This window comes from Haemorhous mexicanus, chromosome 29 (genome assembly GCF_027477595.1).
Source record: "Haemorhous mexicanus isolate bHaeMex1 chromosome 29, bHaeMex1.pri, whole genome shotgun sequence".
In the NCBI taxonomy this organism is placed as follows: Eukaryota; Metazoa; Chordata; class Aves; order Passeriformes; family Fringillidae; genus Haemorhous; species Haemorhous mexicanus.
Window position 1 is genome coordinate 4,217,265 of NC_082369.1, and position 119,121 is coordinate 4,336,385.

At 48.6% G+C, this 119,121-nt stretch overlaps 8 protein-coding genes across 16 annotated transcripts; 3 read left to right on the forward strand and 5 right to left on the reverse strand.

The window, feature by feature from the left end:
* Positions 1–2,155: 2,155 nt before the first annotated feature.
* LOC132339613 (scaffold attachment factor B1-like) lies at positions 2,156–20,204 on the reverse strand. The gene is made up of 19 exons (XM_059869955.1): positions 19,827–20,204; positions 18,975–19,062; positions 17,543–17,607; positions 17,178–17,456; positions 16,013–16,075; positions 15,171–15,198; positions 13,723–14,224; positions 13,248–13,294; positions 12,737–12,837; positions 11,783–11,932; positions 11,584–11,684; positions 10,980–11,116; positions 10,355–10,443; positions 9,702–9,838; positions 8,786–9,079; positions 7,986–8,123; positions 6,090–6,129; positions 3,997–4,109; positions 2,156–2,555 (listed from the first exon to the last, which is right to left on the reverse strand). Exons 1-19 carry the CDS (start codon positions 20,019–20,021, stop codon positions 2,435–2,437), a joined length of 2,688 nt encoding a protein of 895 aa, XP_059725938.1. The 5' UTR covers positions 20,022–20,204; the 3' UTR covers positions 2,156–2,434.
* A 172-nt stretch (positions 20,205–20,376) lies between these two features.
* On the forward strand, positions 20,377–39,499 carry LOC132339611 (scaffold attachment factor B1-like). 2 transcript variants are annotated; one of them, XM_059869952.1, is made up of 21 exons: positions 20,377–20,706; positions 21,912–21,999; positions 22,912–22,976; positions 23,061–23,267; positions 25,326–25,388; positions 25,943–25,970; positions 26,870–27,371; positions 27,801–27,850; positions 30,782–30,882; positions 32,555–32,704; positions 32,800–32,876; positions 33,769–33,908; positions 34,195–34,286; positions 34,624–34,730; positions 35,617–35,910; positions 36,599–36,736; positions 37,209–37,251; positions 38,008–38,129; positions 38,611–38,723; positions 38,832–38,883; positions 39,136–39,499. In XM_059869952.1, exons 1-21 carry the CDS (start codon positions 20,518–20,520, stop codon positions 39,263–39,265), a joined length of 2,751 nt encoding a protein of 916 aa, XP_059725935.1. In that variant the 5' UTR covers positions 20,377–20,517; the 3' UTR covers positions 39,266–39,499. The 2 variants fall into 2 exon arrangements, with proteins under 2 accessions (XP_059725935.1, XP_059725936.1); XM_059869953.1 differs by lacking the exon at positions 25,326–25,388.
* A 1,933-nt stretch (positions 39,500–41,432) lies between these two features.
* Positions 41,433–44,258, reverse strand: MICOS13 (mitochondrial contact site and cristae organizing system subunit 13). Its single transcript, XM_059869954.1, has 4 exons — positions 44,174–44,258; positions 42,872–43,028; positions 42,088–42,139; positions 41,433–41,625 (listed from the first exon to the last, which is right to left on the reverse strand). Exons 1-4 carry the CDS (start codon positions 44,200–44,202, stop codon positions 41,528–41,530), a joined length of 336 nt encoding a protein of 111 aa, XP_059725937.1. The 5' UTR covers positions 44,203–44,258; the 3' UTR covers positions 41,433–41,527.
* Positions 44,259–44,389: 131 nt separating this feature from the next.
* Positions 44,390–50,655, forward strand: HSD11B1L (hydroxysteroid 11-beta dehydrogenase 1 like). Of its 5 annotated transcripts, none has more exons than XM_059869820.1 (8): positions 44,390–45,152; positions 45,562–45,672; positions 45,775–45,905; positions 47,070–47,181; positions 47,553–47,644; positions 49,218–49,311; positions 49,624–49,789; positions 50,016–50,655. In XM_059869820.1, exons 4-8 carry the CDS (start codon positions 47,073–47,075, stop codon positions 50,200–50,202), a joined length of 648 nt encoding a protein of 215 aa, XP_059725803.1. In that variant the 5' UTR covers positions 44,390–45,152; positions 45,562–45,672; positions 45,775–45,905; positions 47,070–47,072; the 3' UTR covers positions 50,203–50,655. The 5 variants fall into 5 exon arrangements, with proteins under 5 accessions (XP_059725803.1, XP_059725804.1, XP_059725807.1 ...); XM_059869821.1 differs by having other exon boundaries at positions 44,390–45,003; XM_059869824.1 differs by lacking the exon at positions 45,562–45,672 and having other exon boundaries at positions 44,847–45,003.
* Positions 50,656–50,826: 171 nt separating this feature from the next.
* Positions 50,827–87,871, reverse strand: CELF5 (CUGBP Elav-like family member 5). 4 transcript variants are annotated; one of them, XM_059869819.1, is made up of 13 exons: positions 87,586–87,871; positions 81,124–81,206; positions 69,924–69,972; positions 62,822–62,950; positions 62,194–62,273; positions 61,109–61,255; positions 56,458–56,602; positions 55,720–55,866; positions 55,446–55,508; positions 55,275–55,358; positions 54,128–54,271; positions 53,864–54,028; positions 50,827–52,997 (listed from the first exon to the last, which is right to left on the reverse strand). In XM_059869819.1, the coding sequence occupies exons 1-12, from the start codon at positions 87,869–87,871 to the stop codon at positions 53,901–53,903; spliced, it is 1,485 nt and encodes a 494-aa protein (XP_059725802.1). In that variant the 3' UTR covers positions 50,827–52,997; positions 53,864–53,900. The 4 variants fall into 4 exon arrangements, with proteins under 4 accessions (XP_059725802.1, XP_059725801.1, XP_059725800.1 ...); XM_059869818.1 differs by lacking the exon at positions 61,109–61,255; XM_059869817.1 differs by lacking the exon at positions 61,109–61,255 and having other exon boundaries at positions 50,827–52,814; positions 69,921–69,972.
* A 7,828-nt stretch (positions 87,872–95,699) lies between these two features.
* NCLN (nicalin) lies at positions 95,700–108,715 on the reverse strand. Its single transcript, XM_059869657.1, has 15 exons — positions 108,479–108,715; positions 105,094–105,284; positions 104,744–104,888; positions 104,065–104,159; positions 103,770–103,850; positions 103,464–103,567; positions 103,103–103,191; positions 102,830–102,969; positions 102,296–102,474; positions 102,008–102,095; positions 101,870–101,908; positions 101,605–101,768; positions 100,956–101,009; positions 100,787–100,865; positions 95,700–99,608 (listed from the first exon to the last, which is right to left on the reverse strand). Exons 1-15 carry the CDS (start codon positions 108,657–108,659, stop codon positions 99,549–99,551), a joined length of 1,689 nt encoding a protein of 562 aa, XP_059725640.1. The 5' UTR covers positions 108,660–108,715; the 3' UTR covers positions 95,700–99,548.
* A 679-nt stretch (positions 108,716–109,394) lies between these two features.
* On the reverse strand, positions 109,395–112,501 carry S1PR4 (sphingosine-1-phosphate receptor 4). The gene is made up of 2 exons (XM_059870078.1): positions 112,395–112,501; positions 109,395–111,540 (listed from the first exon to the last, which is right to left on the reverse strand). The coding sequence occupies exon 2, from the start codon at positions 111,389–111,391 to the stop codon at positions 110,186–110,188; it is 1,206 nt and encodes a 401-aa protein (XP_059726061.1). The 5' UTR covers positions 111,392–111,540; positions 112,395–112,501; the 3' UTR covers positions 109,395–110,185.
* A 2,691-nt stretch (positions 112,502–115,192) lies between these two features.
* LOC132339660 (mast cell protease 1A-like) lies at positions 115,193–117,121 on the forward strand. The gene is made up of 5 exons (XM_059870036.1): positions 115,193–115,274; positions 115,361–115,508; positions 115,729–115,864; positions 116,124–116,375; positions 116,623–117,121. The coding sequence occupies exons 1-5, from the start codon at positions 115,211–115,213 to the stop codon at positions 116,755–116,757; spliced, it is 735 nt and encodes a 244-aa protein (XP_059726019.1). The 5' UTR covers positions 115,193–115,210; the 3' UTR covers positions 116,758–117,121.
* Positions 117,122–119,121: the final 2,000 nt, after the last annotated feature.

A 119,121-nucleotide genomic window follows, 5' to 3' on the forward strand; every position in this document is an offset into this window, starting at 1 on the left:
GTGCTGGGGACAGCAGTGAGTCCCCGGTGTCACTGTGCTGGGGACAGCAGCGAGCCCCCAGTGTCCCCCAGTGTCATTGTACTAGGGGACACCAGGGACTGCCCAGTGTCACTGTGCTGGGGACAGCAGTGAATCCCTGATGCCACCATGCTGGGGACACCAGCGAGTCCCCGGTGTCATTGTGCCAGGGGACAGCAGCAAGCCCCTGATGGCACTGTGCTGGGGACAGCAGAGAATGCCCAGTGTCAGTCACTGTGCCAGGGCCACTAGCGAGTCCCTTATGTCACTGTGCTGGGGACAGCAGAGAATGCCCAGTGTCACTGTGCTGGGGACAGCAGTGAGTCCCCAGTGTCACTGTGCTGGGGACAGCAGCAAGTTCCCGGTGTCACTGTGCCAGGGCCACCATCGAGTCCCCGGTGTCATTGTGCCAGGGGACAGCAGCAAGCCCCTGATGGCACTGTGCTGGGGACAGCAGTGAGTCCCCAGTGTCACTGTGCTGGGGACAGCAGTGAGTCCCCAGTGTCACTGTGCTGGGGACAACAGTGAGTCCCCAGTGTCACTGTGCTGGGGACAGCAGTGAGTCCCTGGTGTCACTGTGCTGGGGACAGCAGTGAGTCCCCAGTGTCACTGTGCTGGGGACAGCAGAGAATGCCCAGTGTCACTGTGCTGGGGACACCAGTGAGTCCCCAGTGTCACTGTGCTGGGGACAGCAGAGAATGCCCAGTGTCACTGTGCTGGGGACAGCAGTGAGTCCCTGCTGTCACTGTGCTGGGGACAGCAGAGAATCCCCAGTGTCACTGTGCTGGGGACAGCAGTGAGTCCCTGGTGTCACTGTGCTGGGGACAGCAGTGAATGCTCAGTGTCACTGTGCTGGGGACAGCAGCAAGCCCCTGGTGTCACTGTGCTGGGGACAGCAGAGAATTCGCAGTGTCACTGTGCTGGGGACAGCAGTGAGTCCCCAGTGTCACTGTGCTGAGGACAGCAGTGAATCCCCGCTGTCACTGTGCCAGGGCCACCATCGAGTCCCCGGTGTCACCCCCGTTTCTGCCCCGCAGTTCCACGCGAGCCCTCAGGACGCTGCAGTTCCTCCCCATCACCGCCAGGCGGCGGCAGCGATTTCAATCGAGCCAAAATCTCAGCCTGCAGCTTGGTAAGAGACAGGAAAAAATAAACACAGAAACCTCCATTTCCTCCTCCTAGAACCGATTTTCTTACCATTTCCAGGTCTTTATGTTTAATTTATATATATATATATGAAAGTTATAGTTGTATGTTCAAGAGCTGTATGCATCTGTATTCAGAATTCCTTACCTTCTAAAATTCTGTGTATAACACAGCAGAGGAAGAGGGTTATTTGGAAATCACCCTCAGTTATTACATAAATTAATATCATTTTTCAGTATGTGTATGAATAGGAAGTTTTAAAGGGAGGAATTAAAGCACAGGGACAGGAAGCCAGAAGTGGATGGAAGAAATAAAGATGGGCCACGGGGAAGAAAAGAAAGAATTAAAATTTGTGACTGAGGGGCTCCACCACTGTGAGATCACCCCAAACCTGTGAGCACAGCCCAGGGGACACCTGTCCTTGGTCTCTCCTGTGTTCTCCTTCCCCTCAGCATCCCCAGAGGGCCCAGGAGCTGTAGGGCACTTCCTGCCCCCTCTGTGGCCCCCAGGTGTGTTTGTGGTGCTGCTGAGGGGGGAGAAGATGTGATTTCTGACCCTGGGGGCATTCTCATGTTTGACTTCCAGGTTTTTATGCTGAAGGTGCAAAGCAATGAGCAGAACAGGCTATCAGCATCAGAGGGAGGTGAACAGGGTGAGCACTGAGCCCTAGACTGAACTCAATCCTACTTTTCAGGCCTCCTTCCTTCCTTCTTCTTCCTCCTCTCTCTCCTTCTCCCAGCTTTCCTTCTTCCTCCTCTTTCTATTCCCATAATGACAGTAAACTAAAATGGAAATGCAGAAAGAATATTTAAACTTAATGCCACAAAGGAAATAATTAAAAACAGGCAGGGTCTGCCAGGCCCCTCCACATCCACAATGCCACAGATCTGTCAGTTCTCTTCAAATCTCAGATTGCTAAAAGCAGATTGTCTCTTTAATGACTTTTAAACCTCTCACAAGGCCACCAAAGACTCCACAAACAAAAAACCAGTAGCCATAAACGGATTTTATTCTTTTTGAAAAATGGAATGTTTCACTTACAGAAACTCAAAAGCGATGTTTGACCAACACCATGTTCATTACAAACAAACAAAAAAAAAACCCAAACCAAACCAAACAAACCCCAAACCAAAGTTGACACAGGATTTGGCTACAGCGCAGCAGCAGTCTGGCATTTTTAGAATCACAACCTCAAGGTGACCCTGGGTTAATAAAACTCACACCCACTGTCAGGTGGCATTAAAAACACCCCCTTTGTGCACAGGAGGCGTCAGTAGCGGCGGCTGAAGCGGGGCTCAGCCAGCCTGGGGCTCCTCTGGGGGGCTGCAAACACCCCTGGCACAGCAGTGCCCTGCACAGCCTGGCCCTGGCTCCCGGCGAAGCCTCCGCGCCTGCAACGACAGCGAGGGCATCACACACCCTGGACAGACAGACAGACAGACACACAGCTCCCTGCAGGGCACTCCTGGGGAGCTGGGAGACAGCTCAGGGAAAATCAGATACAATTCTTATCTTCATCTCTGCACCTGCTGTTGTGCAGTGTGCAATGGGTTAGGAATCACCCTTTGCTAAGCCAATCTCCTTGACACGTTCCACATGTGCACAGGCTCCCAGGAAAGCACTCCAAACACCATCCCCAGAGTCCAGGTAAGAAATCACCCTTTGCTAAGCAAATCTCCTTAACTGGCCTCTGGGGATGGTGTTTGGAGGGTTCTCCTGAGAAAACTCAGAGAAAATGAGAAACAATTCTTATCTTGGTGCACACGTTGCTGTGCACATGTGGAATGTGTGAAGGAGATTTGTTTAGCAAAGGGTGATTTCTTAACCCATTCCACATGTGCACAACAAGAGGTGCAGCAAGTGAAGATTTGTTTCTCATTTTCTCTGAGCTTTCTCAGGAAAACCCTCCAAACACCATCACCAGAGTCCAGTTAAGAAATCACCCTCTGCTAAAAGAATCTCCATAACATATTCCACAAGTCCAGTTAAGAAATCACCCTTTGCTAACCAAATCTCCAAACACCATCCCCAGAGGCCAGTTAAGGAGCTTTGCTTAGCAAAGGGTGATTTCTTAACTGGACTCTGGGGATGGTGTTTGGAGGATGATCCTGGGAAGCTGTGAGAAAGCTCAGGGCAAGTGAGAAACAATTCTTACCTTGGTGAACAAGTGGAATGTGTTATGGAGATTTGTTTAGCAAAGGGTGATTTCTTAACTGGACACTGGATGGTGTTTGGAGGGACTGACCAATTAGGTCAAAGCTGTACTGGACACACTGGACACATGTGGAATGTATTATGGAGATGTGCTTAGCAAAGGGTAAGAAATCAGAGGGTGATTAAGAAAAGGGTGTTAAGAAATCACCCTGCCACTCCTCCGTCTGAAAATCATGCAGCTGGAATATGCCCAGCTTGATTAACTGGTTTAAAGAGAAACCACTACAATTCAACCACTACAATTCAGGTGAGTCCAAGTTCTCTACCCCCACCACTGCAGAGACTTCTCACTCAATTTCCTTTAAAACCTGACCACTGGCTGTGAATGAGACTTGTGTAGGCCTTACTGGAGAAACAGACTGAATCTCATCTGTAGAAATGAAAGTTATTTACAGGAGAAGCACAGTCAGGAGCTGAGCTAACTGAGCAGCTCTTTACTCACTACAGAGCTTCTCCCTCCTGAGGAGCTACACGTGGCAATTCCCTGCTCCTGCAGATGCTCAAAGATCTGGAGAGAGGATTCACACTTGTCAAGCTGCTTCTGTTGCCACCCTTCCAAGGTTCACTGAGGAAATGTGAAGAGCCCCCAGTCAGTTCCCTGATGTGGCAGGCACTAACCGGGTCTGTGGGGGGATCCCTCTTCCCTCACTCATCCTCCTGTCAGAGCCGTAGCCCCCCCAGGTGTCCCGGGAGTGGCGCTCGGGGCCCCCGTGCCGCTCGTCTGGGTAGTGCTGCAAGGCAAACGGACACGGTCAGGCTGACAAACACCACGAGCTGGCTGCTGGGGAAAGAGCTGAAATGAGGGATCTGGGACTCCAGGTGGCTCTTCAAAATGCAGTTCAATACATCCAGGCTTGCCTGCAGCTGGAGCTGACAGCTGTAGGCACAGGCTCTGTTGCCCATGACCCTGGAGATCCAGATCCCTCATTCAGGCTCTGACCAATGGTGCCACACGTTGGGCACCACTGTAAGGGCCTAAATGAGGGATGTGGCACTCCAGGCAGCTCTTCTAAATGCAGCTTATTGTATACAAAACACAGCTTATTCCATCCAAGAGTTACAGCAGTCCAGGGCTGTGGATGACAAGAGCCTGTACCTACAGCTGTCAGCTCCAGCTGCAGGCAGGCCTGGAGTCCCACATTCCTCACTCAGGCTCTGACCAATGGTGCTGCATGTTGGGTGCCACTGTAAGAGCCTGAATGAGATACAGGACTCCAGGGGCTCTCCAAAATGTAATTTATTCCATCCAAGAGTTACAGCAGTCCAGGGCTGTGGATGACAAGAGCCTGTACCTACAGCTGTCAGCTCCAGCTGCAGGCAAGCCTGTAGACCTGCATCCCTCATACAGGCTCTGACCAATGGTGCTGCACGTTGGGTGCCACTGTAAGAGCCTAAATGAGGGATGTGGGACTCCAAGCAGCTCTTCTAAATGCAGTTTATTCCATCCAAAAGTTACAGCAGTCCAGGGTTGTGGGTGACAGAGCCTGTGCCCACAGCTGCCAGCTCCAGCTGCAGGCAGGCCTGGAGACCCTTTGGTTTTGGTTCCAATGCATTATTTACTTTACTTTTGGTTACAATGCATTATAGACTTTTCTTTGCCGAGCATCTTCATACAGCAGAACCAATCTATCCCTTAACTATTACCTATAGCCTATCATAACTACTCTAATTACCACATTCATGTTACTATTTTCAAATCACTAAAAGTCAGTACATTACAGTTTAAGCTAGAAGATGTTTTTCACTTCTTTTGCAGTGGAAAATTCTGAGACCTTTTTTCTACTTTGCAACATTTGCTGACTTGTTTGCCCGTGCTGTCTTCCTGCTTGGTAAAAACATCTCCTTGTTTGAGGTGGGTTTATCCTTTGCTTTAAGTCATAAAAACCCCTTCTAACTAACACACCCTTTGCCACCCTGGTTATCCAATAAAACTGGCTCAGCAATTCTTTTCTTCTATATCAAAATTTGCTTCCATCTCTATTCCTTCATCAGACTCTAAATTTAAAAATCTTTCTGCTAAGCATGCATATCTGTGAGACCTTCTTGTCAAACTTTCATCCTTCTTGACATTCTAGGATTGTAAAAATTTGGCTTATTGGAAAAAAAATTATAGCTGTCTCATTTTGTACAGGTTCTGTTGTAGGGCCTGGCTCACTCCAGGTGTTTATTTTTCGCTGGTGGGAGAAATCTTTTTTGTTTGGTAAGATTTTTAGAGGCTTATGTTCTTGACTTCAGATTGTAAATTTTTATATAGAATATCTGCTTCCTTCCTACCTCTCTTCAGAAATGAAAGGTTTTGAATCCCATTGTTGCATTGATTTTCACACCTGTCCTTTTACAGCCTTGTTTCATTCTGGCACCAGTTGTTTCACTGAGATAAATGTGAGAGAAGGCATCCATTGCCAGCTAAGTAAGCACAGCAGCTCTCTCAACACCTAACATGGTCAATCAAAAAGCTTTTACTGCCACACATCAGCCTGAAAAGATGCTCCCACAACTCAGAGGTTTCCCCTTGCTGCATCTCAGGCTACCATCTCAACAAGCAGATAACCTAATAATTTACTTTATGCTTATTAGCACACAAAATTAGTTCTGCTCAAGTATCTCAGCTGAATGGATTGTGTTTGAGCTGTGTGCACACTGTGTCCTTTCTGCTTTGGGGTCAGCTTGTTTTGGTTCTTAACTGAAGCAGTAATTTGGTTGTAACATACCTGCCCATCTCGATCTGGAATTCCCCTTGTACAATCTCTCCTGGAACAAAACAGAAAAGTTTCAGTTGAATCAACACTGTAATTATAACTCCAAGGTCTGTATGAAATAAGATATGAAAAGTTAATCTTAATTAGGCTGTAAATCTGGATGCTAATGTTCAGTGGTAAGATAACTCAAAAGAGTTCTTGCTTCATAGCACAAAAAGAGATCAAACTAACACCTATCACTGTAATATGGGTAAAAAAGGCAGCACTGAGGATGGCCAGGTACTCAGTGACACCAAGGGAGAACACTGAGTGAATCTACCAGTGTCAGAAATGAGTTACAAGCAAAAACAAACAGAACAGTTTTCACCAGAGATTCCTTGAGAGCAAACAGAAATCTCAATGGCACCACACAGAAAATATTTTTCCATTCTGTGGTGCTAAAAACCTGCATTAGCCAGGCTGCAAAGATGAAAACAGGGAAAGTTTTAAAGCAAAAGGAAACAGCTAAATCTTAGGGGTTTCATAAAGCAGACTTCCATACATCTTGAGAGAAGCTGCTGTATCTCCAGCAGCACCATGGCAGACTGCATTAGGACTTGACTTATAATCTTTATGCAGCCTCCATCTCCCTTGTAGCCACATTTCTCTTCACAGAGAAAGGCAGGGCACAATTCTTCCCAAGAATATATCTGAGATTCACATTGTCTGAACCTCAGAGAAAGGAAAAACAATTCTTATTTGCTGTGCCTGTGTTGTGCCAAAGCAAAATGCAATATGGAGACTGTTTACCCAGAGTGATGGTGTTTTGTTTCCTTGGCCTGTCAGGGCCAAGTGTGTGTGTGTGTGTGTCAGGATTGTGAGCTGACAGTCACGAGATTCTGGGCAGTGTGTACAGGGTTGAGTGCTTGGCAGACTCAGTTTAAATGTAATATAGTATAGAATACTACAGTATCATAAAGTAATTAATTAGCCTTCGGATAAGATGGAGTCCTCCTCATCATTCCTCCCTGCCATGGGGGTCATCCTCTTTCGACAGTCCCTAACCCACAGAAACAAAGGATTGCAAGCACGTTTGAAATCAGGAGTGATTGCTTTTACTCCGCTGACACCACTCAAGCCACAAGATGACACCAAATTTCCCTGAAGGCATAAGAAAGGCATAAGAAAGGTGGCAGAAGAAGAAGAAGAGAGAAGGGGAAGGAGGAGAAGGAGGAGAAGGAGGAGAAGGAGGAGAAGGAGGAGAAGGAGGAGAAGGAGGAGAAGGAGGAGAAGGAGGAGAAGGAGGAGAAGGAGGAGAAGGAGGAGAAGGAGGAGAAGGAGGAGAAGGAGGAGAAGGAGGAGAAGGAGGAGAAGGAGGAGAAGGAGGAGAAGGAGGAGAAGGAGGAGAAGGAGGAGAAGGAGGAGAAGGAGGAGAAGGAGGAGAAGGAGGAGAAGGAGGAGAAGGAGGAGAAGGAGGAGAAGGAGGAGAAGGAGGAGAAGGAGGAGAAGGAGGAGAAGGAGGAGAAGGAGGAGAAGGAGGAGAAGGAGGAGAAGGAGGAGAAGGAGGAGAAGGAGGAGAAGGAGGAGAAGGAGGAGAAGGAGGAGAAGGAGGAGAAGGAGGAGAAGGAGGAGAAGGAGGAGAAGGAGGAGAAGGAGGAGAAGGAGGAGAAGGAGGAGAAGGAGGAGAAGGAGGAGAAGGAGGAGAAGGAGGAGAAGGAGGAGAAGGAGGAGAAGGAGGAGAAGGAGGAGAAGGAGGAGAAGGAGGAGAAGCAGCAGCAGCAGCAGCAGCAGCAGCAGCAGCAGCAGCAGCAGCAGCAGCAGCAGCAGCAGCAGCAGCAGCAGCAGCAGCAGCAGCAGCAGCAGCAGCAGCAGCAGCAGCAGCAGCAGCAGCAGCAGCAGCAGCAGCAGCAGCAGCAGCGCCTTGCCAACCTGTCCAAGCAGTGCTCCTGGTAGCGGCCGCGGTCGCGGTGGTCGAAGTCGTGGAAGCGATCCTGGCGGCCGAAGTCCGAGTGGTAGCGATCGTCCAGCGCCAGCCGCTTGGCCTCGGGCCAGTAGGGGTCATCCCTCCTGCACACACAGGGCTCACATCAGCAGAACCACCTCCCTTTTCCTGCTCTCTCAAACCTCATCCAACCCAGGAATCAAAAATCTATGTGTGTCAAGCAGGAGTCGCATTTTGGTTTCAGAGAAAAACTGGTTTACCAAAAATAGCTTAATTTCAGTATGTGGTGGCATGAGAAGAAAGCGAGTAACTTTTCCCTTACCATTTAGAGTTGATACAAACAACTCTACTACTCTATTAACTCTATTATTACTACTCTATTAATTCTATTATTACTACTCTATTAACTCTATTATTACCACTCTACTAGTACTACTCTACTACCATGCTACTAGTACTACTCTACTACCACTCTATTATTACAACTCTACTACTCTATTAACTCTATTATTACTACTCTACTCTCTATTACTCAAAGAAGTAACAACTCTGGGTTGTTACTACTCTTAGTCATCCCTCTTTGGGAAAGAAGAGTAGGCTCAAACAGTGCTTACAGTGTACAAGCACGGTATTTGCTCTTTAAGTTGCTATTAGAGTTAAGCAGCACCTAAAGAGTCTTTCAGCTGTGAGCTCCCATGACTGCCTTATCCAGAGTGCTCCCCATTTCCACAGGCTCCCCAGGGGGATATGGCTGAGGAGTTTGGAGCCCCACTGCCCTGCTCCTCACCTGCTGTCAGGATCGTAAGGCCTCCTCATGGCAGATCTCCGCTCCTGCTCGTAGCGCAGCTGCTCCTGCTGGCGTCGCAGCTCCTCCCTCTCCCTCTGGATTCGCTCCTGCTCCCGTCTCCTCTCCTGCTCTATGTGCATCCTTTCCCTCTCCAGCCTCTCCCTCTCCAGGCGCTCTCTGTCCAGGCGCTGCCGTTGGAATTCCAGCCGCTCGCGCTCCCTCTGGAGCCTCTGTCTCTCATCGCGCTCGTGGATGGCCGCGAGCCGCTGCTCCCGGTCTCGCCTCTCTCTCTCTCTAATTTAAAAGAGATACTTAGTTTTTAATTGAGATTCTTCAGTCCAAGCCCTACTGCTTCTTTGTTTTGGGTTGTGTTTCTTGTTTGGTTTTGCCTTTTTTTTTTTTTTTAAGAAGTTTCTATGTTGTCCCCCTTCTTCTCAATTAAGCTTAGGGGAAAATAAAAATCTCCACAGAAATGACAGAAGCAAAGGTGAAAATTCTGCATAAGTAACGTATATCTACTCTTAAGTCAGGTCTGAAAAAGCTTTCAGAGAACACAGCAAGTCCTAAGACAGAAATCTGATGTACAAAAAGTATTTACAAGCTTCTGGGGAAAAAAATCAAGAAAATTCAAAACCAGTCAAGTGGAAGAAAAAGCCTGAAAGCACCTATGGAAGTGTGATGAGAACATGGATTTCAGCAGTAAAATCCTCTATCACTTGGCATTATGTCTGTTCCAGCAATAATTTGTATGAAATCGATCTGAGATAGTAATTAGTATGAAATCAATCTGAGATATCACTGTTGGAGGGTCAGCACAGCATTGCTTTGAACAAAACCAGAGAACAGGTAAGGGAGTTAAAGGTACAGGTAAGGGGTAAAAAATGCCATTTGAAGTTCAGAGGTCCTGGGAACTCACCGGCGCCTCTCGGTCTCCCTGATTTCTCTCTCCCTCTGCCTCTGCCGTTCCCGCTCCCGCTGCTCCTTGATTTTATCAAAAGATAAAATATCCTGCTTTTCCTTGCTCTCCGATTTGCGGTCCTGGCTCTTTGTGCTCTAAGATGAATCAGAACAATGCATGAGCTGAACATGGTGCATTTTCAGCTGCAACTCCCAGGCAAATGTCTACACTATGTCAATCTGAACAAAACAGGCTGTCATGGCTTCCCCAGAGGGTAAAAAACAACAGTGGAATTCCAGGGAAAAAAGTACCCCCCAATTTGAGCAGAACTTCTAAACATTACAAAGAAATACTAGAGGAACACAATCTGACTTGCACTGATCTCAAACAACACACACCAACAGCATTCCAAGCTCAGGGAAACACATCACCCTAACACCTCTTTCGTATTGCAACTCAACTTCTTGCTCTAGGTCAGCAGTAAAAAAGTATAAAAAAGGTGAAACAGAAGAATTTCCCCTCTGCCACATCATTAAACCCCTGATGCTTTCCAGAAAGTGATAAAAGGATAATTGTACCAAAATGCAAGGCTAAAACCCCTTCATCTCTGAGCACATCAATCTATTTAACACCTATTTTTACACAAAAGCTTCTCTGGAAGTTGGCCTTACCCTCTCCTTTGATGCAGAAGTTTTCACACTAATAACTGGCTCTCCTTTAGATTTATCCATTACCACTGTCCTTTCTGTTCCTCGACTTGCTAGAAAACAAAACAGAGCCAAAAATAAATGGTACAAAAGACATTCAACAATTCTTGCAAGATTCAAAACTGTGAGGATAGTAAATAGTAAAAAATAATTTTAAGGAGGTTTTTAATAACTTATGGCACTTATTAATGATTTAAATACCTTGCCAAGATTTGGCCAACTTGAGGATGGGAGCAATAAATTTATCACAAAATTACAGCAGTAATTTCTGGCAAGGATGACAGCTAAAAGAACACAAATTTAATTTAATTCTTCTGTCGACAAAATACATCCTTTGCCACAGTTAAAAAAAAAAAAAAAGCCCCAAAAAGGACACAAACCACATAGTGTCAGTTCTGAACCCAGTGACAATTCCATAACAATTATGGAAACTGTTTTAAGTTATTAGGAATTGAAGTCAAAATTTTAAAGGTGTTTTCTGATGTTTGTGTCAGTTCTACTAAGTAAGCTTCTTCTTACTGAATTATCAATCACATCTAGTAACATACAAGTAACCTTGAAAACATTTCTGAAAGACAGCCAGCATCACCTGATTTGCTTGCCCTGGATCTATCAGAAGACCCAGTCTTTTGTTCATCCTTTTCCTTTCCTTCTTTTTCATCTTTTTCTGATTTCTTAGCATCATCTTTTTTGTCGATCTTCTCCTCCTTCTTAATACCAACAGACCTACAAAAAGCAGGAAAGCAAAATTCCTCTTTCAAAAGCAACAAAGCACTTGAAAAACCAATGCTGGAAGTATCACTCACTAACCACACAGCCAGTCTACCAGACAGACAGACAGACTAAATCCTAGAAATATTTGTCAGTTAAAAGTAGAGTCCAAGACAGAGTCAGATCAGAGGACAAACGACTGGTAAAAATAATGGTTTATCTATAAATAATTTGATTAAGTATCTCCTCATACAGCTAACAAGTTTTTATACTAATACTAAAGAGCTTTGTATTTCTGAACAGAGGGCCAGTTAGATGCCCTTACTACTGGAAAACATCAACTCTCCAAGCCTTATCCCTATTTCAAATGCAGGATGAAACATTAAATCAAGATTTATTACAGTTACTGTTCAACTTGGTCATCTGGCTATATTTGAAATGAGTGGTCTTTAAGTATCATAAAACACAAAACAACACTTTACTTCTCAGATTTGGATTCTGCAGAATGGTGCCTGTCTTTTTCCTTCCTTGTTTCACCTTCCTTTTTGTCAGAAGGCTTTTTTCCTGCTGGTTCATTTTTTGCCTAGAAATTCAGCCAGAAAGAATTACATAGTCAGAGACAGAGAATAAAATTGCATGTTTTTATTTTCATTACACTGCCACGAAATAGCTGCCACTTACCTTTTCCACAGAAATCATTTTACCATGCAGCTCTGTTCTGTGGAGGTGATTAATGCACTTGGTGGCCTCCTCAGATGTTGACATTGTCACAAAGCCATAGCAGCGAGCGCCAGGGCTGCGAGCATTTGTCACCACTTTTGCACCAACCACCTTTGGGAAAAAACAAAATATTCTGTCTTTGCAGGTCTGTCACTAAATAAATTCTAACTTAATGACCATTTAGAACAGTTTGGATGGGAAAGGACTTTTAAAAGCCATTTAGTTCAATGAATCCCCTGTCACAGGCAGGAACACCTTCAGTCATGCAGCTCAGAAAATTCATCTTCAAGTTGCTGAGCAGGTCAGGAGCATAAGACAGATATACACAGAGAAGGGAGAATGGGACTGTAAAAACCAAAATAAAATTGAATAAAGAAAACTACTACCACTTTCTGTTTCCTTACAGGACATCTGTACCCACAGATGACAATCTATGACAGGCAGTGGCACTTAGTGACATAAACAAAGTATTTGGCAGAAGGGGAGATGGTCACACAGAGAGCTCCCTTCCACAACTTCTGCTCTTATATGCCAGCAGGCATTGAAAACAAGTGGAAGTCTGCCCTCAAAGACTGGGTTTCTCCAGAGAATACCCCCTGAAATGGAATAGTTTAAAACAGCATTACTTGCTAGATACTCAAGACACAATTAGACTACTACATGATGATCTCCCAGTCTCTCCTGTCAAGAATTGCCTCATTCTCACAGGTATCTGCACAGATATTCTCTGCAAATTCCATCTCTGCTCCTACCCCTCCATTGCAATCTTCTTTATTGAACTGTGCTCCTTTCCACAGAACACAAAGTTAGGAACTCAGCCTGCCCAGTTATTCATGAGGGAAAATAAGAGTGAAATTTAAGGTCAGCCTTTTAAACTGACAGAATGGTTTGTTAATTTACATACCCACTACATACCTTTCCATACTTGCTGAAAAGGTTCTTCAAATCTGTAGCTCTAGTAGAGGAGGAAAGTCCACTAACCCACAAATTTCTGCCAGAACCACTCCCCACACGGCCTGGGGCACAAAAAACACAAAACACCACGTGAAACACAAATGCAACAGTGCAAAATTCAGAGTCCTAAACCCCCCACGATTTTCCTTCATAAAACTCTCCATAGTAAATGTGCATTTGAAGAGCCTCAAAGAGTTTGCAGCTACAGATTTTCTTCCTGTACTTCAACCACTTTTAGGGGAATTACTAAGTATCAAATGTTCCATCACAAAAAAAAAACCAACTTATTTAAAATAAGCCCCAACTCTGTTTGTTAATAATGTTACAGAAGTTACAAAGAACTGATATTTTAGTTATATTTGGAAGGGCTGTGTTACAACTACACTGAGAGTTCACTGAATTAACAGCCCTCCTTTTTACTCCAGGTCCTTTGAAAATAAAAAACCCAAAAAACCCCCAAATGTGCACCTACCTTTCTCGTCTTTTGTGACTGCCTTTGTATCTTTGTCTTCAACAGGGCTAAAGATAAAACACCACATTATTTAAGAGATCATATGCAAAAAGACCATTAATTCTAGACAGCACAACTAAAATTGGATACCTACCAGTAAATTAGTTCCAAAATAAACACTATTATTGGCAATTTTCTAGAAGAGTGACAGGAAATAGGGATTTGTACCCCTAAACGGACAATTCTGTTTTGTAGATGACAGAAATAAGAGTAATTTGGGGAAAACAACCTTTGAAGGTTGAGGAAGGAAAAGAAATCAAACCCACTGTTCTTAAGAAAAAAAAAATATTTACACATGGAGAAATAAAAGAGACCTTTAGGAATAGGCTACAATTTCATCAGTCTCGGAGGCCAATTGAAGGAAACAGCTTATTCGCATCACTTAAGGACCAATGATAAAAGATAGCATCTGGTCTAGAACGGAGAAAAAACAAACCTCTTTTTCTGATCACCGCCCTCACTGGCTGAGGACTCTTTAGTGGCAGGGGAAGATTCCTCTGAATTAGCTTTGTCTTCTGCTCTCTTGCCATCTTCTTTGCTATCTCTGGCTTCGGCACCTGCGCCTTTCTCCGCTGCCTCCCCACTAGAGGCTTCCAGGCCTTGGGAGCGTTTGCTACTCTGATCGCTTAGGGTCTCTACCACTACACCTTCAGAGTCCGGGGCCTCTTCCTCGGGGCTCTGTTCACTTGTCTCCCCTCTCGCTACCACTAAACGCTTTGCTTCCTTCCTTGCCAAAGCTTGGGCCGATTTGCTGTCCAAAGCTAAAGCATCTTCCTCCAGCTGAGCGGCAGCGAGAGCGTCCTCTTCCTCAGCCAGCCTCTTGCCTGGCCCCGCGTTACTGGCTTCCTGCGCACGCGGCCGCTCCGCTTCGGGAGGTTCTTCGTTAAGTAGCTCAGATTTACAAGTTTCCCCCAAAATGTCGAGTATTTTCTCATTTTCTACGGATTTAACAGGAATAGAATGGCACAAGATTTAATCACCAGGGAAATACAGCAATCACAAATGTGGAACTGGCATGGCTGCCACACTAACACCAAGAGAACTGCTAAGCTACACAGAGATTGGAAAACCCTAGTGTACACAGTGTTACAGCTACCACGCTAACTGCTCTCTCACACCCTGCCAAATCAGCCCTAGCACCTCAACAGCCAAGAAAAATGCCCCCACAGATTTAACAAAAAACTTCGGGCTCAGCCTTCATATTCTTCAGCAAATCGTTCAGCTCTGTTTCTTCTCTAGTTAGCTTCCAGAGTCCGAGATGCTTAACTGAACGTATCAAGGCACTGAGAGTTCAATTTTCCAAATTTCTGTGAAGTTCTTTTAGCAGAGACAGTCCAACATGAGAACTGGGCATCTTCTGATGGTTCTGAGTGTGTATGCAGTCCAGAAAGCGAGTGGGATCTGTAGCAAATTCCTGATGGCAGCGTGTTCCTTCTTCTGAAGTCCAGTCACTCCTTCATTTCTGTTCTGCACCAGAGCTTTGCACTGCCTACACTCCTGTATTTATATTTATTCACAGAACCACTGTACAGTGTGATATCACAAGATCTGTTTTTAGAACCTTTACATCTTTAAGGCTCGCTCCTCAACTTCACTCTGCAGTAACAGTTCTAGGGAACCATTTCATGGCAATTAACAAGTTTTCCAGGGGTGGTTATTCACAGATCTGGTGATATGACTGGGTTTCCAATCTCTATGACCCTGCATGACCTGGATTTTCCACCATAATAACGTACACTACAGTAATGCATTAAAAAAAAGAACCAAAAAAACCAAACAGGGACGCAAAAAAGCCTAAATGAAGAATGAAACTGTTCAAATGCCCAGGAATTTTTTTTAATTTAAAAAAAAAAATCAAATTAACCAAACAAAAACAAACAGTACCTGGCTCCAAAGGTAACTCTTCAAGTTCCTGCAGTGAAAAAGATTTTGAAAAGGAGAAATATCACTATTTCATAATCAAGATGCTATTTCGAATGACATTTCTTATCCACCCATTACAGGAGAGTATTTAGTGAAAGCACTACTATAATTTAGCTTATTTCAGCCTTGAAAACATTGAAATTCAAATAAATTTATCAAAAAAAAAAAAATTAGCTTAAAATATTCTCAAAAGTTTTATGAAGTCTGAAAAGTTTAAAACCTCTCAAATTCAGCCACCTGTTGAACACATGGTACACATTCACATGGATAAATAAATCAATAAATGTAAGCAGCACAGAGGAAAGTTATCTTCAAGTCATCTCCTCTACCCTGTGTTTTTTGAAGTCTCCTTTCTGAAAACAGGATCAACAGTAACACCAGCTTCACCTGGAGCTGGAGCTCTTAACCTACCAGGAGTGATCTGGAAACAAGGCCAGCATTTCAGGAATAGACAGTTCCAGCTTTCTTCTCACCCTGGGACATGTACATTTTTAATGGAAGTTAAATACAAAGTAAGGCACTGAGCTGGTATTTACATCAGATAAAAGGAATCCAATCCACCACCAAACTCAGTGTGATACATACATCATAAAGATATTTCTATATATATATACATCTATATATTCACATATATGATCTGATAAAGAAATTAATCTTTGTCTCTATGATTAAATCCAAAGGTTAATTCCCATTCTTTGTAGAGGAAGAATGCATCCACTATACACACACAGTTTCACCATACAGTATTACATAGTGTATTTTATGCTTTTTTTGTTTGTAAAGAAAAACTGGCTACCATTTACCTTTATTATGGTTAAATCTGATGAAGAAGCATCTAAGCTGTTCCCAACATCTTCAAACTCTACCTTTAAAAAATAAACAGGAGACATCTTGTTATCTATAAAGGAATATTGTGAGTTAAACCCGAGTGAGAAAGTGAAGATTTGTATTTGCATTGACAGCTCTTACCAGCAAACACATCCAGCACCCAAAGCAACCAAAAATGGTAAAAACTGAGTGATAACCCCCAGGACTTTCCTGATCCCCAGTGACTGAATAAAATCTCTCATTATCTCTTAACTGTGATGGTCAGCTCACAAAAATATTTTAAGTATAGGGATTCCAACAGCAAAATCTCTCTGATTTCTATCCCTGTCATTTACAGCACCAACACAGAGCCAAAAAGCCCACAGGACTTGGTAATTATGGGAGCTGACCTAGCCTCAAGACATTTACTCACTTAAAAAAACCTCCTTTTTTTCTGACTATTTCCATTTGATTTGTGTAGGACAAGGATATGCCTGGGGATAGGGGGCCAAGTTTATTTCTGCAGCTTTAGAAAAGAACCACATAACTTTAGAACCTTGTAGTCAATGTGGACACACAACAAAGAGCAACACTCCCTCATCAGATGGGGCAGAAATAACTTCTTTCAAATGCTTTGTTGTACATTTCAGGAGATAAAGCACTTGATTATCCTCTAGCCCAGTGTTAACAGCCAGATGAACACAGAAAGCCAACATAAAAACACCTTCAGCAACTGAATTACTGCAAGACCCAATCTTAGCTGAAAAATAACCTTGAACATAATTCCCCAAGTAGTGCTGTCCAGTTGAGAAGTAAGCTACACCATTCGTATGCCTCACATGTTCTCTAAAATAAAGATGTTAAAATAAGAATAATATACATATTAAAATTAATAAGGTAAAGCAAAGTTCAAAGCATGATTAAAAACAAATGCTCTGTAAAGTGCTATTAATACAATCACGTGTACAGACGACATTTAACTATTTTAAAAATTAAGACACATATTTCCACAAATATGTCAAAAATAAAGCAATGACCATAAGAACCAGTACAGCTCCAAATATTCCCAAGTACTCTTTAGCCACCACTTTGCTATTTAATCCAGAAATAAATAAATTCTAAAAAGAAAACCCTGATTCCACACACATAAGAGATGCATACCATCACTATTGGTATTTCTCTTGATTCTTCTTTAATTTCTGAAAATTGTGGGGATGCCTCCAAGTGACCTACAACATACTCTGCAGGCTCATCTGGAAGTTCCTTCACTTCTGCATCAGCATTTTCTTTACTATCAGAGAGGGAGTCAAGAATATTATGGGCAGTGTAATCATCTCCACAATCTACTGCATTGCCATTATCTATTTCAGCTTCATCTAACACACTAATATCCATCATGTCAATATCCTGCAAGTTATCCAAACTTGCTTCAATATCGTCCTGTGAAAAGAAAAAAAGCACATGTCACACTCAGGGTGACTTGAGAGCCATCTGTCACCACCCCCTCCAAAGGCAGCCCCCTGTACCTGGCCATCTCCAGAATCCTCCTCCAGGCCGTTGTCTTCCACTCCCTCTTCATCTGCTCTACGTCCTGACAACATCATCATCATCATCATTAGAATGAGAGCAGAAATGATAATTGTACCCCTCAAGCTTTAGTTTTTCACCAGAGTTGGTGTTTCCTTCAGTTTTGTCCCTGTTTGTGACAAACAGGCCACAGTCCAGCTCCTGGCAGGAGCTCAAGCTCTGTGACCTCCCCAGAACATCGGGCTCAGCTCAGATTGCAGCAATTTATTACCTCAACCTTTCAGTTCTTCACAGACATTTATGAGAAGAAAAATAAACCAAATAAACAAAACACAGCACAAAATACTGAAATAACCCCACTCTAGCTGTGGGTTTCCCTGCAGTGCTCTGTCCACCAGCTGGATGTGAATCATCCCAGTTAATGAAATTACTGAAAACACTGCACCAGCCTCAGCACCAAGGAGCAACTCCTCAAACTCAGAGCTAAGCAGCTGTTTGACCTTTTATGAATTTGATTTTCGTCAAAAACTACAAGCACATTACAAGTGAGAAGGATTTTAGAGCCAAGAGGAATATTTCACCTATTTCCATCCCTACATTAAAAGTGCTGTAATAGACATGAGACTTGGAAATTAATATGATTTAAAAGACCTCCTTCACCCAGAGCTCTGACATTTGCCCTCTATGTGATCAAGACTTCACATTTTAGCCTGCAAGCAATTGCACCATCACTCCAAATCAGGTATGATGATAAAAATCAAACAAATTAGCTGGCAAAACAGTCGAGTTTCATCTCACAAATCTGCATTTTGTGTAAACCAAATCTAGTAATAAAAATACTCCAGCTGAACTAGTTATTTTGCTCACCTCCAATGCAAAGTTTAAACACTAATTGCTTACAAAATAAGATCAAATTGTGCTAATTAACTACTTTTAGAAAACCAGTAAATTATTTTCTGAAAATAAGGATTATATAAGACTGTCTCACTACTACAAAAACCAAGCATAAGGCCTTGAAAACATATCTGACTTCAGAAATAGATTAAAAACTTATCTTCTGAGAAGAAAATTGCAACTGCTATTAAGCATAACACTACAGAGCTTATTTTGCATTTGCTAAAAACTCTGCATTTCTACATTAAAAAAAGGTATTAAAACCACTGACACTGCTTCAGTGTTACTTTGTAATTCCTAATTCAAATTTCAGGGAACTCTGAGAACAAACCAACAGATCCTTCAATACTTCCTGCCTTAATAAACATATGAAATTCTCTGAATAAATGACTGCTCAGTTTAATACTATATCATGCATCCCTAAAAACTTTAGCACAAATGTGGGGTAGAGTACCAGCAACAAAAAAAACCATTATGAAGGTTCCATTTCAAGAGTATACTTGCTTGAAAACTCAAAGATTATAAGGTGCCCTGTACCTTTGCTGCTTCTTTTTGGAGTTTTCTTCATCATATTTTCTGAAACCACCGGAATTTCATCAGGATTCCCTCCTTCCTCCTCAATAGCCTAATAGGGGTAAAACAGAAAGGTATAAAAATACACATAAAAAAATTCATTTGTACATTTTTGTTGAGCTTAAGAGCTGCACACTAGAGGCTGAAAAATTCCAAACCATGAATCAGCAACTTGGATACACAGACGAAAAACCACCAGAGCAAAGCAACAAGCAGGGAGAAGGCAGTAACATGTTGGTGTAAGGTTCTGGGAAAACTGTCAGCAAAAAAGAGCCAATCCTACAGCATTTGGAACTGTTCATCATCCATCCTACAACATTTGGAACTGTGCACAGACACACGGGTTGTTGTGACAGGGTAAAATCCTCGGCTCTGGGACACAGCAAGCAGATCAGAGAAGGGATTCCTCATGGTATTAACACACGAAACGCTGCGATGAGGATACAGTGAAAGGGCTACCAGCTAAACTGCCAGACAAACACCAGCAGGCAGCAAAAATCCCGACAGACAGCGCACAGAACCGTAAATCCAGCAGCTCAGAGAACAGCAGAACCCTGCGGTGCACGAAGCTAGGAACACCCGGGCCGAGCGCTGGGATCGGAGCGGGCTCGGTGACACTCCGGGAGAGCAGCAGCGGTCACGGGGCGAGCCTGGGCCGGCCCAGCCCCGCCGGGCACCGAACGCTCGCACCGATCCTGCCGGGCCCCGGCGCAGCCCCGGCCCCGGGCGCTCTTTGGCGCCATTTTCCTCAGCGGTGCCCGCCGGGCCGGGGTCGCAGCCGCTCCACGCAGCCTGAGGCAGCCGCAGCGCCCTCACCTTCCTCAGGCGCTCCATGAGGACGCTCTTGTTGCCGCCGCTGTCCAGGTTGCGCTGCCTGAGCTCGGCCCGCAGGTCTATCACGCGCAGTTCGCTCAGCGGCCGCCGCCGGCTTTCCGACTCCGAACCGGAGACGCCAGGCCCAGCCAGGGACGCAGACTCGCCCAGCCCGCCCGGTGAGTGACTCTCCGCCATGGGCCGCGGTTTAGACTCGCTGGCGCGGGGCGAGGCGGGGTGGAAGCGAGGCGGGAGAGGCGCAGCCGCCGCCGCAGCACAAAATGGAGGAGAACCGGGGCGCAGGGGAGAGCGAGGGGGCGGGAAAGAGAGGGAGGGGCAGCGCGCATGCGCGCCGGGGCCCGGGCGGACCGCGCGCTCCGCGGCGCCGCCAACTCCGGAGCGGCGGTGACGTCACGCGGCCGGCCGGCCCCCGGTCTCCCTCTCGCGCATGCGCGAGAGCTCGGGAGCCGTCCTTGGACTCGGGCGACGCCGTTTGCGCCTGCGCGGGGCGATTCTCCCGCCAGGCCCCACCCGTTCAGTCCCGCCCGCGCATGCGCACAGCGCGCTTTGTTCCCCCTCCCCTCGGCGCGTCTCGCTCCCCACCATTTTGTGCCGTGATCGCCAGGTTCGCTGCTGAGTTGTTCCGTGTTCTCCTGCGCGTTCGGGCTCGAGGCCAAATATCGAAGGGGCCTTGATGGCGGAGAGTCAATCAGCGGCCGGACTGGGGGATTTCACATCCCTTGGTGGGGCCGCGGCTTTTGGTTCGGAACCTGAAACCCGGCGGCTGAGCGAGCTGCGAGTCATCGACCTGCGGGCTGAGCTCAAGCGGCGTAACCTAGACAGCGGCGGCAACAAGAGCGTCCTCATGGAGCGGCTGAGGAAGGTGAGGCGAAGCGCGGCGGGGGAAGCGGGGGGGGAGCGACGTGCGGCCATCCGGGTTCTTTGTCTGTGGCGCTCTCGGCGCGTGCGCGCTCGGGCCCGGGGCCTGAGGGGAGCGGGACGGCCCTGAGGGGAGCGGGGCTTCGCTGCTGCCTCCGGCCACCTGTGAGGTGTTGTTGGATACCGGCGTGTCCCCTTTGCTGCCGCCGCTGCAGAGCCGCTGCCTTTGAGCTGTTGCACGGCACCGCTCTGTGGTGTGGGCGCCCGTTCCGCCGCCCGCGCTCCATCGCTGCTCCGAGCGCGGCTCGGGTTGCACTGGGTGGAATGTGAGATGGCCTCGGCCTGCCCGTCACTGCCTGACCCCGGCGTCCGCGCGTCCTCTCCCGATTTACTGTCCCGGTCCTCCGGCACACATAGACGTGCCTCTTCCCCGTACCCGTTCTCGTGTTTCTCTGTGCCGTTCGCAGAATGGGTAAGCTGGGAAGGGATCGCAGCGGGTCACCTGCTCCAGCAGGGTTTTGTCCTGGAACCCTTGGTACAGGATTTCGTCCAGACAGTTCCTGAATACGTCCAGTGAGAGAGACTGTACACCATCCCTGGGCAGTCTATTCCAGTGCATGCTTACTTGCACTGTAAATAATTTTGTCCTCCTACTTAGGTGGAACTTTCTGTGCATCATTTTCTGCCCTGATGCTTGGCACCACTACACTTGACCCTGTTCCATCTCTCTGGAATGTGTTCCCACAGACTTCCATGAGGCTAGAACAGCATGATCAGCCTTGGCCCTTTTATGGGTTCTAACAAGCCTGCACATTGAGAAAAAACTTGGGCACCTCTCTCCCAGTTTTATGCTGTCAATGAGTTTATCTGCAGAGCAGGGAGCTTTACTCCCCAGCTGTAGCCTGATTTGCCTATGGGGATGTGTTGCTCCCTATTATTTAGTATTTCTGACAGGTGGTGCAGCTCCCTGGCTGTATGACCTGAGTTAGGGAGAGACACCAATGTTTCTCTCTGAAAAATACAGTTGTGGTTAAACCCTAGCAGGCAGCCAGGCACCCCATAACTTTGTTATCAGCACTGTTCTCAGCAAAAACCCCAACCACAGACCCCTGTCAGCTGCTATGAAGAGAATTAACTGCCCCATCCAAAGCCAGTACAAATGCACAGCAGCAAATCATACAGTGGATATCATCCTGCTGTCTCCAACAGGCCATTGAGGAGGAAGGAGGAGATCCTGATGAAATTCCTGTGGCCTCAGAGCTGACCACAAAGAGAATGCCAAAAAGAACTAGCAAAGGTACAGTGTCTGGACACTTGCAGTTCCATTGTTTGCATGGCATACAAACTTTTTTCCTCCTGTTAAAGTAGTTTGATTTGAAAAAATATTGCTTTTTACCTTGTGGAAAATGGTAAAAACTCTCTTGCATTAATGAGCAATAACAACTTTAAACCTGTGTTTTATTAGGAAGTTTTGGAACTCGAAGATGAAACTGTAAATTGCAGGTGTTTCTGTATTTGTGACCATGAGTAGAATTGTGTCAGGTACAGAGCAGGCAGCTGCAGCCTAAGCTCCATGGAAAGCCTTTATAATTTGTAAACTATAATTATATTTAACTATATGTTGCTTCAAAATATTAAATGTTGTACATGCCATTTTACACATGGCTTACTTGAGTTGCTGATAACTAGATCTTTAAAATTCTTTCTGATGAGAAACAGGTTATTAAGGCTGCTTCTTTTAAGACAGAGTGGCTAAAAATAGAAAAAGAGCTGTTGTCTTTGAATAGCAGTTTGGGGGTGACAGATGTGCATAAATGTGATTTGTATGTCCAGGATCTTGAAAGTGAACACTAATTCTTAAATCCCTTTAATTAAGGGAGGTGTTTTCATAACAATCTTAAGGTGTTACTTTTAAATGGATTACCCTGAGGCTGTTGTGTCTTTTTAGGTATTGAAGTGTTGTGGAATGAGACTGTAGCTTTGGAAAAATACTGTAGCATTAAAAAAAAAAAAAAAAAATGCTGCTGGTAGTTCATGCTCCTGCTGTTTGCTTTTATGGGGTGACAAAGGGATCTCAGTTACATCCATACAGACCCAGGCTTCTGAATCAGCCTCTTCAGGATTACTTGTTGTAACAGATAATTCACCAGAGCTTAAACATAGTACAAAATGTAGTGCTACATCTCACTGCAGTGATACTGTTTTGTAGGAAGAAAGCCAGAAGAAGAAGGTGTGGAAGACAATGGTCTAGAAGAAAACTCCAGAGATGGGCAGGTAGGTGAAGTGATGATTGCAGTTACTAAGACTGTGCATCGAGTAACCTGCAATAAACACACATTTACCCTTTTCTCTCTGTAGGAGGATATTGAAGCCAATCTGGATACCTTGCAGGATATTGACATGATGGATATTAGTGTGTTAGATGAAGCTGAAATAGATAACAGCAGTGCTGTAGACTGTGGAGAAGATTACAGTCCTGACAATATCCTCGATTCTCTGTCCGATAATAAAGATAATGTTGAAGCAGAAATGAAAGAGCTTCCTGATCAGCTAACAGAAAATGAGGTGAGTGAGTAGAGGTCTGTGTAATTTTTCAGAAGATATTTGATGGAGATATGGGCACATGAAGAAGGTATTTCAGTCCAGTAGAATACAGGACATGAATGTGATCTGGTTTCTATTCCCCATTCACAGCTCTCGTGTCCTACTCTTATAAATGGTAAATATTCTTGAGGCTTGAAATGACCTCAGTAGGCAAGTCACCATCTTCCCTACCTTGCAGCATCATCTTTGCTTGCTGTGAAAGGAGCCTGGAATTGAAAATGCTTATTAGTTTCTGTATTCCCTCTTCCTGTCTGTACATTATGTGTGTTAAAGTGTATATGTGCATACACCCAGACATCCAGGTATTTATATATATGGGGAGAGAGAAAAATAAATTTTTAACTCAGCTAATTTGGATATCTTTTCTGCAGAAATAATGCTCTAGTTTAAGGAAGCTGTATTGTTCTGTTTTCTCATAGAGATTGATAAAAGAACTTCCCTGTTCTGACATTGTCAGGCTTTTAACTTGGTTTTAAGAGCAGCCTGCGATGTCATTTGCAGACAGCATAGGGTTATCTATGTGTCACTTTCACTCCCCAAATATTATCCTTCTTGGATCCTTATGGGTTTGTTTTAGTTTATTTTACATTGTTCACTCATTGAACACATCATGTTCTTTCTTTGGCGTCTGCATATCTGCTTCAACTTCTTATCATTTACCTTCTGTCACCTGAAAAGGGAGATTTTCTCCAAGCCTTTGTGTTTGATTGGTCTGTCAGTGCCAGGGGAAAGCCAGGACCCTTGGGCCCACAGAGTGCCAGCATCCTGTTCTGGACACCCTTCACTGGCTGTCCCCTGGACCAGAGAGTGGTTCCAGTGCCCTGGGAAGGGTCACACAATCAGAGACCCCTGTCCAGGTCTCCTCAGCTGGGTGTGTTACTCACTGCAGGCACTGGTGGTGCCCTTGAAGGACTCACACTGACCCCTTTATGGAATAACAGCATTAATATAATAGACAATTAGAGCAGGTTAAGGTTCCAGGATTGCTGGTGGTAGTGTCTGTCTGCAAAGCATCCCCACCATATTAAACCAGCTTTAATTCCTAACAGAAGCTGGCTGGAGTTGATCATTCATCACACTTACAGTACAATTCTTACCCACCAGACATCCCTAAAGGGGAGAAGACAGGTTCAGACTGTTGCAGTGGAGCCTTCCCTAACTTCTCCCCACTTTTAACTTATTTTTATACTATTCTTACATTTAGGTGGAGCCTGTGTGACTCTGGTTTTGCATCCTGTTCAGTGGGGGTGGTCATGCCTTGGAGGTGGGTGACATCAGTGTGACATCTGAGGTGACCCTTGGCACAGAGATGTGCATTCTGCTGGGTCAGCAACAACAAATCTTCTGTCTTTTCCTTGGGCTGACAGCTGCTCTGTGGCTTACCAGCTGCAATTTACCACTGAGTCCCCCCTCTTGCAGGGATTTCAAGAGAGCCTGGCTGTGGTGTCTGCACCCCAACAGACCAAGCAAACACAAAGGCTTGGAGAGAATCTCCCCTTTCATGGGACTGAACACAGAGTCATGGCAACAGCATCCCCTTTGCCTGAAAGGCAATTTTGTGATATTATCTAAATTAACTTAATGTATTGGATGAGTTTTGATTGCATCTTACCCTCAGCTCTTTAAAGAAAAAAGATTTTTGGGGTATGTTTTCAATTTGGAAAAGTGTAAACCTAAGTCATCTTCATTTCTAATTTGTTTTTTTCATTTAGAAACTAAAGTTAAAAAGTGGGAAAGTGAAAAAACATGTTCAGTAACCACAGAAATGTGAGATAAGACTCTAAGAATAATTTTGAAATAGACAATGTCCTGTTGAAATTAAAATGAAAAGTAATTGGAGAAAGATATTTAAATATCAGGTATGTTTACATATTGCTCCTCATTTTTGGGTCACACTCTGAAGTATCAATTGAGATTTAAATATTTCTGGCTTTCTTGAAAGAGAAGATTAGGTACAAGTGTATTCTCCCTAAGCTGCTTTTGGTAAGAAATACTTTCATTCCTTTCTTACTCTTTTAGGAAGATTATGATGAAATTGAAAACAATTTAGAAGCCTCCTCTTCAGATTTAATTGAAATGAAGGTAAACTAAAAATGTAGTTGTATGTTTTATTATTAATATTTACTGAGTTCTCATACTGCAAAAAAGAAAATGTGACCATAACATGAAATTGTAACAAAATCCCTTGCTGAGCACAGTGTGTGAATTGAGGGTGCCCTGTGGTTTTTCCCTACTTTTCAGTCAGCTCTCAAGATTTCCTTCACTTTATGGCAGATCAAAAGGGTCTTGTACTGCTGATTTCTTCTCTCTCCCATGACTATATGAAGTAGTAGCAGGGTTTGTTTTTTACTCTGTAGTTGGTGTGGTGGTACACAGAGATACTTATTGGTTTCTTTATAATTCAGATTTATTTGGGAGAATGCAGTTGTGGCTGATACTTTGATTTGGCTTAATGTGCCAGAAAAGGTACTTCTGTAAAATACTCATTTCCAGCAGATGTTGAAAAAAAGAGCTAAATTTAATAGATGAATTTGTTTAGTTTTCAATTTTAGGATTGAGTAGGGAGTTGTTATTATTCTGTATTAGAAAATGCATTTTATAAAATCCTCATTCTGTGGTCTTTTTTTCCTAAACAGAAAATGGAGAAGCTACACTTGGAGCCAGGTACTGTTAAAGAAAAACATATTCCTGTCTTTTCAACTAATACTTTTTAAACCATTAACTATTAAAAAACCCAAGCAAACAAACATAATTTGCATTATTTTTATAATGGACAATCCAGATCATGCAGGGTCATAGAGATTGGAAACCCAATCATATCCCCAGATCTGTGAAGTGATGCTTGAAATACTTCCAGTGAAATGAAATGGTTTAAAAACCTGTTAAACTACATAAGTGGATTTAGAGAAGTTTAATCACAGTTATAAAAGCTATATATTCTACTTGTAAACAGATCTTGTGATATTGCACACACCTTAACTCTGTTACTATGTAGAGAGCAGTGAAAGCAGTAAAAAGATATTGTAGGGCATTAAAATGTAAAGATTAGTTACTGGATACAGAAGAAAGAAGAGAGTTTCTTCATGGAAATTTCATACAGATACTTTTCCCTTTCTGGACTGCAAACACACTCATGCACCATCAGAAGATGCCCAGTTCTCATGTTGGACTGTCTCTGCTAAAAGAATTTCACAGAAATTTAAAAATTGAACTCTCAGTGCCTTGATACGTTCAGTTAAGCATCTCGGACTCTGGAAGCTAACTAGAGAAGAAACAGAGCTGAACGATTTGCTGAAGAATATGAAGGCTGAGCCCGAAGTTTTTTGTTAAATCTGTGGGGGCATTTTTCTTGGCTGTTGAGGTGCTAGGGCTGATTTGGCAGGGTGTGAGAGAGCAGTTAGCGTGGTAGCTGTAACACTGTGTACACTAGGGTTTTCCAATCTCTGTGTAGCTTAGCAGTTCTCTTGGTGTTAGTGTGGCAGCCATGCCAGTTCCACATTTGTGATTGCTGTATTTCCCTGGTGATTAAATCTTGTGCCATTCTATTCCTGTTAAATCCGTAGAAAATGAGAAAATACTCGACATTTTGGGGGAAACTTGTAAATCTGAGCTACTTAACGAAGAACCTCCCGAAGCGGAGCGGCCGCGTGCGCAGGAAGCCAGTAACGCGGGGCCAGGCAAGAGGCTGGCTGAGGAAGAGGACGCTCTCGCTGCCGCTCAGCTGGAGGAAGATGCTTTAGCTTTGGACAGCAAATCGGCCCAAGCTTTGGCAAGGAAGGAAGCAAAGCGTTTAGTGGTAGCGAAAGGGGAGACAAGTGAACAGAGCCCCGAGGAAGAGGCCCCGGACTCTGAAGGTGTAGTGGTAGAGACCCTAAGCGATCAGAGTAGCAAACGCTCCCAAGGCCTGGAAGCCTCTAGTGGGGAGACAGCGGAGAAAGGCGCAGGTGCCGAAGCCAGAGATAGCAAAGAAGATGGCAAGAGAGCAGAAGACAAAGCTAATTCAGAGGAATCTTCCCCTGCCACTAAAGAGTCCTCAGCCAGTGAGGGCGGTGATCAGAAAAAGAGGTTTGTTTTTTCTCCGTTCTAGACCAGATGCTATCTTTTATCATTGGTCCTTAAGTGATGCGAATAAGCTGTTTCCTTCAATTGGCCTCCGAGACTGATGAAATTGTAGCCTATTCCTAAAGGTCTCTTTTATTTCTCCATGTGCAGATATTTTTATTTTTTTTAAACGCAGTAGGTTTGATTTCTTTCCTTCATCAACCTTCAAAGGTTGTTTTCCCAAATTACTCTTATTTGTAATCATCTTCTTAATGTAAGTCTGTTTAAGAATCTGACTTCGTTATTTCTTGTCAGATTTCTTAAATCCAGTATACAAAGGTGTGTTTTCGTTTGCAACATATTTTCTGGTAGGTATTTAATTTTAGCTTTTTTCATAGTTTATATTTAGTCACTTTTCTTTCTGACTTGAATAATGTGGTGTTTTGTCTTTAGCCCTGTTGAGGAGGACAGAGATACAAAGATAATCTCAAAAGATGAGAAAGGTATGTTTGTTTTTAGATGTAAACTTCAATGATTGCTTGGATGGCTGTTTGTCTTGGATGGATTATTTCAGTAGAAATTGATCACAATGCAGTTGTTAATTAGCATAAATACACCTCTTTCTGCATTTTCTTAATAATGTCTAAATTAGTATTTTCCTGTAATGCATTTTTTTTAGGACATTTGCTTTGCACTGTTGTGTTTGTATCTTGATTTTTAAAGGTCAATGTTATTACATGGCAATTATGGGTTTTGGCACTGGAGATGCCCACTAACAGCTGTTAGCAGCCTTCTTCAATTGTTTGCTCTACTATACACTTGAAATTCTCCTTCCCATTTTCTGCTTTGCTGAAGTAATTTGGCGTCCAGTGTTCACAAACTTAAATGCCACAAATATTACAGCTTAATGTTGTCTTGAAATTATATTGATTTTATTAAATTTCTGTCCACACAGATCCTATGTGTGGTGCAAATGTGCATCATAAACAAGAATAATATATTTTGATCAGTGTCAGATACCTTCATAATTCTTGCTTTTAATGCACCAGGCAGCTGAGTCTTTGCAGCTCTGTTCTCTTAGATGCTGCTGGCAGGTTCTTCAGCACTTTAAAGTTAGGAAGTTCCAGCAATTCCTATAAAAATCAAGAAACTCATTATGAGATCTGACTGCCAACTGGACAGGAGGAATTGGATTGGTTTTAATTGGGTTTTACAACCCAGACTCACCTTCCTGTCAGCTGCTTTTTCCAAGACCTTGGGTTATGTAACCTGTTTGCACAAGCTGCTGGCCCTCCCTTGTTAGGGTCAATTTACCTCTTGCTTCCAGTCTGTAATCTTGAGTTCTCTTATTTCAGAATATTTGAAGGAGTTTTCTGTTCATGCTGTCCTTTACCTAAGAACTTGAATGTAATATTTTTGTGGACTGAGAACACCCTTCCTTGAGTTTGCTTTCAGAGCTGCCTTCAGGACTTTGGGTGTCTGAAACCACCTTGCTCCTGCATCCCTCTCTCCAGTGGATGTGCTGTGTTCCACATTTGTTTTATTCATGTTCTGGCTTTGTGAACAGCAGTGGTGAGAGGGAGCTGCTTGACTGTGTAACATTCTCTGCATGCAGAGCAAAGTGACTGAGCCAGAAGGAGCCTAAAATAGTATGTACAAGTCAGGTCTGACTCATACATTGCTATTTGCCCACTTGTATGAAAGGGTTTTATTTAGGATGAAGAGTTTTCCATATTCCATGCAGTAATTCTGAAAACTGTGTCAACAAAAGTGCAGAAAAATAAATTTACGAGCTCACCCTGGTGGGTTTGGCTGTCAATGGATGCACATCTGAAAGATTTCTCCAGTCTTGGAGGTTGGCTCCCAATACCTGCATTGTTCTTGGTTCCAAGTTAAATATTTTCAAGTCCCAGTATTTCTTTGTCTTAAAAGTACAGAACCATTGCAGGAGCACTTTTTAAAATCTTGGGAGGGCAAAACCTGACATTAAGACTGATCAATCCTTAATCAAAAAGAACATTAATATAGTTTTAAAAATCTTAGAAAACCTCATTGGTAAAATAGCAGAAAAGAGAAAAATGAGCACTTTCTTCTTTCTCCAGGATTCTGGTGCCAGAGTAACTACAGACAGTAATTTTTAAATTGTAGAAATATATGGAGTAAAAGCATCAAAGCCTTTTGCTCAGCTTTTTAAAACCAGGACAATGCATCTCCCATGTGTTTGTGTGCATGACATACCTTTGTCCATGCCCTTCTGAGATAAATAATGGCACAAGTGTGCTTATCCCAAAAGCTCCCACCTCTTTATGGGTGTTTTTGTAAGAGATTGATACAAATCACTGCATCCCTCTCTAGGAAACTTGTTTAAATATTAATTTAATTAATAAATCTAATTTAATATTAATTGTGTTCTCAGTTACTTATGCTAGTGACTGAAATTATCAAGATATAGAAGATGGAAAGGCACCCAAATAAAATAGCATTTTGGAAAGGTTCTGGGAAAAATGACTTCTGTAAAACTCCATATATCACCAAAAAACCCCAAACCAGAAGTATGGCAGCAGAGAGCTGGAGTGAAACCCATTCAGGGAGGCCTTGGAGCTGCCCAGGCTGACAGAAGGACAGGACAGACATTTCAAAGGAGACTGGAAACAGAATCCTTGTGTGAGTGCTTCATGCAAACACTGAACCTTGGGCATCAGTTCACTCTTTAATCACTTGATGGTGGGTGTTCAGACTTGGCAAGTTCATTAGCAATTATTAAATCACCTTTGGAGCTGAATGCAGAATTGGCCAGGGCTGTTCTGGAATTCTTGCCTGGTTTAAGCAGGCCAGGTCTAATTTCCTGACTTCCTAGGCCAGGTCTTTCCTAACTCCTGCAGCTGAGGTCAGACTCTGAATCCCAACTGTGGAATCTGTGTGGGCAGAAAGAGAAATTTCCTTGGTTTCTTGGTGGTGAATGGCTTCCTTGAGAGGAATTCTGCATCCCAACAGCATTCCCTTGGAGTTAAGATAAAAATGAGATAAGATCAAAATTAGTTAATATAAAAGGACATGAGCACGTGTGGGTGCAGGCACAGATCCCACAACTCTTCTGTAAGTTACTGGGATCTATCCTGGCCCATTTTGAAGGGCCTTAGTTAATTCAGAGGTGCCTTAATCCAGTTGCTATCTTGAAGAATGATATGAAAGATTTCTATATCAAAACTCATATTTCCACCCAGATTTTTGGATTTGTACTGCTCCTTACCTTCAGCAAAGCAAATCATGGCAGGAGAATATCACACAATGCATTTCACTTCCTCTGTGATTTAAAAAAAATCAAAAATTTGTGCTCATGCTCTGTTTTAATTCACGTTAGAATTCAAGTAATTAATCCCAATAATTAGGGTTTGGGGTATGTTTTGGTTTTGTCTGTTTGTTTTCCCAACTAGGTCGCAGTGCTAGCAGTTCTGGTAGAAACTTTTGGGTGAGTGGATTGGCTTCCACCACCAGAGCTACAGATCTGAAGAATCTGTTTAGCAAATATGGGAAGGTAAGGGGTTATTTTTGTTGGTTTGTTTTTGTTTTGGTGTTTGGTTTGTTTGAAACTGTAAATAAGACTTTTTAAACTCTCATCACAAAGTACCCATGAAAGGAGTCCAATTACCAAAAATACTGTGGGATGTCCAGGCAAAGTACACACTGAATGACTGGAGGTTTTTATTCTGTTGCTCAGAATATATAAAAATAAATATGGAATTCCGTTTGTGGTCCTTTATTTGAAATAGTCATTAACTGTATACACACACTTCTGTGCTGCAGTATGGTATTTTCACCTGCTAAAAATTCACAGGCAACTGTGAATTAAATGCTTATTAACTATTTCCTTAGGACTGAGTAAAATATGCAGTAAATGTTGAGACAGAATTACTGGAGAATATTTTAGGAATTGCCTTAGTAACTTAAATTTTAATTTATCAAGAGTTGGCAGTTCCTTTGAAAAACACTTGTTTGGGTAGTCAGAGGTATGGGGAGGTGTTTGGTTTTGCAGTTGCTGTTAAGGACAGACAAAATGTCAGCTCTCTCTGTCAGCTGGAAAATTGAAAGAGTTCAATGAAAGGCTGATACCAGAGCCATCAGTAAGGATTTTTGTCACACCTCTGAAGCCTGTTTACAGATTACTGCCAGCAGATTGTAATAAAAGCAAATTGTATGTGCTGACAATCAGCCATTGGATGTTTTACTGATGAAAATGCTCTGGAACTTAAATATGACTTTACAAATAGGTACAAAAATTGATTTATTGTAGCACAGCTTGGAGTTTGAAAGTCATGGGACTAGCAGAACCTTTTTAATGCTCCTTGTAATGCAGCGTTTACATTGATGTGCTTAGAATTCCATCTGGTAACCTAAAATGTTGGTCATGGAGATGTGCCACAAAACTTTAAATGTAATTAAAAGCTAAACAACAGCCAACCTAGCATTTGGCTCTAGATAGATGCCATGGTACTACTGAGTCATTTAAATAAAATATTGTTATTTTCTTCAGGGTGTTAACAGAGGCAGAGCTTCCTGGAAGTAGATGTACTTGTGCAGTAAAGCAAATGCTCAGAAGTAGGTTCTTTATTCAGCTGTACTTTGAAACATCTCTCCTGAAATATGATTGATTTCTGTATTACAAAGTGAGCTGTACTGAAAATCTGAGCATATATAAACACCATTTGTGTGACCTTTTCAAGCTCTAGTTTTTGGGGAAACTTCCTGATTCTTAAGGATTGCAGATAACATTGTTGATCTGCCTCAGCAGTAAGATATAAACATTTTTTGGAGGGAAGGTGGCACTTAGCAGCTGAGCATTAATGTGGAAATCTGCTTAAAAAATTGTATTGGTATTTGCTATTTTATACTAAAGCAAAGTGATGTTACTGATGTAAAGTTAGATGCCTTTTAAATAAATTTTATTGTCACCTGGGGGGTCTTTCTCTGGAGAAGAATTCAATCTTTAGCTCCCACCTCTTGGTCCAGCTTTTGTAGCATTCCACTGGTAACAGAAGCATGGTTGGCTCCAAGCAGTGCACCTTTTGTACTTGTAATCTCTCAAAACCAGAACTTTCCTGCCTGGTAGTGGCCAGGAATTAAAAAGAGCAGAAGTGGAGCTTGCAGTTGGTGCTGTTAAACCTTGGGGACTTGTCCCAGGGAGAGTAATTCCAGTTTTTTTTGGGAAGGTGGTGGGGGCCAAGGTGGTGACCAACGCTCGCAGCCCTGGCGCTCGCTGCTACGGCTTTGTCACCATGTCCACGGCCGAGGAGGCCACCAAGTGCATCACCCACCTGCACAAGACAGAGCTGCATGGCAAGATCATTTCTGTGGAAAAAGTGAGTACTGGGCCTCAGAGATGCTGAGTTGCCACCAGATTGTGCAAATGATCGAGGCCACATTCTCAGCTGATGATGTGCAAAATAAATTTCAGGCAAAAAATGAACCCGCTGGGAAGAAGACAAGTGAAAAAAAAGAGAGTGAAGCAAAGAGAGAAACAGTCAGTGAAAGGTACTGTGTTAAAAGTTCTCCTACCAAAGGTGTTTTGCTGTGCTTCAGTCTGTGTTGATGTCAGGGAAAAGTAAAGTTGCACTAAGAATTTCTGTGGCAAACATTCAGAAAAGAGGAGTACATGGATTTTTTTTTTTCAGCTTTTACTACAAGATAGACTTCAGTGGATGTGCAGTGCCTAAATTAAATGTTTCTATTTGGCATTGGAAGGTTGCTTTTTCGAGCACACCTTTTAATTTGGCCATATTTGAGGTTTAGTGATGATGGTGGGGCTTTCATGTCTTAAATCTGTAGGAAAGACCATATGAGGATTTTGATCTGTGTCACTGTTTCCTCATTACCTCGTGTCTCATTGGAATAGGGTTTCCTCCAGGTCCTAAACAGTTAAAACAGAGTTGTCCAAGATCTGTTCCCAGATCATGTTCTTGAGCACTGTGCTCTTCCTCTCTAGCATTGCTGAAAGTAGCTGAAAGAGGCACTAAGAGAGTGAATTAAACACTGAGAACTTTGCCTTCTTGAATTATCTTCTTGAGGCATAACTTCTGTTACATGCTACTTGCTGGGAATTTTTTGCTGTTATTTCACCCAGTTGCCTGACAAAAATGGTTCATTGGCATGTTGTGTAAGAAACTCTGTGGGCACTAAGCACGTGGTGGTGTGAATTTGTCCTCATGCTTCCAGTTGAGATCCTGAATCCTGGCCAACTTTGATGACTACTGCACAGCATGGTCTGAATATCTTGTTTTATGGTGCAGGAAGTTATGGAAGGAAATGTTTGGAAATCTAATGATTGTTATCACATCAGAGTTCTACTTTGTTACTGGCATCTCCCTTGAATTTTTTTTTCCTCTTAGTCTGTATTAGTCTAATCTGTATCAATATCTATCCACAGACCTGGTGGTGCTAAAAGGGATGAGAAATCTGACCAAAAAGATGATCCTAAAAAGACAGAAGATAAAGATGAAAAGGAAAAAAAAGATAAAGATGACCAGAAGTCTGGTTCATCAGATCAGTCTAAAACTATTAAATCAGGTAATTGCGTTGGGTTTTTTTTATACAAATATGTTGATGCAGGAATATTTAATTGTAGGTAGTTCTTTCCAAAGATTCTAGGATTGTTTCAGATTCTTAGTTGGAAATCCAGAATGAATAAGGGGAAGGGGAGATGTTTGACATTGTGCATTCCTTAAAAGAAGTGCCTGGATTAGATGGAGTGAAATAATTGATTTTGAAGAGAGGGTTAAATGCCAATTTTCACATTTTAAAGAGAATGGTGTAGGTCATATAATTTGTTTCTTTCCATTTCTGATTTATTTAGGAAGTAAAGGAACAGAGAGAACAGTAGTCATGGATAAATCCAAAGGAGAACCTGTTATTAGTGTGAAAACATCCACTACATCAAAGGACAGAGTAAGTGATGCTTCTTCATGGGAAACATTTTCCTTAGAAACAGGAAAGTATAACCCACACTTGTCTTGCCAGATTGTCCAATTAGAGTTTCTATAATGTGGTTTTAATTAGTAAAATACCTCTCATTTGGCTGATACAGCACTCAAATCCTGCCAAACAATCGGGGCAAGGTATCACTGTGTTAATATATGGTGTGTGTAGTGGTAAAAAAGAACAGCTTTTGGAAAAAAGCAGGGACCAAGCTTTGAGATGTGATCTGTACAAATGGAAACAGAGCTCAGAGCATTGTTTGTGGTGGTTGTCCTTTAATACATTAAAGTTTCTCTTTTAAATACAGAGTGTTAAGAGCCAGGACCGCAAATCAGAGAGCAGAGAGAGACAAGGGATTGTCCCCTTTGACAAAATCAAAGCACAGAGGAAAATGAGGGAGGCAGAGCAGCGCCGGTAAGAGCAGCACTGACATGGTTTGGGGTTTTTTCCCTAAAATAGATACAATTTTCATTTCTAATTAAAACAGAGAGAGAAAAAGGCCTTCAGTTTCTTTTCCCCACTTGTAATTTTGTTGTATTTTTATGGGTATGTATTGAACTTAATTTAGGTATTATTTTTGATGGGGATTTTTTTTGTTTTGTTTTCATATAGGTTAATGGCTTAATAGGTTTCATAATGTTTAAAGGTGATAGTTTCCATCCTTCAAATTCCTTGCTAGAACTGTAACCTGGATTCCATATTCTCCACACATTACAAAACTTCTATTTCTCACCTAAAAGTAGTCAGATTAAACAGGAGGAAAATATTTTTGTTATTTTTATTGAGGAGGAAAAAGTTTCTCCCTCCAAGTTAAATTCCTGAGCTTTAACTCAGGAATCATTATCCACCATACTGTCCTGCCTTTCTTCACAAAAATGAAATATTCTTCACAGATACTTTATTTCAATGTAAGAAATGAACTGTGGGCATTTGGATTCAGATTCTCCTGACCTTATAGCAGTATCTGTGGGCATTTGGATTCACATTTTTCTGACCATATAGAAGTACTTGTGGGCATTTGGATTTAAACTCTCCTGATCATATAGAAATATTTGTGATCATTTGGATTCAGATTCTCCTGACCATACAGAAGTATTTCTCTCTGGGAATGGGTTTTATGGGAGTCATTTGATCAGTCTCTAAATAAATTTGTGTACACTGAGTGTCTTCTCTCCACACGAGTTAATTTCAAGGGGATGATGCAAGTTTGCAGCCACTGTGGTTTTAATTTTTACCACTCTTTTGACTTCCTTCCTTTGTTGAAGCATTGCCTGTGTCACTTCTGTCTCTGCTCAAACAGCACCCGCGAGCGCCGGGAGCGGCAGCAGCACCTCCAGACCATCCGCGAGCGGGAGGAGAGGGAGAGGCTGGAGATCGCTCGGGAGAGGCTGGAAATCGAAAGGCAGCGCCTGGAACGGGAACGGATGGAGAGGGAGAGGCTGGAGAGGGAAAGGATGCACATCGAGCACGAGAGGAGGAGGGAGCAGGACCGGATCCAGCGCGAGAGGGAGGAGCTGCGGCGCCAGCACGAGCAGCTGCGCTACGAGCAGGAGCGGCGATCTGCCATGAGGAGACCCTATGACATAGACGGCAGGTAAGGCCACCAAACCCTGATGGTGCCAGTGGGAAGTGTCACTGCCAGGTTCTGTCTCATCTGCCTGGACTGGAAGAAGCCATCCATGTGCTCTCAGCAGTTATTGGTTGCACTGAGATGGTCGTGTTTAATAGCCCAGGTTTTTCAACGCCCTTTTGAACTTAATTTCCCTTCTTTTGGTTTGGAAGGAGGAACAGTATCAAAAGGTATTTATTGAATATAAAAGCGACCCCTGTGGCTGGGGAAATGACACATCTGACTCCACTGATATCAGAAGGCTAATTAATTACTTTATGATACTATATTATTCTATACTATATCACACTTCATCTAAACTGAATTTGCACAAGCACTCAACTCCACTCAACTGAACAGAATCTTGTGACTGTCAGCCCACAGTCCTGACACACACACATGGATTCAATTGGTCAATGAATCAAAACACACTAGAATCCAATTACCAATTCCCTTCAGGTAAACAATCTTCCACAGTACATTCCACTTGTGCACAAGAGGAGCAGCAGTTGAGATAAGAATTGTTTTTTTTTTTTTCTCTGAGGTTCCTTGCTGCAATTCCCAGAAAATATCCTCGGGAAGTTGTGCCTTGCTCTTCTCTGTGAAGAGAAATGCGATCACAGGCATTTATCATTTATTATCTGGGCTGAAATGAGACTGTTCTTTCTTTCAGGAGGGATGATCCATACTGGCCAGAGGCAAAACGAATGGCCATGAATGACAGGTACCACTCAGACTTCAGTCGCCAGGATCGCTTCCATGACTTCGATCACAGGGACCGTGGGCGTTACCAGGAGCATTCAATAGACAGGTTGGTGTCTCACCTCCACTGCTGCCTGAGAACAAAATACAAAATATGTACTTATGTCACATTTTGCTCCTCTACTGTGTGCTTAGTTTGCATTTTATTTTTCAAGTGTTGCTTAGTGGCTGTGGACTTTCTCTTCCAAAACCATGAAAAGCCATGAGTTAAAGCATCTGGCAGGCTTGGTCAGAGTGTTTTTCCAATGCTGTTTTACATATTCGTAGGATTCTAAAAAGTAATATTGTAGGCACCTAGAATTTTAACAAGAATGTTTTGGTTTATACCTTAGGACTAACTCTGTTTCTCAGGAATCCAAAATGTGGCACGTTTTCCATATGTTCCAGCTGTTTGTGCCTTTTGTGGATAATATGGCACAGTGTGAGAGCAGGATTTTTCATCTGTGTTGTTAAATCAATGGATTTTTATAGACTGCTGTCTGTTTTACTATCACAGTCTGATTCTAATTGTCTGTTTCTAGGAGAGATGGATCCAGAACAATTATGGGAGATCGGGATGGACAAGTGAGTTGCTTTATAGAGCTACAGAAATATCTTTACATCTTATAACCTGGTTTTCTATAGTGTGTGTGTGTCAGATTACTTTTCAGTAGTTGAGAATTACATTATATCTACTAAAATATGTTGGATAAGATTAAATTAAATTCGAAGACTTACTATAAAAGATGTAGTTGTTCTGATAGAAATCATAGCAAGCGAGTTGTGTCAAAATACACTATTCCAAAAGATTGCATGGAGGAGGCAAAGGTACAAAGTACAAATTCACTCTCTGAGGTTACATGGTAATAACAGCTGAACTGTAGAGGTGTTAGTGATTGAGGGCAGAATCCTCAGTGGCCTTTACTGTGAGGTTTGGAGGGACCTGGATAGGTTGGAGAGTTGGGCTGATGGGAATAGCCTGAAGGTCAAGAGCAGGAAATGCAAAGTCCTGGGCTGATCTTCCCTATGTGCATTAATAACTGATTGGAGGGAGGATGTGGATAAGATGTAACAAGGTAGGTGCCACTCAGTGGTGCCCACTGAAAAGACAAGAGTCAGTGAGCACAAACTGGAACACAGTTCCATCTGAAGAGGATTCAAATCCCCTTTAACTGGGAACACTGGAACAGGTTGCATGGAGAACCTGTGAAGTCTCTAGCTGGGAAAGCCTGGAGCTGGCTGACCCTGAGCAGATGTCAGGAGGTCCCTTCCCTCCCAGGTGATTGTGAGATGGAGCAGTTCCAGCTGTGAGCAGGTGTGTAAGAGCTCTGTCCCTTCCAGCACTACCCAGACGAGCGCCACGGAGGCCCCGACCGGCACTCGCGGGACTCGCGGGAGAGCTGGGGAAGCTACGGCTCCGACAGGAGGATGAGTGAGAGCAGAGGGATCCCCCCACAGTCACGGTTAGTGCTGGAAACACCTCTTCAAAACACCTCTTCTCCTGCACCTAAGGAGTGTTTCCACATATCAAAGTTTTTGGAAGATGGGGTTTTTTTTTCCAGCTTTCACCAAAGGTGTATTGGATGGACTGCAGATGACCAAAACATGCACTCACCTGATCTTTTTAATAACTTCACATCTTAAAGTCATATTGCTTTCCATTAATTTTAACTAACATTCCTACCAAAGCTTGCTATTTTCAGGATAGTGGTTCTCCCCCAGTATCTTATTTATTTGTCATCTTAGTTGGTTTGAGCAGAAAAATTCTTCTGAGATTTTACTTAGAGCAATATAAATAAAAGATTTTGATAAATATCAATATAAATATAAGATTCACATGAGCCTTGGTAAGACATTTGAGTAAGTTTGACTTAGATTCAAACATAAAAACTATTCCATGTGCTCTGGCTTGTGTGAGAAGATGGGAATTCCCTGTCTTGACAGGGATGGACGTGACTGGGGAGATCACAGTCGGAAGTTTGAAGGGCACCAAGATCGTTCCTGGCAGAGCAGCGTGGATGGAGGGATGATAGGACGGGATCATGAGAGATGGCAAGGTATGGCTCTTGCACAGCTCCTTAGCTGTGCTGCATGAAGAAGAAAATGCAGAGATTATCCTTGAAGTGAAACTCCTGCTGTGGGTATAAACACTTGAACTTTTTTAGGTGGCGGTAGAGGCAGACCTGGCCATGTGATGCATCGTGGAGGCATGTCAGGGTAAGAACTTTAAAAGGAGTGAAGTGTTTGTTTTCCTCTTAAGGGACATTTCTTCTATTTAAATTAGCAAAAGAAATATTTTATGGGAGTATCAGTTATCTAGTTTGTTACTTAACTATCAAGGAGTAGTTAAATATTCCCATGGTTTTTATGTAATGCATTTTATGGAAGAGTGAAAACAAACAGAACACCCATTCCAGCACTGAGTGTACCAGCATGAGAGAATACTAAAATGTCTGAATCCCTTTGCAGGCGTGGCAGTTTCATGCAGGGTGGCAATCAGAGTCAGATCATGCACGGAGGAGGAATGCAAGGAGAAGGATTTGCTGGCCAGGAAAGGGCAAACAGACCGAACGATCCTCGTTTCAACCGTCGCTACTGATTGTGTTTGGTTTTTAATGCAAGGTGGCAAGAGAAACAAATCTGTTACCCAGGGTTACCATTAATTGTAACTTATGGGCTACTGTAAGTGTAATTTTTTTTAAGCTGCTGCCATATTATGTCACTCAATCCAATGTGAACTCATTTGTTTTGTAAGGTGTTGTTCATATCCCATTTAAAAATGTTTGTTAATGAAGCATTCCATTTTCCATAAATAAATGCCAGTTTACAGTTACTTGCTTTGTTTCAGCAGTCCCTGTCAAACAGATTTCTTCAGCTGTGTGTTAAACCATAACTTTGTTTCAAGATGAAGTGTCAAAATGCCTTACAGGTGTCCCTTTGCACTCCCAGAAATAGTGAAATGTGTTTTCCCTCACAGCTGTCAGTTACCAACCCATGTAACCATGGCCCATGTGCCACATGAGAGAACGTTTGTGGATCCCAGCTGCCAAAGTTTGAATGCCCTGCCTCTGCAAAATTGCCACAGGAGCTTGTAGGGCAAGTGGTGAAGAATTCTTTTCATCTGGTGTCATGTGCAGTGTAATGTCTGAAAAATGAGTTAAATTCTGTGATAGCAGCACAGCTTCTGTAAGAGACAGCACAGAGGTGCTTGTCAGGATCACTTTATTTGAAATAGTTTCTGATAGATCGGGGTAGTCCAAAACTCCACCACTCTTACAGCCCAGTAATTTTATCTAACAGTCCAAAATCTCCTTAGAAGCAGCCACTGGCTGTGCTTTGGCATGATTTTGTGTTGAGGAACTGACATGATCAAGACTGGTGCAAACGATCTGTTGCTTTGTCCTATCCAAGTTGTAATTTGTCTTTGTGCAGACATCTCTGGAGCAACATGACCTTAGCCTTATCCTAAAATGGCCAAGAGGAAAAAAAAACTCCTGCTACTTTCATTTGTAGGGTCACTGGGGTTTTTCCATCTTTAGAGAAAGGGTTTTTTATGAGTTGCCTGAAGATATTTTTTCATTCATCAATGGAGAAAGCATGTTACACTGATAAGGCTTTGGAGAGCAATCATCAAAGGGCAAAGCAGTGGTACAGAAGATCTGAAAAGCATGGAGAACTCAGGTTCTGAGCAGAGCAGGGGTGCAGTATCCTGTTTGTACATGGTGTGCTTTGCTCAAAGTGCTTCCATTTGGTTTGCAGCAAAGCCAGAGAGAGGAAAACTCTCCAGCTGAATGTCAGGATTTCCTTAGAGAAGGGGGAATAGACCTGGAACCAAAGCTGTGCTGCCTCAAGAGCAGTGGACATTGGAAAGTTAGAGAAGAAATGGGGCATTAATAGAGGTTATCTGGGTTTTGGGGTGCTGTGAGGCATCTGGCACCTGCAGGACACAACTCCAGGATTTACTGAGCTTGAAGCTTCCATCTGGACCATGAGGTTTAAGAGCTGCTGATGGACCCATCCTTCAGGAATTAACTTAAGCACTTTTTAAAGCCATTTGCATCTTAGCCAAATCCTCTGAAATCTCTGGGCAGTTGGCTTCATCATGTAGCTATTTGTTAAAAAAGGAAACAAAACTGCAAATCCTTCCTCATCCTCATGTTCTTATTTGCTTCCTGACTTGAGCAAGGACTCATCCTGCTCCCTGTTCTGCAGCTGTGTTTTGGCACATTCTGAAATTATAACAACCCTATCAAAGAGGGTTAAAAACACAGAATCCATTTGTAATTTTATTTTGCAAGTGGTGCCCTCCAGGCCACTGGTGCTCCTTACATTTGCCCGGGCTGTGACTGAGAAGTGACCTTGTGAAAGTTTTCATCCACATTAAAATGAAAATGTGCACAGTCTGCCAACTGGGCCATGGTGCAAGCTAACAAAAGGTTTCAAGCAGATAAACTTTGCTCAGTTACTCTCCCCTGTGTTGTATAATGCTCCCAGGCCATCTTTTACAGCATCTTTTACTGTTACCTTGGATTTTTAAGGGTTTTTTTTGAACTCTTGTTGGCTTGGTTTGAATTAGATGGCATTCACCTTCAAGATTAATTGAGCTTCAGAATAATTATTTCATTTCCAAGCTTTAGAACAGAAGCTGTTCTCAGCACGTGGCCATCACTTCATCACAACTATCTGTGATTCCTGGAGCCTTGGGTCAGTGCTAAGACAAAGCAATTATTCCACTCTGCAGGCTAAAACCAACCCAAATACAAATGGAAGTTCCACCAAAGTCTTTTATTGTAGCCCTTACACGGCTGAGCTGCCCTCCAGAGGTGGAGACTGAGAGAATCCTGAGCCCTGGAGAACGTGTTCATTTCACAAGATCCTTCACATATTTCCAACCTTCCACTGTGTATTCACAGGCCCTGCTGGGAGCTGCAGACAAGGCAGACATGACTCTGTGCACTCCTGCAAGCAAAGCAGAGAAGAATTACCCCAAGATCATCATTCAAGCCAAATTTCCCAATTTCCAACACCACCACAGATCTCTTTAAGCCCTGAGCATTTGTGACACAGAAATTCCAACCTCAGGGTCTGTACATGAGCTAAGACAATTACAGGACTGAGCTCAGTTCTTTGTTTAAGTCCTGTTTTATTTCTGGCCTTGCCACAGACTCCATGGGTGATGCTGGGCATGTCACAGTTATTTGTGGATTGTGTTTCCCCACAATTACATGAAGACTTTTTGCTGCACCATAAAACCTATATATTACTAGGTATTTATAACCTAGTATAGGTATTAATTACTAGGTATTTATAGGTTTGGCCTTCAAACAAAAATGTCTAAAATTCTAATAACAACAGGAATGCCCATCCCTTCTGAAAAGCCAAAGACTGAGCTCAGACTCAGTTAGTGAGCAGTTATTTTACCTTTATTCCAGGAAGCAGAGAGGGAAAAGTCAATTTTTGGAGTGGATGGGAGCTAGAAAGAAAGAGACAAAATATCAGCACTTGAGGGATTTCACTTGGAATTCACATCACCTTGGCAAAGCCTCTTGACCTCAGATCTCAAAAATACTTAGATGCCATAAGCCTCAAAAGGGACCAGACATGATGCTGAAAGTCTGGGTTTTGCTTTTTCCTGCAATATAAAGTAGGTGCAAAAGGTAGCTCATATTATTTAGGTGCTCCTGAAAAAGCATCTCCATGGCTGTCTCTGTTTATAATTGTTTGTAATATGAAAAATCTCAAACTTTAGGCAAAGATCCCTTATTTTCTGAGGATTTTTAAAAGTAAGAACTACTCATAGAGGAGGGGCCTCTTCAAGCAATTTAAATTCAACTTTAACTGTCAGTAATGTGAAAAATTGGGAGGATAATATTTTCATTGCTTTTCTTAAAAACAAGTAGGATCCTTCAGAAGAAAACTCCCTAGTGAAATACCTCCCAGAGCATGTTTGCAGTCCCCCCTTGACCCTGCATAGGCTGCTTACCCCTCTCCTTTGAAATAACATCTGTGAGCAATGTCTCTGCCCCAAATTTAGCATTTTATTCGCCTTCCATTTCAATCCTCTTCAAAATATTTGCCATATGAAACCCAGTTTCCACAGTAAAACTCCTGCCAGCCTCACTGGAACCAGAATATCACCCCTATATTTTCTCTTCCTGATTCAGAGGAGGTGTTTGTGTTACAGGATCACCTGAGCAGCCCTTACCTCCCAGCCCAGGTAATCTGTCCACTCTTGGATAGCTGGAGGCAGCGTTTCTTGAGCTTTTTTGAGGGCTTCAGCACCTTCTATGCCACTGCCCAGCAGCCCCTGGTCATATGCCACGTACACAGCAGCTCCAGCCAGGCCTCCTTTGACCAGAAACCTGAAAGAATTGAAAGCACAACAGTTCAGTTCCTGTTCTGACCTTCAGTGCATCTCTCTCAGTGGCTGTGACTGCCAAAGAGGCTATCAGTAAAGAAACCTCATGGCTTACTGTTAGTAAAAATCAGCAGAAAAATACCTACCTATGTTCCTTGCCTTCCCAGGACAACTATTCCCTGTCAGCCCCTTGAAACTACTCCTAATTCACATTTTATCAGTGATGGTTTTCAATGTAAAAATGAGAAAGTGTCAAGTTCCTCAAGAGCATGTGCCACTTTTTAAAGCCTGAGAATCACTGGAATATTCCTCTACTAAAAGCAACTAAAAAATTCTGCAGTGGGCAAGCCACCCATGTTAATTCTTCCTGATAAATCTGATATTTATCTAATAAATCTGACAGACACCAATGTCTTGTTAAGCTCATCACAGCCCAGTGAACACCACGGCATTTGCACTGCCAAGGCTTTTAAAGTTTCCCTGCATGATGTGCAGTCACCATTTTACAGCTGTGATGGCAACCTACAAAAGGGAAGATGGGAAGAGAATATTGGGCATTTATTGGTATTTCTATTATAAATGAGAGATCTGAGGTGACTGATTTCCCCAGACTCACAAAGAGATGTTTTCCCTTTAAGAAAACAGCCACAGCTATTGTACAAGGGAACAACCCAAAACTTGGCAGACAGCGGTACTGCAGTAGTAGGACATACGACAGGTACAAGAGAGCTGAGAAGAGAGAAGCAATTTTTAAAGTCGTGTATTCATACGCATTTCGGATAAAAGCGATTTCTCTGCTGAAATGCACTGCTGGCCCCCAAGGATACCCTAGCTCACTGCCTCGCTGTGGGTGTTCGTGCAGCTCCAGCCCCGCTGCTCCGGGTTTATGTTACGTGTCCGTGTCCGCCCGCAGACAGCGGCGGGGCCCGCCCGGGCTGTGCGGGCACACACGGGAGCGGCGGCGGCGGGCGAGGCCAAGGGCGCGGAGCGAGGCGAGCAGAGCCGAGGGACAGGGCCGGCCGCGGGCCTGGGGACGGGCCGAGGACAGCGGCGAGCCTGAGGGGCGGGCGGGGAGTACGGGAGGGAAACGCCGTGCGGAGGGTGCGGGAGGGCCGGGCCGGGAGGGAGGGCAGGGCCCGCGGGACTCACTTGACAGCGGGCAGCAGGCGGGCGGCCATGGCGGCGGCGGGGCCGGGACCGTCACGTGCGCGCGCGGCCCCGCCCGCGCCGCCGGCGTGAGGGGCGGGGGGGGGGCGGTAGGCGGGAGGGGCCGGGCAGGGCTGAGGGCGTGAGGGGCGTGAGGGGGCCCGGCGGGGCAGGGCTGAGCAGGGCAGGGCAGGGCAGGGCAGGACAGGACTTGAGGGCGTGAGGGGCTTGAGAGGGACGGGGCAGGGCTGAGGGCATGAGGGGGCCGGGCAGAGCTGTAGGAGCCGGGCAGGACTTGAGGGGCGTGAGAGGGTTGGGCAGGGCTGAGGGTGTGAGGAGAGTGAGGGAGCTGGACAGGGCTGAAGGGGTCGGGCCAGGCTGAGGCTGTGAAGGGGCCGAACGCGGCTCCTGCGGCTTTGTGGCGCTGTCCCCGCCGCTCGTTTTGTCGCGCTGTGTCGCAGCGTGGTGGCGGAGCAGCTCATCCTGCTGCTCTTATCCAGCCACGGCTCCGTCCTGTGGGCTCTGCCGCCGCCTCCTCCCGAGATCCGGCTGCTCTGGGGTCACTGCTGCCAGCTGTCGTTAGTCCTTAATGAATTAAGAGTTCTCTAAGATTAGACACGAGCGGTATTTTTTCTCCTATAGGCTCACGGTGTGTGGGGGCTGACTCTGAGTGCAGAGGGCTGTGGGAATTGCCGGTGAAAGATCTTTTTTACTCTTGACCAAGGTGGCTGTGGCTCCCAGGGGAAAGACTCTCCGGGTGGGCTCTCGGTTCTACAAAAGCCTCGACGTGCCTCTCCCAGACTGGCTCCAGACATCAGAGGAAGGAGAACACGGTATTATTTTGTCTGAAGTGCTCAGCTTCAAGACTTCACTTTGTTCCTCACAGCTTGCAGGGATATGAAGCCAATTGGAAAAGTGCTTTGTGCTACAGGGGTTGTAGCTGTGCTCATAGCTTTCTTCTGGAAAGATGACTTTAACCCAGGTAGGCTCGCCAGGGGGATGATTTCAAGCTGAAATATAAGTCACAGAAGGGAAGAGGTTGAATTTCCAAACTTTGACTGATGGTCTCATTCCTGCCCGTAGTCTTACTAGCGCTGGTGGCCCCAAAGCAATGTTTCATTTTCAGAAACAAAGAGAAACTTGAAACAAAGAGGAAGATGAAATGATCTAAGAGCAGGGATCCTGCTGTCTCTGTGGGGGAAAAAATGGCACTTTGCTACTGCCTTGCTCTTTTTATGTTTCGGTTGTAAATTCCTTGGTTCAAATTCAAGAACCATCTCTATAGATGTGCAGTGCCTGGCATAAGAGGGCTGATGTGTCTCCAGACTGATGGCAAAGAGTAAATGATATGCAGAGGGCACATAGCCTGGTTTCTGGTTTATGTTGTACAGCTTCTCAGAAGGTGAAAAACAAGACACAGCTAGCTGGCATCATGATGTCATTGCATCACCAGTCCTGCCTCTTCTAGTCGTGGAGAAGCACCAGGAATTTTGAGCACTCAGGTGCATCTTTCTTCTTTAAAGCTCTGCCAGTAGTTAAGGGCAGCTCCTCTGCTGCTTTCTTTACTTACTTCTGTATCTTTTATTCTCTTTCCCATAAAAAAGAGAGCCTGTCTGGTGCCCGTGTTCTTGTGACTGGAGCCAGTGCTGGGATTGGAGAGCAGCTAGCATATCACTATGCCAGATTTGGTGCTGAAATTGTGTTGACTGCCAGAAGGGAAGCTGTGCTGCAGAAGGTAAGAACCTCATCCTTGTATGGGGGAAGACATGAGAGATTCAGGCTTTTACCAAACCAACAAAAAAATGAGTTGTCAGCATGATAGATTTTCTTTCAGAACTGTCAAGCATAAATCCAGAAGAGTATTTGGCCTGTACAAGAAAATACAAATACAGTGCCTGAGCTTTTAACTGCTTGAACATTTATTGATATGAGGGGATGGTGTGAAGCTGCATCAGGGAAAGTTCAGGCTGGACATTAGGAAAATGTTCTCCCCTGTGAGGGTGATCAGTCCCTGGAGTAAGTTCCCCAGGGAGCAGTGGTCATGGCAGCAAGCTTGTCAGAGCTCAAGGAACATCTGGGCCACATCCTTAATGATGTGCTTTGGTTTGAGGGAGTCCTGTGAGGAGCAGGGATTTGGATTTGATGATCCTTATGGGTCCTCTTCAGTTGGAGATACTCCATGTACTACAATTCCTGTGCAATATTGTGCAGCTTTTCAGAGTCCAAATTGTTCTATTTCTAGTTGTTTTGTTAAAAACTCAAGACTTTTTGTAGGTTAAATGCCTTTTCACCAACTCCAACAGATGAGACTTCTTCATCTTTATGAAATGGGACAATATTTAGAAAGGGTAACTCTTTAATTGTAGGGATGTGTGACTTCCAAGCCAAGTTCTTCGCTGTGAAATGGTGCCAAAGGTGAGCTGGGGACAGTGAGCATAATAATAGTTCCTGATGACTGGAAGGCATTATTTCAGCAAATAGCTAAAACTGCATATCATTGTCAGGCACATTCACACACTCCACACAGCAAAGGAGTTATGAAAGAAGAATTATTTTCCAGTTATTTTGGAAAAAAGAGAAGAATTTAATGTAAAGCATAACCCTTGTTCCAGAAGATTTCCCCTGAAGAAGATTGGGGTTTTTTTCCAGTGAATCTTGATCCTGTCCCAAAGCAGATCGTTTAAGCAGACAGTTAAATAGAGGTAACTCTGTGCAGGATGCACATTCAAAGTCTGGATGCAGAATGAGCTCTCCATGTCCAAAACAGCAGTAAATTTTAAATTAAAGTGTGTCTCTGTCCAGAACTGACTCTCACTGACTGTAGTATGTGCTTTATTGTGCCCTTTTGCCCTATTATTTTTCTAAATAGTTTAATTTTTGGGGTGTGTTCTTTTTCAAGGTGATGGAGAAATGCCTGACACTTGGAGCAAGGAAAACATTTTACATCCCTGCAGATATGTCTTCCCCTTCAGAGCCTGAAAGGGTGGTTCAGTTTGCTGTCCAAAAGCTGGGTAAGCATCCTGAGCATCTCTTTGGCTTTCAGGTGTGTGCACAGTTCTCATCCTGGTAGGAGCTTCCTGCTTCAGTTCCCTGAACTGAGAAAGGTGTTAATGACATAGATGTACCACCAGAGCTAAGTTCTGATCCTGAATCATGCTGAAACATCATTTCAGGGAGTTATTGTCCAAGTCAAAGTTTTCCTTTCAGTTCTACCCCTGAGGAGCTGTCAAAGCCACTCCCAGATGTGCATATTTAATCTGTCTTCATGGTAAAGCACTTGCAGCCTCCCGAGGGAGTGGTCGAGCCCTCCTGGCGTTTCTGAGCTCCCTGGCTGATGGTCAGGGACGGGCTCCTTGTGTCACTGCCTTTTCTGCTCTCCAAGGGGGCCTGGATTACCTCGTGTTGAACCACATCGGCACCAACCGCTTCCAGGAGTGGGCTGGGGATGTGCAATACACGCGCTGGCTCCTGCAGGTGAGGCTGCCCAGCTCCCCTGCAACCACCTGAGCCTGGCTCCTCCTGGGACCTCGGCACTTGTGCTGCTCACAGTGACCCTGAGATGTGTTAGAAAGTCTCTTTTCCCCGCCCGGCAGTCAAAGAAGGAGTCACAACTCTTCTGGTTTTGTTCTCAAGGTTGTTTGTTTTTTCTTATCTGTCTGGCAGGTCAGGTTCACTGCCTGTCCTTGGGGTGGTGTTATCTTTTTATGCTGAAAACTACCTGTACACTATTTACAATAACTTCCCAATACCCATCACCTATGTTAGACAGTGAGCTTCTACTCTAAACCAACCTAAAGATGCCAACATCACCCAGAAGATGGAGGCTAGGAAGAAGAAGGAAAAAGGACAAGGCATGCCCAAATTCCTCCATTTTGGGACCCCGAACCCCCATTCTAAAAACCCCAAAAATCTATTTTTCACCCTATGACAAACTATTATTCTACTTAAACTTTCTTGACTTGCAATTCTTCATATAAAGGTTGGTAATTGTTTTTTCCAAGGGCTAAATCAAAGGCAAGGGGGTCTTGGGCTCTGTGCCAAGGTCTCTGAGCCTCCAGGGCAGCCAGAGGAATTTCCTGGGTTCCGACACTGGGACAGCTTGGGAAGCTCCAAGGCAAATCCAAGTCTGTGGCAGTGGTTGAGAACCATCCTTTTACTTCATTCCTCTTTGAAGTCAAGCAGTTTGGAGGCTTTGGTGCTAGAGAGGTGTTTTGCTCAGACGTTGATTTGTGAGGAGGAATGTTTGGGAAGAACTTCAGATTTCTTCCTTCTGTCCTTACCTCCCTTTAGCCCAGGGGTTTAGGATTGATGGGCAGTTCCAGGCAGTTGTGTTTCGTTCAGGAAGTCTCTAAGTGAGCAGCCAGCACTTCCTACTGGTCTATGGCATGTGCACAATTGCAGAACACAAAGTTGTTTGAAATGGTGTCTGCCATTTGAGTCTCTGTTCACAGATTTAGAATTTTCCTGTAGAATCACCCTGGTGCCAGGTTTTGGGGCCATGGAAACGGAGAGCTGTTTTCTTGATTCAGTCTTCTTCATTCAGGTGGGTCATACTAGTTTCTATTTCATTTTGGAAGAAGGCTTTTTGCTGGAGAGTGGGAACTTAGGAACATAGGTAAGACATTAATATAATTTAAGAGAGCAGTCAAGCTCGAAGAGATGCTGAATTTTGTGCCTCATTGTAGTCTGAGCTCAGTCAAGAGAAATTTAGAAAGGGAACAGACTGACACTGGTGTCTTTGGTAGGGATTGCAGAGTAAAGAAAAGCTTAAAGAAAAAGCAGGGATAAACAATTGTATCTTGTCAGGAAATCTGTATGTTAAAGCAAAGGAATAACCTTTGCTCTGGATCTCCTTCACTGCTTTTTCTGGAATCTGAAAGACTCATGGATGCAATGTTTGCCCCCATCTTTAGAGATGATTTTTTTCACTTGATGTTTGACAAGGCAATTCCAAATGCTCCTTTCCATTTCTGACCACTCTACTGACTTTCTTGGCTCATGCTGCCAAGCCCTCTTGCTTCTTCCACGTCTACATTTATCATTCCAGGTGAATTTTTTGAGTTATGTGGCTCTTGCAACAGCGGCTCTTCCCACGCTGGAGAAGAACAGAGGTGCTCTGGTGGTTGTTTCTTCCCTCACAGGTTGGTGATTTACCTGGAGTAAGTGCTGGACTTGTGGAAACAATGATTCCCAGAACTGTTCATATGTACTGTTCATATTTCTGTTGTTCAACTCCTAAACACAGTTTCAAACTGTGCTTTTCATAGTATATAATAATATTATAATAAATATGTAATAATATAGTAAAATGTATTCTAATATACTTACATAAAGGGAGACTCACCTGAACAGAACATGAGTTGATACAGTATGACAGTGCCTGCATCTTCTCTCCATGGATCCTCCTTACACCCATTTTCCAGGGGTTTTCCCTTCTCTCTTTCCCTGTCCAGGGAAAATGCCCACTCCCTTCACCACTTCTTACTCTGCCACCAAGTTTGCACTGGATGGATTCTTCAGCTCCCTGCGCCACGAGCTCATCATGCAGAAGAGAGATGTGTCAGTCACACTGTGCATCCTGGGCCTGATTGACACTGACTCAGCACTGGAGTACACCAGGTTTGTGTGCAGGAGCACATCTCTTCTTGAAAACATGCAAAAAAATGCACAGCAGCTCTAAGAGGGCGTGTGCTTCTGCCTGGGGGGAGTGCACCTGCCTGGGCACACCCCAGGGGGTGTTCATTAAGGAACAGGAGCAGGCAGAGCCCCGCGGGGTCAGCGTGCCCAGCTGGAACCCCAGCAGGGGCTGCCTGCTTTGAGTGAGCCGGTGCCCGTTGCCTTGCAGGGGCAAAGTGTTCCTCAGCGCCTCCCCCGCTGCCGAGGCCGCGCTCGCCATCGTCCGGGGCGGAGCCGCTCGGGCGCACGAGATTTTCCACCCGCCGTGGCTGCGGCAGCTCTGCTGCCTCTGGGCTCTGTTCCCCCACAGCGGGAACCGGGTGCTGCGGACTTTCTATAACTACAGCAGCGCCTGAGGGATGCCCAGTCTCACCCTACAGCCCTTCTAATCCCATTCCTGCCATCCCACTAAGCATTCCACTCCACCACTGCTGTCAAGCAGGGCCAGGGCAGCAGGCGTGGCAAAGTCCCCTTTTCCTAACGTGACTCATGCTCTGTCATCATGCTTCAGCCATGGTTCTGCTGCTGCTAGCCATCAGTCAGAGATCTTTCCCTCTTTCACTCTGCCTTAGCCCCCCTCCCATCTCCCCTCCTCCTTCAGCCTCACCTGTGTGCTCTGACTGCACCCAGCCTTTGCTCAGCCCAGCTTTAACCCCCGTCTGTCTGCACAGGATGTCCTGGAATGGCTGTACATTCCTGGGGCATCCTCCTCCACTACTTCATTTTGGATTCCATGAACCCTCTTGCTTCCTCTAAGTAGAATTTTTTTCTCTATTTTAATTAAACAAGTCTTTAGTGTGTTGGTGTTATGTGTTGATGCTTCCTCTGTGATGAAACACTGGTCCCCTGGATTCTGTGGGCCAAGGCCTGTTTGCTGACCCCATGTGCCCTGTTAAATTAGCCCAGGGCTTTGGCAACGTCTTCAGGCGTAAGCACTACCTAAAAGCAGGTACAACTAACAACAGGAAGTAGAGCCCCAGTTACTTAGCAAGTAAAACTTTTATTAAATAAATTTAGGATTTTTTTTTGACCAGAGTGAGGAATTTGACATTGACAAAGCTTGTATCGCACCTGTAACATTGTACAGTCACATCAGTAACTGTGATGGAAGAAACTGTAAATGCTTGTTTTAAACCAGCCTGACCTAGGATTCCCAAAGTCCTTTTTTTCCCATTTTGCATTTGTTCATATTTTTTCTTTTTTTTTTTTGTTTTGTTCAAAATTAGACTAAGTTTAAACTTCATGAAATTACTTGTAGCAGAAATAAAGTACATTATACAAATCACATACATAATAGATGTTAAGTATAAAAATGGTATTTACAATAAGTAAACATGGACTATAGAAACACACAGACTCTCACAGCTTCATTCACCTCTCATCAACTCTCAGCGTCAGACACAGAAGGGTGGTTGAGGAGATCTGAGGGTACTTAAAGGACTGTGCCACAAACACCTGAACAAAGGGCAAACTGGAGGAGAATGAGAGTTGGCCGAGATTCTCCAAAATCCCCATAGCTCACTTCAGTATCAATTGCACCAACTTTGCCCCACCAACTCTCTTGTCCCTATTTCAATGTGCTCACACACCCTCACACACACACCAATGTTTGTGGTACCTTATCAAACTCTGAATATTGAAATCGTTCATTCCTAATCACTCTGGGGTTTGTTGGTCCGTTCTGCCTTGCTTTCCTTTCCTTGCTTTTGTAGAAACTTGAAGAGACTGTTCCAAACTGTTCAAGGGATGTGCCTTGTCAGGGTGACACACACACCCCCACTCCCAGGGGATCTTTTTAAAATCCAGTTCTGAACTACATTCTGTGCTTTAGAGTTTGTGTATATAGTGTATAGAGCTGTCCCTACATATATATATGTGTATATATATATATGTATATGCTGCATAATGTAAAATCTGTCTCTTGGAGGGGGTGCTGGGGGCAAAATCCCAGAATGGAACCCTCTTTCATCCTATTTTCCTTGCATCTGCTGGGGAAAGCTTTGCAGCGGGTGCATGAGGAGAGTCCTCCTGCTGAATTCAGAGGGAGAAAACGTCCTGTGTCATCTGGAAGGAGAACTGCCCACTCCCCAGTGCTGGTATCCGACACAGGGAGGCAGTGTGCAGCCCCTGGGAGCCTCCTCTAGCTGTGCTGGAGATTGCATCTGCTCACACTCTCTCATCTTCTCCTGCCTTCATCAGAAAATGCAGTTGCCATGGAGAGCTGTGAAACACGGATCTGTGCCATGTGTGGGGAGGCAGTGCAGCTCCTCAGTGAGGGGACTGCTTGTCTGTGCTTTCAGCCTAATCACAGAGTGCTCGGGGTAGGGGCTGGCACCACGTCCCAGGAGCTTTGTCTGCAGGAGCCCTTGGAAAGGTAAGACAGAGCCCTCCAGATCCTTAACCAGGCTGGTGCTAAGGTGGATGAGTGACTCAGGCTGAGCAGCTGACTGTGCCCTAATGCTGGAGGAATGTATTTCTCCTTCTTGCTTGTGCTGAGCAGAGAGATGTGCTCTCTCTCTCTCTCTCTCTCTCTCTCTCTCTCTCTCTCCCCAACCCACCTCCAGCTCCCTTTCTTCAAAATGTTCAGGCCTATCTGCAGTGCATGCTGAGAAGACACTGTTGCAAAGGCAAACCCCTAATTTCCAATACCTCTTGCAAGCAGTCACTCTCTGAATGGAAAAGTTTGGTCCTGTGAGCTAGTTTAAAAAAAAAATAGAGACTGTATATATTTATAGTTATCTATGAAAGGGCCAGAAACAGAGCAGGAGGGAGGGAGGGACGGAAGTAAATTTCCACACATCACTGCAGTAACCTAGAGACACACCATGGGTTTGCTTGGTCCATGTTCTCCAGCCACACCCCGAGAGGAAGAGCTCCGTGTCCCAGGGGCTGCTGGTTTGCTGGTCCCTTTGCTTTGCACCACGTTAGCAGCAAATATGCGAGTCCAGTCGTGGCAAGAATCTTCCTCCTGGGCAGATATTGAGCCTTCTCTTTAATTGCATGTCTTGGAGAGGAGGGGAGGAGGAAGATGGGGTGGGAAAGGTGGGAAGCCGAGGAAGGAAAGGGGTGGTGTCAAAAGAGTCGATAAATTTACTGGCCTCTCTGAAAATCAACCTGAAGCAGAAATTCTTCCTCTGGACTTTCCCTTCACCTGAACAGAAACGGAGGAGGGAGGGAATTGGGAGGTTAGGAGGACAACTATACAAACCTCAGGCTTTGAGCTGCTGCTGCTGCTTAAACATGGAGGACTGACCCAGATCAGATCAGCCCTGCCCTGCTCCCCATCTGTAGGCTGGCAGGAGCTGGCTCTTGGACAGCAGCCCTTCAAGGGTCTCACCTTTTCTCTGCTTTTCTGTGACCCCTGTGAATCATGGGATTGTCTCTTCTTACCCCAGAAAGCATTGTTTGCACACTAACTACTGGGGTGTAATACCTTTTTATGCAGTCAAAAGCTTTTTGGGAGCAGTTGCACAGGAGAGTAAAACCTTGCTTAGACCACAAACAGGCCACTGGAACCATCTGCCTGTCAGGGCACTCACAGGCCTTGATGAACTTGACCAGCCCCACCTGCACTGTCTGTCCACACTGCCCACAGCTCCAGGAGTCTCCTCACAGCCCTGTGCCATCAGCCTTTGTCTGATACACAGTGTGGAAGTGCCAGTCCCCACCTGCCCATGGACCTGTGCTGTCCATGGATTTCATCACCTGGGCTCCAACCCTTTCCCACCTCAATGTTTATTATTGTCATGACAGACCTGCCTGGCAATCACTGGACTCTGTCTGACCCTGTTCACCTTCCCCAGACCTGACCCTGATCTTGACTCTCTGGCTTGGCTTTGGGCTTGCCCCACAGCCACAAGTTTGCCTGACTGATGATTGTTGAACCTGGCCATCATCTCCAGGCCTGCTCTGGCCACCCAGCTGAGGTGAAGCCTGTGCCCCACCAGCTGTCCCTGCCACCACTCCTGGCTCCCAAGGGACCAGCTGGAGCCTGGCCAGAGCTGTGGGACAGTTTACCTGTGCTGCAGAAGTGACTCCTGCTTGCTCACTGCTGTCAGTAGGGGTGGCTGGCATCCTTGGGCCGTTTTAACTGGACCTTCAAGCGTTTCATGCCAATCTGGAAGCCATTCATGGCCTGGATAGCAGTCTGGGCACTGGATGGGTTGTCAAAGCTCACAAAACCTGAAGGAAGGACACAGGATGGGTGACAATGGCACTGTTGGTGCCATGCCCAGTGTGAGTGTCACTGTTATTGATCACGCTTCCCTTGCCTGCACTTACCAAAACACTTGCTCTGGTTGGTGGCACGATCCATGAACACCTTTGAGGAGATGATATTGCCAAAGGGCAGGAACATCTGCATCAGCTCGTTGTCTCCAAACTCCTGGGGGAGATGGTAGATGAAGAGATTGCAGCCTTCAGGACCTGCAGGTATGGGGGTGATGGAGAAGGACAAAACAGAAAGCCCCCAAAGGGCAGGGGAAGAGAAACGGGCTCAACTCACAGCACAGCACTGGAGGAGAGCCCTAGCACTGCCTCCTTCTGCTCTGACCTCCCCTTGCTTGTCCCTGTCACTGTCCATCAAGGGATCTGAGGGCTCTCAAAGAGCAGCTGGGAGACTCTACAAAACTAGAGTTTCTGGAGAGCAGATTCTCTGTCAAAGCGTGCCCAGTTCCTACACAGGGTGCTGGACACAACCAGCTGTGTGAGTGTCTGGGTGCTGTTCTGCTGGAAGGAAATCAGCTGAGGTGAGAGCTCACAGCTGTCCCAGTCCCAGGAGAGTGGCAGACACTGCTGTGTGACAGCTGCTGCTGTAGCACTCCCTGCAGCACTGCCTTCAGTCCAGGAGCCACAGCCTTAACTGGAAACCTCCTGGATTGCCACACATCCAGTTTATGGGCTGACCTGGTCCTGGCCACTCCTTCACTTGCTCCCTGGGAGCACAAGAAGCTGCTCTACCAATCAAGTGCAGAGAGAGAATGCCTTTGCCCCCAAATTCTATTCAAGCCAGTTTTGAAGTAAGTTGAAAATAAATTCAGTAGGCTATGAGGGCTGAAATGAGAGGAGAGCACATTGGAGAGGCTGCTTTGACTGGTTCCACTGTGGTTCTGGCACCAGCAAAGAGGGGGATGAGTGCTCTTTGCCCCTGGGAAGGTGCTGACTCTCATCCCCTTTGGTGTGAAAGGTGTTCCAGGGCCTACTGCCCCTCTGCATCTGGCAGCATCTGGCCAGATGTGAGGTCAGGAAACATCCTGAGATCCTTCCCACTCACTGCAGACATGTGGTTGTTTCCATACCCCAGCTCCAGCATTAAAGATCAGTGGACAAAAATGAGTGCTGTCTCCTCTGCATTGGCTCTGTTGTGCAGAAGATGAGCTCCACAAATCCCACCCCCCCTGGACACCCCCAGTCCCGGTGTGGTCCTCACCTTCTCGCTGCTGCTGCTGCAGGATGGGAGGCTGCTGGGGGATGCTCTGTGCAATGGGGGTGATGGTGGTGCTTGGATACACAGCTGTAGCCCAAGGAGACAGAACAAACCATTTACCTGAGGGTCTGGCCAGCCACACAAGGGCCTGAGGGAGACAAGGGAAGCTGGTACCTGCATACTGCTGAACTCCTGTGAAGGCTGGGTGCAAAGTCTCTGCTACTGAAGGGCTCTGGGCTGCAGAGAAAAACACAGCAAAGGGAATCACTCGTGCATTCTGTGTTTGTGTGTGTGTGTTGTGTTGTGTTGTTTCCCACCCTCGCCCCCAAGTGAGTCTCAGTTCCTGGCTGGGAGGGAACGACAAAAGTGTGGGGAATCCAGACCAGAGGAGCTAATTGCAGATCCAAAGGTCTCTGCATGGTGGAGGTTTTTCTACTGCTCTCAATACCTGAATATGGCACAAGGCCATTGGTGTAAACTGTTTCCAAGGTTGGATGCCCATTTGGGAATGGTACCACTCCAGTGAATCCATTGGAAATGGGTGCCACCAGTCCTGGCATGGCTGCTGTTCCCAGGAGAGGTGGTGAATGTAGCCCTGGAGAACAAGAAGAGAGGACAGCCCATGAAAGTCAAGGTCCCTCAAAGCCCCTGCTCCCCCCTTCCACCTGCCTGGCAAGACTGCTGTGTATGAAGCCATTAACTTCTATTTGGCACATGGAGATGACAGACTGGAGCCTTCACAAAATGAAGAGGCAGCACTAGTGGGAAGAGTGTGAGAAGAAGTGCCAGTCCTGAGTGCTGTCAGAGCTTTGGGGGAGAACATCTTTGATCTGGGTTTGCACAGCACCTGGCAGGACACATGCCTGCTCTGACAGCCATTACTGCTGTGGGGTGAGGATCATGAACAGCAGCACTGCTGATCTGAGCCAAATGCAATGCTGGGAACCCAGGCCTTTACTAAAACTGCAGCAGGAATGCACAGCCACAGGGCAGGAGGATGTGCTGAACATGGGAGGGTGTCAGGGGGGTGGCAGGGATTTGTGAGAGCAGAGACTGCTGTGCTCAGAGGCTGCAGGGCTGGCAAGCAGCGAGCTCATGTAGCGGCTGCCCTGGAGGTGCAGAACTGTCTGACCTGGGGGGCCCTGTGGGTGCTGGGCCAGGGGTTCCCTGCTGGGGGAGGCCTCACCTGACGCTGGTGCAATGGGAGTGGCTGGCAGCCCGTTGAGACTGACGGCCCCGATCTGCTGGATGTGGCACGGGGAGAAGGCGACGCCCGGGCTCAGGTAGCTGCCGTGGGAGGTGGAGAGAACCGTGGTCTGCTGCTGCATCAGCTGCAAAGCAGGACCGTGCAGTCAGGGCCTCCCTCTGCCAGGGCCCTGCAGAGCTGGGGGAGGCTGTGCACAGCAGCCCGGCTGGTGCCTCCCCCAGGTCCTGCCACCTGCCCTGGAGCTTCCCCTGACACTGCCAGAGCTGCTGGGGTGGGCAGGGGTGGCTGTGCTCCCCCACTGCCAGGGCCCACGAGGTCCCTGCAGCCCTGTACTCACACAGCTGCTGTCCCTGCCAGCATGGGACTGTGGCCACCCCTGAGAGCCACCCTGTCCTGCAGGCAGGGGACACAGCTCAGGAGGCAGCCCAGACCAAAGCCAGGGTCACAGCTGGGCACCCCCAGGCCTCACCCTCTCCGTGGGCCAGCAGCCCCGAGGGGCTGTGGCTCACTCAGCTGGGCAAGGGCATCAGGACAGGCCCTGGGGCTCCGAGGGCTCCTGCAGAGGGGAGGGAGCGGCTCAGGGCTGTGCCCCTGGCACCCAGCTGCACCATCTCCCCACTTGCACTGTCAGGCACAGGCCCCTCTCCCTGGCCACCTCTGCCAGGGCAGTGGCAGATTTAATAACACAGCTCTGCCTCGAGGAACAGGGCCCAGACCCCTCTGCTGCTGCCCAGCCTCCAGGAGCAGATCCTGCTCTGGCACGGGCAGAGCTCTGTGCCAGGCCCAGTTCTCGTGCCCTGCTTTGCCCTCCGAGCTCTGGCCCATGAACCCCTGAGCTCAGGCTGTCCCCTGGCACTGGTCTGCACCCTGGGGCTGGGGGACATCAGCTCCTCGTGGTGCCATGACACACCTGCCAAGGCAGAGATGCACGGCACACAAGGAAGGGTGGGAGGGTTGAGAGGAGGGTGAAGAGAAGAAAAAAAATCCTTCTGGTCCTATTTGACCACTAGTGGGAGCATAAGATGCCCTCAGAGTGCAGTGGCAAAAAAGACTCAGCTCTGGATGCAAAATTACCCAGCCCTTTATCAGCTCTGTCTTCACACCGAGCAAGAAGAGCAGGGGAGGAACAGGCATGGCTCTCAGGAAACCTGAGTTCCTCAGGAGCTGAGGGCTGACCCAAGGGGCAGAACCCAAGGAAACACCAAAAATCTTCCTGACATGGCCACACCCCACTGTCTGCTTTGCAACACAAGCACAGAACTCCCCAGGAACCCAGCCCTCACCAAGGGCTGGAGTCAGAAAGGCAGCTGGGCTCAGGGGGAGGATCTGCTAACTGTGAGAGCTTTGTGGCTGCCTAAACCTCCCAATTTCCTCACACAGAAGCTGACCATGGCTTTGGCACAAAAGGAAGAGGAATTTTCAATTTCCTCACACAGAAGCTGACCATGGCTTTGGCACAAAAGGAAGAGGAATTTCATGGCAGAGCTGCCTCTGTCAGCCATGGGGTGAAATTGGCTTTCCCTTTTTTGGGGATGGGTGAGTGCTCCCAGGCCCATCCCAACATGGGGCTCTGGGCCAGGGGGACAGCACAGGGGTCACTCCTGTGCCACTCCAGAAAGGACAAGCCCTGGTAGCACCTCTCTGTTCACCCCCACACCATCCCTGGCTCCCCTGGACTCCCTCCTGTCACTGGGAGCCCCCTGAGCCAGGGCTGCAGTGACACGTGGCCTCCCTGGGGCAGAGCCCCAGCAGCTCCTGCTCCTGTCCCCACTGCAGGGTGCAGGAACCAACACATTTCCTACTCACTAGGTGAATATTGATCTTCTCTTTTCTCATTTCTGTGCTGGGCTCTGGCTGGACCAAGGCTACAGCAGCACCAAACTGGCACTCTGGAACTGCTCTCATCACTTACATAAAATTACCATAATGAACCATAAGACAGAAATAAAAGGAGGGGAGGTGTGAACAAATTATGTTTTGTGTTTGGAACTAATTGATTTATGATATAAAAGAAATACTCAAGCATTATAAGCACTTAGTAAATTGCTCTAGTTTCTTTTTTAAGACTTCAGGCCAATTTTTTATTGATAATTCTTTTTTCAGCTCCCAAACTTTTCCCTGAATCCACCTGAACTACTTGTTGAATAAAATGAACTCATTTGCAGAAGCACCTGGGATCAAAACCTGATTTAAGCACTGAAATAAACTGCTTTCAGATGCTTGGCCAGTTGTCTTTCCCAGATGAGACTTTCCATACAGTTACAGCTAACATGCACTGTTTGACATTTTAAGCACCTTATTTTGCATATTTGCATAGATCTGAATAACTTTAGACTGAACTTAGTGTATGATTATTTCATGTTTGAGATAGATTTTGAAGAAGAAGGTTATTAATATAAACTTCAAACAGACAACTGAAAACAAAACAAAAACAACCCAGGCTCCAAACTTCTTCCTAAACCCCTGGGGACCACTTTGGCTTGGTAACTCAGCAAACCCCATGAGGACAGGGAGAGGAAGCTGCTGGCTATGAAATTATGGCTACAAGAACTGTGATGCCTCTGATGCAGCAGTTCACCCCAGCAGCTCTTGCTCCTGTCAGTCTGGTTCAGCCACATCCAGAATGGTCAGAATGCTCAGAACCCAGAATGCTCAGAACCCAGAATGGTCAGAACCCAGAATGGTCAGAACCCAGAATGCTCAGCTGCATCTTCCAGCCCTGGAGGGACCCTGGGTGCAACATTTACTCCTCCAAGCCCAGAATGAGGAAGGCAGGAGGGATTTTGGGCTTCCCCTGAGCCCTGGCTTACCAGAGATCCAAGGGCTGCCCATGACAGAGCATTCTGAGGAACCCAAAGGAGATTGAGCATGGAAATCCCTCTCTTTTGCCCCCACTTTCAGAGATGTTGGGTGGCATTCCAGAGGGCTGATTCCCTCTCCCTCTGGTGGTGGCACTGTGTGTGTGAGGTCTGGCTGGGATCTCTCCTCCAGAAGGGAGACCAAAGATGGGGATGGCACAAGAGAAGAAAGAGTCAGGTGTGAGGTCAGTGCCTCAGGAAAAAAAAAAAAAAAAAAAATAGGAGAACTAAACCCAGTGGAAAGTAAAAGGAAAAAAATCCCCAAAAAGTGGGAGACAGGCTGAGCCTTGAGTCAAGGGGAAAGCCAAAACAAAGTCACAGAGGGAAGGCCAGTGAAGAATCAGAGAGAAACACAGTTACAGCCACAACTGAGGAGAAAGAAGATGCAGACAAGCAAGGAGGCACAGCTTAGACCTGACTGCCTTCTTGGCATCAGCAGGGCTCCTGAAGATTAAAAGGCTGAGTCTGGAAGCTCTCACTGCTCCTGCTCCTTACACAGCCTGGACCCCAAGCTGATAAAGCAGCTCCTGGCACCATAACCTCACTGTGTGGTCCATCCCTGCCTTCACCACCACACCACGCCCAAGTCAGGGCCATCTCTAGGACAGCAGGAGACACACCTGGATGATCATCTCATGGCTGGCTACAATTCTGCCCTCAGGTGCAGCTGGCTCCTGGGCTGGACAGAAAAGAAGGATCCTGGCAAAAGGTGGTGCCTGGTCACAAAGGGCTCTTCAAATAATCTGTGATGGATCAGTTCTTTGTTTGGCTTGAAAATTTCCCCAAAGTTATAGAGCCTCATATGTATTTCCTTTTTTTTCTCATCCATACTCTTGCCACACACTTAAAATGCATTTGGCAGTTTCTGGGGAATCTCTGAAGAAACAGCCAACAATTGAGAAGCAGCTCCTCCTCTGTCACATGAATGAAAGGAAGGCACATCAAGGAGCTGCTGAAGCCAGAGGAGAAGAGGTGTCCACATACACAACAACAGGTTTATTTGCACTCCCCCCGAGGGAATTACTCATAACAGTATCTACTTTTGACTTCTTTGTCAACACAAGAATCTCTCGTGCCTTGAGCAATTTCTGAGCCTCCTTCAGTGGGCTTTACACTTGGCAGCAGAGACCTGAAGATGACAGTCACCAAGGAGGCTCAAACAATGCTCCACCACAGCTGATCTGGGACTTGCTGAGTCTGGGACCTCCCTGGAATTGCCACCACAGCTCCAAGGCAAGGAGGTTCTCTCACTAAAACCCAAAGCACAGCCAGGCTGCTGAAACACCTCTGGCTCTCTGCTCCCTCTCCAGCACCTTGCAAACTCCACAGTCCCACTGGCCAAGTGAGAGAACCTGGGAGCCAAGAGCAGCACTGGGAGAAATTCCCTCCTGGGAATTCCAGCAGAGAAATGAGCTTGTGAAGCTGGGTCACAGAGCTCTCCTGCTGCTCAAACCCAGAGAGACACACATTTGTGTCACAGAGCCAGAGGAAGGGTTCACAGGTTGGTATTGCAGGAACCAATGCTCTGAGCTCTCCTCATAACAAGCCACAAAGGAAAGGGGTCATGACTGACCTGTTTCCAACACCTCCAACAACATCAGAGAAATCCCAGGCTCACTCTGAGGAGCCTCCAGCTCTCCCCTGCCCCCCCCACTTCCAAAAACTCTGCAAGACGAGGCAGCTGAGTGCTGAAAGGAGCCAGCCAGGTGCTGGGGAGCTGAGTTTGGAGGTGTCCCAGGGGCTGCATCCCCCCCTCCCCCGCGGATACTCACAGCCTGCGCATAGGCGCTGTATGGGCTGAACGGCAGGGAGAGAGATGGAGTGAAAATGCCCAGCTGCCCCACCATTTGCTGCATACGGCGCAGGGTCCTCTCCTTATCTGTGTCAGCAAACTTCACCACTAGACTGGAGGAGGCGCCCTAGGCACAGAGAGAGGAGACAGAGAGGAGGCAGGAGAGGAGAAGAGGCGTGGGACAGCCAGAGAGTCAGCGGTCAGCCAAGGGAGGACGGGGCAGGACAGGCAGCAGAGAGGAGTGGGAAGAGGAGCAGAAGAGCAAATATTGGTGTGGAAGTGCTGGGGAGCTGCCTGGAACCTGGGCTGTGTCCTTCCCCATCTGTCTGTCCATCCAGCCCTTCCCTCTCACACCTGAGCCTCCCACAGCTGCCTGCGTGGATGCACACATCCCTGGCTGTGCTCAGCAGGTGATGGGGCAGCCAGGAACACCCGGGGCATCGATGGCCACAAGCACCACCATGAGCTTGGCTGGACAGGCAGAGCAGCTCCTGGCAGCTGGGAATTCCCTGGCTGCAGCAGGGCACTGTCCTGTCCATGAGGTGCCCCAAAGTCAGGTTGGACATTGCCAGAGATGAGGCCACAGCTGCAGCTCCACTTGCACAGCTCCAGCCACACAATCCCACACAGGCACAAAGGGTTCCCACCCAGAGCCAGCCCGCCCCAGGGGCCTCCTCTACTGCCTACACCAGAGAAGCCAAGGAGTGCTCAGACACTGAAGCCCTGACCACCCATGTGGCTGATGTGTCAGCTTTCACCCTGCTCAGTTTTGAACAGGTAGCTGTTTCCAAGACAAAATCGTGGCCTGAATTTTGGCTCTCTTTTTATTTAGCTTTTACAGCTGTGCTGTCTCTCCCAGTCTGGAGGAACACAGGCACAAAGAGCAGCCCAGGGACAGGATGGTCACTCTGAGTGGAGCACACACACACCCACACAGCTCCCAGGCACACCAGTGGACACTGCTGTTGAACCTGTCGTGTTTTTTGGAGAGTGTGGGGAGGTCCCTGGAACAGGGAAATGGGACAAGGATTAGGAAGAGGGAAGGTCCCCTGGCCTTATACTCACGGGCATTGTCTGGCTGCCATGGAGGGCGTGGATTGCTGCCTGAGCCTCTGTGTGAGATGAGAACTTTACAAAAGCACAGCCTGGAAAGGGACAGAAAGAGCACAGGAGATTGCAGTGACAGGACTGCTGTGAAAGTGCCATCACGCAAGAGACAGTGTCTGTATCTCAGGTAAGGCAAAGGAAAGCCACCCCAAGGAAGCAGGGAACAAAAAGGATGACTCATCCCAAGTCCTCTATCCTGGAAAAAAGAGGAAGGGTCTCAAATTATTACTTCAAGGATATACTCTACAGATGATGACACATCTCCACCCCTGCCCCTGATCACTTCTTCCCCAAATCCTCTGTGGGCTCCTCATTGTGGGTACAAACACCTCAACCTGCAGCCCCAGCTCATGAGTGACCCTGACAGCTCAGCTACTCACCCTGCTCTGCTCCTCCTCCTGCTCCCTCAATCTCTGCCCACCTTCCCAACCCCTCCTGGCAGCAGAGGGATCCTGCCCTGCTCCCTACTCCTGGTTTATGGGTTCCCCTAAATACAGGGAGGGGAATGAGTGGCCCAGGGGGAAGGTGAGGCCGGTGAGCACCACCCAGGGCAGGGACAAAGGGCAGACACACAGAGGGTTCACACCTTTGCTGTTCCCATCAGGTCCACGGAGCACCGTGCATTCATCAATGACCCCAAACGGTTCAAAGAGCCGGAGCACGTCATCCTCAGACTGCTGCTTATTTAACATGCCCACAAAGAGCTTCCTGTCCCCTAGGGGCAAACACAGAAACATCAACCTTCTATGAGGCTTGCAGTCCAGAGCAGGAGGAGAGGAACACTTGTGCACAAAACAGCCTGCTGTTAAAAACATGCCTGGCATGGAAATGGTTTGCTGTTGGCTAAAATGCCTGCAGGGCTGAAAATGCAGGGTCTCACAGCTTCAAGGGTTTGTGTGGCTTCCCCTGTCCTACCCTCCCCAATGGAAAACAAAGGATTAATAATTTCCTTTCCCTCATGAGCCTTTTCCTTTGAATAATCCAAAAGAAATGGTAGTAAAAAAAACTGTCTGGGCAATCCAATTTCTACTGATCAGCAGGTGAAGTCCAACAGGTGCCTTAGGTAACACAGCAGACCAACCCAGGCAGGGGGATACATTCTTCTGTTTCCTTTTCCTTCTCTCCAAGACCACCATGTCCTCAGCTGCCATGTAACCAAGCACCTCAATTTCCACCTCCCCTTCCCCACCCCAACCCAACCAGCTGTCTCCCAGGCCTGGGATGAACCCTGGCAGCCTGGGTCCCAATCTGCCTCACTGTGGGATCACCCAAATCAGCTCCATGGCCCCTGGTCCCCTGTCTCCAGTGGCACTGTGCACCCATGTCACACTGGCAGGGAGCTGGCAGAGTGGCCAACACATCCAGGACTTTGAGCTCAGCCTCCTTCTGGGTTCCTCCTCAAAGAGACAAGTGAGGATCATGGTTTTGTTGGGATGGGTAAGTGTGGAGGCAAGGAAGTTGCAGAGTGCCTTCTCCCACTCTCTCCCCACCTCAGCACCCCCAGGAGCCCATCCCATGCCTGATGCTGTCCAGCCAAGCACAACCACAGCAGTGTTTGGGGCAGCATCCTCCCCAGCCTGATGTGAACAGCAGCAAAACAGCACAACACCAAAATCCCAGCCTCAGTTTTTGCCAGGAAACAGAGCTAACCCTCCCCCACTGGCCCAGATCTGGGTGGGGGGACAGGACCCACAGGAGGGAACGTGTCAGGAGGTGGCTCTGGAGCAGCAGTGCCAGAGGATTCCTTATTGTTAGCGACAGGATCAGAGGGGCTGCTCCACACACAGCAATGCAATGTGACAGGGGCAATAGCGAGGGAGCTGCTCTCTGCCTCACAGTGCACTGACCTGAAAAACAACAGGTCTTGGAGCTACAGCAGCACAGCAGCTCCAGGGGGCTGCTGTGGAGGGATGCCAGGCAAGGATGGCACATGACACATTCACACTGTCACCAGGCTGCCCCCAGCCCCTGCCCTGCTCCTCTTGGCTCAGGGGATGGGTCCCCAGCCAGGTAAGGAAGGGAGGCACCTCCCTGCTGCTCAGCCAGGTACAGATGCACTCAGCACACCCAGGCAGGACCTACCTGTGCCATGGGCCCTTCACAGAAAAGCAGAGGCACACAAGCAGCACTAATGGACTCACACAGCCCTGGAACACACTTGTACATCCCCAGCCCCCCGGGGGTGCCTTCCAGAACAAAATTCCTCAGTGAGCAAGAGGAATGTGCAGACAGCCACACTCACCCAGCCTGCAGACTCCACTGGAGCCACCTCACCCTGCCCAGGGCCCCAGCAGGGGCTCAGCCAGGCACAGCTCTCCTGCAGCCCCAGGCAGACATGTGCCACTTGTGTCACCACACACATGAAGTGTTAGAAGTGGCTCTGAACCCACTTCCAAGCAGAGACTCCTGATTTCTAGAACTACAAGTGGCTGAAATATATTTCTTTGCATATTTTTTTTAAAGCCAGGTTTCCCAGCTTCCTCATTTTCATGAACCCCTGGGTAACTACACCCATGGGAATTTTATCCCCTTCTGTTTTCCTTGTGATTCTTTCTACATTCCTCCCTGCACCTGCATGGCAATGGCTGCCTTTGCAGGCATTATTTCAGCTGATTGAGTCCATTCAAACTGGTGATGCCCAACAATCCCCAGCCAGGGCACAGGAGTTCATAAAGCAGGTGCTGTTCAGCTGCCTTCTGAGCAGGGAGACAGCACCTGCCCCCACAAGGGCCAGCTCAGGAGTGCTGGTGGTCAAACCAACCAGAAAACAGCACACAGAGGAGGTGAAAATTCAGATTGGAACAGAGAGGGTGGGAAAAAAAGGGACTGGACAGGAACAGATTGACTGGGCAGTGAAGAGGAGCATGAAAACTAAAGGAGCAGCAGCTCTGTGGTGTGACTGCCATCACCTGGTGTCAGATGTGAGCCCAGTTTGGCCATGGCAGGGGACACTGGAGGTCTGGAGGGTTCCTCCTTCCTCTACCCTGAATCTCCATTGCAGCTGCAACCAGGCCTTGACTCAGACATGCTGCAGCCTTTGGGTGGCAATCACAGGGAGCTCCTTAAAAAATCATCAACACAGGGGAGAAATGCATTGGGAAACACTTGCACTGACTTTAGGGGCTGTGAAATAATCCTCTGATCTTTGAACCAGCAGGCAAATAACTGTGGGCTAAGATCTGACAGCCAGAAATGCACCTGATGGTCCTGCCCTTCTCTCCAGGGACCTCTGGCTGGCTGGGACAGGGGGTGTTGAGATGTCTTGAGTTATCCTACACCTTGCAATCAAATCAACATCAACTTACTAGTTACTCATTATTTTCTCCTTCAGAGCCCCCTCAGTTTTCCTGGGTAATTCCTGTGGTTTCTTCCTCACACCATTTCTGTTGAATCAAAAGCATTTTTCTTTACCCTGCCCTGTGGGAAAAGTCCATTGAAACAGTGACTGCTCCATCCCTGCAGCTTTCCAGGTCTTCAGCTGTCTGACAGGGCTCACTAACAGAACCTTTTGGAAGTCCTGCCTTCATGTGAGAATTTCAGCTTTCTTTTTTGGAATTTGGAAGGAAAAAAATATGCCAATCTTCCTGGCTATGCAGCACAGGTTAAAACTGTGACACCTTAAGGACTTAAGCTATAAAGGCAAATATAAATACAAACACACACCTATGGGTTTGGGATATTTTCTGAATAAGAAGAGCAATAGTCAAGAGAATTAAATCACTGACAACATAAGATTTTTTTCATAGTGAATATCCTGCTTCATACAGCCTGCTTCTGTAGATCACATGAAGGAAAATGATCCAGCTTGTTCCCTTTGGATGCCTCTGCAGCAGCTGGGGATCTCTGAAAGGGCTTTTCTGCTGCTGACCTCTACCTCTGCCTCTTGGAGCCCAACCCATGATCAGGGATCCTCTCGATTCCGTCAGCTTCCAAACAGGGCTGCTCTCCCACGGTATCCAGGCTGACTCATCCCTCCCCAGCAGGGCTGGAATGCTGCAAACCCTTCCACCTGATGTGCCATCAAACCCTTCCACCTGAGCTGTGATCCTAAAACCACCAATCCCAAACCCTCTGGCACTCTCAGGGACTGATCCCAAACCCTCTGGGCACTCTCAGGGGCTGATCCCAAACCCTCTGGGCACTCTCAGGGCTGATCCCAAACCCTCTGGCACTCTCAGGGGCTGATCCCAAACCCTCTGGGCACTCTCAGGGGCTGATCCCAAACCCTCTGGGCACTCTCAGGGCTGATCCCAAACCCTCTGGCACTCTCAGGGCTGATCCCAAACCCTCTGGCACTCTCAGGGCTGTTCCAAAACCCTCTGGCACTCTCAGGGGCTGATCCCAAACCCTCTGGCACTCTCAGGGACTGATCCCAAACCCTCTGGCACTCTCAGGGCTGATCCCAAACCCTCTGGGCACTCGCAGGGACTGATCCCAAACCCTCTGGCACTCTCAGGGGCTGATCCCAAATCCTCTGGCACTCTCAGGGGCTGATCCCAAACCCTCTGGGCACTTTCAGGGGCTGATCCCAAACCCTCTGGGCACTCGCAGGGACTGATCCCAAACCCTCTGGCACTCTCAGGGCTTTTCCAAAACCCTCTGGCACTCTCAGGGCTGATCCCAAACCCTCTGGCACTCTCAGGGCTGATCCCAAACCCTCTGGCACTCTCAGGGGCTGATCCCAAACCCCCTGGCACTCTCAGGGGCTGATCCCAAACCCTCTGGCATTCTCAGGTCACCAGCTCCATCGTTCTCCAGCTCCCCACAGGGATTCCTGCAGCACTGGAAGCTCTTCTCTCCCCTCCTCAGCAGAGCACACCCTCCCCTCCTGCTGTTTTCCCCTTCACTTTCTCTACAGCTCCTGCTTTTCACCCTCTGATTGGCAATTTCCCGTGCTGTCCAGCAAGCAGGGAAATTCACTGTGATCTCTGACTGTCGAGTTCCCATGGAAACGTGCTCTGGGCACCGGCAGCCACGCAGGCAGCAGGAGGGGCCAGCACAGAGCTGCTGATGGAGGTACCAGGGAACAAACCAGGGGCTGAGGCTGAATGCTGTGGCCAAGAGAGAGCACACAAGCACTGGACACAGCTCCCATAAAGCCAGTGAACTCAGGTCATCTGGCCAGCAGCAGGCAGGATCAGGGAGAGAGGGAAGCCAGCTCCTGGCTGTGGATGGGATGCAGCAAATCTCCTTGGAAGCAGAGAGAGCTTCCTTGTCCCTGGGCAGTGCTGAAGGCTTGGGTTACCTTCACAGCCACCACTGCAGCCCAGTGCTCCAGACAAGCACACAAACTCCTCTGCCCCTCTCCTGGCACTGCAGGCTCCCAGCAGAGAGCAGGAAAAGCTGGCCCAGCACCACAAGTCCCACTCTGAACTAGTGCAGGCAGCAACTCTTCTGTAGTGAATTTCTTCTGCAGGGTGCAGGAGCAATGAGCATCCATGATATTCCCACAGCCCTGCAGGGCTGGGCCAAAACTGCCCCTTTGGCAGAAAAATTAACCTCTCTCAGACCAAGAGATAAATTCTGGTGTTCCAACTTCATGTTCTTAATTCAGGGTGCTTCAGTTGAGAAATGTCAGTCCCTGGTGAGTACAACAGAGGTTCCCTTCAAGGGTGATGCAGAGCAGTGCCTCACTGATGCATGCAGATATTCCTTGATAAATTCCTACTCCAGACACTTCTGCCCTGCCCCAAATCCTTCTTTCACCTCCTGCCAGTGTGGGGTATTGCTGTAGGGATGTTGCTTTTCCCATATCTGCAAAGCTGTTCAGCCACTTCTCTGACAAGTGGAGCATCAGGACAGAAACATTTCAGGAGAGCAACCTGTCTCAGACAAACACAGGGTGCTGTCTTGATGCTGCTCCTGCCTCAGGAAAAATCCAGTTTGTCATGGATCCTGTGGGAGCTGCTTGTTCTTGGGCTCTGCAAGGAGCCTGGAGGGAGGTGCTCAGACTCCAAAGGTTTCTGTTCTTGTCCATGGGAAGCAGAGTTGATATTCTGACATTTGCAACCATTAGGGAATGTGGCACTTTTCATAAACTTAGAGATTTCAAAGTCCAGTGCCTTGGCCAAAAGCTTGTTTCTAAATCAGCACCCTGGTTTTTAACCTGCTGAGCTGTTCCTGCTCGATTTGACAGAGGCATCAGAGATGTCAGATCCCAACCCTTCATATCAGGTGGGTGAGTACAGAAGAGCCCCCAGTAGTGCCCCACCAGCAGAAGAGAGAAGCAGAGATAGCCTCAGCCCTGATTAGACACCAGAGACTCCAGAGCTGCACTCATCAGACACAAACTTTTTTTTTTTTTTTTAATCAACGTGGCAGGGGAAGGACTGAACCCAATGGCTGAATCCAGAGGCAATGTGAGGTCTCAGTGAGAAGCCAGCCCTCCCCACACCACCCACTGCAGGCATCTCTAAAGGATCTCTCATCCATTCTTAACATCTTTTCCAACAGTGAGAGTGAAACACCCTGAAGATTCTGGTCTCTTTTTATTGCCTCTAGCACAAATAAGGACCTTAAATTCAACCCTAAACCAAGGGGCTGAAGTAAAATGCCCAGACCTCAGTAAAACTTAGGTGTACAAGTAAACAACCAAAAGTTACAGATTCTATCTGATTTAAACAGACCTTTTTTTTTTAAAGGAGTATCACACAACCATAAATACACACACTCACATAAAATATTATCAAATATATCTCATGTTCTTGACAGTGACAGTCACCACAGACTGGGAATGTAAAACAAAAGCCTTCCAAATCCAAATAAAATGCTGTCCCACAGCACAAACAGCAGCACACAAACCCTCCCCTGGCCTCTACTAAACTGCTTTCAGGGGCAGCACCAACAGCACAGGGCATGGAGAGCCAGAGGTAGGAATGGAGAGAAAAGGAGAAGAAATAGATCAGTAAAGCAAGGAAAAGAAGCAAAATGAGTTAATGGATTTGGAAAGGGCTGAAGTTGCAAACCTTCTCCACCTGGAGGAGGCATTTGAGCTGCTGAGAGCTCCCCATTAAATTACCAAATTCTCTTGTTCCCAACCTTCCAGCTCTGAACTTCTCAGTATATGCTGCTCTGCCCAAGCTGTCCCCTGCAGGCTGACAGCACCTCCATCTCAGGATCCTTTCCCTTCAGACATTATTTCCCCATCATGTGATCTTTTCTACAAGAGCACTTTGGCCTTGACAATGTGCTGGGGGCTGCTGCAGGACTGAGAGTGGTAGGGCTGAGACAGCTCAGCAGTGATGGGGGAGGCAGTGGAGGGAGCTGCAGACAGGAGAATCAGCTGCAGACCAATGAGCTGAACACATTAAAAAGCCAGTGCTGCTACAGGGATCTGGCTCTTATTGGGCTGATCAGGTGTAGGAATGAAGGAACCTCTTCCCAAAGGCTTCAGGAGCCCCAGTGACACACAGTCTGCTTCGGTCATGTCTTGGGGCAGACACTGCCAGGCTGATGGCACCCTCAAATAGCTGGGAGAGAGAGTGGAGGGGGCAGCCACATCCTCACCCTCAGGACCTGGTGTGCTGTCAGCCGTGTCCCTACACTGCCCTCCTGTCCCCCAGCTCTCTGCCACACACAGACCCCTCCTCACAGAGAGGAAGGCAGAGTCAGGACCCCGTGTCTCATTTCCTGGTCCCCCTCACAAGCACAGGGCCACCAAAGGAGAAACAAGGAGAGATGACAACTACCTCCACGGCTCTCGCTGTCCGCGGGTTTCACCTGGATCGGGCGTGCCATCTGCAAGGGAACAGAAATGCAGAGGTTATTGCTTGGCCCAGTGCCCAGCACAGGCTGCTGAAGGCACTGTCAACAGGGCACAGGAAGGAGACAGGCAGAAGGGAAACCAAGGCATTGTGATGGCCAGCAGTACCCTTGAAGAAGGGAGCAGTTTTTTCCAAAAGGAACCTGGCGCTTTTCCCCGCTCAGCTGCTCGCCCCAGAGAGCAGCGCTCCTGGAAATGCCCACCGTGCACACAGCTCTGCCTCCTCAGCAGAGAGGACTCTGAGGAAGCAGCTCATCCCCATGTGACTGGAGCCTGAACAGTGGTCAGGGTGGCCTGAGGTGAGACTGTGCCTGGAAGCTCTTCCTGTGCCTGTCCTGACTCAGTGCAGGCATGGCCATGTCACCCAACTGAGCCACCGACTGTCCTTGCAGCAGGGCAGAGACAGTGCCTCTGAACTTGGCCAGAAGCAGCACAGCAAGCAGGGCTGTGGTGTTCCCCCTTCCCCAGCCCTCACACAGACAGCTCTGTGCACCAGAGAAGCTCTTGAGAAGGGCAGTGCAGCTCTCCAACAACATCTCTCATCTCTGGCCCTCAGGGGCAATGCTCAGGTTGAAAATGGCAAAACTCCTCTTGTTTGGGTGTGGAGAAGAGATTTTTCCTTCTCTTGCAGCCATTAGTGTCATCAGCAATAATCCAACCACAAACAAGCCTGAAGGGTGGCTTAGCTCACATGCTATGGGGACTCTCCAGGTAAGACAGAAGTAGCTGCATTAAGGAACACACAGCTTTAACTGTCTGCTTGGAAAAGCAGGGCAAAACTCATCTGCTGGCAGGTCTGTGTGTCCTGTGCTGCCCAGAGAGGCAGCTGACAAGCTGTAGCCTCCTTTCCCAGCTAGCAGGATCCAACTGCACCAGAATATCCTCCAAGGAATGGTGCACAGGGCAGACTTCCACATTCACAGCACATCTCACTCCATGTCTCTCAGCATCAGTCACAGAGGCTGACAGTGACCTGAATCAGTGACATTCATCACAAAAAACAATCAGAATATTGCAGGCAAGGCCTGCACACAAGCTGCAGGTCCAGGCACAGTCTGCCCCCTCTTTTAGGAAACCCCTGAGGAAAAACAGCAACAAAACAGAAAATGAAATCAAGCCATAAAAGTCACCAACTGAAATGTGTTTATAAGTCAGCATGCAATTTGTGGAGGGCTGTCAGTCTCCAAGTGGTGGCTGAGCCAGACTGGCCAGAAACCAGAGGCAGAGCCCACATCCCCAAGAGCTGGAGGAAACCTGTGAGGTGGCTCTGCAGTTCATAGGACAGAGATGCCAACCAGGAGGTGACAGCTGGCATGGCATGGCACACAGCCTGGCAGCTGGGGGCTCTGAAGCTGTTTTCCTCTGGCTGATGGACCTCAGGCAGGACGAGCAGAGGCTGGGAGCAGGCCCACACCATTCCTGCCTCAAGGACTGATCATGGGGCTGCTGAAAATGGCCCCAGGGATGGCTGGCAGCTGCCCAAAGGAAGGCCCAGCTGCTGCCATGCTGCACCTTGACAGACAACAGCCCCAAGAGCTGCTGAATCATTTAGAGAAGAGGGAGAGGCTGCAGGTCCTTTCCCCACTCTTGCTCAGCTGCAGGGATTTGCAGAGCTCCTCATGTCCTGCTGTTGCTGCCATGTGGCCCCAGCACTTGCAGCACAGGAGCTGCTGAGGGCCCAGCACCTCCTTCCTGAGCTGAGTGGGATGTGGGGCAGGGATTCAGGAGTCTGAGGTCAGAGATTGCTGCACACAGCCTCCAATTTCCTTGCTGAGAGGCTGCTGTCACTGCTCACGGTCCCTGGCACCCTGCCTGTGTGAGCTGAGGCTGGCAGAGCTGTGGGAGCAGGCTGAGTGGGAGAGGGCAGGCAGCCCAGATGTGTGCTCAGAAGAGAGGGCTCCCTGCAGAGCCAGGAGAGGCAGCTGGCCACGTCACATCCAGGACATGGATTCCCCCAGCAGCAAGGAATAGTTTTGTTTCTACCCAGGATGCAAAACCAGGGCTAAACTAACTGAACTGACGGGGAGGGAGATGAGGCACAGACTGGGATCTCAGCTTCTGTGAGGAAGCCAAAGCCCCAAAGCCATTTGGGGGTAGGAGGGGCAGCAGGGATGCTGTGGAAATGCAGTGCACACGCATCCAGCACCTCCCTCCCAGGGATGCAGGGGCTGAGGGAAGGATGGGGGGAGGCGAGGGGGAGGTTAAGTACCTGAGGCCATCTCCCTGTCCCCTCCCCCAACAGGGCTGTCACTCCAGCTCCCAGCACCTAGGATAAAGGAGGTGTTGTCATGGAAACGGTTATTCACCACATGGAACCTGACATTTGCAGTTGCCATGGAAACCAGCTCTTGGGGGCATTCCCTCTGCTTTGCACAAAAGAGACATTTTGATATGATCTCTGGGGAAGGGGCCCCCTCTCCCCATCTGTCCATCCCTGTCCTTTGCCCCATCCCAGGGACGTGACCCCAGGGGTGGTGACCCCACCAAACCTGCCACCCTGGGGGAGTGCATCCCACAGGGCCACTGACCCAGTGAGCTGATGTGCCCACAGCTGGGCCACAGCACGATGCCCTGGCAGTGAGGTGGCAGTGCCAGTACAGCAATGGTGCAAACCCAGAGGCAGCTCCTGCCTGGGGCTACAAGAGGAAGCACCCCCAGCACCCCCCAGCTACGGCCACAGCTCCTCTCTTGCCCACCTGAAACAGCACCTGGGGTGGGCACTGAAAGACCTTCCCCCTGCCCATGTCAGACCAAGCCCTGCCCACTTCCAGAGGCCACCTCCAGTGACTTTGAGAGACACCCACCAACCTGAGGTCAGGTCTCTGAGCTGCTCTTTATCTGCTCTGGAAGATATGGGTAAAAAGAAGAAAACAAGATACAAGAAATTTGTCCAGATGCTGAGGCTTGGAGAAGAGCAGCAGGATTGTCTGGCAGCTTCTTCCTGAAACAGGAGGTCTCCCAGCTGAGGCAGAGGGAGCCATGGTCCTCCTTGCACACAAGAGGCTTCCATGAAGAAGGACACCACCACCTCAATCCTTCTATGTCTCACGTTGCCACCAAAGATGAACAAATTACCAAAGGCCTCTCAAGCAGAGGGAGCCCACAGCAGCTTTAACTCAACCACCTTAAGGCCTTAAGAACTGTCCCTGAGGGATGCTAAACTCTGTCTACAGGTCTCAGACAAAGAGCTCTGTCCCCTACAGGAACACACCTAGAAATGGTCAAGTTTTACCTCTCCCATTTGAGGGAGAAGGAGGAAAAGGGCAGCAGGGAGGATCCACTTCTGGCTTACACAGCAAACTCTGGAAGTACAAATTCTCCTGGCCTCCAGTCATCACCTGAGGCTGCACAGTAATCAGAGAGCACACCTGAATAAGAAAACTGTATTTGTGTATACCCAGCTGGGCCCAGAATCCAGCAGTCAGGATGTGCCTGCCTTAAATTCCCAGAGTGGAAAGACAGGAACACATAGGTGAGCCCATGTGTAGGATGGAGAATTCCAGCAAGTGATTCATGAGCCTGCACAAGCTGAGCTTCTTCTTCCCTGTTAAATTATTCAGCTGAGCACTATTAGTCTTCATTTCTTAAGAATATCACATTAACATTTAGCACATGCTGTCAGGACACCATGGGCCAAATGTCCCCTGCCCCAGTCCCCCATCCTCACACCTCAGGGTCCTCCTTACCTGCTGCTGACACTGTAAGGGCTGTCAGCTCCATGACCCACTGCACTCAGGAAATCCTCTGGAGCAGCAGTGGGCACCAGATGGGCAGCAAAGCTCCTACTGCCCTGTTCCAGCTTCTCACTCTCATTTCCCTCCTGGCTGGATACACAACTTCCCCAACACAGCTGTCCCTACCCTGCAGCTCTCACAGAGGTTTCTCTGCCTGCACCACTGTCCCTCTCAGGAGCCTGCAGCCTTTGTTGGCTTTTTGGGGGGGTTCCTGGTGGGAAGCAATGTGGCAGCTGACCTCGGGAGTGTCACACAAAGCACAGCAGCCACGTCCTGTGCAGCACTCTGAGAACAGTGAGGAGACACCCACAGGGAGGTCACTGCAGCCCAGGGACTTCCAGGGAAGAGGCAAGGCTAAGAGGCCTTGCTAAAAGTGTCTGGATTACATCCACCCCAATCCCAGGACTGGGCAGCACAGAGAAGCAGGGAACCCTGCTCTGCTTTTGAGGAAATGCTCCCCACCTTGCAGCACTCTAGAGAACAAGAATCTGGCATCAAACATCCTGGCACTCCTAAAGACAGAGGAGGCTTTGCTATTGGTTTCACCAAGGCCAAAATGCACCACTTCTCTCATCACACCCCAAATAAAGACTTGAGGGGGTGAACTGGCTCCCCATGTGTAATCAGTGCCCAGTATGAACTGTCAGTCAGCTCAGCAATCTGGTAGCCTTGTTCTTCAAGGAGAAGATTCCCAGATCCCCCTTCTTCAGCTTTCAAATTGCAGAAGCTGGACTGAAGGAAAAAGCCCCCTGAGACAGCAGGGCAAGCCTCTCTATTAATTACAAGTAAGTGATGTAAAATAGCCCCTTAGGTGCAATGCAGGGGAACCTCACAGTGCTAAGAGGGTCAGAAGCAGAGTATACAAAGCACACAATGCAGGCTGGCTCCTCTGGGATGGCAGGAACCAAAAGGCATCCAAGGCCACTGGCAGAATTAGGTCCCAGGCTCTCCACTTTACAAACTGTGGGCTGTCCTCCTCTGGACAGTTAAAAATGCCCTGCCTGAATGATCATAATCACTTCTAACTGGGCAGAGCACATAAATCTAAATGCTAACTTGTTCATTTGGATTCTGTTTCTGATTGGGGATGCAAGCAGGGATGGATTGGTGCCAGTCTCAGTGCTCAAGTGTCCTGCCTGCATCTTCCTTCTGACATCTCAGTGTGCCTTAGTCCTGTCCAGGAGAACCATCCTTCCCTGAGAAGGAGGGCTTGTCTCATACAGAAACACGAGCAACATTAGTACCAAGTTCTGGCACAGCTCTACAGGCTATTTATGAATTCACCTCATTCAATCCTGCTATGGAGGAGACAAGGATAATTATGAGCAGCGTGTTCCAGGTGGAGGAATCGAGGCATGTGGTGATGAAGATCATGCAGAAAGTCTGTGGCAGAAGCAGGATGTGAATCCCAGAGTACAAACCACACAGCCTCTGCCTGCATGGCTCAGCTACATCTTTTTGCACAAGTAAGAAAGATTGTTGAAGGACTGATGCAACTGAAAACCCAAAAACTCCTCTAGAAAGTTCAACAAGACCACAAGAGATCGTTCTGGCCTCCAGAAAGCCATGGGCCTGAGGACTCAGGCACAGCTGGGTGCTCAGACCCACAGTCCTGTGTCAGCTGCAGCATCTTGCTTCAGAGACTTGTCCATGACTGTCACATTTGTCACTCCCACTGAAGGACACTTAGCAGGCCCAAGGAATGCTTAGGGCTTAAAGCCTGCAAAGAGCAGGAATAAGATGATGTGAGATGGGTCACCAAGTTCCCCTGAGCAAATGCAAGAGAGCTGCAGAGGGAAAAGCTGGGAGCACACACTCAGCTGGCTTTGATCTCTCCACTGAAAGGACACCCAGCACCCTGAGCCTTTCCCTGTGCCCCCTGGTGCACCACTGGTCCAGTGAGCACCCTCAGGGGCTTCTCTGTGCACAAGCTGCAGCCTCCAAGGACCCCAAAAAAGCAGGGAAGGCAAGAGCCTGGGGCAGCAGTGTCTGAGCTGATGGACTCAGCAGCTGTGCAGAGCCTGCACAAGCCTCTCCTGTCTGTGCTGGCAGATTCACTGGGCTGCTGCAGCCATGCCCTTCTCCTGCCCCATGGCAGGTAATGACAGTGGCCAGGAAAAGACATCTCTGCTGATGTAACAGAGGGAGGCAGGCACAGGGACCCTCTGCCTGCACACAGAGTGGCTGTGCCAGTTCCCTTGGCAACCACTAACACTGACAATCCCAGCGGAGCAAAACCTCGGGTGATACTGACACACCCACGGGAAAATCCACCCCAAACGGGCCCAAGCACCAGCACCACCAAATAAATCCCCTGAGCCACTTCTGGGCTGATATGAGATAAGCCTTTAGGGGTGCTGGCAGACTAGAAAAGAGGCCCCAGGTGACTGCAGGATGCCCCTGGAGACAGTCAAATCTCATTTGGAGAAGGCCCTCAGTGATCTGGTGTAGTCAGCCCTGCTTTGAGTGGGGTTTGAGGAGAGACCCCAGGGGTCTCTTCCACCATCAATTATCCTATGATCCCCTCTACACCCATGTTCACAAACATTTATGTGCAGGCACACATCCCAAACGACCTCAGGGAGGTGGGAATGTGGAGCCTCACTCAGGAGGGTGGTGCCTTTGCAAAGAGCAAGGTCTGTGTGGGCTGGAGTGCAGGTGCAGGTGAGTTCACCAGCACAGGTAAGTGAGACCACCAAGGAAGACCCAGCTCTGGGAGGCAAAAGTCAAAGCTTTGTGCTGCAAGGGGATGCCAGGGCCTGGCTGTGCAAAGGGCAGCAAATTCTCTGGAGAAAGGAAGAGCCCTTGTGCACAGGACAGAGCCTGCATGTGTCCACTTGGTCAGCATGTGGGAACGGGTGCTGATCTTTAATTTCACTGTTCTTCCACCTCCACAGGGAGCAGGAGGCAATGTCTGCCTCGGCAGCTTGATCTTCAGTGTAGGCACTTCACTGGGCAGCTGCTTTGCCTCACTGAGAGTTCTCAGCCCCTCAAGTCAAACCCTCAACAGCACAAGTATTTTCAATTCCCTCTGCACTGAACAGGCACTTCTGCTTCTTGCCCAGGGGCTGCTTTAGCCCAGCACCTTCATGTCCAGGTGCTGCCATTTCCATGAGATAGCCCTGGCATGCTCTCTGTATTTCTAACTGATAATGCTGCATGGCTCTCAGCAATGGTATTGTCTATCAAACCTGCACGATGGACATGGGAAAAACTTCTCCACCCTGCCCTGTTCAAGGGTTCAAGCTGCAAAGATTAATGAGCAGGGCCCAGCTTCAAACCTCAGGCAAACATTCAGACCACCTGAACCTTTCAGAAATACTGCTCCAGGCTGGTGCACAAACGAGAGGGGAGGGAAGAATGAGATGCATTGCCCTTTCCACCAAAGTCCCTCCAGTCACCTGTGCTCCCTCCTGCCACCACGGGCTGAGGATCCTGACAGATGGCCCAGGTGAGCCCTTGCTCCTGGCAGCACAGGACACAGCCTGCCCACAGGGATGCCCTGCTCCAGCTCTGCTGGGTCTCTGCACAATGCTGGTGCCCAACCACCTGAATTAGTGCTGCAGCATCTCAACCCCTGGTGCATTCCCAGAGTCTCTGTCTGCTCTCATGCTGCTGCTCTCTGTAATTTTCCATTCCTGTGTCCCTGCATCCATGAGTTCTCCCTATGATGTAGCCACATTTCAGTACCCTCATCACTGCTCTTAAACTGCCTGTATTCCCAGCTTGGATCAATACCAATTTCTGCCACTTACTTGCCTACCTTTCAGCAGGCCTTTCTTTGTTCTGCATAGAAATAAAACTGTAACTGTACCTTGCCAAAAGAATTACTTTTTTAAACCTCCCCCCCTCCACTTCCTCCCTCTATTCTTCTTCCTCTTCTTCTTCAGGAGCAATTTTATGTAATTTGCAACTGTCTGGCTGCAAATGAAAAGAGACATAAAGCATTTCTGCGAAATATTGAAAAGCTGGATGCTTTTCCCTCAAATTTCACTTAGCAAGAGGCTTTAACTTGCTGTGTGATCACTGTGTGTCATTAATAACCTCTCCAATTCCTTTCAGAACTCAGCAAAGTGAAGGCACAATCACGAATCAAAGGCATGGGTTATTGAGATATAATATCATTCACTGAGGCAGGGAGGAGTGTGCCAGGGAGTGGGGAGAAGGTGAAACACTGCACTGCTGGGCTGGCTGGAGCTGAAGAGGGCACCAAATTTAGGAAATAGCCTTAAAGGCCTGATTTCAACAATTCCCCAGCTCTGAGGGCAGCACAGGTGTGTTAGATAATACAATATGCAGCTGTACAGGTGAGACTGGTTGAGTCACCATCAGATGTGGCACTTAAGGACATGGTTCAGTGCACTTGGCAGTGCTGGGTTAATGGCTGGATTCAATGATCTCAGAGGTCCTTCCCAACCTGCTGATTCTGTGACAGTCTTGTGGCTTTACACCCTGAGCACACTGGTCCATATAAAAGAATGTAAAAGCCAAAATTCTGTCTGCCTCAGAAAAAGATGCTGAGCCTTACTGTTAAAAAATAAGCTTTTTAGAGTTTAAATTCCATTCAGTTACCATACATCCAACAGCACTCAATTCAGAGACAAATGAGAATTTTGACCTCATATAAAGAGAACTTGCCCCAAATGCCACAAGAATAAATACAGACAACAGTGATTCCTACTGACTTATGTGGAAAACCTAAAATATAAATATAACTATATATAAAAGCCTAGGTAAGCTACACTGCACTCATGGCCCTGCAGGTGGGCTGACATTGCTGGCATCAGACCTGAAGGACCTCAGCAACACCTCTGTGGGCCCAAACCTACCCAGTGACAGCTTGGAGGAGAACCCAGAAGTCCTGCTCCAGATGCCTGATCACAGCCTAAGACTATCACAGAAACCATATCAGAGCATTTCCATAACTCTCTCCTCACCAAATCCTCAGTCTAGACCAAAAAAGTCATTTGTCTCTATTCAGGTTCATGAACTGTTGAGCTCAAGCACAGCTCTCTGCATTGAGACCAACAAAGGAGGGCACTTTGGTTCTTGTGCCATCTGCAATTGCTTGGTGGTACAACAGCAAGTGTAGGATCAGCACAAGATCTTTCCTCTGCCACTTTGATCCCTTGCTGTCTCTAACCCTGCTGAGGCTTGGCCATGCACTCAGGTGACAGTTTGTGTCACCCTACACTTCATAACCTTCATCTTTCTTCTCCTGCTATGTGCAATGCAGAGAAAGGATATGGGTAAAATGCACAAGAAATCAGTTGTTTACCAGAGTGTGGCCCATTGACTGAAATCTCAGTGGTGTGGTCAGGACATTCTGTGCCCTGCCCTATGCTGGGGCCTGGCTGAACTCCTGGGCATGGGCTTTGCCCCAGAGAACATCAGAAGATGATCCAGATGTGAATATACAGAGATGAAATTTTATGCCCTTGTTCCTGAAACAGGGAAGCATCTGCCTGGCTCTCCTGTCTGTGACTCATTTCCAAAGTGCTGCCCACAAGGACAGGTGATGCTACACAGACACCAGCAAACCATGGCTGGAGGCCACCTCAGCCCACCCAGCCCATGTCCATGCCAAGCAACCATCTCTACATGACCAAAAAGAGAGAGACTTGTGCCTTCTTGGTCACTGAGGGACTGAACAAAAGAGAAACTAAATGTGATGAAGTGGTATATTGGCAGCCTGAAAATAGCTCCAAATGCAGCACAGCTCATCTTCATCCTAATCCTGAAACATAATTACACCACACTGCTCATTACTGTCTCCAGACAAGTATGTTCAAAAGTACTCACCTAGCAGAGATTTCTTACTGTTCCAGGCAGTGTCTTACACCTCCCTTAACATAAAAAGCCTTTAGATCACCACATCACAGATAAATTGCTGCTTTAAACACTGCTCCATGCAGCTCTCCACAACCCCTGAGAGCACAGACAGCAGAGAACACAGTGAAACATGCAACAAATCCCCCATGTAGAACTGTAGCAAAACTGAGATTGCCTTGAATCCACCAAGCCTCCCGTGAATAATTTTTCAGAGACACATCTGACTTCCCCACTGCACTAACAGCACTGTACCATGACTCCTCTCAACTGCTCCTCCACCCTTTGACTTGTTCTTACAGACACTGGCAGCTCTGCCCTGGACCAACACACGAGGTTACACTGCTTTAGTTTAAAAATCCAACCATTTCCCATCACAGAAAAATATCTCAGGCAGATTTGTGCTGGTTATCTGTACTCTTCCCCCTGGCTGTCCTGAGATAAGGACCTTGTTATTAAGTGATAATTAAGTCATATGCATTTTCCAGCACAGGCCCATGCCAAAAAAGCAGAGGTAAACAAATACAGAAAAGGATGTGTGTGCGTGTGTGTGTGTGTGTGTGTGTGTGTGTAGGTCTTGAGGGCAGCTGGGAGAGGTGAGGAAAGCTCTTTGGACCTGTATGGGTTAAAGAAAAAAATGTTATGGTTAAGAATTCCTAACCACCCTCCAGAGACCCCTGGTTTACATTAATTATTCTGTTGCCTTGAGCACTCAGGGCCTCCTGTGAGCTTCTATCTATAAGTACCCAACTCCTCCTCCTACTCACCTCCAAACGAATCCTTTCAATGTGCTTGATCAACCCCCTCAGTACAGCAAGGGAACTGCCCAGTCAAAGCTCTTAAATCAAACCAGAATGGGAAGGGCAACAATCCAGAACTCCTTTCAGCTCTCCAGCAGGTCCCAGGGAGGCAGAGGACTGCCAGGTAAGGAGGGACCTGTTCCACAGTGCCCAGCCTCCCTCAAATCCCACTGAACTCTGCTCCCAAGACCAGCTGTGGAGTGAGCAAGACCCAGGAACAGACCAGCAGTCCTTCTCTCACCTAAAAATAACTCATTTCTCTTTCAAACAATGGCATGTGGCAAGTGTATATTTTATTTTTGAGAGGCTGATCCAATTCAGCCACTGCATCAGAGCTCCATCCAGGCACCCTGCAGGGCAATGGCAGAGTAGAATTGGATGCACCAGCAGGTTCTGCACACCTGGAAAAAGGCTCTGGTATCTTAGCTCTTGTGCATTTTTCAGCAGTGCCCACTGTGCACCCACACAGTTCACCCCAAAGCCCACAGCTCCCTAGTGACAGGGACAGAAAGCTGAATGTGCCCTGTCACAGCCCAGAGAGCAAAGAGCAGCACAGAAACAGACCTGGCCAGAGAAAAAAGCAGCAGCTCTGAGGAACAGTGCTGTGCTTCCACTGCCATATCCCTGTTCTAAGCCCTGAAACACCCTTCTCTTCCACAAGCAGGAAAACTGATCTAAGCCACTTCTCACCCTCACTCCTCCCCTGAAAATTCCCCATCATCCTGCCCAAAGCATCAACTCCAGACAATTCACTGGGACTTACCCCTGGCAAAGTCTTCTGTTCATGCAGGGCTGTCTGGGCTTTGATGGCAGAGTCTCTGGCACAGTATGTGAGGAATGCACAACCTGCAGCAGATACAGAGAGTGGCAAGTTAGACAGGCACTTGCAGATGAACATCAACACAAATGTTACATAATTTGGATGTGTCTAAAGCTCCAGGGGAAAAAAAGGACAAAGAAACAATGTGAAAGGACTTGCAGGCCACATCTGAAGTCTATTAAGAGCTGGAAAAGGGTGCCAGTGAATAAAGGGGCTTGACACAGGTGTTCAACAAGGTGAGACACAATGGGGGAGCAAAAGGAAAGCTGATCTTGTCTGTGGCAGAAACAGCCCCAAACACAAGGATCAGGAGAGAGGCAAGGACCAGCATGATTACTCATTAAAAGAAGAAAAGAAGCAAGGAAAGAAGAGAAGAATCTGGGATTTTAGGCTTATACAAAAGCTCAGGGAGCTATGGCAGGAGAGGCCTGGCCCTGTGTGATGCACACAAACACACCACAAAGTACACAAGCACCACAAGGGCAATACAGAGCCCAGCAGAGCATCCTGCATTCTGCAAGGGCCAGCCTAAGAAGCCAGATAAAAAGCTCAGAGAAAAGGCCAGATCCTGACATTCTTAGTCAAGATATGACTCAACATCTCAGACGAACGCTGGAGCCAAGGGAGGAGGGGGAGGAGTTGTAGCCCCTCCAGGAAGAAGAGGGATCATCTTTGGGTGCTCTGATGCTAAGAATAAGCAAAGGAAAAATCTGGCTGGTTATCAAGAAACATTTCCTAGCAGAAAGAGATTTAGACTGTGGAATGATCTCCCCAGGGAAGTGCCTGGAGCTCTGTCACTTGAGTTGTTTCAGGTGAGGGTAGGCAAAGCACTGGAGAATAGACTCAGAATGCATCTGACCCCCTCACTCATCCCCCTCCTATCCACAGTGGCATTTCACATCCCAAGCAAAGGCAGGACGAGTCCCTCTGGCTTGCTGATGAATTTCCCTGTCTACACTGCTGTGCTGGGGCTGCAGATCCATTGTTATGGCCAGAAAGGCCCATTTTTCTGCCTCCACATTCTTGTGCCTGGCTTGGGGCACTCCAAAGCTGCTTCAGCTCTCTGTGAGCTGCACCCAAAGGTGGGTGCAGGGACTGTGTGGACCTCTCCCCTCCAGCCCAGTGGGACTCCATGGTACACAGCACCCTTAAGCCAGTTCCTCAGGACAATCCCAACCACAGCAACATCATTATCCTGTTCTTCCACCCCAACTCCAAGAGGCTGCTGCAGGTAAGCACATCACATCTGTCCTCACACCTCTTGCTAGGGGAAAAACCTTCCATAAACAGCACACAAGCATTAGGTATCTCTAAGAGGTCATTAAAGCTCCTTATTGCCCAAGTTTTGAATGCTGCACCAAACATGGGACCAACAGGTAATTTAACAAATATTAAGTGAGGCCAGGAAGAATGCAGGTAAACCTCCTGCTCCTGGCAAAGGCAGCTGGCTCTGTTGGGGTGGGGAAGCTCCCCTCAGCTTTCACTCTCCCCATGGACTGCTCTGACATCAAGCCTCAAAAGCAGCTCTATAACCACAGAGAGCAGACTCTATAACCTCTATAATCTATTTCTAACAGATTTGAAGGCCTGGTCACAAACCCTGATAGCCAATTCCACCTGCTGCTCCAGTCTGCTACTTTGCAAGTCATACAAGACTCAGAATTCTAAGATAATTTGGGCCAGGTTTAGCTCACAAAACTCCGAAGTCAGCACTTGGGAATAAGCAATTTATTCCACTAAAAGCTTCAATGCATTGGTACTATGCCCACGTGCAGTGAAGGCACTATTCTTGCCTCAGGAGCATCAGCCATCAGCCTCAGAAAGCTCAGGACAGGAGTGGAGTTATGTCCACGTGAAGCATGCAAAGCCCATCCTTGAGCCCCATATTCCAGCACTCAGGAATGGCAAAACTGAGGCAAAGCACCCTCAAAAACCCCAGTCCATGGGAGGACAAGCTAAAAATGAGAACTGGACAAAGACACACCATTTAGTGGGGATAAAGGAGAGACTCCTCACACAGGGAGGTACTGCTATCATGCCAGATCAGGGATTTGTAAAGGCCAGCAACACCTAGGTCCACCAGCACCAATGTGGAAAAAGTGCCATGAATCCCCTCCCTAGAGCCCTCTGGTCCTTCCCTTCCCTACAGCAAAGGCAGAAACATTGCTCATCTTTTAGCAGCTCAGGTACCAAGAGGCAGCAGCTTCCAGAGACAGAAACATGCTGTAACTGTGGAGCCTGAAGATGCCTCATTCCAACCCAAATGCAATCCCCACTGCTGCTCTGCTCTACAAGGGTGTGGGTATTTGCTCAGCAGAAGCCACTTGTGCTCCTTCTCCTCACTCAAGCATGAAGCAGCACTCAGACAGCCTCTAATGTCCTGCCTGGAATGGGGCTGCAGGTACAGGACAGCCTGGTCCACTGCTCTTCATGTCCCTAAGCTTTGAGGTTTGAGGACATTCCTCTCATTCTTACTTCCCCAACTGCAGGAACCTGGGAAGCTGTACTGGTTCTGGAAAGGAGGGAGCTAAAGATGTCAGCTATGTCTTTTGGAAAATATGATTACTGCCTTTCACAACCAGGTGTTTTGGAGGTAGAGCAGTCAATTCCATTCTCTTTGCAAAGTCCTGGTCAGAAATACAGGAAAAGGTTTGGCAGAAACACTGTGCTCTAAACTTAATTGTGTAAACAAATATTTGGGGAAAATAAACTTCCTTCCTGAAGAGCCATTATCTCTGGCACACTAACTGTGCAGCTACTCCTGGGATGCTGGGACAGGGTTCTGCTCACTCTGTCTTTCATGGGTTCTTTGGGCTCCTAAATCTTTGAGTTGACAGAGCCACCCAAGGATCTGAAGAGATGTCCAGAGGTGCAGAGGGGCCTGTCACTCTCACTAGATTTTCTCACTTCCACATTTCCTGCTGTAGTTAACAGCAAGCTCAGACAGACAGGCTCAGGACCCTTTGGGCACTTCTCACACCAAGTCAGCTGCGCCTGCTGAGACACAGGACGTGGTGTTAGAAAGTGCTCAGGGTGTTCAGAAGTGTCAGCCTGGAAGGTCCCAGGCACCCAGGCAGTGCCAATGACCCATTCCAGCACAGGGATGAAGGACAGCACCCAGAGCACTGTCTGCAAAGCCAGGCCACCATCATTCTGCCAAAGATCCCTCTATGTCCCATCAGTGTCAGGGCTACCACCCTGCTTCCATGGGCTCCAAGAGGGTTTCCTGCTCCCTGAAGGCAGAACCCAGCCTAGTTTCACTTGCAAGAGACTGCATAAAAAAAATATATATTCACTGCCTGATCCTCCCTACAAACTACACATTGACTCTGGAATTTACAGTCCCTTCAGATCCTAAATATTACTCCACACATCAGCAGTCTAAAGCCTTGAGCAAGAAAAGGCTGCTGGTTTGCAGGAGGGAGGGATCTCTAGATTCTGCTTAGCATCAGAAATCACATTAAATACTTCAGCAGGGGAAGCGTGGAGTCAGTGGGGAGCTAATCTACAAGCCTGCAGAAGCTGAGTCAAAACTGGGCTGCCAGGGAGACAAGTTGGGCTGAGGGTGGTGTTGTATCCTTGCCCTCTGGAAAAAGCCACCTATCTGTCCACACACTGAGAGAGGGCTGCTCCTGCCCCTGCTGAATATTCCCCTGCAATTCAGTTTGGCATCTCACACTCCTTAATCGCTCCACTTTCCCTACCATGAGCATTCCTAGGAAACCCATCCAGCTGACACTTGTGAAGGAGCTGCCTTCTGCCTAATCCTGGAACACAAGGCCAAAAATTTCCACTTGATTCTCCCCACTCAGCCTCCCCTGACCCATTCCAAAAGCCTGTTCAAACACCTCCCCGTTCTTCCCATGAAAATATTAGCTTTGAGACAAACACTGCCATTAACATGCAAATGTATCTGTGATTAACACAAATAGAAAAACTGCCTCATGAATAATATTAGGCTGGAACAGTATCAGCTACCAGTAGCCAGGTTGCTGAGACATGACTAGTCAGGTACTAACAAAACCATTCCATAGCAGAGCTCACAGTTCTAAATCTCTAAGATTTTCCTCTGCCTCCACCAAATTCATCCATTCTCAGCACCCATACAGGACAAGCTCTTGGACACTGCAGCCCAACTGACACCCTCCAGCCCCTGGCAGGCCTTTTCCACCCTTTTTTCCTCCCTGGAGGCAGAGGTGGCTGCTCAGTTCCATGTCAAGCTGCAAGGGAATACAAGGGGACACGCTGGGCTTCACCAGCAGTGCTGGCTTCTCACACAACGGCTTCCTCCCCTTTGGGGAGAGAAAGGGAAAAAAGCAGATGGAAGCTGCATGTGAGCTGTCAATTGGATCTCACTGCAGATCAGGAACACGGGGAGAGAAAACTGAGTCTGCTGTTAGAACTGCCCCAGAAAGGTGGCTTCTGTTCAGTGCAGGAACGAGCCTGCAGCCAAAGTGTCCCCTGTTTGGGGGCTGTGACAGTGCTCCAGGCCACTGCAGCTCCTGGGTCAGGCCTGGCACCTTTCAGGCCTGCAGATGCCAGCAGCAGCTCCTCACCAGGATGGCCCTCCTGCATGGAGCACAGGCACTGCAGCCAAAGCTGGTAAATGAGAGTGTTCAGGCACCAGGGTGGGCTGGATTGTGGATTCATTCCCTTGCTGCACGCTAAACCCCCACACACTTCCTTGTCAAAGGATGACTTCTCTGGAGAGGCTGCTCCAAAACAGGCTGAGGATCTACATGCAAACTCATGCCACCAGGAAAGGAATCCCAGCCTCTCACTTCATACAAAACAGGACAGGGAGGGGCACAGGGAACTGAAGGGGTGTGGAAATAACCCCTCAACAACCATCAGAGAACCTCACATCTCAACAGCTTCTTCTGGGCAGAACAATCCCTGACCATCAAAACCCACATCCACAAAAAAAAAAAAAAAAAGAAAATGTCAGAACCAAAAGGATGTATTTATTTTGCTGCAGAAATCCTGCTTTTAACAGCAAGTTAATATCACACACATCTGGCTAATACCACTGCTGTCCCCTCTAATTTCCATACCTAAGCAGATCCCTAGAATTTGTCTCCTGCTTGGAAGCTGACCTCAGACCACACAGTCTATATTTAAGATGTCAACTGGAATGAAATGTGCAATTGTCTCTTGCCTTGGGCCCATTCTCCTCCTTGCTGGGTTTGAAACCTTGCAACTCACCATCCCCTGGCAGCAGGTTTGGATGCAGCTCCTTGCACACAGAGACACACAAGCACATGGCATCCTCGTTTTTCACTCACAACCAGACACACTTCTTCAGCTAAATTCATGCCAGCCCAGCCCCCACGGGCTTCAATGAGAAAGTGCTTTCCTTTTGTGCTGGAGAGTTAGATTTGGCCTTTTGTTTGAAAATACACTTGTTTTTTTCTTGTCCTCTTCCCTCTCCGTTCAGTCTAGAATGGTTCACGTTGCCAAGGCACTCGATTTTTCCTACCCTTCCTCCTAAATCTGAGGCATCACGGCTGAGCGTTGCACACTCCCTCCAGCACGCACCAACACATGGCCCCATCACAGATCATTTTAGGGCACAGCAGCCCAGGCTGAGCACCGACAGCTTCCAGGGCACTCACTGTCGGCTCCCTGCAGGTTGTTCTACCTGCGCCAGGGAGCGACGCTGCCATCACCCCCTGGGATCCTACAGCAAACAACTCCGTGAGTTCCCTTCCAGGCTGGAGCCGTGCTGGTCACAAGATCCCAAACACCTGCTGGGGTGGGGTAGAGCCGCTCCACTGCTGAAGGGAGCCGCCACACCGAACGCGACAGCTCTTCAGTATAAAAACACAACAATAAGCGAGGCTAAAGGAGCCTCCTCAAACTTTTCAGCACCCATTAAAGGTCCTCCTTCAGCGAAGGAAGACCCCTCATCTCCCCGTGTGCCATCACGAAGGCCCCTCACCTACCCCAAACGCCACTGACAGCAGCACGTTCGCGGCCAATATTCTTTGTTGCACGGATTTTAGAACCGCAGCGCCGAAGCCCTGCCCGGGATCGGTGTGAGCCCCCCTAGGGGACGGCCAGCAGCCCCGCGAGGGTCCCGCTGCGGCCCCCGCGCTCCGCAGCAGCCTCGGCCCGGCCCACGCTGCCCATCGCCGCCTTTGTCACCGCACCCCACGCGGGGCGACAGGCCCCGGGCTGCCGGAGGGGCGCGGGCCGCGGCCGAGGGGCTCGGCGGGGCTCCGCGGTGGGGATGGGGACCCCGCCCGTGGGCGCTGGGGATGCGGAGGCGTTCCCGGGTAGCGGATCGGGCTCGGCAGCCCCGCTGAGGGACGCGGGGGTGTGGGAGAACAGCACATCGCCGTGGGTCACGCGTGGAGCGACCCGGGGCCCGCCGCCCCTTTGTGCGCGCCGCGCCGGGCTCACCCTTGTGCATGCCGGTGTAGCGGTCCTTGAGCACGGTGAGCTCGTAGATCTTGCCGAACTGCTCGAAGAGCGGCTTGAGGTCCTTCTCCTCCAGGTTGCGCGGGATCTGCCCCACGAAGAGCTTGATGGCATCCAGGTCCTTCATGCTGTCGGGCTGCGCCGGGGGCTCCGCGCCGCCGCTGCTGCTCATGGGGGAGGCTCGGCGCGGCGGCGGCGGGGGCGGCTGCGGCGCTGGCGGGAGCGGCGGCGGCTGCCTCCTCGCCTCGCCCTCGGTGAGTCTGGCCATGCCCCGCGCCCGGCGCGGCTGCGGGCGGGCGGGCGGGCGGGGGAGGCAGCGCGGCGGGAACGGCCCCGCCGCCAGCGCCGCCGCCGCGGCGCCACAAAGAGCCGCGCCACAGCGCCCCCTGCCGGGCCCCGCGCCGCCGCGGCCCCTCAGGAGCGGGGGGCAGCGGGGACGCACCGGAGACCCCCGGGAGCGGTCCGGGATCGGCCCGGGAGGGCCACTGGGACCGCCCGGCTGGGCCAAGAGGATGGTGAAGGCGACAAGGCGGCAGTGACCGCCGCGATGCCCGTCCCCGCGGGCGAGGGAAGAGCTGCATTTTTAGGGCCCAGGAGCGCGGAGGGCCCTGGGAGCACGGGCGAGCTCAGAGCACCCACGAAGGCAGAGCCGCTCCACATCCGTGTCAGAATTTAGCATTCGGCCCATTTTCTTGGTGCCTCAGCACAAGGGTCTGGAAGCGAAGAGATTATTTAAAGCAGAAAATTTTGTAACGTAGCCGTGACCCAGCAGCGAGCACAGGGGCTGGAGGGGGCTGAGCTGGGAGGGGAAGCCACACACGGCCCCAGGTTACAACCCGGGCACACCTCTCTGCCTGCCCCTGCCTTTCTAGGGAAAGTCCCTTTCTTCCGAGCATCTCAGCTCCCTCCTCACTGGGGCTCGGTGGAGGATCCCCAGCCCGGTCCTGTGTCAGACCGTGCCAGATGGCCAGGAGCTGGTTGTGTATGCATGTTGAAGCAGCCATTATTGCTGAGGGGACCAGCTCTCCCTGCCCGTGTGAGGGAGGCTCTGCACTGCTCTCCCACCGCTTTCTCCAGCTCTGCCAGATGCTGTGAGCCATTGAGGGGATGTCAGCGCTCCAAGCAGCGCGGCCCAGGTGGCCTCGGGGCTGTGTCACCTCTCTGCCCCACCTCTGTCACGCCAGGGTGACGCTGAGGCACAGCACAGCCGAGGCTCCATCGGGAGCTGCAGGGACGCAGCCCAGCCCCGCTCCGCCGCCCACAGCCACACGCTGCCTGCATCTCCTACAGAGCATTCCCTCTGCAGCGTGCACGGCTTTTGTCGTCACAGCACACATTTCAGCCTGTCATGCTGCCCCAGTGTCCCTGAGGATGAACACTGGGAGGAGGGAGGGGGTTTGGCTGGGTTGTTTGCGGAGAGCTGTGGCAGAGTCAGGTGCTCAGCTCCTCTGAGCATGCCAGGCTGAGCCTGTGAAAGGACCTGGTGCAGGCACAGCCTGGCCTTGCTTCCCCTTGCGTGGTCTCTGCTGAGAGCTTTCTGCCTTTCCCTTTGCTCCTTTCCCTTTTCTCCTGCCCTGGATCCTGCGGAGGGAGGGCAGCAGTGAGTGGAGAGGTGACCCTACTAACACAGCTCAACATAACCAGGGCAGCCACAGCTCTGTGCTCCCACTGCAGCCCAATTCAGCATTCTCCTGCCTGGTCCCCAAGTCCCATCCTTCCTCCTACCCTCTCCCCACAGTGCCCCACATGCCAGAGCCTCAAACCCTACCCAGATCTCTCAGGTGTGATTTTACCTAGGCCCCTGCCCCAGGAGATACATGAAGCAGGAAAAGGCAGGTTAGGAAAAGGGGGTTGTGTTACCAGGGCAAGAAGAGGGGTCCCAATCCTACAGAGCAGAGGGAAGAATGGAGAATACTGGTTGTGTACGAGCACCCACCTGGCTCTCAGGCTGAAGTTATGGCAAGAATGAGAGGCAGAGCCAGAGGGACTGGGGATTCCTCTCTCTTCACTCTTGTGCTCAGCAGAGCTACAGCTCTGTACCCTGCTCTCTGCAGCACCGGCTCCTGTGCCCAGCTGTGTGTGGAGCTGCCAGAGCACTCACTGAGGGCCAGCAAGAGCCTGGGATTTGCATCCAGGCTTTTCATGGAAATGGACTCACAAAGGCCTGCAGCTTTCTGCAGCCTGGTCTGAACCCAGGAACGCTGCAGGTGTCTCAAGGCTGGAGAGCTGTCTTGTGTTTGATGGTGTTACCACTCCTAAAATTCACCCTAAAACCCCCCAGAATCTCCCCACACTGGTCAAACTTTCTGTTGACATATCTTGCAGAGACTGCCAGGGTTCTGCCATCTATTTGGAAGGCACAGATGCATCAGCTGGGAAGCCTATGGCAAGTCAAGCTGTTCTCATTTTTAACAGCTGCAAGCAGATAAGGCAATGTTTAAAACAAGAAAGCTTTATGGCAACAGCAGCAATCCTCACCTTGGATGAATCACACCTAAGCAAGTAAAGTTTTCAGGCACCTTTGCATGCCTAGCTTGCTTTTTCACATCAGCTGTTGCAGCAAAAGCTGCTCTAGGCTTTTGTTACAGCTCAAGGGACCCAGTGCCTCGGGTAGAAAATGTCTGTTTAGAAGGAAAGATAAATCCAGTCTCTTTTGGAGTCCATGAATGGACACACTAAAACCACCCTGACTGCAGTAAAGAACAACAGACATGAAAATTCTGCTGGTAAATGAAAAACAGAACAGCTGTCAATCAGCACCTGGGGTTTACAGAGCCAGACAGAGAATTATATACCAGAGTAACAGGATTAAGGGGAAGATAAAAGGAATCTTAGCACCAAGACAGAGAAAAAGGGAAATGAGAGGTCACCTGTGCAGAGGAAGAAGAAACATGTTGCATCTGTCATGGAGGAGTCTACACAAGAGTGCTAGAAGGAGCACAGCAGAGCTCAGATGCACAATTCCCAGGGGTGAGGGAACAGATTCTGCCCAAACCTGATATGCTGCTTCAAAAAAAGAACTGTTAGAAGAAAACCACATTGTATGCCCAACAAGTTTCTCTTTTGCAGAGATATTTGCTAGTGAAAACCACCCAAAATATTTTCCTTACACACATCTAGACTTGCCTGGTTTCTTGTGGCATATGAGTATTTGTATTTAGATGGGGCAGCTTAAGATGAAAGGTGAAGAGGTCCAGTCCAGTGGCCCAAATCTGAGAGGGGCTCAAACAAAGGGTGCAGGAGCAGCCAGGTACATTTTGCCTTAAGAGTGCCTGCCTAGTCCTTCCAGCTCCTAACGGCAATGAGGAATGGAGAAAATACAAGCTGGAGCTCTGAATTTCCACATCACCTAGGAGACACCATTTAAGGCAGAAAATCCTCACCACAGCCCAGGGGAAAAAAAAAAAAAAAAAAAAAAAGAGGGAGGGGGAAAAAAAAGGGTCCTTTAAAACAATCTGCCTTTCCTTACCTATTTGCTCCCCAGGCAGAAGAGCCAAAGGACTAGGTAAGACAGTCCTGGCAGAAAATATCCAAGCAATAAGACAGTATCTCAGGGAGATAAAAGTTATTCCTGTAATGTGATTGCTTCTTGTCTGGTGTAAAAGATTCTGCAGCCAGACTGCCAGCCTAAGAGAAAAATATCCTCTGTAAAAGGATATAACTTGCCATCAGCTTTTATCCTCTCTTGTCCACCAAGACCTTGCTGTTTAGCTTTCATTGAATATTTGTTTTACCAACCAGAGTTAGGGAGTTTTAACATTTTAACTTTGCAAGAACCCAAAAATTAACTAAGTTTTGAGGCTTGTGCACAGATTTGTCACAGTGGGTGAATTGAAAGAGACCATCACAGATTCCAGATATCTTTGTGCAGATATCAAAAGCAGCTGTTCTGTGAGGATTGACTTCAAAAACAAAACAAAACCCAAATAAACAAATAAAAACACACCACCTTGTGGAAGAAAAGGTTTGCACACACCTTGGGTTGTGTGCAAACTGTTTCTTCCAAAGCTTGAAAGGAAGTTGGTCAGGAAAGAATGGCACAGGGCTTTCCTTTCCCAAATAATGAGAGGCAACTGCTCAGCTCTACAATCATGCAATACTCAGTCGAGCTGATTGAGTTCAGCTTGGACCTGGTTTTAATCAGTAAAGATATTGAGCTCTGCTGATTTGATCTGGCTTCTCCCCCTGCTCCCCAAACACTCCTGGAGCAGAGATGGTAATTTCTGTCACATGCTGTCATCTGGGTACCCTTTAAACATAAAAGGACTGAGCATTCCTAGAATCTTGGGGTCATCCCTACTGCATCTGCTTCTCACTCATCTCTTTCTTTTTAGTCAATTCTCTATCTTCCCATTACTCCCCATCACACTGTGTTATTATATTTGAAATATTCCACAGGAATAAACTCACAACATGAGCAACCTGGCTTCAGGACACAACCTAGCAGTCCTCATGTTCTCATAACCTGAGAGAAAGAAATGTGGCACCTGAATAAAGCAGAGAGGATTAAAGGAGAATGTGGCAATCACCAGATCTACTCATCTCCACCCCTGCTCCCAGCACTACACCACTGAGCCCTTCAAATATTTTTCCAGAAGTTTTATGAGGATTTCTTTTCTCCTGCTATCCCTAAGCCAGCAGTGATAAATCCAGCCTCTAGAAAAGCACATTTTCCACTCAGGACTCCACCCCACATCTTCCACACATCCCTGGGCTATTCCAGCTCCAGCAGCTCCAAAGAGCAAGGCCCTTTGTACCTCCTACTTCACCAAGGTGCTGGAAGTGTCAGATATATTTAAGAGCATGAAGCATTCAGATACTATGGAAACCAGGGCAAGAGAAAAACCAAAAATAGATGGAAGACGCAAGCTGTTGTAAGGTCTGGAAAAGCCTTGCTGAGGGAGGCTGTGCTTGCTGCAGCTGATTGCAGAGTGGGATCCATTTAGAGCTTGAGCATAAAATATCCTCTCTCCAGTCTTTCTGTAGTTTGTCATTTTTCTCTGCCACAGGGAAAGGGATATTCTTTAACTTCCCCTCTATTTAACAGGCCTCCTAATTAGCAGTTCATTTGAATGATTCATATTCTAGTGTGCCCTTCCCATGACCTGGAGTAGACTGCTGCCTGACTGCTTCTGTAGAGCAGGAGTATTTGGGAACACACCATGAGGGAAAACCACCACAGAGCACTCTCCTAAAAGGGAAACAACAACAGCAACCTACAGAGAAGGGTGCCTGGAACTAAGAGTTGTTTGTCTGCCTCTCCTTTTAATAATCCTTTTCATCTCTACAGACAAACCAGCTGCTAAAGTAGAATAATACCTTCACTGAAAAAACCAGAATGGCACGTGGAGGAAACAGAGAGGATGCCAGCGTGAGGAGTACAAACCATCCAAATGCAAGTCTGTAACAGCACTCAGCACCCCTATCAAGAACTACTCAGTGCTACCACAGAAGCACCATCTGAAAATAAAAACTTTAATAAAAGTATGAGTCCCACAGCCCCTTATGGGCTATTCTCCTGTACAAATTCCCAATCCCCAGTGGGGCAAGCAGAGGTCTCCCTGCTCTGAGAGCCAGGCTAAGCTGGAGTGGGGTGGCTGCCACAGCCTGTCTCCATCCAGGGAAGGCAGCTGGACCTTCCTCCTCTCTGCTTTCACACCACCCTTCCTGTCAGCAAAGAACTCCCTGCTGTCCACAGTGACCTTCCCTTCAAAGCAGGGCACTGACACAGTTATAGGTGATCTCAAAGGTCTTTTCCAGCCTAGTTAATTCTGTGATTCTGTGATAATGACACGACAGAGCCTGTGTTAAACCCAGCCCTGCAATGAGCTGCCCCTCAGCCTGTAGGGTTTTGCTCCATGTGCCAAGGGCTGTGAAGGGACAGTGGGCACCCCAGCTCCAAAAATGCACTGTTCCAAGCAGAGGAGGTAGAGGGGACACCTGTGCAGAGAGAGCAATGATGATCCATTTCTAGGGCAGCTCTTTGCTCTCCATTGCTGGAATACACCCTCCTCTTCACTGCCTTGTCCCAGCAGCTCTTCTGCCACCGTGTTTGTTTTCAACCTTTCCTTTGACTTAGAAGACATTTCTTCTTTTTTTTTCTAGAAAGACACATCACCACTTTGAACAGCCTGGTGTGAGGAGCCAGGACCTCGGCATCCTCCTGGCACCTCGGCATCCCCAGCAGCAGCCTCAGGGACAGGCAGCCACGTGTCCCCGCTGCCGGCAGGGAAGCAGAGAAGGAAGGGAAGCCCTGAAGGGCCGGAACGGGGCTGCCGAGGCCACACCTGCCCCGCAGCCGTGCGGGCCGAGCCCCGCTGTGTTGTGTTGTGATTTCAGGGTTTACCTCAGAACCTCGGGTCCCTCCCCTGATAATTCCCTCCCAGGTGTGTCAGTCACCTCTCCTTTCCCCTCCCAGTGTCAGTCCTGGAATTCCAGAAGGGCTCCAGTGACTGGCAGATTCAAAGGATGCCCTCCACCCCCGGGGGGCATTGGGCCATCCAGGTGTCCTTTGTCCCTTGAGACCTCCCCTCCTGTACCTGGCTGGTGGCTCCCTGTCCCTTCCCTGCCCTCTCCCCGGGGTTAAAAGGAGCAGCACCCACGCGGGTCAGGAGTTCTGCTGGAGCTGTTGAGCCAGAACAAAGCTCTGGATCCAAACCCTCCATCAGAACCGACTCCTTTCCTTCCCCATCGCCTTAAAGCTTCTCTGCCAGAGGGAAACCTGAGCTCCTGCAAGCCTGGATTTGTCCCCACGGGCCCAGCTGCAGCACCCAGCCAGCCAAAAGTGTCTCTGGGGTGAAACACCACAGTTGCTGCTGTTTGATTCAGCAGCAGGGCCAGACAAGCTCAGGCAGGTCCCATCCACCTTTATTGGTAATTATTCCCTGGGCATCCCAGGGCCGTTCTGGCCATGCCCCACCTGTGCCACAGGGCTGTGATTTTGGGCACCCCAGCTCCAGAAATGCACTGTTATGAGCAGAGGAGGTAGAGGGGACACCTGTGTGGAGAGAACAATGATGATCAATTTCTAGAGCTGGGATACACCCTCCAGAGCAGTGCCAGGGCTGAGCCAGGCCGGGGCTGGCACCGGGAGATGCTCCCGTGGCCTCGGGACCTGCAGGTGGGGCTGTGGAGGTGACAACCTGGTCAGAGAGAAAACTAGGGAAGTCTTTCCAGAGTCGGCCTGGGAGACTTTAGGGAGCTGGAGATAAACAATGATAGCCAATTATTAAAAATAACCTGCAGGTGTTGTTTTCCTAATATCTGTTTTTTTGTTATTCTCATAAGATTGTTTGTAAATGGGCATCTTGTTCATTAGCCAATCACAGAATCACTGGGTTGGAAGAGATCTTCAAGGTCATCGAGTCCAACCCAGCCCCAACACCCCAACTGAACCCTGGCACCCAGTGCCACATCCAGGCTTTGTTAAACACCCCCAGGGATGGGGACTGCACCACCTCCCTGGGCAGCCATTCCAGAACTTTATCACCCTTTCTGGAAAAAACTTTTCCCTGATATCCAACCTATGTTTTTTTCTAATACCCAACCTAAATTTCCCTTGGTGCAGCTTGAGGCAGCATCCTCTGGTTCTGTCAGTGCTGCCTGGAGAAAGAGCCCAGCCCCAGCTGAGCACAGGCACCTTTCAGGAGCTGCAGAGTGATCAGGGCACCCCTGAGTCTCCTTTTCTCCAGGCTGAGCACCCCCAGCTCCCTCAGCCATTACTCAAATGTATTTTGAGGATTCCTGATTTCCAGTCAGGTGAGATGTATTGATTAATGACCAATCAGGTCCAGCTGCATGGCTCAGTGTATAAAAGAAGTGGTTCCAAGAACAGACAACACATTTTATGCCACTCAGCCTTCTGATGACTCTCTGTCATTTCTTATTGAACAGTGACACAGGGCTGCCTGTGTCACCATGGGGACACCACAGAGCCACACATGCTGCTGGTTCTGGAAGGGTTTCCCAAGGCAAGGAGAACCCCTCAGGGTTCTGATGCTGAGCTCAGCATCAGGGTGAGTGCACATCCAGCTCTCCCCTTCCGCCACTCCCCACCTCTGACCACGACTGTGACAAACTCATGCTCAGGGAACAGATCTCTTGCAATGCTTATAATTGGAATAAATAGTTTAGTGTTCAAACAGGCATTGGGTAAGGACAGAGGCACAACAATCTCCATGAGCACACAGTGCTGGCTGCTGAGGTAACCAGTTTTTCACAGTACCAAAGCTGTTTTGCATAGAATCTTTAATTGCTTCACATGAGCACAAACCTTCGGAATAAACAGGAATTTGCTCACCTCAAGGTGCTGGAATCATGCTTGGAGTGTGTAAATGTTTTCTGTCATACTATTTTACTTTTGACTAGACAGGATGAAGCTTTTAAATACATAGATTTTCTCCCATTTTGTAGAGGTGTCTGTTCCTCCAAAAAATGCAAGGAGATTCCATTTTTGTGAGCAAATAGTTCTCTGACAAATCTATCCATCAAACCTATTCACTTGGTTTATTTTCCAAGGGAAAAAGGGACAAACAAATAAAAAAACCCCGAAGTTAAAATACTTAAATATTATTACATTTACAGTCCTAAAATATGTAAATCAACTGCATTGAATTTTCTATTAGCTTTTAAATATTCACCTCAATATACATTTGTTCTTCAGGGCACACAAGAGATAAATAATTGAGTTAACATTGCTAGATAAATCAAATCATTTTCCTGAGCTGCAAATATTCCAGATTATAACCTTGGAGTTGCTATGCAGTAACTACAAATAGAAACTAAACAGGTTAAAGTGAGCAAGCAGGAGTCCACACTCAAGTACCCAGAGGCCCAATTTTCTGAGACATCCAGGAGCAGCCCCAGCATTTCAGATTGGTGAGTCAAGACCAAATGAAATGTAAAACCCAGCTTAAACACGGGGTGCAGGAGCAGCCTGGGATTTGGGCTTGGGCCATGAACAATGTAAGAGCATGAGATTTAAAACAAACAAAACACCCTCAAAACCAAACCCCACAGCAATTTTGGGTATAGCTGTGGTTTTGAATGTCTAAATAGATTGTGGTGACTTTCAGCCACAGATGGTGGGAGACTTAATTCCATTCTGGCTTCAGGATTTTCTCTGCACTGAGTAGAGGAGTGGAGTTCATATTGCACAGCATTACTTCTCTCCCAACAATAAACCAACCCCTCTCATTCGGGAGATGAACTACAATAATCCAAATTACTCCCAAACAATTCCCAATAGTGCCCACGCAGGTGGAAGTGGACAGAAGGAATTAACAGCTTCAGTTAAACCCTGCTGGAAAACCAGTTTTTTGTGAGCTGCAGACTCTGACAGCAGCAGGACAACAGGTGAAGTCAGGTAAATAGCAAAGGAAATGGATTTCTGGCTAGGAGTATCAACTGCTAGCCACTAGTGTGGATGTGGATATAATGCTTTCCATGCTCTTCCCTACAGGCCAGGCAAACTCCTCAGAAAAAAGAGGATAGGTAAAAATGAGGGCAACAAGAATCAGCTACACAGAGCTCTTCTGCAACGTTGTGGAGAACTTTTATTTTATCCCAACACCTGCTGGATTTCTGCCTTTGTGTTGGTGACTGAATTGATCAGTTATGCTGCAGCTCCAGGGGCTCTTGGCAAGCTTCTCTCTTGATTTACCCAAGGAAACAACAATGTGGGAACTAAGTTCAATCCCAGGATGGGCACTCTGCTCCACCTATGATGAAATTGGGATTTAAATTCAGTCCCAGGATGGGCACTCTGCTCCAGCTATGAGGAAGTTGGGATTTGACTATCTCAGATTTGAGCATTTTTGTTTCAGTGCATGTGTACTTTGATCAAAAGCAAAAACTCTTTTATCTGTTGTAAAAACTACTTTTTATGGCAGCCAGGGAGAGAAACACAAAAGGATTACAGGACAAACTAATATTGTGTGGGAGAGAGCAATGTACCATCCCAACTGCCCCTCAGGTTTATGAACTCTCCTCATTAATCTTATCTATCTTTTTTTTAGCTTGTTTCCACTGGCTTCTGGCACTGCATCAGGAGTGTTAACAGTTCACTGCTGAGACCACACAGAGCTAAAGTGTTTTCTTTGTGCTACAGCCTCTGCAAACAGACTGGGTGGAAGTTTTTGACTCTGAGTTTCTCACCTGGAAGACTGAAGGCTGGCAGTTTCCACAGCAAGGAACAAGCTCCAGGTCTGTTTGCTCTTGCCCACTACTGCCAAATTTTACACACATCAACTCGAGCTGCAGCAGCATTGCAAATATTATTTTCCTATTTTTCTCAGCAAAGTAATGGAGTTAATCATTAAGACTGGTGAAATAATCTGCCAGACTGGAGGGAACACCACCTCCTGAAGTGTAACACAGCAGAAATTGCAGCTGGAGGACTGAAAGTACTCCCAGATATTCAGAGCCTACAGAGTTCTTCAGAGAGCCACTGCACCATGCATGTTCTAAACCTACCCAGCCCAGGGCATGCAGCATCCCAGGGCACAGCAGATGCAGTCTCTATGGGCAGAGCATAAAAAACCAGTGGAAAACAATCAAGGCTTGCCTTCCAGCCACTCCAGCAACTTCTGAAGTCATTATCAATTCATTTGGCAGAGGAGTGCCATGAGCACTTTGTGCATGCAGAGAGACACATTTCAAATGAGCACTCAAAAGCTGAGGAAAAGGCAGAGAGACACATTTCAAATGAGCACTCAAAAGCTGAGGAAAAGGCAGATTTCCCTGGGTGGCTGACAGTTCTGGAGTGCTTGGCACCATGCTGGCACCATGGTGAGCCACTGACACCAGCAGGCTTTCCTGGAAAAGACAAGACCCTTTAAAGAACAAATTGCTACATATTTAAAGTAGCAGAAAGGACAAATCATGGGATAAGGGTACTCCAAGAAGGAGATTAGAGTAAAATACACAAAGGAGGATGGAAATCAGTGCTTTGGTGCCCATCCAAAGGACAGTGACTGGCCACAACTCTTACAAGCATGTGCACAGCAGGTGTGTGCACACAGGAATCCACAGCTGGAATTTTGCTTGCATTCAAAAGTAAAAAGGTCCACCTCAATTCAAAAATAGCTTTTCAGCCTCTGTAAGATGGAGCAGCACAGAACATGATCCTGCAGCAGCTGGAGTATGGAACACCCCTCAAAAATCAAGCAAGAGTTTAGCACAGAGTGGTGGCAGCTGTGAACTGTTCAAGGACCCAAAACCTCCAGAGAAATCAAGTACACAGCAAAATGCATCCTGCAAGAGAGACAGGATAGAACCTGTCCCTGGCAAGAACCCTCATGCCAGAAACCCATCTTAATCTTTCCTCATCCTGGTAATAACACTCCAAATCACTCCCAGTGTACCTCCTAAAAGGGGGAGAATATGAACCAAATGCAAGAAGGTGCTTGCTGCAGACACTGCTTGCTCAGCACAACTCCCTAAAGCCAGGCAGTGAACTCAAGGAAGAGGTGCCATAAGGAAACATGCTAATTGCATTCTCTTTAATTTGCATGTGCACTTTTTGGTTTTTTCTTTTAAACAACTGCTCCAAGTCCTTGTCTGCTGGGCAGAGATGCCACGTGAGGCTGTAGTTTCAGTTTCCAGGCTGGCTGTGTGACAGTGTCCATGAAGGTGCTGGACTTTGGGTGACACTCAGAGAAGCTGCTCAAAAATCAAACTGCAGGAATTGCTGAAGTCTCTCAGCCTCTCCCTCACCAAAACGCAAAGGAAAACCAGACACGGCGCAAGTCAGGGGGAAGAAGGTGAAGAAAAGCACTTCAAAGGTGCACAGGAGTTAAAATTTCATTTTCTTTATGCCTTCCTCCCCTCTGTACAGTAGCAAAGAGGAGACAAAGGAAAAGGAGCAGCAGGGTTCAGTGGAAGGCAGAAGGTTCCCAAAGGGCTCACCGATGGCTCAGTGCTGCTGGGTCGGGGGACTGGGTGCTTCACTGCTGCTTGGTTTTAAGGGATAATCTCTGGATCATCTTGTAAAGGAGACCAAAGTGCTGGAAACAGAAGGGAAAAAAAGTAACCATGACAGTTCTAAAAGCACAGCTCAGCAGAAGGCTTCAAACAATACCAGTATGCAAATGCAGTGCCTTGTTTGCATCAAGCACCCATCCTGAAGATGGAGTGGGACTTGATGGATGAGGAATTATGACAAGGAAGCCAAGTTATACAGAAAATGATGGCTTACAGAAGTGTTTGTGCAGGTCTGTACCACCTCATTGTGAAGATGTGTTAAAGATTTTTTAAATTTTTATTTTTAATGCAATTCTGTTCCCTCTGAAGGCGAGGAGAAAGCTTCAGATTTCAGCACATGCAGGTTCCTGGTCTCTATAGAAACACTGCTGCCAGCAGATCCAGGAAGGTAAAAATGAACCAGGCAAAGAGATTCCCAGCAATTCACAATTCTTTAACTGGATCCTCTCTTTCTCCATTTCCCCAATGACTTAGAAATTAATTCTTCTTTTGATTTTGCTGGGGTTGATTGTATTTTGATTTGATATTTGACAGATGTAACAAGATGCAGGCTTCAAATAATTTCAAATTCAAACAACAGAACTAATGAAGATTGCTAATAGAAATCCAAGTATGTTTTTCCCTTTATTTATATTCTTACACATTTTAAATGCTTGTGGTTTCCCTAAACACATAATAGACACAAAGTGATCAAAACTGAGTGACCTAAAAAGCTTCCCTTTCATTCATGTCCTTCATGAACCCAGGCAGGAACAAAGCCTTGCTCACACTGTCTTGGTTAACACTGACACACAAACATTGTATTTAATTTGGCTGGCCAAGGCATGGAGTATCCCATTCCCAGGGGTGTGGACACAGGATGTATTTCTGGTTTTATTGAAAAAAGAAAGCAGAACTCTGAAGATGCATTTCTAAGCTGCATCCCAAGTTCAGATATTTCCTAATAGTACAAGCTACAAACCTTTAAATTACCAAGGTAACTAAAATTTGTTGTAAAGATTCAGTTTGGAGCCAAAATAGGTTAGCAAGTGAGTTATGCATGTCCTTGAGTACAAGAAACAGCTCTAAAAAAACAGGTTTGCATTTAGAATGGCAAGAGACTGCCTACAGCACAGACAAGTGGCATTATTATTCCAGCTTTAGTGCTGGCAAGGGTGAATTCCTTGTTTTATAAGGAAAATAATCCATCAGTGTCTCTTACCTGCACTGCAACATAGGCAACACCAAGGTAGGCTGCAATACAGACAGCCAGGAGCAGGTCAAAGATTGCTGGCTTGACCCTGGAATAAGGAAAAGGGCACATGAAATTGCTACAGCAGTTCCTGCCAGGGGTGAGACAACAGCCCAGCATGCCCAGGGGAATTCCATACCTGTATGCATTCATCACCTGCTTCAGCTGGTCATAAAAAACAAACTCGGGGTCCCTGTGCAAAGGAGAAATTTTTCAGATTCTGCTGCACTTCTTGACCCTGCAGTCAGGACAGCCCAGAGCTGTTTTCCCAAGTCCACCCAACCAGGCAAGCATGACCACCTCCCACACTGGTTTTGAGGTGGTTTAAGTCATCAGGACTTTCTTTTCCTACTATCAGAAGCCCAAGGACACAATTCAGAACTCATGCTGGTGTTCAGCTGTCTCCAAAGAGGCTGAACATGAAAGATTCCTCCCTCTGTTCACTAAAACAGCTCCAGCCCGAGCAGGTTCAGCAGGAAGGAAGCTGCCTTTTTGTAATTAACCAAAAATTAGCCTTCTCCTGCTCTCAGAGTGGGAACAGTGGAACCAAAACAGTTTAAAAACCAGCTTTTCAGACAGAGGGAGCTGCTGGGCCTTGTTCCTGCGCTGTGAGGAATCACGAGCAGCTTTCTCTGGGAGAACACCAAGCATGAACCAAAACTGACAGGAGAGCAGAAAAGAACAAAGCTGCATGTCAAGAAACCAGGAAACTGCAGCTCAGAGACAAAATTCTGTCCAGGGGGAAGCCAGTTTGCATGTCCTGGTTGTTCTTTCATGTCTTTTCTCACCGTTTGTCTGCCTTCACGTGGTGCTGCTTGACATCCTTCAGGTAACGTCCCATATAATATTCTAAGGTGTTGAGGAAGGTGCTGTCCTTATCAATCAGCTGGGCAGCCCTGGGCTGACTGCTCAGCCAGTCCATCACTGACTCCAGTTGCTCCTGCTGGATTTGCTGCAGAAAAATACCACCAGAGAAAGGGAGTCAATCATATATCAGAGCTCTCTCCCAGACTCTAGGTTCCACAGGTTACAAAAATAATGCACTGTGCTTACCATCTGATCTGTGAAGATCTGCATATCTGCAGGTGCTCCCTGCAAGGGAAAATGGAAAAAAGAAACAACCCAGGTTATTGTTGAGCTTGGCTGGGCAGGACAAGTCTGGCCAGCACTGCCACAGTGGGCACCCCTTACCTTTTCTGTTAGATTGTAGATGACCCTTGTCAAAGCCTCAGCAATGATCTGAGTATTCCTGGTCAGTGCTTTAGTGTCTATTCGTGCCCTAAAGCAGAAGAGGGGATCACAAACTTGCCAATGGCATCAGCTTCCTCCAGAAACAGCCCCATTCACTGAGCCTGAACCCAGAGCCCGACTCCCACCGTTTGTCACCCGTGCCCTGACCACCAGAGCAGCACAAGCAGTTGTCAGGCCAGGTTTCTGGGCTGGATTTGAAGGCCAGCCCTGCCTGCCCAGGCCCCTCACCTCCTGTCCATGATGCTGTTGCGCAGGCTGTCCCGGTGGCTCTCCAGGTGTGAGATGGTGAACGCCGGCAGGCGCCGGATGGCGAAGCGCTCGTGCTCCCACGCCAGCATGTCCTCTGCCAGGTTGATCTTCTTGTGCACCATGGAGAACTTCACCTCTGGGAACTGGCTGGCAACAACCTGAGGACAAGGGGAAAACCATTCAGGGGTGCTGCCCACTGCAGAGTCCCACCCTGCACTGCCCTGCCTGCCTACACCCACTTCCGTGGGCTCCAGAACATAAGGTGCAGTTATTGACATTATTAAAGCTGGATTTTCAGGTCAAAAAGAGCTGTTTTAATGTCTGTACAGGGTAGCATTTGCAGATCTAGCCTGCTTCACTTGGGACTGTGGCATGAGGATTTGTCTGCACTTCAAATCAAGTGATTCTAAACAATACATGAACTATTTCAATAGCACACCCTTTCTTCACATCTTCCTTCCTCTCATGGACAGCTGTATAGTAAGTCCCAAATTCCCAGGAACTTTTCCTTACCATCTCCAGTTCTCTCAGAAATGCATGCTGCAAGGTGCCCTCCTTGGGAGGCTTTGAGACATGAAGATGAAGGCTATTGCCTCTGCCCAGAGTGTCAAGGCAGAGAACAAATGCTACATTGTCCTGCAGCAGGCTGGAATCTGGAACAGAAAAATCCAAACCTTTATGGCTACGTCTCGTGCTGGGATTTCCAACCCCCTAACAAAGCAAGGATTCTCACAGGAGAGCTGACAATTAATTATAAACTCTTAACACAACCAGCCCCTTACTCACCAGTGTGGTCCAAATTATCCTCCAGCCACCGTTTAGTTCCTTGGTAATTAAACTTGCCACCTCCAGATGCAAAGAACAGCAAGTTATACCTGCCCATCAAAGAAGGCAGAAAAGGGTTAGCATGCAGCACTCCAAGAATTCCTGCACTCAGCCTTGGAGGTGTGGTGAAATCACAACCACCTACACCTGACATCCAAGGCAAACTGGCCATTACCACTCCCCACGTGGCACATACTCAGGTAATGGCAGGAGAAATTAAAAGTGGGGAGCTCCCAGTGCTTGAGGATGGAATCTGCTTCCCACATCATCCCCTCCACGTGTCAGCTACACACATTTAACCCCAAACAGAGCAGTTCCTCACCCAGCATGGGTCCTTCTGTAGGTGTAGAGCCGAGAGAACAGCCTGGCCAGTTCCAGCAGCACTGAGATTCCACTGCCATTGGAGTCAGCCCCGTGGGACAGCCACTGCAGGATGAGGTGGGACAGACACAAGGTGACAAAGTTACACGGGCTCTCAGCCACCAGAACAGCTGCAGGACAGCACAGCTGAGTTCCACGTGTAACTGCCCCACAGCCTTAAAGCCAAAGAAAGACACAGAAACTGCCCCACAAACTTAAGGCAGAGGGAAAAAGGACAGGAACAGAGCTGCAGGAAAGAAATACTCACTGGAGCCACTCCAAAGGAATCATAGTGGGCAACTATCACAACAGTGGGCAGGTCTTCTCCACCCAGCCCTGTCAGCCTTCCCTGCAGAGGAAAGAGAGCAGTGTCACTCCCCATCACCTCTTGTGTGCCTGTACAAGGACAGCCTGACTTCTACATTCCTGCTGAGTCTGCTGTGGCCTCAGTTGTGAGGACTTCAGACACCTGGCTGAGACTCCCCTGACCAAATGTCTGATAAAGCCCCAATAAAAGAAGTCACCTCATCAATGTTGCCAGTTTGAATCCATCCACAACTCACCTCCACACTGGGGATGAGCCAGTCATTGATAGCTTTGCTTTGAGCCCCGCTGGTCACCATCTGGAAGCCATTGGCAGTTGCTGTGTGCAGCAGAACTGAAACAAAAACACCAAAAAACCCCCAATGTACACCTGGGGAAGTTTCATCCCTTCCTTTCCCCTGCTAACTGAGCTTTGGAGAGACCAGCTTTAAACCATTTAAGCCCTGTCACTTGTCACTGGTGTTTATGCAATGACACAGAGTCTTGGTGCTTTTTCATTCTGTTCTGAAATCCCAGTATTTTGGCTGGTCAAAAACTTCCCCAGCAGTACTAAAATTAGTCATAAGCAGCAAGTCAATAAGACAGTCATATTATTTACATGGAAGCATCAAACTGACTTGTGCTTCTACCAACACATCATTATCACTTAACATTTTCAATGTTGATTTAACCTAATTTTGATTTCTACCTTGCTTGAAACTGTGAAGCTGAGAACTTCCTGCAACTGTATGTCCAAATATAGTCAAGTAATGTTTTCTTATACCGTGCTTTTCTTCCACTGAATCTCTAAACACTTTGACAAAGACAGAATAAACACAAAGGTGACAGAACACTGGTTCATGGTGCACAGCAGACTCCTCCCAGAGGTGGCAACAGGCCTGTCTTCCTCAAAACTTTTTCCTCCTTGCTAGAACTCACCTTCTGCAGCTGAGGCAGAACCCTGTGATGCAGAAGCAGCCCGTGTTTGTTCATATATAGACAGCAGCTCCTCATCTTCCACTGCAAAGTAGACTGGCACAATGGTTTCCATAGCAAGCATTTCTGGCTCTATCTCCATGAATTGCTGAAGATTTAAGTGAGACACAAACTTAGCATCTGCTAAACACGAGAGGTGTCAAGACAAAAATCAACAACCAAAGCAGAGAGAGAAGTTTTAAAATTAGAATACGATTTGTTGTGCGTTACAACAGAATCTTCCAGCCCTGCAGCAACCAAGCTTCCCTCCAATACACCTCCCGTGGGAAGGGAAAGAAAACTTTTTTCTTTACCCTCACGACATCCTGGGGGACAGAGGAGATGGATCGTGGCAGGATGATGACCACAGCCCCGGCTGACTGGCGCAGAGCCTTCTGGTACTGCTCGTAGGAGAAGTCCACCAGCCTCATCATGACGCAGCGGCGGCTCAGCACGTCCGCTTCCACGGTGCGCGCCTCCGTGTTCAGCACGGCGCTCCTGGTGCCTGCCAGCAGGGAAAGCAGGAGGGCTGCTAAGGCACTGCACCCCATCCCCCTTGCTCCAGCCTGCCTCCTGCTCACAGTGCTCCCAAGGACAGTCTGATGGGCTGCAGAGAGGCCGGAAGCTGCAGAAAGCTGAGTTCACCTCCCTGTCCTCGTCCGAGATGGAGCAGAGGTCTGTGGGTTTTCCTGTGCAGCCACATCCTGCCAACCCCCCTTGCTCCACACCCCACAGCCTCACCTGCCAGTCTAAATCCTGCCAGACCCCCCTTGTTCCACACCCCACAGCCTCACCTGCCAGTCTAAATCCTGCCAGACCCCCCTTGTCCACACCCCACAGCTTCACCTGCCAGTCTAAATCCTGCCAGACCCTCCTTGTTCCACACCCCACAGCCTCACCTGCCAGTCTACACCCTGCCAAACCCCCCTTGTCCACACCCCACAGCTTCACCTGCCAGTCTAAATCCTGCCAGACCCTCCTTGCTCCACACCCCACAGCCCCACCTTCCAGTCTACACCCTGCCAAACCCCCCTTGTTCCACACTCCACAGCCTCACCTGCCAGTCTAAATCCTGCCAGACCCTCCTTGTTCCACACCCCACAGCCTCACCTTCCAGTCTTCTTCCTCAACACAACACACAGGTTACCTGTCTGCTCACCTGCACCTAATAACCAACACACCTGGACACAGCCTGGCCTCTCCAGAGCCTCCCCCAGCTGGAGGATCAAGCGGCAGAAGCCCCTGATGAAAGGACACCAGACTGGCCCCTCTCACCCCAGGGACACCAGACCGGCCCCTGTCACCCCAAGGGCACCAGACTGGCCCCTGTCACCCCAAGGACACCAGACTGGCCCCTGTCACCCCAAGGGCTGCTCTCACCCAGCCCCAAGGAAGGTTCTGTGGCTGGCAGAGTTACAGAGGAGCAGGCTGCTCCTCAGGGCTCGCCCTCTCCTGCTCTCAGTTCCAGCAGATCAAATCCCCCCTGTGGAAATGCAATCCCCTGGGAGCACAGCAGGCTTGCCAGAAGCTCCTGCATTCCCCAAGGGAGGGCCAAAAGGACATCTTGTGCAAATAGAGAGGGTCAAATCCACCCTAAAATTTATAATTCAATTTCTTCTTCTGTAACTCTGGCACCTCCACTGGAGAGTTCATTGTTCTCCAGCCTCTGTCAAACAGCAGCATTGCTAAGAACTAGATTTAAACCTGGCTTAGCTTAACTCTACCATTAGTTTGGTCTTGTCAAAGGTCACAGAAACACCTAAACAAGAAAAATCTGCATTTCCCCTGCACAGTATCAGTGAGGGCCACACAGCCAGAAAGAGACACCAGGCACGATGTGAATTCTCCCCACAGACCTCTGACACTAAACAAACAAACATTAACAGCATCCCCACTCCAACCAGAGACAAACAATTCAAAATGAGGATAATCCCTGCACCATTCCCAAAGGAATGATGTGTAAACACAGCAATGTGTGCACCTGAAGTTCTGCTCTCTCTGACATCTAAGCAGAGCAGACACAACAGTATTTTCCTGACAGGTTGATTTTCTGTAGTTTCTCCACAGAGAGCTGTGTGTAAACGTAAATCACTCATTTACAATCTAAAGAATTCTCATTCTATCAGTATTAGACAAAGTCCAAGCTTGTTCTTAAATTGCTCCATGAGTGATGCTGATTAAAAAACTCTTCCCTCTGCAAGAAGAGGCTGAGCAGCAACCTGTTACTTGGTATTTTTGGAAAAAATACAAGAATCTGGAACAACAAATCAGCTCAGCTGAGCTGGTGCTAATAACACCAAGGTTATGGGTTTGATCATTCAGTGAGTTATTCCCTTTGAGAGTCGGACTCTGTGCTTCTTGTGGGTCCCTTCCAACTCAGACTGCTCTGAAATGCAGCTTTTATCCTGAAGGACATCTCAGAACACACAAGGAACAGGAACAGCAGCTACCCAAAGGGAGCAGGAAGGAACAAAGGAAACAGCCCACCGAGCTAAAAGGCTCCAGGAAAAGAAACAGCAGAAAAAGTTAACTGGAAGCATCTTAAAAAAATAACACCTGGCTTTTCAAGAGGTCACAAAATTGTGGGCACTTGGGTAGAGGGGACACTGGGGCAAGCAAAGTGAAAGCCAGATGAATCAGATCCCTGCCAAGCCTGAGGAGAGAGAGAGTCCTACCCCCATGCAGGGCCTGCCTTGGAGCTCCTGAGGCTGTCAGCAAGAGAGCCCTCAAGATGTGGAAACCTTCTGAGAAACTGTGATGGAAGAACCCAGAATTAATTTCATTTATTTAGAAGCCAAGAGAAGCATGAAGTGTTTAAGAACTACATAGGCACAGCTGCATTTCATAGCTCATATATTTGAACTTATTAAGATCTGAAAGAACAAGAGATGGTGTCTCATGGACAGCACAAATGAAATGTGAGGCTGTTCATTGTTAACTCTATAACAAGAGTCACTCACAGACAGAACACATGCCCTGGCCTGGAATAAAATCTCTACAGAAGACCCAGAAACAACCTTTGATTCTGGGTTTGTGGGCACACAGGGGAGGAGGCTGAGGGCTGCAGCACCTCAAGGACTCGCAGAACAGGGCGTGTCTCTGACCCAAAGAAAGGTGTTGCACAACCAGCAGGCTGCAAGGGAGAGAACAGAGGAAGTAAAGGTCAGTTGTAACACAGGGGAAGGACGGGCTCTGAAATGGAGCCACTGGAGCAACACAGAGCTGAGGATGAGGAGGATGAAGAGCAAAGAAGAATCAACCCGTCAGTAAAGGAGTCAAAGGCAAAAGGACAAAGCTGAGCTCACACCCGAGTTTACCCGATGCAGGAGGGATGCAGCTGGCCTTCAGAACACAGAGCCCTCAGCCCACAGACAGGGGTCCTTGGCTACCTCCAGGTCACCCCCCTGGAGCTCCCAGCCCCTCTCCCGTTCGTGCTGAGCCTGGGCAGTGAGACCCGGCCAGACTGGGCCCTCCTGCGGCCTCCCCCGCGCCTGGGCCCGGCCCCGGGCCCGGCTGCTGCCGCCTCCCGGAGCCCCCCGAGCCCTCCCCTAGGCCGGGCCGCCCTCCACGGGCCGCCCCGGCTTCACGGCCTACCCTGGGCTGCTCCCCGGGCTCGGGGCTCCCTTCCCACGGCCCCACCACCCCTGAGGGAGCCGCTGCCGGCAGCACCGAGCGCGGCCGGGCCGTGCAGTTCCTCACCGTAGGGCTGCCCGCCCAGCTCATACTGCTGCATGCGGTAGACCGTGAACTCGTGCGCCGCCTCGGCGGCGGGCGGCGGCCCCAGGAGCAGGAGCACGGCGGGTACGAAGAGCAGGACGCTGAGCGGGAGGCACGAGGCCTTGAGCACCGACTCCAGCACCTCGCCCGCCTCCTCCAGCATCGCCGCGGCCCCGGCCCGCACTGCGGCCTGCTCGGCACGCACGGCGCGCACCGCGCCGCACGCCGGGACCCGTAGTTCCCTCGCCGCCGCGAGGCGCGCTGGGAATTGTAGTCGCGGCAGCCCGTGCGGGCAGCGGTGCCGCCCCGCCTTGGCCTGCAGGGGGCGCCCTCCTCCCGGCCGGGCGCTCCCGAGCGCCCCCCAGCGGGTGGGATGGGATCAATGGGATGGGGTGGGATCCATGGGGTGGGATGGGATGGGGTCCATGGGATGGGATGGGATGGGATGGGATGGGATGGGATGGGATGGGATGGGATGGGATGGGGTGGGATCCATGGGATGGGATGGGATGGGATGGGATGGGATGGGATGGGGTCCATGGGATGGGATGGGATGGGGTCCATGGGATGGGATGGGGTCCATGGGATGGGATGGGGTGGGATCCATGGGGTGGGATCCGTGGGATGGGATGGGATCCATGAGATGGGATGGGATGGGGTGGGATCCATGGGATGGAATGGGATGAACCGGATGGAGCAGGATGGGATGAATGGGACAGGATAGGACAGGATGGGATGAACAGGAGCAGGCAGGAGGCTCCTGCTGCCCCCTGAGCAGAGCAATCCCCCTGTCCTGAGAACAGGAGGGCGGCCCCAGCCATCCCCAGACAACAAAAACATCCCCCAGGCAGTACCTGGCCCCCAGAGGAAAAAAAATCGAAGTAAATCAACCCAAGGCTTTCTGATCACCCTGATTTATTGCAAAACAAATGGGCTGCACGCTCAGCTCCTGCAGAGGGGCTGGGCCAGCGGGGTTCATGTGAGCCCCCAGTGCTTCTGTGTCCTTCTGGCATGGTGAGAGGAGGCACTTGGGTGCTGCTCTGGTTATTCCCTACACGGGAGAACAGAAGAGCAGGGATCTGAGGCACAAGCTGGCCATGTCTTCAGGCCCAGGATGGCACCAGGCTCCCCAGTCTCTCTGGGCACCTCCTTGTGCCCGTGCCAGTGCCAGCCCTGTCACTGCAGCTCTGAGCATGGTCACAGCATTTGCCCTGGCTCAGTGCCCAGCCTCTGCACCCTGGGGAGAGTCTGGGCTGTGGCTGCAGCCCTATGCCATCCTCAGGCTGGGCAGGACATCAAGCTTGCATTCCTTCCCAGCAGCTGTGCCCATCACAGAAGGTCCAAAAGGATTCCAAAGGCTTGGAAGAGCCACCTGATTGGGAAAATCCACCCTATTTGCCACTGTGCCCTGGGGCAAAACACCCTCAGGTGGGCAGCTACAGCACCTCTGCACACCCAAAAGCACAGACACAAAACCTGAGCACTGCAGCTGTCCCAGCAGAGCGTCCATCCCAAAATGTGCCTGTGTCTTTCACTCAATTCTAGGAGCAATTCCTGTCCCTGTGCCGCACCAGTCTGATGGGACTGCAAAGCCTGGCCCAGTTCACAACTGCTCAGCCTTGCTGCAGTCCTGCCAGGCCAGGAGCAGCACCGTGAGGGCCTGGGGGCTGTGTGGCACCTCTTGGCCCCTCACAGACTGGGCAGATTGCTCATCATGCTGGAGTTGCTGGACAGAGGCGCCCTGGGCCGAGCGTTCTGGGCCATGGAGCTGCGGAAGCTGTCCCGGCAGCGCAGGGAGCTCTCCGTGGACGAGCCAGAGTTGATGTCCGAGATGGCCACGCAGCTTCCAGGCCTGCAGAGCCCAGCCCTGACGCAGCAGCAGCACAGCAGGCTGCCCACGGCACGGCGAACCTCCACGCTCCGCAGCGAGTAAATGACGGGATTGACCCCCGAGTTGAGCAGGGCCAGAGCCAGCGTCCAGTCCAGGCTGTGCAGGTGGCTGCAGGCCCCGGTGTCACAGAACACATCCAAGAGCAGCAGCACAAACAGGGGGCTCCAGCACAGGATGAAGGCCCCCAGGATCATCAGCACCGTCTTCAGCAGGCGCAGGGAGCGCCGGCGGCCGTGCCGGGAGCAGCTTTGCCTGGAGCTAGCCTGCACCAGGTGCAAGATGGAGATGTAAAGCCCGATGATACCCAGGAGGATAACGCTGAACATCACCACGGAGAACAGGATATAATTCTTCGAGTAGAGCGGCAGGAGCACGGAGCAGGCCTGGAAATCACAGAGGCAGTTCCAGCCCAGCAGCGGGAGCAGGCCGATGACCAGGGCCAGCAGCCAGCAGGCCGCGATGAGGCCGCGCAGCCGCAGCGTCTTGCTGGCCTCGCTCTCCGCGAGGGGCCTCACCATGGCGCCGTAGCGCTCCACCGCCGTCACCAGCAGGCTGAAGGTGGAGGCGGCCAAGGCCACGAAGAGGATGCCCTCCCGCAGGAACCAGAGCTGCGGGGACAGCTGGAAGGTCTTGCTGCCCGACAGGCAGAGGTTGCAGAGGTAGGCGATGCCCGCCAGCAGGTCGCTGAGGGTGATGCTGGCGATGCAGGAGTAGACCCAGCGGCGGCCCCGCAGGCAGCGCAGCACGGCCAGCAGCACCAGCAGGTTCTCCAGGATGATGAGGCAGCTGATGATGGCGAAGGCCGTGCGGAGAGGCCCCATGCCCTCGTCGCCGGAGTGCCGCTTGCTGAGCTTGCCCGAGAAGTTGTAGTGCTGCAGGATGATGTTGACGTTCCTGGCCGCGGCCAGCTGCAGGCAGGAGGCTTTGGTGGCCAGCAGGTGAGCAGAGTCCAGGGGAAGGAGGAGGGAGCCATTCACCAGCCAGCCCAGCACTGGAGCAGCCATCTTCTGAGCCTGGGTCAGCACTCAGGGGGTGCTCGATGAAGGAAGGGTCAGGTGGGGCTGGGGGCAGAGCAGATCCTCTGTTTGAGGGCTGGAGCCAGCCCTGCTCAGCGGAGGTGAGAGTCAGAGCCCCGTCTGCCAGCCCTGCAGCACTGAAAGAGCAAGGGGAGAGGAGGGTGAGGTGTTTTGTAAGTCCACCCATGAGCATGGGCTTCCTGTTGTTTAATAAAGTTTCCTGTTGTGACTGCCAGTATTGACATCTCTTTTAACAGCTGTTATCATTTCTTGGTAAGGGTCTGGTTATTCTCAGCTTTGCTGTGGTTGTGAAGGTGTGACATGAATGGAGAAATGTGCCAGGGTTGGAGCAGGCTGTGTCAAACGGGGCAACACCTTGATGGGTGGGGTCTGGGGGGCTGAACAGACCCAAGTGCTGGTAAGAGCACCCAGACAGCTCAAGATACAAAGTGCTTTCCTTGCTGTGCTACTCAGCTCACCCCTGAGCCTGGCAGAGAGCCACTGCCTCTTCCTCAGCTGCCTGGTGCTCAGATCATCCCTCTTCCTTCTTCAGGAGGAAGATCCACCTGTCACTCCACGGGCCCAGCTCCTGCCAGTCTGTCAGAACACATCCAGACACATCCATCCTGTCTGTGCAGCAGCTCCTGGCATCTGTGGGGCTGCAGCTGAGCCTCAGCCCCTCCACTCCAAAGGAAACCAGCTGCTCCAAGCTGAGCACGTGCCCTGACACTGCAGCTACTCCTTCGACTCGCCAAGCACCTGCTAGAGATGGGTCAGGATCTTCCTTCCCACAGGCAGGGAAGGAGGCAAAAACCTTCTGCTTCTCACCTTTGAGGAGGCACAAGGTGCTGAGACCAGAACCAAGGAACCAGAGCATGGCTGCAATGTTCATTTCCAGCATTGGCCTAATTCCTTCTGTTTGCAAAACTCAACAGGAGAGCCTTGGAACGTGCTATTCCCAACTGTGTCTGGGATTTTGCCTTTCACTCACCTGTCATGGCTTGTGGGAGGCTCTTGCTGCCCCAGTGCTCTCCAGCTCCTTGCCTGAGGCCCAGCAGGGTGCAGGTAGTGGAGACAGCTCCTTGTGCAAAGTAAGTGAGGCTTCTACCTACCAAAGTGAAAAAAGGGGAAGTTACAACATCAACCACATTTCTTTGCAGGGTGGACCCCACCCAAATCAGCTGCAGAGTGGCAGAGATGAAAGAAAAGCAGAGCACCTTTTAACTCAGGGTCTCAGCAGAAGCTGAGCCCTGCTGTCCCTGGGCTCTCACTCCAGACTGCCAGGGAGCCATGGAGATGTCCCCAGGCTGAAAGCAAAGAGCAGTGAGCTCTTCCCTCAGCAGGGAGCTGTCCAGGGAGCCCACCCATCCCTGGATGGACTGACCCCAGCCTGGATGGCAGCACTGACAAGAGGAAAATGCAAAGGAAGCCACGTGCAAGCAAGAGTGGCTCTCATCAGAAGCTGAGGGCTCCATCCTCCACCCTCACCGTTTCAGCTGATGTTTTGGCCTTTTCTATCAGCAGTGTGGAAAGAAACACACTGATAAGGTCAGCAGATGACCCCAAGATTGGAGGAGCAGAAATCAGCAGGAAGGCTGGGCCACGAGTGCAGGGCTGCATGTTCAGCACCAGGAGATCACCCCCAAATCCTGCCCAGACCCCTGGAACCCAAAGGGTCAGTGTGACCCCGGCACATCCCCCCTGGGAGCTTTGCTCTTGCCTCAGGGAGAACCTCCAGCTCATGTGCCTGTTCAGGAAATGGATTTGTAGAGAGTCTTAAGGGCTTGGTTTTGGGTAATGGATTTGTAGAGAGTTTTTAGGGCTTGATAGAAAGTTCTGAGTCTCTGGGTCTGGGTTATCTCTGGGTCAGGAAAAGGGTATTGTCCAACAGTGGAATGCTCCTGAAAGATCAGAGAATAGAGAAACTTGCCTTGTCAGGGGCTCTAAGTAGCTTCCCCAAGAGCTGGCAATGTGTGAGGAGTCTCAGGGATTCCTGAGAGATCTGTGGAGAGGATGGGCCTGGGGCAGGCAAACCCTTCTGCTCAAAGCAGATGAGCTGCTGGGACAGCTTGACCCCCTCACCCTTGGTGTTCAGGTTCTCTGGACCAGGAAAACATTGAAGGATCTTCCTAAAAAATGCCCCTTCCACAAACACATCCCTGGCTGGGGGCTGATGGGGTCTGAGCCCCCAGATGAAGAAGAGTTCCTGCTCTGTCTCATCCCCATTGCTCTCTGCAGCCATAGCCTGAGCTGGACCTTGGCCCTTCTCCTCTGCTGCCATCCCAGTTCAGATGTTCTTTCTTTGAAGCCAAGTGGGGCAGGGGGGGGACACCCCCTCCTGCAATGTTTCTTATCTCTTCCCTTCAGATCAGAGCCAGAATCTGCCTGAAAGTGCCTGAAACTGCCTGAAAGTGCCTGAAAGTGCCTGGTGGTTCTGAGTGCTGGGCTGGGAAGGGCCAGGGGACACGCAGGGGGCAGCTGAAGCCCTGTGGACCTGCTCCAGTTCCATACCTAAAGCAGCTATGGATGCATGCTGAGATGAGGCACCTCCACATCCCTGGCACCCTCCAGAGGTCAACAGGAAGGCCAAAACACCTTGGCCTCAGAGAGGGGAACTTGTCTGCAGTCAGAGAGGAGCAGGAGAGCAGCTCAGCTCCCTGTGGCCTGCCCTTCCCTCCTGTCCTGGGGCTGCTGCTCCCAGGAGGGTTTCCAGCCACGGATTGTTGGGGGCCCATAAGTAACTGCAGGGCAAAGACAACAAATTACAAACACAAGATAAAACATCGATGATTCCTCTTGAGGTTTTCCTGCTGTGCTTCTGCACAGTCCTGATTAAAGCTTGTGTTTTCAGATATTAAGATTTTAAAAACCAGAAGATGGGTTCAGCTCTGTGGAGAGCTCTGTGTCAGGCAGCCCCCAGGCTGGCTCATGGACACCAGGCATCCCCATCTCTGTCCCAAATCTCTCCCTGCTCATGCACCCATCCTGCCCCCTCTGCATGGCCCCAAGGCACCCACGTGCAGGTGTTTTTCTGCTCCAGGAAGGGTGGAGCAGGCTTGGTTTAAAAATGACTGATCACTCCTGGCAGCTGGGTGGTTGCACTTCCCTGCTTTGGTCTCTTCTGCTGCAGAGCAGCACTTCCCACATCCCAGTCCCCAAGCTGGCAGGATGCCTCTGGCCCCAGAGGAGCCAAGAAGAGTCAGGAAAGCCCCTCTGACCTGGGCTGACCCAAACCCTGCAGATCTGACTTTTCCCAGTGCTCCAAAACCATCCCAGCACAGCTGTTGTGCCCTTTCATTTGAATGGGGTGATGGTGATGGTGGATCTCTGTAGGAAAAGAGGATCTTCAGAGCTTTTCTCAAAGGAAAACAAGAATATGAAGGGGCAAATTTCAGGATTGTCTCCTCTAGACCACATTCATGACTTTAAATGGCCAAGTTTTTCTGATTGTTTTTTTTTTAAGTGGCTTTTTTTTAGAACCTTACATTTCCTCAAGGCAAAAACATTAAACAGAAAGTGTGGGAGAAATATGAAATCACACCTCAAAACCACCTCAGTCTTGCTGCCAGCACCCCCTGAGGCTGTGACTGTGCCGTGCCAGGCTCTATCTGCCCTGGCCTTTCCACCCTGGGCTATCACCCATCAATGCCAGCATGTGGGCACTGAGCAGGCCAGGCCAGAGATGCCCTGATTAGCTCAATCAGCCCTTTGCACATGGTTTCCTGGCTGCTGGGCACAGCTGCCTGCAGGCTATAAAACCAGCTCCTGGCCACGGGCAAACTCAGGATTGCACCCAAGCGGGCAGAGATGTGCCAGCTCCGGGCACTGCCAGCCCTGCTGCTCCTGCTCTGCTGCCCCTGGGCCAGTGCCAGTGAGTCAGGGCTGTGCTGGGGCTCAGGGGGCTTCTCTGGGGCTCTCAGCAGCCCCTGGCTCATGCTGGGCTGGGGTTTCTTGCAGGTGCTCTGCGGGGTGGGATTGTGGGGGGCCACGAGGCACGGCCCCACTCGCACCCCTACATGGCCTTCCTGAAGATAGCAGATCTGGGGGGCTGTGGGGGCTTCCTGGTGGCCCCTGACTGGGTGATGTCAGCTGCACACTGCCTGGGGTGAGTATTGATCCAGGGGTTTTATCTCTTTCTTTCTCCCCTAGCCTGGGAGTTCCTTCCTTGGAGTGATTTTGGAGCAGGTCCCTGCTGTGCTGGGCAGCTCTCTGCACCTGCCTGTAAAATGAGTAATGTGAAATGTACAATGTGTAAAATGAGGGAGGGGAGGGGGGGGTGACACCCAGCCTGATTTCCCCTTTCCCCCTCCCTCTGCCATGGCCAGGAACACCACAGTCATCCTGGGGGCTCACAACATCCACAAAGCAGAAAAATCCCAGCAGGTCCGGGGGGTGCTCAAGTACCACGAGCACCCTGAATACAACCCCAGCACGATGGAAAACGACATCATGCTGCTGCAGGCAAGGAGTTCTGAGGGGGCAGAGGGGCTGGGGGGCCACCAGGGGCTGGGCAGAGCTCGTCCTGGCTGTCAGCTCCTTCTCCAAAGCTGCTCCTGCCCGAGGTGCTGGAGGCTGGGAGGGAGCTGGGAAGGAGCCATGGGCAGGGGTTGGAGCCTCGTGTGGTTCTCACAGCAGCTTGGAGAACCTGCTAGACCCTCCCTGCCTCTGCAGAGCAAATGTCCTGCTCACAACCCTCTCTGAACCCCCTGCTTTCCCCCAGCTGACATCAAAGGCCACTCTCAATGACTTCGTGCAGCCCATCCCCCTGCCCAGGACGGGCAGTGACCTCCCCACAGGCACCAAGTGCACGATTGCAGGCTGGGGTCGGATCGACCAGCACAGGGCCACCAACAAGCTCTTTGAGACCCAAGTCTCCATCTACAGCCGCAGGAAATGCAGCCTCTTCTACCCACACCTGGATTCTGGCATGGTCTGTGCAGGCAGCTTCCACCAGCTGAAGGATTCCAGCCAGGTATGGGAGGGCACACGGGATGCTCCGGGAGCAGGAGAAGCTCCCAGGGCAGGTGACAAGTGTTTGGTCACAGTCCCCATCAGGACTGGCTCTCTGGATGTCCTGGCCACAGGGGTGGAGCTCAGCCCAGCTCACAGCCCCTCCAGCTGGGTGGGAAATGGGGCAGGAAGGGAGCCCCAGGGCAGGGAGGGACCAAATCTGTTACCGCAGGGAAGAGACCTCTAAAATCAACTTCATCTCTCCCCAGGGAGATTCTGGTGGGCCCCTGGTGTGCAATAAAGTGGCACAAGGAATCGTTTCCTTTGGCTACGACTCCCCACCCGGGGTCTACACCCGCATCTCCAACTACCTGCCCTGGATCAAAAAAGTCATGAAGAAGTAGTGGCAGTGGCAGTGGCAGTGGCAGTGGCAGTGGCAGTGGCAGTGGCAGCACTTTCTCCAGCTCTGCTGTGGCCCTGGACACTGCCAGAGCTTCTTTCCTGCCCCTGCTGAAGGCTCAGCTCCCTGCTGTCTCCTCAGGAACCCAAGTGACTTGGTCAGGGCACTCGAGTGCCCTTCACTGTTCTGGGGCTGCTGTCTGTCCCTGCCTGTCTCAGGGCTGTGTTAACCCCCCTGGCAGGAGCAGAGATGGCCCCAGATGGCACAAAAAGAAGCTGTGCCACAAGAAACTCCACTTCCTTCAGAGATAACCCTGTTCCTGCTTGAACCCTGCTGCACTTCAAGTAAACTCAAAGCTGCCCCTCCCAGCGTGTGTCGTGTTTTTTGTGGCCTTGCCACAGAGAGAAATGTTTAAATCACGTTTAATGTTTAAATCACATTTAACAGGAGGGAGGCTCTGGCTGCTGCACCTGAGAGGCTGCAGGGACAGCAGCAATCACAGCTCTGCATCCTCAGTCTGTGGCAGAATCAGAAACAAGAGCTGGGCTTGCCCTTCCTGGGGTCACAGGGATGATGAGTACAGGGATGATGAGTACAGGAATGTGCTCCTGTGGATGGAGTGGCAAAACCATCTTGTGTTCCCTCAAAAAGAAAAGAAGCCTAGAAGTTTCTCTCTTCCATTAGGTGAAAAAGCCACCTCTTAGGCCTAGGGAACTTCACCTCAAACTTAAGGACAGCTAATTAGACAGAAGCCAAAAAATCCTGCCTGGGCAATTGACTGGAAAAAGAAGTGAACAAAGAAACTAATCCCTTTTGTGAGGTCTTTTACCAGGAGCAAGAACCTCTTGCACCTGACTCAGTCTTTCTGTTTGTTATTTTGCCTTTTATTAAACCTTTTTGTTTCCAACACTGCCACAGAAGCCATCCTGCTGATTTTATGCCCTCAAAAGTAGCTGAGCTATCTTGGGTGTCTTATAGATCTCCAAGAACTTATGAGACCTGGCTCGAAGATGCTGCAATTGCTGATGGGTGTGCTGTGAGGAGAGAAACTGCCCAGGTAGGAATGGGCAGAGTGATGGGCACAAATGCCTTCACCCACCTCAGCAGGGTGGCACCCTCCTGGGGGCACGGGCAGCAGTGCCCAGGGCTCTGAGGGTTCAATCTCTGCAGAGTGAAGGCTGCTCCCTCTGAAGGCTGCACCCCAGGGCACAGAGCAGCCTGGACAGCAAGCTCACAGGGCACTCTTGGGTTTCCTGTGGTTGAGATGACCCCTGAGATATTAGAAAGTCTTTTTTTTCCCAGCCTTGTGAATGGAGAAGAAGTCAGTTCTGCTTTTCAAGGTTGTTTATTTTCTCTTATCTGTTACATTCTTTCTCTGCCCTGCTGAGGTCTGTCCAGCAGGTTGGGTTGTGGCACAGTGCCTGCCCTTGGGGTGGTGTTAACTTTTTATACTAAGAACTATGTGTACTTTATTTACAATAATTTTCCAATACCTATCACCTATGCTAGACAGTCTATCTCCACTCTAAACCAACCCAAAAGTGTCACCATCCCAGCAGAAGATGGAGGACAAAAAGAAGGACAGGACACACCCAGATTCCTCCATCTTGCCTCTTGAACCCCCATTCTAAATCCCCAAAATTCTACATTTTCACCCTGTGACAGATTCACTGTCATTCTACTCAAACTCTTGTGGTTATAAATCTTCACACAAAGTTGGGAATTGTTTCCATGGGCTAAAATCAAAGGCACAGGTGTGTTTGACTCCGTGCCAAGGTCTCTGAGCCCCTTGCCAGGGTCTGGAATCTCCCAGAGCAGCCAGAGCAATGTCCTGGGTCCTGACAGGGCGCAGCAGGCTGATCCCTCTGAGCTGCAAGAGGCTCCACTGGCTGCAGGGAGCAGGATGTTCTGTGTTCTGTGCCCTAGGATGTAGGCAGTGGCTGTTAAAACACCAGGTCAGGGCTTTAGGATCCCAGAGAGGAGGCACAGCAGCCCCAGGCTCTGCAGCCACAGTCCATCCCCATCCCTGCACCTTGTCCTGGGTAGAAAGGCTTGAGCTGAAAGGGTTTTGAAGGACCTGGGCTCACAGAAGTGCCTGACCCCAAAGCCACTTCCTCCTCTCCTCCCTGCAGGGCCCAGCTGGCTCCTGGAGAGGGCAGGGAGCAGTCCTGGCTGCTGTGAGGCTGCTGGGCACATCCCTGTCCCCTGCTCTAGGGGTAACCCCAGCTTCCCCCCTTTGGGTGATGCCAAAGACAAGTTCTCCCCTCAAAGGATGCTCAAGGGCTCTTTTCAGACAGCTCCTGCATTGGAGTCTGAATTTCCTCCCCTGGCCTGCCCCAGGCTCTCCCTGAGCCTTCCTCTCCTTCCT

What these genes read in the sequence shown, in the direction of transcription:
- LOC132339611 (XM_059869952.1), top strand. Translation starts at nt 20,518, where the DNA reads ATGGCGGAGAGTCAATCAGCGGCCGGACTGGGGGATTTCACATCCCTT. An exon ending in ATCAGCTAACAGAAAATGAG is followed by an intron (nt 23,268 to 25,325) that starts GTGAGTGAGTAG and finishes TTACTCTTTTAG; the next exon opens with GAAGATTATGATGAAATTGA. An exon ending in GAAGCTACACTTGGAGCCAG is followed by an intron (nt 25,971 to 26,869) that starts GTACTGTTAAAG and finishes TTAAATCCGTAG; the next exon opens with AAAATGAGAAAATACTCGAC.
- CELF5 (XM_059869819.1), bottom strand. Translation starts at nt 87,871, where the DNA reads ATGGCCAGACTCACCGAGGGCGAGGCGAGGAGGCAGCCGCCGCCGCTC. An exon ending in TCCCATTGCACCAGCGTCAG is followed by an intron (nt 55,867 to 56,457) that starts GTGAGGCCTCCC and finishes CTTGTTCTCCAG; the next exon opens with GGCTACATTCACCACCTCTC. An exon ending in AGGAGTTCAGCAGTATGCAG is followed by an intron (nt 55,359 to 55,445) that starts GTACCAGCTTCC and finishes CTTGGGCTACAG; the next exon opens with CTGTGTATCCAAGCACCACC.
- S1PR4 (XM_059870078.1), bottom strand. Translation starts at nt 111,391, where the DNA reads ATGGCTGCTCCAGTGCTGGGCTGGCTGGTGAATGGCTCCCTCCTCCTT.
- LOC132339613 (XM_059869955.1), bottom strand. Translation starts at nt 20,021, where the DNA reads ATGGCGGAGAGTCACTCACCGGGCGGGCTGGGCGAGTCTGCGTCCCTG. An exon ending in TCATGGAGCGCCTGAGGAAG is followed by an intron (nt 19,063 to 19,826) that starts GTGAGGGCGCTG and finishes TACCCCTATTAG; the next exon opens with GCTATTGAGGAGGAAGGAGG. An exon ending in GAGAAATACCAATAGTGATG is followed by an intron (nt 16,076 to 17,177) that starts GTATGCATCTCT and finishes TATTTTTTAAAG; the next exon opens with GTAGAGTTTGAAGATGTTGG.
- NCLN (XM_059869657.1), bottom strand. Translation starts at nt 108,659, where the DNA reads ATGCTGGAGGAGGCGGGCGAGGTGCTGGAGTCGGTGCTCAAGGCCTCG. An exon ending in GGATAATTTGGACCACACTG is followed by an intron (nt 102,970 to 103,102) that starts GTGAGTAAGGGG and finishes TTTCTGTTCCAG; the next exon opens with ATTCCAGCCTGCTGCAGGAC. An exon ending in CAGGTGATGAATGCATACAG is followed by an intron (nt 100,866 to 100,955) that starts GTATGGAATTCC and finishes TCCTTATTCCAG; the next exon opens with GGTCAAGCCAGCAATCTTTG.
- HSD11B1L (XM_059869820.1), top strand. Translation starts at nt 47,073, where the DNA reads ATGGAGAAATGCCTGACACTTGGAGCAAGGAAAACATTTTACATCCCT. An exon ending in GTTTGCTGTCCAAAAGCTGG is followed by an intron (nt 47,182 to 47,552) that starts GTAAGCATCCTG and finishes CTGCTCTCCAAG; the next exon opens with GGGGCCTGGATTACCTCGTG. An exon ending in ACACGCGCTGGCTCCTGCAG is followed by an intron (nt 47,645 to 49,217) that starts GTGAGGCTGCCC and finishes TTATCATTCCAG; the next exon opens with GTGAATTTTTTGAGTTATGT.
- MICOS13 (XM_059869954.1), bottom strand. Translation starts at nt 44,202, where the DNA reads ATGGCCGCCCGCCTGCTGCCCGCTGTCAA. An exon ending in CAGATTACCTGGGCTGGGAG is followed by an intron (nt 42,140 to 42,871) that starts GTAAGGGCTGCT and finishes CTTTCTTTCTAG; the next exon opens with CTCCCATCCACTCCAAAAAT. An exon ending in CTCTGCTTCCTGGAATAAAG is followed by an intron (nt 41,626 to 42,087) that starts GTAAAATAACTG and finishes CTTTGCTTGCAG; the next exon opens with GAGTGCACAGAGTCATGTCT.
- LOC132339660 (XM_059870036.1), top strand. Translation starts at nt 115,211, where the DNA reads ATGTGCCAGCTCCGGGCACTGCCAGCCCTGCTGCTCCTGCTCTGCTGC. An exon ending in CTGCCCCTGGGCCAGTGCCA is followed by an intron (nt 115,275 to 115,360) that starts GTGAGTCAGGGC and finishes GGTTTCTTGCAG; the next exon opens with GTGCTCTGCGGGGTGGGATT. An exon ending in TCAGCTGCACACTGCCTGGG is followed by an intron (nt 115,509 to 115,728) that starts GTGAGTATTGAT and finishes TGCCATGGCCAG; the next exon opens with GAACACCACAGTCATCCTGG.